Source organism: Cryptomeria japonica, chromosome 1 (assembly GCF_030272615.1).
Source record: "Cryptomeria japonica chromosome 1, Sugi_1.0, whole genome shotgun sequence".
Taxonomy (NCBI): domain Eukaryota; kingdom Viridiplantae; phylum Streptophyta; class Pinopsida; order Cupressales; family Cupressaceae; genus Cryptomeria; species Cryptomeria japonica.
This window is the reverse complement of record NC_081405.1, coordinates 465,794,081-465,938,259: the sequence shown is the minus strand read 5'-3', so window position 1 is coordinate 465,938,259 and position 144,179 is coordinate 465,794,081. Positions and strand designations below refer to the sequence as shown.

The window sequence follows — 144,179 nt, the reverse complement described above, 5'->3', positions numbered from 1 at the left end:
TTCCTAATTTATTGAAGGGAAGTTATAGCCACAAGATGTTTATTACAATATTCATCTATCAGTCTAGGAATAGCTTCAATAAAATTCTTCTATTTGGCTTCATCTAGAGAAACCTCAACTTTTAGCAGATTGGAGAAGAAACAAACTGCTTCCTCTCTAATAGCATCTTCCTTATCAAAAATTGTCCCATTCCTTTGAATCTTAGAGATTTTGTTAGCAGACCTATGTTTAAGTGTTGACATATGGAAGAATCTAGTATTCTTTTCTCTAGAGGCCAGCCAAATAGATCTAGATCTTTGTTTCCATATTTTCTTGTTAGATATAATATCATGGTATTGAGTAAGGATCTCATTTTCCTTGGCTAAATAATCCCGAATATAACCTTCCTTTTGAATTTTATCCTAAATATCTTTTAGATCTAATTGGGTGCAAGTTTTAGCTTGAAAAATATTTCCAAAACAATTTTTGTTCCATTTTCTAATATTAGATTTGATCATACCAAGCTTTTTAGCAACATGAAACATGGCAGTACCCTCAACTTTTAGGCTACACCATTCCAAGATTTTGGCTTTGATCTATGGGTGTTGGGTCCACATTCTCTCAAAGCGGAAGGGAGGATTCTTCTTCCCCGACATGGGTTCCGCTAGAAAGCTAAGTGAGTAATGATTAGAACTAACTCTGGAAAGAGCGTTCAGAGTGCACACATATTTGAAAAACCAACCATTAGAAATAAGATCATGATCAAGCCTAACCTGAATGAGATCATTACCAGCACGCCTGTTGGTCCAAGTAAAGGAAGCCCATGTGAGATCCAGATCATGGAGGTATTAATTATTAATAAAACCCAAAAGGTCATACTTGCTATCTTCTTGGATCTGAGATCCGTCAAACTTCTCCATATCCTAAAGAGGAGTATTGAAGTCACCAATGACTATCCAATTCTCATCCTAAAATTGCTCTCTAAAAATAGTTAAACTCTTCAAAAATTTCCTCCTATCAAAATTATTGTTGGGCACATAGATGTTGGACAAAATCCAAGAGAAATCATCTCTAATATGCTTTAATCTAACAACTATATGATTAGCATCTTCACCTATACAAGTCCCTGAGATAAAAAATTCATTCCAAAATTAGCACAATCTCCTAAAGCCCTGTCTAAACTATTACAATGTATTCCACAATTCTTAGAGAATTTCATCTTCATAGCTTATCTCTTGGCATTTTGGTTTCCTAAATAACCATAATATTCAACTTACGATCTCTAATGAAATTAAACAAAATATTCTGCTTATGCGGGCTATTGAGCCCCCTTATGTTCCAAGACATAATCTTCATTGTTTGAGGGGGGTGTTGTTTAGACATATCTCAGGGATAGTCTTTTAAATCTCATCTGTAATACTCTGAATGCTACCATACTCCCTATGCCCTTTTGAAGACTTGTGTCCTGAGTTTTTAGAATTCCCACAATCAGCCTTCATTCTATTTATTGTGGAAACTCTAGAGGTCGTTGCCTTTTTGTTTCCCTTTTTCCTTTCCACCTGTGAAAATGGTGGATCCTCCTCCACATCTGATTCCTCCTGGCTTTTATTTTATTTACCGCTATATTTCAGCCTTCTAGATCTTGATTTCTTAGAAGGGCTAGGTTTCTCCCCTATATTTGGGGACTCCTCAAAGCAATCCACTAAGATAGATGATTCACCATTTAGCATATTCATTCTTTGATCTCCAGAAGTAGACAAAACTACTCGAGAAAATAGATATATAGAATCATCAAAAGGTTTAGTCTCTTCATTCTTGGGTATAAGATGATCCCCATTTTCCTTCATCCATGGACCATTCACAAAAGTATCAGTACTTTCAACCTTGTTCAGGGGGACAGAGTCCCTATTATTTCCTATATAAAAAATCGTAATCAAGTTCCCTTCAACTCTAGGGATGTTATCCACACTCAGTCCTCCAGAAACTTGATCTCCCTCTTTACTCTCATGATGGGTAGCTCCCACAATAATATCATCTTTCTATGGATTGGTGGGATTCCCATCAATATTTTGTTCCTCGATATTATGCTCAACTGATGTGGTCCTTGAGGATGATCCTGACATATTAGAGATATTGCTTCCTTCCCTAGGTTTAGCTTTCCAAACTTTCTTATTACCTTCACTAGGCATCACATCTTTGTTCAGGATTTGAGAAGGACATTTATTTGCCTAGTGGCCAAACCTTTTGTAGTTAAAGCAAACAAAAAGTAAATTATCAAACTCCATAGTCTGCTCCCATGTGCCAAGCTTTAACACAATATCAATAGATGTGGGCATATCCTTAGGAGGATTCCAAGAAATATTCTAGCATAAACTAGTCTTTTCCTTGAAGTAGTCATAGGATCAAAGGAAACAAGTTCCCCAAAAGAACTAGATATACCCTTAAAAACATCTCCAGTACTCCATTGGTAAGCTAGGAAGATGGACCCAGACAAGGATGGCTTCAAATGCAGAGTCTAAAAGATCCGGCTTTGGGGGCCATTTTTTAAGGCCAAGCAAGCCTTGCTAATAACCCAACGTCCCCCACACAAAATAAAAACCACATCCTCCTCACAAGAGAATCCAAAGGAGAATAATCCTTTTGGTAAAGCAAAGACCTCCGCTTGACCTTTAAGACACCATTTTCTTTTTACAAAAGCTTTAACAATCTCAATATTGGGTCTTGGTCCCATAAATTTCCAGACTAAGGAGAATCCCATTAGAGAAATATTCTAATCAATAACTAAGTCAAGAATAGCAATGGAAAACTTACCCAAATTTGGATCTGATAAGTTGTAGACTAGAGAATGGGAAGATTTACAAGTGGGTTTCACCCCAAAAAGTGAAACCCAGGGTTTATAATTCAACTCAAGTTTCGGTTTACACTTCCCCTTTCTTGACTCAGCATTCACACATGGGTCCCCAATAATATGAGCCAAAATATTCACTTCCACTAGAAAGGATGCACCAGGTCCTCTGGGATCCACAATAATCCCCTCTGGCCCATCAGGCTTATCCCCTGAGACACCATTTGAATCATTTTGTCCTTCTCTTGCATCTAATTCATCCTCTTCTGCCTCCAGATTTGAACCTAGAATTACCTCCCTACACACATATTTGAAATCAACCTTCTTGCCTATTCCCTCGCTGCTCCTCATTCTATGTTCCAGGCTTGTAAGTGTTATTTGGTTTTTGAAATGTGCAAAATGTTAAAAGACTTACATTCACCAAAATGTAATGGTGACAAAATGAGTATTCACTAGTTTAGCTATTTAAACAAGGAATCAAATTGTAGACACTTAAAAATAATTATTTTAATTATTTTTAAATTCCTTACATAATTGATTTATTAATTATGCCAATTTTTAATTCTCCTCAATATTAATTAATTATGATTAATATTGTCACTATAGTCTGTGATTGATTTATTTAAAAAATCAATCCCCTTTTATTCTTCTAAAAATCCTCAATATTAAATCTTCTCAAATTCCTCCTCTTAACTAATTAATTTCAATTAATTAGTTAACCTAAATGATTCCTACAAATCACATTTTCCTAATCCATCATTAACCTAATAAATTCTTCTAGAAACTCCCTAAGCTCACTTAACATTATTCTTCTAATTTTTAATTCCCTCCACTCATTTTCTCTCCTAGTCAAATCCTCCTACAAATCTTATCGACCCTAATCCCACCTAATCTTTTCTCTAATCCCTCTCCTAATAGGTTTCTAGTGGCTAATCATCATGATTAGCCACAAAGTCAACTCCTTGTCCCTTCCATCCAACCACTCTCCTTAAATGCCCTTTTCCTAGGTGAATGTGAGATTTTCAAAATCTCACATTCCTCTAGGCATCTCATCTTCCAAGGAATTTTTAATTCCTCCTTATTCCTCCAATTCCCATGAGCATCCTTTTTGAAGAATTTTTAATTCTTCCTTTCCATTCCTCAAGAAATGTCCCATCCCTTACTCTTCTCAAGGCACATTGGGAAATCTTCCCAATGTACCTTGAGGAGTGTGGAGACAAGAAATGCCTTTAATACATATCTCTTGGTCTCTACACCTCCTCTTGGGCCTTGTGTGGGCTCACAAGGAATTCTAACCCTCCATCTTGGGTCCATCCTATCCCTTCATTTCTCCTCCTCTCTCTCTATAAATTGAGGACTCCATCCTCTCACATTTTATCTCCAATTTTAGCAACTTCATGTTGTTAGTTTGTGCCTAGAAAACCATCTTTGCACCCTCATCATGCCAAAGTGATCCTTCATCCATACTTAGCCATATTATCCATCTCATCCTTCAAATCCATCACATCCATTTGTGCACAATGTTGGAGAGCCAACCACATCAAGCAATCTAGGAGCAAATCGACATCACGTTGGAGGCATTTGGGTGCACTTCGACTTCATCCAAGCTCCATCTGAGGGAGAAGGTAAAGGTTTGTAAGGTAAAAGCATTTGCCTTCATGTTTTTTGTGTGGTCTAATTTATGCTCCATGTTTTATATGTTTCGGTGTTTTGATTTGTATACTAACTATCCAAATCCACCTTGCTTGCTTTTCCCATCTTCATCCTAGCACGCCTGGTGGGACCCACCTCCCTAAAAATAATGTTTTTTGAGTTTTTGTGAGTTTGCCAGTCACAGGTATCGGAACAACGCGAGCGATTCGGGTTCGAAGCAACAAACATACCTTTTCGGCGCGTGCGCAGGTGCATCAACGCAAGCGCAAGCACATCAGCGCGACCATTCTCAAAATTCAAAATTTATCCCGCTCCGTTTTGTTTAAAAAAAATTACTCTCTATTTTGTCTATTTGACGCATGCGCAGGCGCATCAGCACGGGCGGACGCGTTTCGGCACAAGGGAAAATTAACCAACTCAACCGTTTTCAAAAATTCCCGCCCTCAACAAAAATTTGGTTTTTGAAATTTGAATTTCAAAATTTAAACTACTAACTTTTTTTAATTGTTTTCAGGATTTTAACACGAGCGCAGGCATTTCAACGCGACCGATCTAGACCAGCGCGATAGACAAGTATAAAAATCATAATTTTGTCTACTTTAATTTCTTTTTTTTTTTGTTTCTGCCATCTGCAGCGCGTATGCAGGCATTTTTGCGCCTACGCAGGTGCTTCAGTGCGACTGACTGCATTTCAACGCGTGCGCTATATGTGCAGGCTAGTGACTACTGATTTCTTTTTTTTTAATGTTGCAGCTTTTCTCGATTGTCCAAGACCTAGAAAACATAAAAAACTACTAATCCGAACTGTTTTGTAGGTTGCCTAGGAGTTCCAACCAAATATTGTGTTTTTTTTAACTAGGCACCTAGATTTAATTAAAGGATAAATGAACCATTGTCTTGTGTGTTTTGTGAAAAGTGTAAAGGTAGGAGAGTATGCTCTCGTCTAGCTAGATGATCAAAAATCCAGACCCTCCAAGTTTTCCACGTTTGTTGCATGCTTACCTTTAGCGGGCATGCCCTCCCAACTTGCTCTTTGAGAAGGTAAGAGGGGAACAACCCAAGTGAGTACACCCAGACCTGGGGTTCCCAACTCACTATAATAAATAGGTCATTGATGATGAAAGAGTCAATGGTTGGGGCTATATGAGAGTTCACTCTCACATTGGGTGCTTAGTAGGATCCTAGAGATCTCAATCATGCTTGTGTGACTACTAAGTTCTTGGTGCTTCATTGGGCTAAAGGCCTCAATTGTGCTTGTGTGACTGCGAAGGGTAGCTCCTAACGGGAAGACATATTAAACACCTTGTGCATAGTGGCCAAAAACCCTCTAGTCATTGGTGTAGGAGGTCGGACCTCCGAAGCCGCCCATATTTTTACAGCCCTTAGTAGAGACACAAAGTTTTCCATGAAAAGTTTTCATGGGAATTGATGTTTGGCTGCCCCAGAGAAGTGAGTGTCATAGATGGGAGTCATTGGGGTCAAGCATCTAATTGTCCACTCTGGGTAAGCGTAGCTAGGAAACCGATTGGGATCCAATGACTATTGTTCTTGCTAGCCTTAAGAATGTTGTACATGAGCATGAGTGTCTTTGAGCTAAAATTCATTTGATCATTGTGCTTGCTTTGCTTGATACTTGCTTACCAAGAGTAGACTAAAAACACATCATTATCCTCAAAAACTTTGCAAAAACATTTGTCTAAAAGCAAACAATCATCCAAGTCACTATCCATACAAAGTCCAAATTGTGCCAAAACACTGTCTATTTCATGTTTCATAAACCTAAGTTGTATAAGCATCCTAAGAAGTCAATCCACTGACCTATCAAGAAAAGGAAGCTCACACAAGCACAACTCATTGGGCATCATAAATTTTGGTATACAAACCGCAAACTCTTGCTTAAACATAGGACATTCTTGAATCATTACCATGATTACGTCCATGGTCATAGCAATGAGTTTGATGCTAGTGATGAACTAAGAGTTTGTGCCCTCCATCAAGGTTCAGGTTTGTCTTTCAACACCAACTATCGTCAAAATTAGGGTGGTTGTGTCCCTTCATACAACTTGCCATCCGAACCAATCATCTATTGAGTCATGTTCATGTCAAGGATATCCTGGTCACCAAATTTCTTCTAATCATCACTATCATCCCTCTTCAATCAATCATCCTCAATCTTTTCCTAAGGACTTAACACATCAATCAATCATGAAATCAATCACCTTCAATTAGCAAATCAATTCCCAAAATCCAAATCAAATCATCCTTTAATCCAATTAACCTCACATTAAGGTTGCATGCCTTGTGAAGTTCCATTTAGACCTCATCATTAATCACTTGGATTTTGTGCTTGAAAAAGAATCCTCTCCAAGTACCTTTGCCTTATCCTTGATTCAATCAAGACTCTTAACTTACGCCTTTGCTTTGCTTAGGGTCATTAGTCAACCCTTAGTGGAAGAAAGGCTTTTTAATCATCATTCTAAGGTCTAAATTCTACCCAACTTGGTCATTACCTCGCTTGTGCTTTCATCTACCACCTAAGATCCTCATCCAAGGACTAAGAGGTCAATCCTAATCAAATCCAGGTTCTAATCCAAGGACCCTACCAATCAGCAAAATCCCCTTTTCACCAAAGAGAAATCCAAAAATCCAAAAGTCTCGCTAAGTCCTCTCATCAAATCCTTCCTCCTTCAATCTTTTCTAAGGTTATTCTTGTATGGTCACAACTCGATCTCAAAAGAAATAGATGGCTGAACAACAATATGGTATGTCGGACATTAGTGTCCTATATGAAGATCCTACACAAGATCCTACACAAAGTGTGCAACCTAGCACTCAAAATCAAACACAAAATCCTAATATGGTTAACCAAGATGAACTCTCTCCGGAAGTGTAAACTTTCCTAGCAGACTCTTATAACCAAGAGATGGTTGAGAAATTCATCCAACACAATCCTACTGCACTTCTAAAGGCCCTCCTTGAAAATGGAGCTCAACTCCCACCTGATTTTGATAAATCCACCCTTGGTCAACAACCACAAGGAGACCTTGCTCCCACGCAGAATGTTGCACCTGTTATTCAAACTCAATCAATTATGGCCCCGCCCATCATTCAAACTCAATCAATAATACCCGTGGCACCTCCCTCGTGGTCTCCATTCCACCTTCTTCCTCCTTACCATCTATACCACTATCAAATCCGATCTCATCTATTCTCCAACATGCCTCTATACCATCTTCTTCTACTCAACCATATATTTCTATTCCACAAACTTCACTTTGTGTCAACAATGTCGCTAACCTCATTTGAGTCACGCTTAATCCCATCACAACAATTTATGGGCCGCAACCAACCGTCACTCAAGCCCCTGCAACATCGGGCATCACATCTCACATTCTTGCTTCCTCATTATATCAATACATTAGTGGTGGTGCACCTTCCATGACTCATCCGATTCTAGGAGTAGACACAATCCATCATTTCCAAAATCCACAACAAGACCTCATTAAAGAAATTCAGGACATGAAAAACATCATCAAGGACATGAAAGAAGGGACTAATAAGAGGAAACCATACTCGTTTGAGGAATTTTTTCTTTGTCCTTATGATCCATCTATATTAATTGCACTCTACCCCCCAGGGTTTGACATCCCTAAATTCACCAAGTATGAAGGCAAAGGGGACCCCCGCGACCATGTCCAAGAATTTCACATCCTATGCTAAGAAGTCTCCTATAGTGACCTATACCTTAGAAGACTCTTCCCTAACAGTCTCACAGGAGATGCCCTAGCATGGTTCTCATCCTTACCACGAGGTTCAATTATCTCCTTTCCAGACTTGGCAAAAAAGTTTGTGGCCCACTATGCCTACAACATGGCTAATGATGTTTCCATGATGGACCTATGTAACACAAAGCAAAGTCCCGGAGAGACTTTCGCCAACTTCTTGCAAAGATGGCAACATCTCATCAAGAAATTCCAATGGGACATCCTAGAACAACACCAAATTGAATTATTTCAAAAGAACCTGGTGCCCGAACTTTCAAGACCTCTAACATCTCAATGTATTAAATATTTCCAAAAATTGACTGATAAGAGCCTAGCCCTCGAACATGTCTTGTTAAAGGAAGGAACCTTAAAAAACTACCAAAGATAAACTCAAAATTCTTCCTCTTATCATAATTCTAAACCAGAATTTTGGTCCAAGAACAAGAACTTAGTCAATGACGGTGTAACTGATGCAAAACGGGTCCAGACCGTGGTCGCTCCTCCAAAGCCCACCACCACTAATCATCAATTCAACAATCAAAACAATCAAAATCAATCCCAAAAGTCTCACAACAATGTCTCAATCTAGGGGCGACCACCCCGATCCAATAACAGGACTCCAAGAGACTTCACTCCTCTTGTTGAGCCTATTGAAGTGGTGTTTCAAAAGCTTGTTCAAGCAGGTGTAGTGGTTTTCCCGATCACTCGCCCATTTGACCCCAATCAACCCAAACCTAGGTGGTATAATGAGAATGAATATTGTGAGTATCATCGTATAAAGGGACATGATACACGAAAATGCATGAAGCTTAAAATCTACATACAAGACCTCATTGAAAGGGGTGAAATTGAAGTAGAAAATGCAAAAGTTGGTAATAACAATGACAAACTCAAAATGTACCAGGAACCTTTCCTGAAACATGATAAGGGAAAAGACTCATCATCTAATGCAGTGAATTATGACTACACTAATCACATAACCGGTTTTGACTCTTTAGTAGGTCGTATTGTGCCCGTAGACAATCATGTAAATGTCATAACTATCCAAGGAGTTAATCCTCCCCCTTTCCAAAGCAGACCTAATCTTGCTAGGATAGTCATTCAAGGTGCTACACCTTTCACCCCCTACTCCCAAAACGACTGCAATGTAACCACACGTCGAGGTAAAGTCACTATCCAAGGAGTTCCTCCCCCACCAAACCCTCCACCCATGTCTTCCACCCACCGATATGACCTCCTTGACCAACTTGGGAAGACCCCCGCATAGATCTCTATTCTATAACTTCTCAAGACTTCCCCTGTCCATAAAGAAATTTTGGAGCAAGCCCTCCTTGAGTCTCACGTTCCTGATAATATCAATGCTACCCAATTCCAAGCTCTCATTGGAAACCTTGCTGCCTAGCAACACCTTGTATTCACTTCCAATGATGCTCCTACATATAAAGACCATAATAAACCTTTGCACATTGAAGCCCTTATCCAGAAGCACAAGGTCAAAGGTATCCTGATAGACGGTGGATCCGGACTCAATCTGTTTACATACAAGTTAATAAAATAATTGGGACTTTCTGAGGACCTGGTAGACACATCAGAAAGGATCACAATAAAAGTATATGATGATGTGGAAAGAGTTTCAAAGGGCATGATCACCTTACCTCTTCAAGTGGGCCCTATAACAATTGAAACCCCTTGCCAAGTACTAGATCTTGATCTCCCCTACAACATCCTCCTCGGTCGGTCATGGATTCACTACTTGCAAGTCGTACCCTCCACTTATCACTAATGCATCAAATTCCCCTTCAATAGAAGAGAGATCACTATCAAATGTGATCCACAACCTTTTCAATATTGCAAGCTCTTAGAGGGGAAACATCCATATCATTGCCCACTAAATAGACCCTCGCCAACTCCTCCATCTGACACATCAAATGTTTCCTCCACCTCATCCCAACTAGACACAAATCAAGATCTTGGATAATGGTTGTGGAGAATACAAATTGGGGGATGTCTTATTAATAGGCAACCTCCCCCTATCTCCTAAGTCATTTGGCAAACCAAAAGAGCTCAAAAAATATCAGAAGTCAGTCATACAATGCAAAGATACCACCTTCTAGCAATGGGGCCCACTTGATGAGGAGAGCCTCGACATGGATGTCTCTTCATGGTTATACTGGGAAGAAGATGAAGATCCAGCAAAAATATCTTAAAAAATGTATCCAAAATCATTAGCTATAGTTGAAAAAATGGGTTACAAAGGACACGGCTTGGGATCGGAGGAGAAAGGAAGAAAAGCACCCATAAATCCTATCTCCTACAAGTACAACAGAGGCTTGGGGTACACCCTGGTGCCTAAGATTACTATCGCTGGTACCCCTTCAAGTCCTTCCTTGGATATCGAAAGCTCTGACAAAGAGGAGTTCCATGAAATGCCTTATGAATACGAAAACGATATCTTCTTTGACACTCACATCAATGCTATCACCCCCGTAACCTCTCCCATTTCACATGAGCTACATCTTGTCCATCCTGAACTCATAGACTAGGGCCAACGAGACAAACCCACTTTAGATATCTGTGTCGATGATAATGCTCTCATTACTCTCCTGACTATGCAAAATTTGGAAGACTGCAACCGAGTAGATGGTATTCAATTACATAAAAAGGGATACTTTGGTAGTCCGGTCAATGCCCTTAGCCACAAAAAAGATAATCAAAGCAAAAAACATGATTCCCTAGGTGAAAACCTCTCTGAGGCACCTTTGGATGAGCAAAAAATAAAAACAAAGGGCGTATCTGAGAGTGAAAACTTGGAAAAGGCACTTGACAATGAGGGACTTGACCTCCCTACCATTGGTTACCTTCCTCAAGATAGGTCAAATTCACTGATAGAAGAAACAGACAGTATCAACATGGGCACCGAAGACATTCCAAAAAATGTGCTCATTGACAAGTCCCTCACAGAAAAAGAGAAACAAGACTTCATCAATTTCCTTACAAAGATCAAAATCAATTTTGCATGGTCCTATGCTGATATGCTAGGTTTAGATCCTGACTTGGTGGTTCATAATCTCATTGTTGGCCCAAACGCAAAACCTGTGAAACAAAAGTTGTGCAAAATGCATCTGCATATTGCACTCCTGGTCAAGGTAAAACTCCAAAAAATGTTGGATGCAGAATTCATCAAACCAATAGACTACGTTGAATGGGTCTCCAACATTGAACCTATCAGCAAACCCGTCGGGGGCATCCGCATCTGTACTGATTTCCGAGATCTAAATAAGGCTTGTACTAAAGATGATTTCCCGCTCCCCAACATAGATATGATTGTGGACCTTACTGCAGGACATGACATGCTATCACTTATGGATGGATTCTCTGGATATAATCAAATTAGGATTGCAGATGAAGATCAACATAAAACTGCATTCACAACACCATGGGGGACTTTCTATTACCAGGTCATGCCTTTTGGCCTCAAAAATGTTGGAGCCACATATCAATCTGCCATGACGATGATTTTTCATGACCTCTTGAATAAAATTATAGAGGACTATGTGGATGATCTGCTAGGAAAATCAAAGACGAGATAGGAACACATCCCTATCTTAAAGCAAATCTTTGAAAGATTGGAAAAATACAAATTGCATCTAAATCCTATGAAGTGTGTTTTTGGGGTCACGTCAGGAAAACTACTAGGTTTCATTGTTTCTCGCAGAGGCATCGAGGTCGATCCTGTGAAGGTTAAATCCATCATGGAAATGCCTCCATCGAAAACTCTCAGATAGTTGTGCAGCCTCCAGGGAAAACTCCAATCTGTTAGACGTTTTATTTCACAACTGGCAGATAAGTGCCATCCATTTGCACACCTATTACGTAAAGACACAAAATTCAAGTGGGACTGCTTGTGTCAAAAGGCCTTTGAAAAACTAAAAGAATATCTGGCATCACCTCCAGTGCTTATGCCTCCTACTCCTAGAAAACCTCTTATTTTGTACATATGTGCTACCGCAGTGGCATTGGGGGCATTGTTGGCACAAACAGATGATCAAGGGAAGGAACATGCCATTTACTACATCAGTCGAACACTAGTAGGGTATGAACTCAATTATACCCCCATTGAAAGAGCATGTCTGGCATTGGTGTTTAGCACACAGAAACTCTGACACTATATGTTGAACAACAAAACAAAATTGATTGCTAAGATTGACCCGCTTAAATATCTCTTGTCAAAAGTTGCCCTCACCGGCAGAACCACTAAATGGGTCATGTTGTTAAGCGAGTTTGACATTGTATATGTAGACAAAAAAGCAATGAAGGGACAAGTCATCGCAGACCAGTTGGTCGACACTCCACTTCCAGGTGACCATCCTATTCTCACATAATTACCGGATGAATTCAATATGACTGTCACCACATCCTCGACATGGCAATTGTACTTTGATGGCTCTTGCACCCCAAATGGATCGGGGGCAGGAATACTACTGATCACACCTCAAGGAGATGGCATCCCAAAGTCATACAAGATAGCTTTTGCATGTACCAACAACATCGCAAAATATGAGGCACTCATTACAGGATTACGCTTGGCTATCCAGTGGAAGATAAGGGAATTACAAGTCTATGGTGATTCCAAACTTGTCATAAAACAAGTCAATGACGAATATCAAACAAAAGATGACAAACTCCTTCCCTATTATAGCATGGTTGAAGATCTTAAGCAGCACTTCACAACAATCAAGTTTGATCAAGTCCCGTGAACAAACATAAGGGTTGCAGACACAATGGCCACCATTGGCTCCCTCCTTCAGATGCCAGCACATAGTCAGAAGTGTGAGTTCTTGGTCGAGCAACTATTTATACTGGCATATGATCTACCGGAGTCTAAAATGATATGTGTACTCATTGGTCCTGAGTCCCCCTGGTACCAAGAAACCTTCGCTTTCCTAAAAGACAACACTATTCCCCCGCACCTTACCAAAACCCAACAACAAACCTTCATTCGCTGATGTGCTCGTTACACTATCCTTCTAGACACCCTATCAAAAAGAATTTTGATGGTTCCCTCCTAAGGTGTTTAGATAAACAAGAGGCAGAATGGGCATTACGTGAAGTACACGAAGGCATCTCTGGGGAACACTCAAGTGGGCTCACCTTGGCTAAGAAGCTTTTGAGAACAGGATATTATTGGCCTAAAATGGAAGTAGATGCATATAACAATGTGAAGGAATGCATCCCTTGCCAACAACATGGCGACAAGATCCATGCACCATCACAAGAATTGCAGCCGTTCATTACACCTTGGCCCTTGTCATAGTGGGGGCTCGATCTCATTGGGAAAATCCACCCCTCATCCTCCAACGGGCATAAATTCATTATCACCGCCACCGAGTACTTCACCAAGTGGGTAGAGGTTATCCCTCTTACTTTTACCACTGGAAAGCAGATATCCAAATTCATCCTTAACTACTTGATATGTCGATATGGCATTCCAAAAGTCATCATTATAGATAATGACAGACAATTTAAAAACTAGGATGTCAAAGAACTCTGCGACAAATTCAACATCCAACATCGCTTCTCCACCCCATATTACCCCCAAGGCAATGGTCAAGCTGAGGCTTCTAATAAAACCCTAATCAAAATCCTCAAAAATACAGTCAATGAAGCTGGACGTGATTGGCACCTCCAACTCCATCTTGCTTTGTGGGCCTACCACACCTCTATCTGCACACCCACAGGCGCCACCCCTTATTCCCTTGTCTTTGGCTCTGAAGTTGTACTCCCCCTTGAGATCGACATCCCCTCTCTAAGGGTATCACTGCAAAATATCCTACTAGATGAAGAGTATAGAATTGCCCACCTACAAGAGCTAGAATTGTTAGATAAAAGGCACATCAAGGCCTTGAACCATCTTTGGGTATATCAGAACCATCTACGCATGAGTTATCACAAGAAAGTCAGAACCCGGGAATTCAAAATTGGTGATCTTATCCTCATGGAGAATCAGAAAAACCTTCAAGAAAAAGAAAAGAAAGGCAAGTTCGAGCCTAATTGGCTTGGACCATATCTAATCACAGCAAAATGTGGATTAGGAGCTTATCAGTTGGCTACTCCTAAAGGCGATCCTTTGGATGATCCAATAAATATCATGCACCTCAAAATATTTTATGCCTAGTCCTCAAAAGGTCTTAAATTGCCAAAAAAAAAAAAAAAAAAAAAAAAAATCATGAAAAATACATAAAAATAAGAAAAATCCTGAGAAAATCGTCACTCTGGTGAAAACCTGGCAAACAGGCGCCTTATCATTTGCATATGCAACATATATACACATCAAAAGCATGATCACTCATCCTACATCCAAAATGTGTCAGCAAGCATATCATAGGCATACATATATAAACACCCATTATGCATCACAAATAGGTCAGCACAACATATCCATAATTACAACCATACATCACATCATAAAAAAATAAAGAGAATCCATCATAATAAAGAACACACACCATCCATCATCACAAAATCATATATATATGCTCAAAAGAGATGAATATGTATGTCATAATACAATGATCACCCCAAAGGGTCAAAATATGATACATAAGACAAAATGGAGCTACCTCTCCCCTCCTATCTCCCCACCCCCCTCCGTTGTACTGCCTCCACCTAAAACTCCTACCTCCCCTCCTCTTGGTGGCCTAAAACCAACCGATCCACCTATCTGTTGGCTCTGTGTGTGCCTTGACGCTGTGTTCTATGAGATCTCACACTCTTAGTGTACGAAGCTGCTCGTTGTGTCGCAGGCACTGCTCCATGATATAATCCCCTATAGTAATCTGCCTCCCGAGCTGCCCTCTCTGCCTTATCCCGTTGCTGCATAATATCAGCATATATTTGCCCAAGCCCTGCAGGAACCAACACCTAGCGGGCTGCATCCCTCTCCCCCGCAGGTGTATCACATTTGTCTCTACCCTCTGCACTCTGCCCTGTAGCCCCTCTAGATCATCATCTTGCTAACGGATAACATCCTGAAGGGTCTATAGTTGTCCCTGTTCGTGCCTCCTCTAACATCCGCTCATACTCCTCCCTCTCCTGCCTCAGGGCATCCACCTTTGTCCTCGTTGTATGGAGGCTCTCTATCAAGTCTGTTATCTCCCACGTCAACCACTCCACCTCTACCTCCAGACTCTCCCTACCATCTCTCTCTATCTTTAGCTCATCCTCAATAGAATGGAGCCTCCCCCAGGTAGTATCTTTCTCATGTTGCACTCTGTCAAAATCAGCCTATGATATCCCTCCCCTCTCCTCCACCTGTGCCTCAGGAAAATCCATAGGTACAGCATCTTCTCCCCTGCCACCCACAGCCTCTGCAGCCTCTCCTACTGGTGCTCCATCTCCCTTTCCCTCTCCCTCTCCCTCCTCTGGATCCCTCCTCCATACCACCCTCACTCTCCTCTGCTGACCTCCAGAACCACGCCCTACACCAACCACAACTCTCTCCCCTGGGCCATCATCCTCACCACCAACTACCTAGTCTACGACCGACTATAGCTCATCATCCTTCAAAACCCCAGGGATGGTAAGACATACTGGCAGGTGCCCCTCCCACTAGCTCCTATATCCTCCTATCGTCCCTGGATCCTCACCTACCCCCATCCGCTCATCCCAGACCAAATGAGACACTGTCTAAAAACTGGTCCTGCCCTCCAATGGACTCTTCGTCGAGCCCCAATATCTCACCTCCCGTGTAATCCGAGGATACATTGGGATATCCCCCACTATATCCTAAACCTATCCGAGTTGTCTTGCCACCCTGTACGATCTATAATACTCCATAATGTACACTAATCTCCCAAACATCCACATCTCCACCCCAGCACAGTGTAGCTGCCAGTCACCCCTCCATCTCTCACACCCCAAAAATGGTCGCCATGTAAACTGCATAAGCTCATCCAAAATCCACCGCCAAAACCATACAAACCCTTTCTGAGTATAATGCAGCAGCCCCCTATACCTATCCCCATATGGTTGTCGAACCCGTCGGTCCTGTACACCCATTGGCCGAGTAACCACAATATGCTCCCAAGCCCAGATATGGAGAAGTGTCACTCCTGCCGACAAACTAGCATACTCCTTATACACCACCAGATGCATATCATGATATAACTGAGCTAATATCGCAACTCCCCACACATATTGCATGCCATCATGAACCATGAAATAAAGGCACCTGCTCCATCCAACGGGAAATCCATGCCCGCCTAGATCAGGTATGATCCGCCCGCTCAAGAATCCACAAATGACCAATACCAAGCGAGGAATCCGCCGAATACCCATTGCCCTACCCAAGTGCATCCTACTCCTATCCAGCATCGGCGGGGTCTCATACTCACAAACCTCCCGGAGATAAAAATCCACTACATCCAAGTGGTACTCTGGGATGACACCACGAATGGGGATCTTCAAGATCCTCCATACATCCCAAAAGGTCACTGTCGCCTCACTAGTAGGAAGATAGAAGGTGTTATACTGATTATCCCACCTCTCAACTAAAGTTGTCATCATCGTAGTATGAGCTTGTACCCTCGGCCACCTGCCCACATAGTGCAATCCTAGAGCAGCTAACACCTCTAACTCATCACACCCCAACTCCCGAAATAAACTCATAGTAGCGGGCCAATGCTCCCTCAAAGCCAACGGCCCCATCTCTGCTTGCATCCACCAAACAAATTCATTATTTCCATATCCACAAGTCCTATTCTACCCTCTGGAACCAGCCACATCCTCACCCTATCCCAAAAATTCTAAACCTAAACCTAACCCTCCCCCTCCAAAGCACACGAGCTGATTTGTCCAGCGCTCACGCTAACAGATAAAGCTTACCCTCCCCAGCACTCCTTGCAACTTTAGTCAGTACGAGCACCCGCATAAACCCTTGACCGCCCGCGCGGATGTGCGAGCGCATGCATTGAAGCGCCCGCGCTAATCAATCCCCATCCCTCAAAAACCTATTCTACCCACTTCCTCCCAACGAGCGCCCTCGCTCGTGCTAACCCATTAGCGCGTGCGCTGAAATAGCGATCGGCGTGTGTGCCTCGCCAACTCTAAGCCCTAAATTTAGCCCTAATTCTACCCCTACCCTAAAAAATTTCAAAAAGGGGAATGGTCCTACATACTGGTGGTCCATAGCTAGTGGGTTTTTCGTAGCATCGGATCCTCTTGGCACGATGATCATGTGTAGGAATACGATCCATATTTCCTTCTCTCCTTCTAGGCTCTAAGTGGCTCCAAGGCTTGTGTGTAACAATGACTCTTCATTGGGCCCTTTGTGGCTAATATGGGCCCCCGCGAGGGCCCATTTCCTCTACGGTCTCACATCTTCTATTCTATCTTCTAGATTTTCTACATCTACTTCCTATTTCTTTTTCACTTATCTCCTCCACTCAAATTCTTTCTTCTTTATTTTTGACAATTTTTTTCGTCAATTTTTTGACAAAATTCTCGAGGGGGCATACACCTCCCACGCTTTACGTTGGGGCATCTATTTCTTCTTCTTCTATCTTCTACCCATCGCCAAATTTTCCGCTGCATAAAAGAGGGGCAAAATGTAGACACTTAAAAATAATTATTTTAATTATTTTTAAATTCCTGACATGATTGATTTATTAATTATGTCAATTTTTAATTCTCCTCAATATTAATTAATTATGATTAATATTGTCACTATAGTCTATGATTGATTAATCCGCTTTTATTCTTCTAAAAATCCTCAAAATTAAATCTTCTCAAATTCCTCCTCTTAACTAATTAATTTCAATTAATTAGTTAACCTAAATGATTCCTACAAATCACCTTTTCCTAATCCATCATTAACCTAATAAATTCTTCTAGAAACTCCCTAAGCTCACTTAACATTATTCTTCTAATTTTTAATTCCCTCCACTCATTCTCTCTCCTAGTCAAATCCTCCTACAAATCTTTTCTACCCTAATCCCACCTAATCTTTCCTCTAATCCCTCTCCTAATGAGTTTCTAGTGGCTAATCATCATGATTAGCCACAAAGTCAACTCCTTGTCCCTTCCATCCAACCACTCTCCTTAAATGCCCTTTTCCTAGGTGAATGTGAGATTTTTGAAATCTCACGTTCCTCTAGGCATCTCATCTTCCAAGGAATTTTTAATTCCTCCTTATTCCTCCAATTCCCATGAGCATCCTTTTTGAAGAATTTTTAATTCTTCCTTTCCATTCCTCAAGAAATGTCTCATCCCTTACTCTTCTCAAGGCACATTGGGAAGTCTTCCCAATGTACCTTGAGGAGTGTGGAGACAAGAAATGCCTTTAAGATATAACTCTTGGTCTCCACACCTCCTCTTGGGCCTTGTGTGGGCTCACAAGGAATCCTGACCCTCCATCTTGGGTCAATCCTAGCCCTTCATTTCTCCTCCTCTCTCTCTATAAATTGACGACTCCATCCTCTCACATTTCATCTCTAATTTTAGAAACTTCAATGTTGTTAGTTTGTGCCTAGAAAACCATCTTTGCACCCTCATCATGCCAAAGTGATCCTTCGTCCATACTTAGCCATATTATCCATCTCATCCTTCAAATCCATCACATCCATTTGTGCACAATGTTGGAGAGCCAACCACATCAAGCAATCTAGGAGCAAATCGACATCACGTTGGAGGCATTTGGGTGCACTTCGACTTCATCCAAGCTCCATCCGAGGGAGAAGGTAAAGGTTTGTAAGGTAAAAGCATTTGTCTTCATCTTTTTTATGTGATCTGATTTATGCTTCATGTTTTATATGTTTTAGTGTTTTGATTTGCATACTAACTATCCAAATCCACCTTTCCTTCTTTTTCCATCTTCACAAATCACTTACAATTACTATTACATTAAAGTGGAATGAAATCAATAGATTCAACCCCAATTATTTGAAATGAATTTTGTTCCTCTTTGATTGAATTGAAAATGAGCTATAGAAATGATGTGACTTGAATGTAACATATAGGACTAATGATGTAGAATTGACAATAATCAACACGTATAGATAGTCTCAAATCAAATATGCAAATACAATGAACAGATATAGAAATGGAAAGAAGGGATGAACCTTTGTATGAAATATGGACTCAAAGGTGCAAGACAATGGAGCTAAGGCGCCCTTGTCCAAGAGCTCGAATATAGAAAACATATTTAATCTCGAGATAATGATGTTGTTCAGAATATTTCCCTAAAGTTTCAGTAGAAAAGTGTCTGACAATGGTGCTTGGGCAACCTTGACCTCCACTTTCTGCATCTATAAAAACTAGTTCTATTCACCTTTGTGTGCTATTATTGAATCTATATATCTTGTCTCCAAATCCTGCCACCTACACATACAAAGGAGTAAAATTGTATTTTTTATAGGGGTTTTCTTGGGTTGAACCCCGAGTTTGAATTAACCCTTGAATGAAATTGAAAGGAAATCTATCAAGTAAAACTTTGAATGTTATACCTCAAGATTCTTGAAGATGATTATGGTTGATGATGCAATGCTCTTTGAATGTGATCACAAGTGTTCATGCAATAATATAACAAGACATAAATGAATTAATCATAAACACATTCTTGCATGAATATTGTTGTAACTTGCTACTCCATAATGTTTAGATATGAAGAATGCCTGAAGGATATTGTAGGATAAAATGTTGCCTCGATGCTCAAATACACAAATGAGATATATGGATTGTGGATTATGGGTGAATGAATGGAAATGAAAATGGATTGAAAGGATGCTCTTATATAGGATTCTCAAGGTATTTCATAAATTAGATTGATCTCCAATGGTCATATAGATGTATCGGGATCAGGAACCAACTAGAGGGAATTGGGAATTCATATATCCAAAATTGGCCCAAAATAGGGGGACAAGGATGCCCAAATGCCCTTTCCACCCAAAACATGGTAAAACAAGTGTGAAATAGGTGCATTTTGTCCCAAGACATGGTTTTAGATCACTATATAGTTAGATGACTTAAATTTTGCAATATAAAGGCTAGAAATAAACTTGTAAGAGAGCTACGAGAAAACACACTAAGGCAAGGGCACAAAAGGTAGTGTATATTTGTAAAGATTTACAATTTACGATGCTACACTCATGAGCCTCAATACTTTGTTGCACAAATTCTAAAACATTTCCATTGCATCGGTGTTTAGAATCAATTATAGATGTTGAGATGTCATAAGGAGAAGATTCATTCCTAGTTTCAAAGTCTAAAGAGACCAAATCATCATCAAGACATGTGTTGGAAGAAGACGTTGAAATGGATTTAGAAGAAGCTTGGACAAATGAAACGTGAGGCTTTATACTTGGATTGGAGGACCTTATATTCTCCATCGAAGGTGTAAAGTCTAATGAACCCCAATGTTTCTCTAACAAACCATCATTGATGGGAAATTGTATTACTGAAGGAATCATAATATCAAAGAAATATATGCATCCTACTCCATTTTGAATACCATTATAACGATTAGGATCAGCCTTCATTGTGTGGATTTCATTGTAATGTATGAAATTGATTGTGTAGTGTAGGGTAGAAGAGATTGTTTTCATAGCATGAATCCATGGCCTACCTAGAAGAAGATTATAATTGAGAGTATCAGGTATCACATGGATAAGCATGGGTAAAGTCATAGGTCCTAGTGTAATAGGTAATATCACTATACCAAGTGGCTTTCTAACAACTTTATCAAAGCCACAAACATACAAAGGATCAGGTTTAATGAGGTAAATATCCCAATTGATCTTATTTAACAAGTCAATGATACAAACATTAAGGCCTCACCCATTATCAATTAAGGTACATCTTATCTTATGTTCATGAATGCAAGATCTGATCGTGACGAGATCATTTTGATTTTCAAGCTCTAAAGAAGGAAATTCATCTTATGAGTACATAATATCTTTTGGTCTAGCAGGATGGGAAACTACCTTTTGTGAGGCTTCTTGGATCAACCCATGGTGTGAAGGTGAAGTTTGAATCAAATCCCAAAGGGAGAACTTAGATAAAGTAGCATGAAATTGTTCAAGAAGATTAGGTTTCCTATCGACATTTTGAGGAAGAACATTGTCTGGATAGTTACATGTGGGAGTTAATATATGAAAACTGTGTAGTTGTAACATTTGATATTTCATCCTATCTGGATTAGTGATTTGTTTTGCATAGTTCAAGATGTATCCAAGATGTCTAATGGGTTTCTTAGCAACAATAATAGGTTGGTTTTAAGGTTGAGGGGTATCTTGAATAATTTTAGGATTCACATGATTAGAAACATGAAAATAATTTACTTTATTTGTATCTTTGTTCTTCAAGGATTCATCTCTAGAAGGGAGAGAAATAAGGAAAGTGTTAATGATGTCATCTTGCTCCAAGGTATCTTCATAAGTAAGAAAAAATTTGGGAGAGGGATTACCAATAAAAATCAATGCTTCATCTCTGGAAGAGATGTCATGTAGGTGCATGGATGGAAAAGTAACATTAAGGAAGGTGTTTATGATACCATCCTCTTACACTAAAATATCCTCATAAGGGAGACATTTTAGGATAAAGACCAACATCATTCCTCAAAACTTCATCCCTAGGAGGGATATTTTTGGAAGGAGTGCTAATAATCTCTTCTTGCACCAAAATGTCCTCATGAATAGGAGGATCTTTAGAAGATGGATAGAGATATAGGAGAGGCTAGGCCACCATCATATCCATGAAATATATGCCTCATGAAACTAAGTAGTTGAAAACACAATGAAACAATTTACTTTTGCAAATGATAACATTTGCAAAATCCATGATATAAGACATAACAATATGCAATTTTTATGACTTTTTAAGCAATGAAAGTACATAAAAAATGAATGAAAGCATCTAAATTTGAGAATTTAATTCAAAAATCAGATCTAGAACTAAAGATTAAAGTTATACAAATGTAAGAAAAGTCGGGTTCACCAAAATGTAATGCAATGGAAATGGGATCTAAATCTAGAATGCAAACTAGGAATCAGACCCAATCCCATCAATTACATTAAAGAAGAACCAATAGGCCCAACTACAAACCCTTGGGAGAGCTAGGCACAATGGTTGATTGTTCTCTTTTTTTTTATATATGTTTAGATATGATTAGATATTGAAATTACAAAAACTACTATAAATAATGTGATATTGACAATAAACAACATAAACAAACAAATGCAAATCTGAAAATCTGAAAATCAACTAAGGTGTACAAAACTAGAAAGAGAATCCAAAGAGGAACTTGTGCCTAAATTTTGAGCTCAAAATTTAGGATGTCCTCCAAGTGTTGATGCAATAACATGATAAATCATCACAAAATCCATCATGAAAACATAATTGAAGATGTCTTGTTGTAGCTTGATGCTCCTTGTACTTATATTTACTCTTGAAATAATTAAGAGTGATTGAGAATGAAAAAAAAATAGATAATAAAATGAGTTAGGGATAATGTCTTATATAGGGTTCTCAAGGTATTTTCACTATTTAGCAAACTTGCAATGGTCATCCCAACTTCAAGGACAGATCTAGAAATGTTAAGGCTGACATATTACTCTCCTGAAATTTCAATCAAAGTGCTAAGCCACATTGTCTTGACAAAATAGGCCTAAACTTTAAGAAAGAGAAATAATAGGGCCCTAATATTGGATTTGTAATTTATATTAGAATTGGAGACATTTAAGTGGAGGGAAAAGTGCTTTGAAAATTAACATGAGATAGAACCCAAATAGACTTAAAATGGTATAGAAGAAAGGGTACACTTAAACTAAAGGCTCAAATAGGAACGTGTTGAAGTTTTAAAATAGGATAGGACTCATATTCTTGAATTGAGGATTAATTCAAGGCAAGAAATGGTTCGACAATGCGTAGAAGAATGGAAAAACTAAAATAAGTGTTGAGGAGAGTGTGAAATTAGACTCATAATTAAAATAGTACAATTTATGACACTCTACCTTATAATGGGGTCATATCTCATTATTAGATATTAATCACTTAGCATTTAAAATTGTGCATAGTGCATTTAATTTTGGTTGTAGGTTATTAGTTCATACCTCATCACACCTTTGTTATTTATATGAGGTATTTTGTACATTCTATAGCATCTCAATGTCATTTCTTATATTGATGAAATAGCATCTTTTAGGTTGCTTCTATCTTGTTGTGTGAAGGTTATTTGGTTTTTAGATTGGTGTTCTTGGGTAATACATCAACATAGTGTCAGAGCCAACTCTCTAGCATGGTCCTTTTAGTTGGAGAGTTTTCACTAACATTGAGTTCTAAGATCCCGAGGTGGTTTCAGTCTGCAGTTTGAGGCATTGGTTTTTCACATCTTATCATGCCACTATCATTTGGTGCTCAAACTTATTTGTAGGTCATATTCTATCTCTTGGTTGTTAATTTGTTGCTAGTATCAATAGCTTTGGAAGACAAATTCCTACCTTGGTAAGCTTGATTCTTGTTTGCAAACCAATTTTTATTATTCAGATAGGCCTTGCTTGCTTACATCTACACTTTTTCTTCTTTAGGGTGGATAAGTTTTGTTTAGTCATTTTTGTAGTCGATTTGTTAGCTAGGGAAACACTTTTCATTGGTGAAGGCTATAGCTTCACGTCTTTAGTTGGTGGCATTTCTAGTTTACCATCTATTTACTTGACCTTTTTTCATGGATCTTTGGTTTTTGTGCAATAGGGCTCATTGACCCATTTTTCCCTTAACACAGCTTCACCGCGGGCTTATCCACTTCATCATAGGCTCATCCTCAACTCAAGAATCCGGCTCCATTTTCTTTTGCATGGGGATCATTTTTGGCCAGTTCATGAGACATTTGCTTTGCTATAGGTCATGAAAAAAATTCATGAGCAGTTCATGGGTTGGTCTAATTTATATGTCATGTTCGTGACCCTACTTTAGTGTGTCACTGTAATGTCCCCAATTTTCAAGTTCTCTATTAAAGCTTTAGTAGTTGACATTATGGGTTTATGTCATCTTGTTCAGATAAGTAAGCTGATGTTTTTGATGAGCTCAGTTGGTTTAGTGGAATTATACGCCACTTTTCAAAATGATTTATGGCCTCTGGATTGGTCTCCAATAATATTGGAGAAGCTGACTATTTTTAGTAAGTCACCTGATTGGCCTCGTTTGTTATTATTCGTCATCAGGATCACTCTAGTGCAATCAGAACTCAATTTCGATGTGTTCTAACATTTTCCACAAATTTGGTGCATTAATGAGTTATTTTAATTATTTTACTAAGGTTGCTTAAATTTAATTAAAATATTTATTTCCAACCTTAATGTTATAACTCGTTGGAATCGGGGCGAAAAGTTTTAAATCTTGGGTGCATAAAACAATGACCTTAAGTGTCAAAATATTATTATATTATTGAAAGGGTCATTTTTAGAGGAAAGAGGGAGTTTAAATTAATAAAGTGACTATTAAGCTAAAGTACATTTACTTATAAAGTCACTTTATTTTTAAAAGGTGCATTTTATTCACTTAAGTGAGAAGTGATTTTTTAAAAGAAAGTTATTTTTCCCACATTCACAAGGCAGATGAGTAACTTCTAAGATGAAGCTATAAAATGAAGTTGAGAGCTCTCTTGGTTGATTGATGTAATGTTACTCTGTTGGTTTCTAGTGAAACTGGTTAATTATTTGGTTTGTGAGGATGGAATCCCTCATAAGCAACATTCTCTTCGTTGTTGGAAGATACACTTGGGAGGATTTGATGGTGTTCTCATTCAGGGAGCACACATGAGCCCATTTTGAAGGTATTCTTCAGTTGTCTTAAGCACTTCCAAATTTCATTATGTTACACTTTGTTAAGTAGGGTAGTGTTAAGAAGGTTAAAGGAATGTACCTCTTGTAACAAGATTTTTGTTAGTTGTTGGAAGGTTTTTGATGTTTGTCATGCACCCTAGTTGGGTCGTACCAGCAAGTTGGGAGCTTCATCAACCATTCTCTGATCCCATTTCTCAATATTTGGTGTCCATCATCTAAGTTGTTGGTCGAACCTAATCATACTCAGCTACATGTCAATTTGGACTTCTATACACTGTCTGGGTCTGTTTTAGGAAGTGTCATATTGTCTCTTAAACCAGTCAAGCAGTCGTACAATGCTGGAGATTGCTTATTGGAGTTCGTATTGAAGTGTCATTTGCATTTGGGCCAGAGATACCATTCTACATGGAGAGAACAACCTCCAAACTACTGTTGATTAGTTTTGGGCTGAGAATTATGTTGTATCTAGTCAATACCAGGTTGAACACGTCATAAACTATGATAATCATTCATCATTCATTGTTGTTGGGTGTAATACCTAGAGTGCTGGTAGCTTGCACTGCAGGTCGAAGACTTATTTCCCAGTTACCAAGTTGGGACTAGTTGTTGTTGTGTGGTCACTACTTAGATAGCTGGGTTATTGTGGATAGCCTCTAGGTTGTAGCAGCCATATCTCCAGACCGACCTCTCCAAGAAACATTCAGGTCTGAAGAATTTGTGTGGAAAGTTATGTTATCTTGTTAACGCAATATGCAGTTATGAATGGTTTCAACTAGTATGTGGTAATTTCAAGTTTGTATTGGTTTAACCTTGAAATTGGGTGTGTTATTTGTCCTTTCAATCTACTATATTCAAACTGATCAGAATAGTAATAGAGCGGTGTATCACTTAAATACTCTTTCCATCATTCAAAACATTTAAGATACGGAGGTTAGCATTGCAAGCAAAGTGTTTGATGGAATGCCATTACTATTTGCTAAAGATAAGTACTGGGAAAAGAGTTGTATGTTTGCCAACTGTTTGTTAAAATTACTATGAGCTTAAAGTCATTAAAAAAAAAAATCAAATTGAGGGGGTATGTTACAGTCTCCCCCTCATCTCCGATCTGGGTTTGTTCAATGCCTTAACTCCAATTCTAATGCCATGTGCACCTGCCAGCTTATATCCTAGAGGGACATCCTTCTCCCTAGGGATTATTAAGGTCCCTGATTGAGGAGAACCATAGTGCTAGTGCCTTGGTCCCACTTGGTCAGGCCCTATTTTGAAGTGTGAGTGGGGTCCTATCTCTCTGGCGGGAGATGAAATTGGTGGCTCGACATGAGCATTGGAGGTTAGCCTAATCGGTAAAATGACCTAGGATATCATATATAAAGACATTTCATTAGCCTAATTTCATCTATTTGTGCTAAGTCTCCATATTCATTCAAGCTATCAATCAAGTGTTTCTGCATTCATCATCAAGAATTTTCAAAGATCTTCAAGGATGCATATTTTGCATTCAACCATTGTGGAGAAAAATTGCATCATTCATATGCAACCATGTGTGTGTGATTAGGGTTTTGTCATTTTCATGTCATTTCATACAACATATGTGATTACATTCAAGAAGCAAAGCATCATTATCAACAATTGCAAATCTGATGTATAACTTTCCATTATTTATTTCAGTATTTGTAATATTTCTTTCAAGGTTATTTCCTAAACTGGGTTTTGTCTTAGGCAAATCCCTATTCCCAACCTATTTCCCTTCTCTAGTGTGTGCAGGAACATGTATAGAGTTGTGATCTTCAGAATTGGCTTTATTTACAAAGATGAACAAGTTACCCTTTGGAAGGCAAAAAGTGTGAAGGACCAGAGCGATGGGCATTTTGGTCCTAACATTTCAAGAGCTCCTTCTAGGAACAGATCCAAATACTTATGTTTCTCAGATCTAGGTTCATGGCTCAATCTAACAACTATAGCTCATTGTTTGCTCATTATTACTTCAATTTCAGCATTTCAACAATTCAACTTAAAAGAGGGAATCAATCTTGAAATCCAGTGAATCCAAGAGAACTTCTCAACTCTATCCTTACTGATTTGAGGCTAGATCTCTTTGGTTCACCCCTCTTTAATATAATTTGTACCTAAGTAAAAATTAGTGGTCTTCTCCCCTCTAGTGGTGGAAACCCTAATTTTTTATCATCACATTTTGGTGAGCCCAACTCCTTAAATCCTCAATTATGATACATGTTCTCATATCTGAGTGTTTATGTAGTTTAATATTCAAATTTACATTTACAAGTTTAATTTCCAATTGAATTTCAAAAGTTTAAAGGTTAAATCAACAAAAACCCTAATTTTTAATTCTAAAATTGAGCTTGTGGGTTGGTTTCATTTGGATTAGTTATTTTCCATCAGACTTGTGAACATTTCAAATTTTAATTTTGCATCTATAGATCATATTTTAATCAAATTACATAAAGTTGGAGGTTTAAATCCTAAAAAAACCCTAATTTATTTTGGATAATTTGATTTGTGGGTGGCATAATTTTCAAATTTATTTTCGAATTTGATTTTATACATTCATAATGGCCCTTAATAGATTTGATTTATTTTCCATTTCACATATGATTACATTTCTTTTCATTTACATATATCATAATCATGTGTTAGATAATGGTTTCTTTCATTCCACATTGTTTCTTTTCATTCGTAGAACTTTAGCATATTACAATTTTAGAATTTCCAAATTGCTTCCTTTCATTCAATTAGATCTTAAAGCTTTTATCCATAGTGCATGTTTATTTATGGTGATATTTTTAGACAAATGCATTACATGTGTAGATCATATCAAAGCCTTTGTAGATCCCAATCCTAGAGATGCTAATAGAAAACCTAATACTTGTACCTCTCCTAGGGTATCTAATGTGAAACAAGCTAATACTCCTATCAATGATCTCTATAATAGGGAGAAATCATTGAAGAGCATCATGACTCCATCTTCTTCTCATACACATACCCTAACACAAGGGCGACAAGATCAAAATATTGGTGTTTCAATTTCTCTAGATCCTCCTTATTCTCCTAGAGCCTATTTTAATCATCCAAACATTTGTAGAGAAGATGATGTTATGCATTTCCTTCATGATCTATCTCCCAACATAAAATTAACTAAATATTAGGCCTTAGATGATAAGGATCTTCCTTCATAGCCCAACAATGAGGATATGCATGATGATAGAAAGAAAGACCCCCCTTCCACAAGATATTCCTTCTTCATCTACTTTTCCCTTTGATCCTTCTAAATACACTTACACTACAAACTTCAAAGAGATTCATAATAAGGTTCCTCCTCCTTCCCAATTAATAAATTCCTATAGGAGTGGCTATAACATAATATCAAAAGAAGGTTTTAGAGGACAAAGACTTAGAAATTTTGAAAAAGGAATTAGAGTCCCTATAAACCCTCCTACATAAGCTAATAATGGAGTTTTGGGACATTATCATGATTCCCCTATGGATGATCTCCTTAGAAATCAAAACTTTAAAGATTATCTTGCAAGACATAAGACTTATCGTCCATCTAAGGGTGCTTCTTCTTCAAACACTCCTTTTTGTTCATATCATCAAACTCATGACCATCATACCGAGGATTGTACGGATTTTCAAATAAGTATATAAGAACTGGTTGATAATGGAACTGTTAAAATCATAGATGACAATCCTTCTTCTTCTAAGATGTCTTGTCCTACATCACAAGAGACAAGGCCTAATCCCATTGATGATCAGGATAAATTAGCTGCTAGAATCTTTTGGAGATTGAATTATGATAAGAATGTTGTTTTTCCTTTCATAAAATTCACTAATAAGCATAAAGAAGGTAATGAACATTGTCTTTTTCATTGTACTTGTGCTCATTCTCTTGGAAAGTATAAAGCATTTAAAACATTTGTTCAAGACCTATATGATAGGGCTCACACAACCAATCTTGCTCTCTTTCTTAGTGAGAAAGTAGTGCCTTAGAACTCTATTCACCCTTCATGTTGCTCCTCACCCTATGACACTAGCAATTAACTTAATTGGGAGCTCTTTCTCATAAGAGGTGATTCTTTTTCAATTTTAAACATTTTGTGGCAGCAACATCATTCATTCTTGCCTCTATCTTATTTCTTATCTTTCACTAATTCCCTTTACGGGTTGCATTTTTCATACTTTGATATCCTTTCTTGCATGGAGTGGTATGTCTCTTATGATTAATCTCTCCTTAGGGGAGTTTGTGATCTTTCATTTCAATTCTTTTTTTTCTCTCTTTGAAGATTACCTCTTCTTTAGAGTAGCATTTTACATATCTTGATGTCTTTTCTTGCATTGAATATTCCTTCATGTGAGTTTATTGTACATTTTATTATGTATAATATCTCCTTAGAGGTTGTGTAATTCTTCTCATTTCCCTTAATCTTGGGGGGCATTGATCTTTCTCTCTTATCCTTTCTAGAGATTCATTTTTCCTATGTTGAGTATTGTTTGCTTATGATTTGATGACATTCCTTGTGTGAAGTTGTTGTTTGCTCAAGGATTCTCTCTTATGCAAGAGGTGTATGTCCTTGGCTACAACCTCTTCTTCACTTAGCAATGTATATGTTGGAAGTGGGCCAATGTCCCTCACGGGGATTCACGACATGGTTTAACAACCTCTTGTGGATTCTATAAGTCTAGTGGTTGTACCGGACATTGACAGGTCGATCTTTTGGTGCAACGGAAACCCTAGCTTGAAACAAGTGGTATCAGAGCTTGGTCACAGGTTCAAATCACGTAGGCCATGGCGAGTGATGTTGGGAGGGGGATTGTTGGCAGTGGGTCAGCGTCCCTCGCGGGGATTCACAACATGGTTTAACAACCTCCTGTGGATTCTATAAGTCTAGTGGTTGTATCGGACATTGACAGGTCGATCTTTTGGTGCAACGGCAACCCTATCTTGCAACAATATATCTATTGTAAACTTACCCATCACATTGGGTCAATTTTATGTCATCCTTCATCAAGAATCTCTTTCACCTAGAAATAGGGGGAAGGTAAGCATTCTTGTTCTCCTTCCCTTCTTTCAGTAAAATATGTTATGTTTGTTCAAGAACTCCTCTTGGAGGTAGATGTCTTTTGAGAAAAGATCTCTTCTCTTCCAAGGATCCTCTTTACACTTGTTGCAAGATATCTCTTTTTCAACTATCTTATCCTTGCTTATAAGAGTATTCCCTCTTTTGCTTGGATTTATGAACATTCTTTCCTAAAGGATATCTCCTTGGTGTTGAAGGCGGGTATCCTTGTTTCTAGCTTCCTTAAGACATAAACATAGGGATATGTTGATATCTTAAAAGGGGGCATACATATCGCCCTCTTTGTACTATATTTTATTATATGTTTGCAATGTCTTAAACAGGGTGTTGATTCTCGAAACCAGAGAAAACAAACTCTTACACGAGATGCTTCATGCTTGAAACTAGACATAACATTCACATATGTCTTAGATGGGGTGCACATTCTCGAAACCAAAGAAAACAAATTCTTGCACGGGATGTCCTCAAAATTAGGCATATATTTGTCTTAAACGGGGTTACACATTCTCGAAACTAGAACAAACAAATTCTTATACGAGAAGTTCCCGGAACCAAACTTGCCCCTTGGCATTTGCATTTTCATTATATGTCTTAAACAGGTTGAAGCATGCTTGAAACCAAAGAAAACAAACTCTTATGTGGGATGTTATATACTTGAAACCAGACATCACTTGCACACATGCACGAGGATGAGTGAAACTAGCAAAACATAGCTAGACTATTCCTACTCTCGTCCCCAACATGGATCGTCTATAAAAATACATCTAGAATGTGTATCCATGTCCTCTCTCATTCCTCTCATGTATCACCTAGAAAAGCATATCTAGAATGTGTATCCATGCTTTTACCTTTCTTCTCATGAGCTCATAGTTTTTCTATTGGTGGTTCATGGATGATGCGTGCTCTTTCTCTTTTATGTGATCACTTGAGTTCTTGAAATGGCATTTTTCAAGAATGATATTAGTGGTTGAGACATTTTGATATTGAGGTCTCTTCAACTAGTTGACTTGAGGTCTTTTTTTTTGTCTTTAGCTTGTGTGTCTTTTGTCTAAATTGACTTTTGTCTTTGATTGTCTTTTTGTCTTTGTTTGCCTTTTTGTTTTGAATTTGTGTGCCCTTGCATGTGATTGAGTAGTTAAGATCCTAAGATTGGGGGCTCAGTTCCTCGAAATTAGTGATGTCTTATACTCCTTGTGATTGTGCTCCTCATTGTTCCTCGCTTTCATCTCTTGTGTCTACTTTACCACGAGTATTTGCATAGGCAATTACTCTCACTAAAGTGGGGGCTAAATGTAGCATCGTAAATTGTCACCAGACCAATTTACACCTCATATTTGTGCCCTTACTTTAGTGTGTCTCCCCCTCATCTCCTATCTAGGTCCATTAAGTGCCTTAACTCCATTTTTTATGCATGTGCACCTACCAGCTTATTTTCTGGAGGGACATCCTTCTCCTTGGGGATTATTGAGGTCCCTAATTAAGGAGAACCAGGGCACCTTGGTCAGGCCCTATTTTGAAGTGTGAGTTGGGTCCTATCTCTCTGGCAGGAGATGAAATTGGTGGCTCAACATGACCGTTGGAGGTCGGCCTAATTGGTAAAATTATCTAAGATCTCATATATAAAGACATTTGATCAACCTAATTTCATCTATCTGTGTTAAGTCTCCATATTCATTCAAGCTATCAATCAAGTGTTCATGCATTCATCATCAAACATTTTCAAAGATCTTCAAGGTTGCATATTCTTCATTCAACCATTGTGGAGCAAAATTACATCATTCATATGCAAGCATGTGTGTGTGATTAGGGTTTTATCATGTTCATGCCATTTCATACAACATGTTTGATTACATTCAAGAAGCAAACCATCATTATCAACAATTGCAAATCTGATGTATACCTTTCCATTATTTGTTTCGGTATTTGCAATATTGCATTCAACGTTAATTCCTAAACCAGGGTTTGACTTAGACAAACCCCTATTCCCAACCTATTTCCCTTCTTTGGTGTGTGCAGGAACAGGTACGAAGTTGTGATCTTCAGAATTGGCTTTATTTACATAGATGAACAAGTTCCCCTTTAGACTGTGAAAAGTGCAGAGGACCAGAGCGACGAGCATTCTGGTCTCGACATTTCAAGAGCTCCTTCTAGGAACAAATCCAAATACTTCATATTTCTCAGATTCAATTTTGTGGCTCAATCTGGTGACTATTGCTCACTTTTTGCGCATAATTACTTCAATTTCAGCACAATTGCCCTAATTTCAACATTTCAACATTTCAACTTAAAAAAGGAAATCAATCTCCAAATCTAGTGAATCCAAGAGAACGTCTCAACGCTATCCTTGTTGATTTGAGGCTAGATCTCTTGGGTTCACCCCTCTTTAATGTGATTGGTACCTAAGTAAAAATTAGTAGTCTTCTCCCCTCTAGTTATGGAAACCCTAATTTTTCACCATCACAGGCGTATCATACCAAGTCTACAATTGATGGTTCTATTGACAAGTACAAGGCTCGTCGTGTTGTTAAGGGGTTTTCTCAAGAGGCTATTGAATATTCTAAGACCTTTGCTCATGTTGCCAAGATGGATTCCATTTCTCTTATACTTTCTATTATTGCATCTCAGGGTTGGTCTATGTATCAGATGGATGTGAAGAGTACTTTCTTACATGGTGATCTTTGGGAGGAGATCTATATGGAGTAGCCACCAGGATTTGTGCAAGACCATTCACTAGTTTGTAGTCTTTGGCATTCACTATTGATGCAAGAAGAACCTATTGCTTCTAAAACAACTCAAAAAACCAAATTTCCAAAACAAATACAAGAATGCAATAAAACAAAATCAAACATGTTCAATTTTGTAAATATATTTAAATCTACAAACAGAGCCTTTAATGACTTCTTAACTTTGAGCACAAACCCACTCAAGTCCAAATTGTGCATAATAGTATTGCAAACCATGCCTCTTCTCTTTGTTGATACCCTCTTCTTGGTTGCAGCCACACACTCTATTGGCAATCTTGAGAAATTCCCACACTCCTTACCAAATGCAACCCGCTTTTCACTTAATGAGTTGATATACACTTGTTTACATAGCCTCACTACCTCTCCTCTCTTTTATTAACTTGGTTGTACTTTTATAAACTGTATTCAATATTCCCCAAATGACCAATGCCTTTCTAAATTCCCAACTAGTGCCATAGCATCTTCCACTCTTTGATGCCCTTATCATCACTTCATGCTTTCAAATGGAATTTGAAATGTTTTAAACACTTGGCAATTTCATTTGTTTGAAAGTATAAAATCTTTCTAGCAATTACATTTTTTATTATAAACTTCCCACTTCACTGGTAAAGAGGTTGCTGAATTTGGCCTTTCGCCTACCAAATTAAATATCTAAAGCCTATTTGACAAGTCTATTTCATGCAACTACTACAATTATACAATTCATTTTGACCAGACAACAAAATTTCAAAAGAAAAAAAAAATCCACCCTCGGTTATGCTTTGTTGAATGTCCAAACTCTTTTCAAAGCTCCCATTTTGGTACGGCCTGAGAGGATGTTAGGGCCTACCAATCTACATTTTCTCAAGTGTTTTAGGAAGCATCTTCACAAATCCATTTTCTGCATATTGTTGTCCAAGAGAATATTTTTGTGAGGCATTTAGTCAAACAATTCAATTTGCCCTGTTGATGCTTCCACATTTAGCATACACGTGCATCAAGGCAACTAGGACTACAACATATAATAAAATCTTGACAAATGTTGATGTCTAATTGCATAGCTTCACTTCATAGACCAACCACTAAAGAGCAAAAGCAATATTTTAACTTTCTTATCACAACCAACAAAACAGAGAGATGTCAAACCACCAAACTAGAAACAATGAAAACAAGCCAAAATGAAACAAAATTATTTTTTGGGGTGGTGTTGATCACCAACACGTGTGGGTGTTCCTGCACCTAACACGTTGGGTAAATGAAATGTTCCTTGAGTTGGGAACTCAGGAACATTGGTAGATGCATGGGATAGAAATTCCATGTTTATTTATGATCCACTTTTTCTCCTTGTCCACAGGAGCCTTCCCTCTTCCACATTTTTTATGTCCAACCTCAACACACAAGTTGCCTCCATTTGTGTTGTTCCATATATCTGAGAAAATTCCCACCACATTCTCTTTTCCTTAACTGTACTGCAACAACAAATGGGAATCTAATTTGCCTTTTTCCTTTAAAATTGGCCTTTTTGAGTATTTGCAAATCAATGTGTCCAACCCTCTCTTCTTCCTCTATCTGTGGTTTCCAACACTACAACAAACTCTGCAGCTTAATTCATTTGCTTGTTTCTCTTTCTCCCTTAGAGGATTCAATTTATATGTTTTACCATCTTTTTGGATGATGTATACATTCGTTCAACCATCATGAATGGCCTTTCTATCAAATTGCCATGGTCTACCCAAAAACACATGACAAGCACTCATAGACATCACATCGCATAACACCTCATCTTTATAAGAGCCAATCTAAAAATTCACCAAACACTACTAACTCACCATCATCTCATGCCCCTCTTGTAACCAAGAAACTTTGTACGAACTAGGGTGCTTACACCTTTTTAGACCTAGCTTGTTTACCATCTCCTCTAAAACTAGGTTATTTGTACTACCACTATATACTATAACTTTGCAACACTTACCTCCCACCTTGCACACAGGTCGAAAGAGACTCCTTCTTTGGGATGGTTCATCCTCGGTTGGCTTGGGATTTACCAACACTCTCCTCATCATGAGAGATTCACCTCCTTCGAGGTCTTCACCTTTGGTTGATGCATCACTTTCTTCATCCTCTTGTGCCAAAGTGGTTTCTCGTTGCACTCTTCTTGGTACCTTCTTGTATTTGAGGACACTCAAAAGCACAATGACCATCTTCTCCGCATTGGAAACATTTACCTTGGAACCCTCTACTACTACTACCACGTCCTCTTGATGAGAACTCATTTTCCTTTGTGCTTCGGCCCACTTCTTTGCTCCATTTGGGCTTGGATTGTTCTTCAATTTTCTTTCCTTTACTGTTTCTTGACTATCCCTTCTTAGCTACAAATCTTCCATGAATTTTGCAATTGTTTATTTGCCTTCTCATTAACTTTTCCTCAGCCGTCAATGCATATCGATATGCTTCCTCCACAATGTTAATCTAAAACATACTCATTTCATCGTGGATATTGAACTGCAAGCCATTCATATACCTATCTACCTTGTCCCTATCAATTTCATGCCTTCTCAATTGAATGACCAACTTATAGAACTCCTCTATGTATTCTTTTACACTCTTATCTTTATGCTTTAGATTTTGAAACTTCTTGAATAACTCCATTTCATAGCCTTCGGGAAAAAAAAATTCTCTTTAATCTGGTAACCATTTGATTCCATCTGCTTATCCTAGGGTCTCCATTCATTACCCGATCTTTCTACAACTCTTTCCACCACAATGCAACATGCCCTTTCAACTTTGTTTGAACCAACTTTACCCTTTGCGGATCTTTCATTTTCTCCACTTCAAAGTTTTCTTCCAACTCCCCTATCCAATCAATCAATTCATCTGGATTTAATGTTCTAGAACATCTTGCCACATCCATTTTGTTACTCTTTGTGATTCTCGAAAGAGCCCTCAAAAATCTTACTTCTCCAGGATCTATAGGTTGTTCTTCTTCTCTTTCATGTTCTTCTTCTTCCAATTCACTTCCTTCATCACTCACATGTTCTCTTTCATTTCTTGTAGCTAATCTCACCTCATTTCTAATATCATCTCTGATATCATTTTGTATCATCTCTCAAAATTGCTCCATCACCTCCTCAATTCTAGGCATTCCTCTTCGAGATGGCATCTTGATCACGCTTCCAATCAATGGATTCAAGCTCTTCTTGTTCATAACTCCTCTCTCGCCTACAACAATTATTTTGAGCTCTTCTCTATTATGCTTCCTTTATCCACCCACCAGTCTTGGCATGGGTTACCTCACATTCGGCACTCTGCTTATGCACTCAAAACCTCTAGCTCTGGTAGCATTTGATGCAAGAAGAACCTCTTCCTTCTGAAACAACTCAGAAGACCAAATTTCCAAAACAAATATAAGAATGCAATAAAACAAAATCAAACCTGTTCAATTTTGTAAATATATGTGTTAACACAAAAGTTTGCACCCTTGGTGATCAGGCTTGACCACCAACCTTGTGAAACATTGAATCAACCTCTCAAGTGTGGGACCTTGCATTGTTGTGAGGTTGAATCTATGGAGAAGGTCAGCTTCCTCTTCAATCTGAATGTAGAGTCTTGGACCAACCCAACACTGGTAAAACTAATCTATGGTCTGACAAGGAAAAGGGAGAAGCAGGAAAGGGAAATTGAAAGAGAGGGAAAGGGGTTTGCACCCAGACTGAAATAATGATTCATCCCCACCTATAGCTCCACAAAACATTAATGAAAACTACCTAAGGATGCACAGAATTCTATTCTACTTAGCCATCTAAGTGTGAGTGAAGGCTGGAAATGAACACAATTACTTACACTACAGAAAACCAAAGGAGAAAGCATTCAAACAAAGAGGTAAACACTTACACAGATTGCAAGAATCAAATAAAGGCAAGAAAGATAATTTTATTGATGAAAGGGCAAGGTAAATTTACAGATGCAAAGAGACATAAGAATTTTGCATGAGAAAAGAAGGGAGAGGATTCTGACAAAAATGTACAAAATTGTCTTTATAGTTCAGGCATAACTCCGAGGGTTACATTGAGAAAACCCTAACCCTAACCGAGTTAGGTTACAAAAAATCAAAGAAGAGGGAGAGATCAAATCCGAGATCTGATGGCGTGCTACAACTAGCTCTAGGAGCCTCCTCTGCCTCTGGAGGAGCAAATATCTCCTCAAATCAGGGAAAACCCTGCATCCGGATGCATCTCTGTGTACTAGATGGCGTCTGTAGGCACAAAAAAGTCTTCAAACCGCGTTGAAGAGGCATGGGTTGCATTTGGAATTGTCAGCAGGCATCATGTCTGGCGTTATGGCATCGAAATCTAGTGGTTGCGGTAAGATCGGGTCCAAAATCAGGCACCGACTAAGCAAAAAAAATGACCTTGACCATCAGGTCGACAAACACCGCCTACAAAAGAGTTTAAATGCCAACGGCAACTACAAGTTTGAAAATCGATCGTTGATCTGAGATATTGCGCGTAGATGGACGCGCGAGATCTCGCCATGTAAGCGAGCTCAAAAGCCCAATTGAAGATTAAAACATCGACATTGGGTCGAGCTTTATGAATATCCAACGGTCGTGGGTGGCTAACGTACCACCCCGGGTCTATGCCTCCTTGGTTGTGTTGATTGTTGACTGCACTGTATTCTTACCCCACAGCATCTCTACAGATCCCTTTTAACCTCGCGAGATAAGAATTTTGCTTTGATTATGCTTTCCTTTTGTTATCTCGCGGGACCACTTGTGTCTTTGTTTCCTCCCACGGGATAAGACCTTAAGGTCTTTACTTGCTTTGTTCTTATCCCATAGGACATTTGTGTCCTCGAATTTACCCCGCGGAATAAGCAAAATGCTTTGTAGTTTTTGTTTGCTCCATATCCTATGCCATCGCTTTGTGCCCATCTTTGCCCTGCACGATAAGCTTTTCTCTTTGTTTCACCTCACGGGATAAGCCAAAAGTCTACTCGTCGTTGACTTCTCTTATCACGTGGCCTCTTTGATGCATTTGTTCCACTTCGCGGGATAAGAGAGGAGATACTCCTTGCCTTTGAAAATTCTTATCCTACGGCCTCTGCTTGTTGCGTTCGAAAATCCTACGACTAGTAAGAGGAAAGGGGATATCGGCTCGCTGACGACCGGGAGCCCCTCCAATCGGTTGAACCTAAGTGAGTTGGCCGACTAACCCGGTCAACTTGAAAAAGAACTGGGGCCCACTTACGATCAAGAGCCCCTCCACTCAGTGGTCAATAACACAACCCGATATTGACACATCATATAACCCTCGTGTTATATGACTTTGCAAAACTATGAAGAAACAGCTAACTCTGTTGAGACCAATAACACGACATGTTACCAGTATTGACTAACACGAAATGTTACTTACACGGAATTCCCGGAATTGATCCCTGCAAGCTTTGGCACAAAAAATGTCAACATTTTTTACGACTCGAAGGGGGTGACAAGCCTGCTTGGCACATTGATTAGCAGTCTTAGATGTCCATTGGGCGCAGAGTCAAAACCTGAAACAAAAATATAATCTTTGCCCCTGCAAGATGTCAAAACTTCGTCATTTTGGAGAATAGCCTATGTGCGTGCACTTATTGGAAAGCTGAAAAAACTAAAAGAACCTAAGCTAATATGTACACTGCCTCACAACGAAGGGGCTAAACAAAGCCATTCACTGGTTTGTCAAAGGTAGCTACATTTCCTGACTAATGCCTGATACTCTTCATGCTTGTGGAAAACCAGCCAAGAAAAGAAAATTGAAAGGCATCCAACAAACTGTTGGAATGCCTCCCAAAACCTGAGAGCAAGGAAACTCACCCATGACTGAATTTTATCCTTGTAGGGTGGATGGGTGAAAAGAACTTGCTCCTCTTCATGATGCTCAACTTCATGCTCAGAAATAAGCATGGCAAGGGGTTAATTGCAGGTCTGAGCCAAATGTCTAATAGGGCATCCCCTTGAAGGAGATAGCCTTAGGCTATCACCGCTGACCTACCCTTTGCTTTGTTGATTTGACAACAAAACAAGCACCTCTGAGATATGCCCCTACTCTTCAAAATGTATTGCCTCTGTTGGCAATGTAAGATCTTCATCTTGCTCCTCTTGATTCAACTAACTAGAAGTTGTCAACTTGGTGTCAAAACTTGAGCAAAAGCCCTCTAGATCATCCCAAAAAGAATCATCCTCTAACTTCCCAACCCTTGGCTCGGTCTCATGTTGCTTCTCAGATGTAGGCACATCCTTCTCCTCAAGGAAGGAGGGGAGCTCTTCCTTAAATGAGGAAACAGACTCCCCCTCACTGGTATCCTCTGCCTCCTACAAGTTTGTAAAAACAAAATCTTTTTGCACCACTAAAGCTAGAGAGGCATCCCCATTTCTACAAGCGACCAGATTAACATGATTGGACTGCACATGAACAAATGCTCCTGAGGTGCTTGCACTTGCAGGATTTAGGCTATCCAAAGGCCTAGGGCCCATCCATTGGTTTTGTCCTCCAAAACTGGATCTTTGAATCTCTATGAATGATGGAGGAGGTGCAGGTGTAAGCATTCGACCTATAGATGTCACTGGTATAGGGGTCAAAGCAGGCTAATGTGCAGGAACCTCTGGGGACAAGGGCATTGGGGGCCTAGGAACTAACTTTCCAGCTTGTATTAAGCACCTTTCTGCTTTGATGGCAATGTCATAAGCTCTTGGAAGGTTATCCCCTCCCAATGAATGTATCATCACAGCTATGTCACTATTTAGAGCCCTAAGGAAGTATAAGAAGGCACAATTGGCAGATGGCCTAACCAAAGCAGGCATCCTATCCCAAGTCTTCTGGAACCTGTAGTTGAAGTCTGCCATGAATTCATATGGGGCTCTCTTGATAGTTATTAGCTTATCAGTGACAAAGAGTCACTCCTATCCTCAAAACTCTTGCACAATCCCTCCCCTAATTCATCCCAGCTATGGATTGAACCAGAGGGCAAACCCCTAAACCACTGTAGGACTTTTCCCTTGAATGAAGAGGCAAGAAGCCTCACTGCTATGTTGTCTTTTGTGATGTCAAAAACAGAGCAGATGCCTGCTACATCTTGAATGTGCTCAGTTGGGGTGACAGAGGTTTCCCTAGTGAAAAAAGGTGCAGCCTTAAATGCTACAACTGGGATGTGATTCTTTTGGGCTAGAGCTAAGGGGTTGCCACCATTAAAGGTGACCAAAGTATGCATTCTAGGGATAGCCATATTTTTATGCTACTCCCTTTACTTCTAGAATCTAAAAGTTCATATTATCGGAGAAAAATACCTCTAGAAGGAGCCCATGTTCGATTGTTTGATGTGAAATGGTTGATGGTCGTGAACAAGAGCTTGGATCTAATCCTCAAAGTCGCAAGGTGTTGGATGTTGCCCCCAAAGGCTGAATTTGCTGATGGACACACCAACCATCAACAAAATGATAAGAAGCTTGAACCAGAGCTGGTTCGATATGTCCCACCAGGCATGCCAAAAACTGTGGTATGGCCAGTGGCTTGGAATGGAATTAGATTTCTTTTTGAATGCTTTAAAGATCCATCCCATCGAGCGTGCCAAAAATTGTTAACACAAAAGTTTGCACCCCTGGTGATGAGGCTTGACCACCAACCTTGTGAAACATTGAATCAACCTCTCAAGTGTGGGACCTTGCGTTATTGTGAGGTTGAATCTCCGGAGAAGGTCGGCTTCCTCTTCAAACTGAATGCAGAGTGTTGGACCAACCCAACACTGATAAAACTAATATATGGCCTGACAAGGAAAAGGGAGAAGGAAGAAAGGGAAACTAAAAGAGAGGGAAAGGGGTTTGCACCCAGACTGAAATAATGATCCATCCCTGCCTAAAGCCGCACAAAACATTAATGAAAACTAACCAAGGATGCACAAAATTCTATTCTACTAAGCCATCTATGTGTGAGTGAAGGCTGGGAATCAACACGATCACTTACACTACAGAAAACCAAAGGAGAAAACATTCAAACAAAGAGGTAAACACTTACACAGATTGCAAGAATCGAATAAAGGCAAGAAAGATAATTTTATTGATGAAAGGGCAAGGCAAATTTACAGATGCAAAGATACAAAAGAATTTTGCATGAGAAAAGAAGGGAGAGAGAAAAATGTACAAAATTGTCTTTATAGTTCAGGCATAACTCATATGGTTACATTGAGAAAAGCCTAACCCTACTCGGGTTAGGTTGCAAAAAATCAGTGAAGAGGGATCTGATGGCATGCTACAGCTAGCTCTGGGAGCGTCCTCTACCTTTGGAAGAGCAAATATCTCTGCAAATCAGGAATACCCTGCATCTGGATGTGTCTCTGTGTACTAGATGGCATTTGTAGGCACAAAAAGCCTTCAAACTGCATTTAAGAGGCATTGGTTGCATTTGGAATCGTCAGCGGGCATCATGTCTAGCGTTATGGCATTGACATCTAGTAGTTGCAGTGAGATCGGGTCCAAAATTGGGCACCGACTAAGCAAAAAAAAATGACCTCGATCATTGACTTGACAACCACCGCCTGCAAAAGAGTTTAAATGCCAAAGGCAGCTACAAGTTTGAAAATCGGTCATTGATCTGAGATCTCGCGAACAGATGGACGCGCGAGATCTCGCCATGTAAGCACGCTTAAAAGCCCAATTGAAGATTATAACATCATCGTTGGAGCGGGCTTTATGAAGATCCAATAGCCGTGGTTGGCTGACGTGGCACCCCAGGTCCATGCCTCCTTGGTTGTGTTGACCGTTGACTGGACTGTATTCTTACCCCGCAGCATCTCTGCGGGTCCCTTTTAGCCTCGCTAGATAAGAATTTTGCTTTAATTTTGCTTTGATTTTGTTATCCCATAGGACCACTTGTGTCTTTGTTTCCTCTGGTGGGATAAGACCTTAAGGTCTTTACTTGCTTTGTTCTTATCCCACGGGACATTTGTGTCCTCGAATTTACCCCACAGAATAAGCAAAATGCTTTGTAGTTTTTGTTTGCTCCTTATCTCATGTCATCGCTTTGTGCCCATCTTTGCCCCGCGGGATAAGGTTTTCTCTTTGTTTCACCTCGCGAGATAAGACAAAAGTCTACCCGTCGTTGACTTCTCTTATCCTGCGGCCTCTTTTATGCATTTGTTCCACTTCGCGGGATAAGAGAGGAGATACTCCTTGCCTTTGAAAATTCTTATCCCGCGACCTCTTCTTGTTACGTTCGAAAATCTTGCGACCGGTAAGAGGAAAGGGGAAATCGGCCCGCTAACAACTGGGAGCCCCTCTAGCTGGTTGAACTTAAGTGAGTTGCCCGATTGACCCGATCAACTCGAAAAAGAACTGGGGCCCGCTTACAACCAGGAGCCCCTCCAGCCGGTGGTCAATAACATGACCCGGTATTGACACATCATATAACCCTCGTGTTATATGACTTTACAAAACTATGAAGAAGCAGCTAACTCTGTTGAGACCGATAACATGACATGTTACTGGTATTGACTAACACGAAATGTTAGTTACACTAAATTCTCAGAATTGATCCCTGCAAGGTTTGGCACAAAAAATGCCGACAATATTAAAATCTACAAACAAAGCCTTTAATGGCTTCTTAGCTTTGAGCACAAACCCACTCGTGTCCAAACTCTGCATAACAATACTAAAAAACCACGCCTCTTCTCTTTGTCGATAGCCCCTTCTTGGTTGCAGCCACACACTCTATTGGCAATCTTGAGCGATTCCCACACTCCTTACCAAATGGAGCCCACTTTGCTCTTAATGAGCTAATATACCCTTTTTCTACATAGCCTCACTACCTCTCCTCTCTTTATTAACTTGGTTATACTTTTATAAACTGTGTTCAGTATTCCCCAAATGACCAATGCCTTTCTAAATTCCCAGCTAATATCATTACATCTTCCACTCTTCGATGAAATGGAATTTGAAATGTTTTAAACACCTGGCAATTTCATTTATTTGAAAGTTTAAAGTCTTTCTAGCAATTATGTTTTTAATAAAAACTTCCCACTTCGCTAGCAGAGGTTTATAATGTCCCCCCTTTGAAATAGAATTTAATAATAAATAATAATAATAAAATTTAAATATTAGAGATTAAATTAAACTATAAAAGAATATAATTAAATATAAATAATTAAAATTTTGTTAAATTAATGAATGGTCAAAAGACATGGAAGGAAAAGTTGTGACTCCCTCAACAATGAGATATAAAAGGGAGAAGAGAACCTCATTTGAGAGGGGGATAATTGGGAAATGAGAAGTGCACATCTAATTTAAATAAGAAGTAAAGACCTGATTATGAAAGGTTATGTCCCTTTCAAAGGGCAGAAATAATGAAGAGTTGCACTCTTTCAAAAAGATGCTAAGAAACGGTGTGTCCCTTGCCAAAGGGCATGCATGATGAAGAGGTGTGACCTCTCCCTCACATTGAGAGATATAAAGGAAAGGAATCAAAGCATCCAAGAACATCACCATGGATTGGATCAGATCAAAACTGTTACTAAGTTACAGGCAATAGCATCTTGGTTCTTGGTGTCATACTTAATTTCATATATATTCATAATACATAGAGGGAATTATAAAGTCTGCCGGCAAGGAACATATATAGAAACTGCCAAGAAGGAAAAGAGAGGAGGGAATAAACACGGAGTATTGATCTGTCTGCCAATAAGGTAAGAAAGGGGCACACGGGAAGAATCTTCAGGTCTGCCAAAATAGGAAAATAGGAGCAGGCAGCAACAGGTATGTAGAAGACCAATTTTTGGTAGAATATTAAAGTATAGCAGTCAACAAATTATAATTATATTAAATCTTATTGATATATCATTAATGGTAACTGTTGTGTATAGTGTTAATCAAATAGAGGGCATTAATATGATATTAATTTGAGAGACAAATTAGATAAATAATATTAAAATAATAATAGTGTCAGATTAGGCTTATAAATATATATATCTGAACATTAATTCTGGAATACATAATACAATTAAATTCAGGCTACACAAAATATTGTAAGGTTGTAACTCCATATGATGTGAATAATATAAGGAATAATAAATTCAGTATAACGGAATAATGACAATAAATGGTTATAACTGATACAAAGATACTAACACAAAATATTGATGATAACAAATGTAATATAATGGAATGTGACAATTATATCAAATATATTGGATTATCATAATGTGATGAATTGAATAAATATAATAAATGATTCATTGTAAATGAGGGACTCTCTTAAGTATGCCACTCCATAGTGGATGCCTAACACTTGCCACATGGAGCCAAGAGGGGTGAAGCATCTGCTCTTGGGCTTAAGAGAGAAGGTGGTTGTGATGAGGGGGAACGGCGATAGAACACCTTGCTGGGTACACCACTCCATGATGGATGTCTAACACCTACCATATGGAGCCAAGGGGTATATTGTATTCTTCCCTTGGGCCTAGGATGGATGGTTTCTTGGACACCCTATCCAACTAATGGACTAAAGGAATTGATTAGTAACTGACTTTATATAATATTTTGATCTCGTTCGAGAAATTTAATAATCTGATCATATTCAACAAATATATTCTAACTCTGTTTCGGTTGATTCCTCTCAGGAGGACAATGTTGTTGATGTCCGTGAAGTCCCAACTCTTGTGGCTCCAACTTTGGATTCAACTCTTCTCGCCTTCGACTTGCAACCCTACTCCACATCTTCTGCTTCTACTCCTGAAGCCACTCCTCTACAGTAGTCCTCAATCCTCTGCTGTTGTTGTTCTGCAACAGTCGGTTGTTGCCTCGTTGTTGTACTCCCTTGAACCTTATAATGGTATCCAAGCAAGGATCTTACCACTTGATCTCTCTCTTGATGGTCCCAAGGACTGTATTGCCTAGATTGTTGTTTGTCACAGGCGAAGAGGGAAATTTTCTCCACGCCCCCCCACCCCTCCTGATGCGAGTGTCCCTACCACTCCTTGAGTTGGGTCTAGGTTGTTGTTGAATTGTAAGGTTTTGTTATTGCAATTGTATTATTGATAGTCTCTAACTATGTAAAGGGTCGGCGCCCTAGGTATCGCTACTTTTTTAATCAAAAACAAATATATTCTAACAATCATTAATATAGCAGATTTGATATCATTTAATATAATTCATATTTCAATTTAAGTATTATTCCATATATGTTCTCTAATTTTGTTGCAGGAAAATAATATACAAAGGTACGCCTATAAAACCCAATTACTTATTTATAGATTTGGCCAAATTTGGGTTAAATTAAAGCGTAACTAATTAGGGAACATTACAAGGTTGTTGAATTTGGCCTTTTGCCTACCAACTTGAACATCTAAAGCCTTTTTGACAAGTCTATTTCATGCAACTACTGCAATTACTACGATTCATTTTGACCAAACAATGTAATATCCGAAAGAAAAAGAACCACCCTCGGTAATGCTTTGTTGAATATCTAAACTCTATTCAAAGCTCCCATTTTGGTGCGGCCTGGGAGGAAGTTAGTGCCTGCCAATCTGCATTTTCTCAAAAGTTTTCGAAAGCCTCTTCACAAATCCATTTTGTGCATATCGTTGTCCAAGAGAATATTTTCATGAGCCATTTAGTCAAACAGTTCATTGCGCCCTGTCTATGCTTCCACATTTAGCATACACGTGCATCAAGGCAGCAGCAACTACAACATCTAATAAAATCTTGACAAATGTCCATGTTCGATTCCAAAGCTCCACTTCACAGACCGACCACCAAATAGCAGAAGCAAGATTTTAACTTGCTTATCACAGCCAACGAAACAGAGAGATGTCAAACCACCAAACTATAAATAATGAAAACAAACAAAATGAAACAATTATTTTTTTTGGGTGGTCTTGATCAATAGTTTGCTTGGGTGCTCTCGCACCAATTGTATGGTCTCAAAAGAACCCCTAGGGCTTGGTATGAGAAGATGGATAGTTCTTTGTTTGCTTCCAGATTCACCAAATGCCACTTAGATCTAATAGTTTATATTCAGAGACATGGTGGGGATCTCCTCATTCTTGTGCTCTATGTGGATGTTTTGATTCTCCCAAGGAATTCTTCCATGATTCAAGATACTCAGACAGCTTTGATGGAGTATTTTTCTATGACCGACCTTGGTCCTTTGCATTATTTCCTTGGTCTTTAAGTTCATCAGTCTTTTGCATGTGTTTCTATCTTTCAACAAAAGTATGCTCTTGATATGCTTCAAAGATTTTGGATGGCTGATTGCAAGCTTGCCACTACTTTTTAGTCAAGTGTTGTGTTGTCTACTAGTTGCACCACTCCATCAATCGATGCTACTTTGTATCGGCATTTAGTTGGCAGCATTTTGTACTTGATACAGTCATCCCAATATTTGCTTTGCAGTTGGTCTTGTTTCTATTTCTCTCAAGATCCCAATGAAAGTCATTGGAATGCAACCAAAGGTATCTTAAGGTACATTCAAAGCACTATATAGTTTGGCATTCACCAGACATTAGGACCTACTGAGATTGTGGGCTTCACTAACTCCGACCGGGCTAATTATGTTAATGATCAATACTCTACTTCTGGTTTTGTCTTTTGTCTTGGTTCTAATCTAATTCCATGGTCTTGCAAGAAGAAAATTGCTATCACATTATCATCAACTAAGAGTGAGTGTCAAGGTGCAATCTTGGCTAGCTAGAAGGTTCTATGGCTTCGACGATTGATGACTGAGTTTGGCTTTCCTTCTAATCATCCCAATACTCTAGTGTAACAATCAAAGTGCTATTCACATTTCTCGCAACCCAATGTAACATCAACGTACCAAGCATATTGAGATCCACATGCACTTCATTTGACAGCTCATCCAATATGGTGTTCTAGTTTGGAGTATTTGCCTACAGAGCAATAGGTTGCAGATGTCTTCACCAAACCTTTGGCATCTCCTCACTATCTTTTGTTGTGTTCAATGTTAGGGGTGAAGAAAGTTGTCAATGGGGGTTCATGATGAGTCCTTCATTCTTGCTTCCAAGCATTTTCAGTTTTTCTCTCTTGGGAGAGGAGTTTTCTCCCACAAGGTTTTTCTCCTTTTCTCAATTTGTGAGGGATTGCATTGCATAGCATTTGCTCATGAGTGCCTAATATGGCTTTATTGTTGGAACCCATCTTGCATCTTGCATTTTTGCATGCATTTGCATAATATTTCATCACCCTAAGTTGCACTTAAGGGGGGTTGTTGGTGTTAATGTGATTTTGTCCCATTCACATGGCTTAAGTTTACTTAGGCCTGGGTGGCATTCTAGATTATCCTTATAATGGGGCCATACCTCATTATTAAATATTAGTCACTTAGCACTTAATATTGTGCTTAGTGCATTTAATTTTGGTTGCAGGTTGTTAGTTCATACCTCATCACACCTTTGCTATTTATACCAGGTTTTTGTACATTTTGTATCATCTCAATTTCATTTCCCGTATTGGTGAAATAGCATCTTTCAGGTTGCTTCTCTATTATTGTGTGAAAGTTATTTGGTTTGTAGATTGTTGTCCTTGTGTGATACATCAACACATACAGCAAACAGTTAGTCCACTCAAGAAACTATCTTAAGCCTAAAAGAAGGGCAGGCAGACGACATTGCAAAGACATTACCAGTTTGATATCTCAAATGTTACTTAGCCTTTATTGTATTTCAATCAGTTGTATTCAGTTCAGATTATTTAAACGCATACCCAATTTATTATTTCATTTTCCATGGAGATTTAAGCTCCATAAAGATTATCACTTGAAATTTTGAAGTAATTGAACATATCTGAAGAACAATTTAGACATTTCAACATAAGCTAAGACATACAGTGACCACAAAACAAATGCATCCAACCCATCCTTTCAGTAATTAGCTTTTAGAAGATGAGACATTCCAATTTCTATATTTCAACAATTAGTCATTAGTAGGCACAGTCTGCAGTTACAAAAAAAAGATTGTGATTATTTGGGTAACAACTGAGAATACCCTCATTTTACAGCAAAACGCTTTCCTTATCTTGCAATACAATCAATAAACATTACTAGAATAGTACTAGTAAAGTACCAAGTCGTCTTATAGACCATAATCATGGCAATTCCAAGCAAAAATTTCTCTACGCCATCATGTCCATAGAGGAGCATTAATTCATTTGAGGCCTTGGTGCCTTCCCATGTATCACTAACAACTTCATAATAAAATGCTTTTCAGAAAGCTAAAAACTAGCAAGGGAAACATTGCTTTCTTAGAGAGAGCACATCTTTGTCACAGGAACGGACGCCATCAGGATCATACTTCGCTTTCATCGAGCATGAGAAACAAAACAACCATGACATCTTTCAAAATTCTGCTACACGATACTAAGAAAGAAAATATATGGAATTATGCATTGCGCAGATGATAGCATTGTTACACATTGTAAACGTGCATCTGCCCAGAAAGGTTGACTTGTTAATAGAATTTTCTTAAATTTAATATATTAAGATGGATATAATAAATCCCAGGATTTGCATGAAAAATCTTGCATTAATTCAGTCATTTTTGTGAATGCCCTGGATCTGTGAAAACAAAAAAGAAAAAAAGAAATTATAATCCAATTCCAAGCAAAGCACAAATATTACAGGCATCAAGATTGTAAGCAATCACCATAAGCAAATAGATTGCAATGATCACAGATGCAAAGTTGAAAACCTATGCAATAAGCCTGTTGTCAAATATAAGGACAGGAATAAATAATCGAAAACGCCTCTATTCTTATTTAGGATAACATGCATTTTAGTTTTTACATTAGAGTATATGATATAACTGACAAAACTTAAACCATATTAATGCCCTTAACCAACGTGAGGCAACAAAATTAAGACTCAAACTTAAACAATAATATACAATATTTAACAAAAACTAGAGATAAAGCTTTGAATAATTTATCCCGCATGCATGGTTACTTCAAATCATTGACCATTAGGAAGTCCAGTTTTGACATGCGGATAAGTTCTAATCTTTGTAAATACAATAATAAACAAAGATTTCCTACCAAGGGAACTGACATAGAAGTTATTCAAAAGAGGTATCGTTAAATGGGTTCTGCCTGTCAAGAACAAACTCAAGTCATTTCTGGTCAATCAGCTAAAGGTAATTCTGGGGAGGACGAGATTTATAAATGGATTATGATGAGTCAGCTTAATTGACAAGTTCGAAAAATTATAGAATACCCACCAATAATCTAGTAGAGGGCATAACTATGCTGAAAGGCCTAAAAGTTTCCCTTAGGATGGAGATGTAAAGAGCTTGAACAGGAAAAACATTACGAGCTGATCACTGATGCAGGAACCATTCCTAATTTCCTGTATGAAGTGTAAGGAGACTCTAAGTTGATCATTGAAGCAGTAGAGAAGAAAGATTGCCCCAATTGATGACTTAAGAGTTGAGTAATGGCATTGCAAGGATCATTCATGAGGTGATTTTGAAATAAACCGGCTGACCTCCTTGTTAATGAAGGTGTTGATGCTATGTGGAGAGCAGCTAAGATAAGTTAACTAATCCAGTCCTGAGTTAAATTAACCCCATATGAGCCTGCTGAATGAGGATCAAAAAGCTATAAAAGTAGTCATGTATTTTAATTAACCAAATGGTTAGGATTTAGAAAACTTAAAGTGGGGCAGGAGACAGGACTGCAGAAGGCTGGAGGGAGAATTTATCAGCCACCCTCTATTTTTTTATCAGATAGAATTATGATTTATGAGGGGCGTATGAAAATATGCCGCCTCATTCATGTCAGAGGTATGTGAAGACTTTGAAGCTTAACTCATGCATTTCAGCCCCATTCAATTGACAAACGAAGCAACCAAGCTGCAATGGAGAACTAAACAAGAAGCATAGCGGTAATTATTGGAGCCCAAAATATGAAATATTATATTAGGAAATAATGGCATGTTCATTACAAAGAGGTTCATCTCCTTATAATTTATAAAGACTATGAGAGATGGAACTCACAATAACTTAATAGCTAAATTTTATAACATGCAACTAACACACTAATAAGTCACTAAGGTGACTATTACGAAAGGTAAGCCTTATATTCTAACACCTCCTCTTTAGGCTTACAATACTAAAAGCAAAAACATACCAACAGAGAATAAAAGCAAAACAGCATATTCTTCAAAGGCTTTCCTTTAAAAAATAGTTCTTGGACAAGGTAGAACTCACTCAAGTGCATCATAACCCTCACATAAAGGTGTAACTCTTGAGCTGTTATTCCAAGTTCCTAGATTCCACCTCCCCAAACTCCCAAATTAAGAGTCTCCCAAAACATTAGACAACCATCCATGTTGAGCTACATCAACAGTACTCTATTATGTTATCTTATGACCCTCGTAAGGGTATAATTATAAAGATCCACAAACTCTTGAACTATCTAGGCAGCCATCCATACTAAGCTTCCTCTATACTAGATCCCTGCCTATGTTCAAAGTGTGAACTTCCATAATTATACATGCAAAACTACCAAGCCCCCCTTGCTCCAAGAAGAGACACAAATGAAGAACTGGTGCTTCTCATGCAAAGTACCATCTCTGAGTGAGAAGCTAGCTCGAGATGGAGAAATTCCTCCAACCTAAGGTGCCTCCAACCTCCTCTTTGATCTGCTTACACTTAAACTGCTAGATGTTCATATGAATCTTCAAAATCCCTATCAAATGTAGCATTGATGGTCCCAACAATCAAACCAGGATGTTTGGCAATACATATATTAAGTGTCCATGTGCACAAAGTTTCAACTGATAATGCACCTATTTGCAGAGAGCTATTAAAAACTTTCACCAAAAGAAGATTTCATCATTATATCATTTCTTTAAAAAACCTTAAATACCACAGCCCTTAATCTATCTCCTCAGAGCATAAATTAAGTACCACAGCCCACAAACTTATCTCCTCGATGCATAAATTAAATACCGCAGCCTTCGAATTTATCTCCTCTAAACCAATATGATCGTGTAAATGCCACTCTTTCAAAACAAGTTCGCTTTTAAGAAAATAATGACCAAAATAAACCAAATCTTGTTAAAGTGCTAATATAGGCATGGCTTTTCCAGAGTGCCTAATGTGCAAAGAGAGACTGTGAAATGCATATGATTTGGCATTCATCCAGATCGCTTAAGGACAAACAGAGCGGCACATGTTTTGACAGAGTGTTGACAGACATCGATTCTCCATCAAATAGTACTCACAGGCCACTGTCCATGATCTTCTTGCACACTAAATTAGAAGATCATGACTCAATAATTGTTGGCATCAATAGCATCAATATCAACAGTCCTTCTCTACTCATAGGAATAAATCCACGAGGCATGTGTGAGCTTGTCCTCAGAAATTGCCCATCACTTATGCACGAATGAAAATGACACATGACCATTGAAACCCTATATTAGTTCCTCTTGTTTTTAGTACTTTCAGATTAAATAAAACTCAGAAAATCAGAATTTGTTTCTAACTAGGTTAATTAGATTTATTGTTTTCCAGATTTAGGCATAGTAAAGAAAATGAATGCATAAAGACAAGACATAGTTACCCAGGGAAAACCTCCTAGGAGGAAAAACCCAGCCAGAAAAGATCCTCAGATCTGATTATGGTTTTGGATTCAAATTATAATTACACACTTATCTGGAGTATAGATGTTGCAGTCACAAGGAAAGATAACATAGAAGTCTACACGATTAGCTTACTGACAGAGATCATGATTTGCAGTCCTTCTAATCTGACTTGTTGTGCATAACAAGGGTTAGCTGCACCTTTCAACTAGTTCGCAGTCCTTCTATAGGGTTTGCTTGAGCCTTCAATGGAGTTCACTATCTTTTAATGATGATCTGCTACCTTTAATGAAGTTCGTTGTCTCCTACTGATGATCTGCTGCCTTTAATGAAGTTCGCTATGATCTGCTGCCTTGTATGTGTATTTCGCTTCCTCAATGTATAGATATATTTCGCATCTGCTTGAAAACTGAATGGTTGAATTATTATGTGAAGTATATACTTATTTATAGGAGGAGCAATACTTCTAACCATGTCGGCTTGCCTTGCAAATTAAACCTTTTAATTCATTTAATTTCTTTTATGCGAAATGGATAGGGTTGGCCCTATCATGGTGGCGTGTTAGATTTGAGTGTAGCGTGGAGACTTTTTAGGAAAAGCCAAGAGGTATAGGGCCTGGCCCTATATGTTGGAGAAGGGGCTAGCCCCCTTAGGCGGATTCCAATGTTGCCCAAGGCAATTGGAATCCGTCAGCCCTAATTACAAACAACACTCCCTCTTAATTAGGGAAGAGAATCATAACCATAATCTTCCATCTTGCACACAAGCAAAGTATGGAACTACATAATCTTAATCTTCTAGCTCGCCCACAAGCATAGACTGGATCCACCTTACATTGCCCGCAGAGGGTGGAGAGGATCTTTTCTACCATCTTACATTGCCCACAGAGGATGGTCAACAATTACACTAATACCATCTTACATTGCCCGCAAAGGATGGTTTAACAATTACACTTCTCCGTGAGAAGATTTACAATACCATCTTACATTGCACGCAGAGGATGGTTAACGCTTACACTTCTCCCTGAGAAGATTTACAATACCATCTTACATTGCCCGCAGAGGATGGTTAATAATTACACTTCTCCCTGAGAAGTTTACAATGCCACCTTACATTGCCCACAGAGGGTGGTTTGTTACAACACAATGTATTACTGAGATTGAGACTCCCTCTCAATTAAGGTTTCATTTTCCACAACACCGAGCCTGTCCCTAAAGTACACAAACTTCACTTTGGACAAAGGCTTGGTAAGAATATCTGCAATCTGCACATCAGTGTTGACATACTTCAGCTGAATAGCGCCTCTTTGCACCATATCTCGAATGAAGTGATAATGAGTTTCCACATGTTTTGACCTGTCATGAAACACTAGATTGATAGACATTTTGATGCAACTCTGATTATCACAATGGATAACTGTAGGTTCCCAAGGCTGACCAAACAGCCCAGCAAGAAGCTTGCGAAGCCACACTGCTTCTCTAGACGCTACACTTGCTGCAATATACTCAGCTTCAATAGTACTTAATGCCACTGAAGATTGTTTTCTGCAAGCCCAAGAGATCACTGTGGATCCCAAGCTAAAACAAATACCGGAGGTGCTTTTCCTGTCTTTGACGCTTCAAGCCCAGTCTACATCTGAATAACCTTCCAAGGTTATTGGAGTGTTATGTGGATACTTCAGCCCAAAACCAACTGTACCTCGCAGATATCTTAGGATGTGCTTGGCTGCAACAAGATGAACATGTTTGGGCATGCTCATAAACTAGCTGAGAGCATTCACAGCAAAACATATGTCTGGTCTAGTGTTCACTAGATACATCAGTGATCCAATCAACTCCCTGTACTCCGATGGATTTGCAAAATCAGAATTAGCTACAGAAACACTTAACTTCTTTAAGTTAGATTCCATAGGAGTAGACATAGGTTTACAATCCATCATTCTAAATCTTTTCAAGATATCAATAGTATACTTTCCTTGACTTAGAAAAATTTCGTTAGATCTTTGCCATACTTCTAGACCTAGGAAATAATGCATTAGACCTAAGTCTTTCATTTCAAATTCTAAGGCTAGTTCTTTCTTGCATCTAATGATAAGTTCATCTTTACCAATAAGAAATAAATCATCCACATATAGAACTAGAATTAGCATTTCATCATTAGATAACTTAAAGTATATGTTAGAGTCAGCATCATTTTTACAAAAACCTAGACTTAACAAGTATTTATCAATTCTTTCATACCAAGCACGAAGAGCCTATTAAAGACCATACAGAGCTTTCTTCAACCTGCACACACGAGTTAGTCTATCCCGAATCTCATAACCCTCAGGTTGTTCAATATAGACCTCTTCCTCAATGACACCATTAAGGAAGGCAGTCTTAACATCCATCTGATGTAGTTTCCAACCTCTAGCAGCAGCAATAGCTATTATCGTTCTAATAGAAATATATCTAGCAACAGGAGCAAATGTTTCTTCATAGTCTATGCCTTCCTTTTGAGAAAAACCACGAGCTACAAATCTAGCCTTATATTTTTCAATACTACCATCAGCATTATGTTTAATTTTAAATAACCATTTAGAGGAGACAACAAATTTACCTTTGGGTCTGGGCAAAATATCCCAAACATCATCCTTGATGATTGACTGATACTCTTCATCCATAGCAAGCTTCCAAGCATGATGATTCGAGGCTTCTTCAGCATTGCAAGGTTCAGTTTCAATGAGATTGCACATCAATGCAACGTAGTTGGAGAATACTTGAGGTCTCTTAGCTTCACGGAAGGTGCCACTGGGAGCTGCAAATCTTTCGGCTTCTTGAATGGTGTTTCTTACCCAAAAAGGCCTCTTTTTGGTAACGACAATGTCACTCGAAATACCAGCGGGATTCATGGGCTCTGGTGGATCATTATGTTCATCTTGAGGTGGAGGTTCAACCGGCTCCCTCTGAATCTCAGGGTTAGTATCAACATTCATATCTTGATTGTCATTAGCTTCATCAATAACACAAGAACCTTTTGATTTCTTAAAAGCAATATCTTCTTCAAATGTAACATCCCTACTTACCTCAACATACCTTTGACCCGGGATGTATATCCTGAATGCCTTGGAGGATTCACCGTAACCGACTAGCATGCCTTTCTTTCCGGAGGGTTCCAGCTTGGTTTGCTTTTCCTTGGGCACATGAACATAAACGGGACTTCCAAAAATTCTGAGGTGACTGATGTCTGGTTTGGATCCTGTGAAGGCTTCTTCAGGGGTCATGTTCTTTAGAACACAATGAGGACATCTATTCTAGATATAAACTGTTGTTCTAGAAGCCTCAGCCCATAGGAACGTCTACAAATCTTGATCGTGAATCATAGCCTTTGCAGCCTCAACAATAGTCCTATTCTTTCTTTCAGCAACTCCATTTTGTTGAGGATTGTATGGAACACAAAACTCCCTCTTAATTCTTGACTCAACACAAAAATCATAAAAGCTACCGGAAGTGTATTCACCTCCATTGTCAGATCTTAGACATTTAATTCTTTTACCAGAGGAGTTTTCAGTTAATGCCTTAACTCTTTAAATTTACTTAAAACTTCATCAGATTCCTTAGACTTCAAGAAGTAGATCCAAGTTTTCCTAGAGAAATCATCTATGAAGATTACGTAATAAAGGAATCCACTAGAAGCTATAGACATAGGACCACATAAATCAGAGTGAACGAGTTCTAGTTTGTCTTTAGCTCTATTTTCACTTTTATGGAAAGGACTTTTAACATTTTTACCTATAGCACAACCTTTGCAAGTATTATCATGAATTTGACTGAGTTTAAGCATACCTTTGACTAACTTTTCAAGAGATGGAAGAGCTTGATAATGCAGGTGTCCAAGTCTTCTATGCCATAGCTCACAAGATTCGGGAGCCTCATTAATGAGGGCTTGAATAGGGTTAGAGGAGAGCTTATAAAGACTATCATATCTATGACCGATTACACGAGCAGATTTAAAACTAGATTTCTTAGGCCAAGCAAGAACTTTTCCCTCATAAAATGCAATTTGATAACCTTTATCTTCTAGAGCAGAAATGGAAATTAGGTTTCTTTTAATTTTAGGAACAAACAAAATATCACTAAGATGCAACGAAATACCAGAGTCTAAGTTTAAAGAAGTAGAGCCAGAACCTCTTACCGAATAACGAGCGTCATCACCAATCACCACGTGAAGACTAGTATCCTTTTCTACTAAGTCTGAAAGATGATCACAGTACCCTGTGATGTGTCTGGAAGCACCACTGTCAATCAGCCATGTATTACTATCTGTAGGAATACTACTAGACAGAGCAGAGATGAATAAGAAGTCATCATTTAAATCTAAGACTTCATTCAGGTTGGCTTCTCTTTGGGTAGGGTTATTCTGACATTCTTTAGCATAGTGACCAAACTTGTCACATCTAAAGCATCGAACACGCGAGGTATCTCTTGGTTTCTTCCAAGGGTGTTGGGAACTAAATGGTCTGAATTCCCTATTTCTTTTTGGATAAGGTTTCTTCCAATTTTCACCTTTCTTGCATTGGGCAGCAAGCATATGTTGATCATCAACATGAGGAATTTTGGTTTGCCCTCTTGTGATGAGGCGAGACTCTTCTTGGATGCAATCATTCTTAAGGCAATCAAGGGTAGGTAACTCAATTCTACCACTTATGGTTTGGATAAATGACTCCCATGAGTGAGGAAAACCATTTAGGGCAATCATGACAAGGTTTTTGTCTTCCATGTTGTGACCAATCAAACCTAGCTGATTCTTTAGTTTTGAAATTCTCATAAAGTAGGAAATAACAAAATCTTCTTTTGCCATTTTGATATTTTGATATTAAGTAGTTGTTGTCTTAAAGTAATTGCCCTACTGAGATTGTTAATTTCATATGTACCTTGTAGATAGCTGAACATTTCCCTTGCAGTAGTAAATGAGGCAATAGAGGTGACTAGGTGGTCTTTGACTGAATCAATGAGACTCTTTCTGGCCTTGACAGCATCCCTTTTGAATTGTTTTAGCTCAGTTGCATCCGTAGGTTCAGTTAGCTCTTTCACTTCTATGAATTGGAGAAGATCTTCTTCCTCTAGAGCCAACCTGATTCGAACCTTCCATGCAGTAAAATTGAGATTCCCATCAAGCCTATCTTCAACTTTTAGCCCCACTGACTTGACCTGCAAATGTGACAACAATCTGGAAATAAAGGAGTACTAAATTGATCTAGCCTATAGCTCTGATACCATGTTGTTTTTAGTACTTTCAGATTAAATAAAACTCAGAAAATCAGAATTTGTTTCTAACTAGGTTAATTAGATTTATTGTTTTCCAGATTTAAGCATAGTAAAGAAAATGAATGCATAAAGACAAGACACAGTTACCCTGGGAAAATCTCCTAGGAGGAAAAACCCAGCCAAAAAAGATCCTCAGATCTGATTATGGTTTTGGATTCAAATGATAATTACACACTTATCTGGAGTATAGATGTTGCAGTCACAAGGAAGATGACATAGAAGTCTACACGATTAGCTTACTGACAGATATCATGATTTGCAGTCCTTCTAATCTGACTTGCTGTGCATAACATGGGCTAGCTGCACCTTTCAACTAGTTTGCAGTCCTTCTATAGGGTTTGCTTGAGCCTTCAATGGAGTTCACTATCTTTTAATGATGATCTGCTGCCTTTAATGAAGTTCGTTGTCTCCTACTGATGATCTACTGCCTTTAATGAAGTTCGCTATGATCTGCTGCCTTGCATGTGTATTTCACTTCCTCAATGTATAGATATATTTCGCATCTGCTTGAAAACTGAATGGTTGAACTATTATGTGAAGTATATACTTATTTATAGGAGGAGCAATACTTCTCACCATGTCAGCTTGCCTTGCAAATTAAACCTTTTAATTCATTTAATTTCTTTTATGCGAAATGGATAGGGTTGGCCCTATCATGGTGGCGTGTTGGATTTGAGTGTAGCGTGGAGACTTTTTAGGAAAATCCGAGAGGTATAGGGCCTGGCCCTATATGTTGGAGAAGGGGCTGGCCCCCTTAGGCGGATTCCAATGTTGCCCTAGGCAATTGGAATCCGCCAACCCTAATTACAAACAACAGTTCCCTCACTGCTTCCATTAGTTAGCAATCCATTTCCACACTGAGCGTTTGAATTACAGTAACTTTAGTAATGACATTTGCTCTTCCAACGCACTCTCCAGCAACTTTCTTCAAAGGTGCAGGAGAAATAATTACCCTAATAACATATTGGAAACCGAAATATGAATATAATATATTAATAAATATTGATGTGTTGTTCATCACAAACAGGTTCATCTCTTTATAAAGAATATGAGAGATGAGAGATGTAACAGACAATAACTTAAAAGATAACCTCCATAACACATTACTATGTCACTGGCATGAATTTATTAGAAAAGGTGAGCCTTACATTCTAACAGCATTTCTCTGTCAGTCTCTGTGAGATAGGACCCTCAATTTCGGAGCAAATTGGTCTTTGCTATTTTTAAACATCAGGGAATTGGGATGGAAAGCTATAAAATAACAGAATTGAGCTAGGAATTTAACAAATGCAATTTGTTATGATTTTTGTTTCTTTTGTTGTTCTCCTAATGCTTTGTATTGTGCATTTTATTACTTATTAGTTGAGTGAAAGAAGAATCATTAAAAGAAATTTCTATGCATTCTGATAGTAGTCGGGTTTGTGTGACCATGGCCAGCCCCATTGACCAAGACAATTCTTCTTAGCTTGAGAGGAATCTTCAAGATCTCGAAGGAGCAGAAGGATTGCTAAAAATCAGGTTGTTGAGAACATTAAGTTATGTTCAACATTGTTTCCAGGATGAAGATGACAGGATGTGTCAGGGGAGGCAATGTAAAGTTGTATATGTGTGCGTGTGTGTTTCAAACTTTCAAGCGAGGCAGTGTCTATATGCATGTGTGTGTGCAGAGATCTAAAAAAATATGTTTATACACATGCATATATTATGTATACATACACATGTTTTGTAACAAGGGTCATGTTTGTTTTCAAGGTCAGCAGGGAAAAAGAATCAAAACAACTTCAACCAATAAAATTCAAAACAAAAAAAGAGATTGAATTCATTCAAGTAATATTATGGTTGCAGTTTTATTTTTTTAAATATTAAATTTATAATTTTAATAAGTTTAAAATAATTAAATTTACTAAAATTTTAAAATGTTAAAATTTTAATAAATGTTGGGCTTGTGGTATCTGTTCTATAAAATTTGAGTTGCAATGTCCATCTTTGCACACCACATATGCCCTTGTGATCAAAAAATACAACTCAATGCTTTGTTGTTAGCATACAAAGTCTGTCAGAAGAAAAACATCCTTCATTTTAGTAAGCATAATGTAATCAACTGTATCAGTAAATAGGACTTCTACCTTCACTAAATTTGTCTCACCTAGAATAAGCCTTTGCAACAACCTTAGCCTACACCTATATTTAGGGAACTGCCAAATATCAGATCTTTTTGGTGTCTTTCTGAAAGCTCCACGCTCTGGAAACTCATTCCCAGAGTGCCAACAACAGCTGGCATACTCAGACTCAAAATGAATTCATCAAACCCAATATTTTTGATTCAGCAAAACTCTGTAACTTTAAAGAATACTTAAATTCCTTAACAAAAAAAAATGTCAAGTTTTGATCAAGGGAAGTTTGCAAGAGTGTAAAATGTATCTACAGTTGCAAGCTAGGTCACAAGGTTCGAACTCGAATTCGAATTCGACAGCCATAAAATTCGGATGAAATTCGACAAGGGAAAAATTTAAAAAAAAAAAAATCGGATTAAATTTGCCTTATATAATTTTGTTTATTTTTAAACATATGTAATACTTCTAATAAATTATCAAAATAGTTTAACATTGCTAAATAGATTTGAAATAATTATAAAAATATGGCACATTAATAAAATATAAACCATAAGAAACATGTGAAATCGCGATTGCAAAGATGATTTCTTTTCAAAAAGGTACAATTAAAAATCAAGACTTTAGAACTTCAAAAAAGCTCTAAGTCATCAAGAGCACTTGGCTCAGATGGTGTAGCATCATCATCTGTATCACTATCTAATTGCTCATCAAGAAAGTAACGCTCATCTGCAACTGGCACTTTTATGTCTTTTGGAATACGTTGTTGTGAAGAAGATGTGGAGTCGATTGTTAATTTGTTCATGAACAATTTCAAATTGCTACGAATGTAGACAAGATCTCCCAACTTTCCAAACAACAATTTGTTCCTCTTCTTGGAATGGATGTGGTCAAAACAACTCCAACTTCTCTCAAAAGCTGATGAACTTGCTCCCTAACTCAGTATTCTAATGGCAAAGCACTGAAGTTCAGGAGTTTGTGCTCCATAGCTCATCCACCGTCTATAACCAGGTACCGCATCTCGTGTCATATCATATTTGGCTGCTGCTATTTAAAACAACCCTTTTGCTCTCTTGTATACCCAACCTTGGTCTCTGATAAGAGCTGCAACTGTTGGATCTAGTTCAAATTTGCTAAGGCTTCATGAAACCCTGTCATAATTTCAAAATCAGCTTGCCTATCAATATGAAATAGCTTAGGCTCCAAATAGCAAGCTGTTGCATGTAAAGGTGTGTGCATCATTTTCCATCTGGAATCAATTGTCTCATATCTCCATGTAGTCTGCATCTACATTATTTAGTGCTCTCTGAATAGCTTCCTTACAACGATCCATGCTTTCATAAAACACGCTAAGGCAAGGAGTCACCATCAATCATACAAAGCACATCAAAATTGGCTCACATATACTCTAAACATTTGTTCCACTTTCCCGAAAGCTGCTATTTAAATCAATTTGCTCTATGTTCTTGCCCTTAACACTTTTAGAAAGCGCTGAATTTTCCCACTCATTGGAACAAACAACACATCTCAAAGTTGCTTTCTCTTCAACAACTCTTTTCAAAGTGATAAAAAATGAAGCAAACCTTGTGTCACAAGGCCTCAACAACTCCTTCGATGCAAACTGCATGTAAAAACTCAATATGAGACAATGATTTCTTATGAGTTTGCAATTGCTCTCCCTCTATGAATTGCTTCATGTATCCATGGAAACTTAGCCAAATCGTGAAGCAACAAATCTAAACAAGGTGTTGCATATGGACTCCAATATATTTGTGGGCATTTCTCAACAATCAGTTTTCTAGCTCCCACACAATTTGTTGCACTATCAATTACCACTTGAACCACATTTTCCACCCCTATTTTGAGAATGGCTTCCTCTAATATTTGAAATATGTATTCAGAAGTTTTATTTTGCTTCGTGGTGTCAATCACTTTCAAAAACACAATACCTTTAGGACAAGCCACCAAAACATTGATCAATGGCCTTTGACATATATCTAACCATCCATCACTCAATATGGTGCAACCTGTTGCATTCCAAGAGGCTTTGACCTCAACTAGTTTCTCAGTCACTCTATCTTTTGACCTCTGCAAAAGAGTTGTCTTGAAAGCCTCGAAAGTGGGAGTGTGTACCCTTTGCCAAACTCTGCAACTTTTTGAATTGCATTGCGAAAATGCGGATTTCTAGCTACATTGAATGGAATAGCACTTGTGTAAAACAAATCTACTTGTGCATCATCCACCTATTGTTTCTCTACTAGTTTCCAAAAATTGTTCAAAGTTCCATCTCTTCAAATGCCCTTGTGGACTTGGGTAGACTTGAAGAGGAAGACATAACATATGTGAATCTAGACACATCCTCTTCAATTCTCTGTTTCTTTTGTGTCACCTTCATCTTTCCTGCAACCGAAGAGGCTTGCTCTTTTTCTAAAATAGCTCTAATTTCTCGGATCATTTTTGGATATGCATTAACACCTCCACCTTTACCCCCTATAATACCAAGCAAGTGGTCGATTACCCTTGTTAAAGTTCCGGTAAAAAATTCCGAGCACAAATTACAATGAAGATAAGCACCATTGCGGGTCACATGTTTCCATGCCTCTGAAGTTGATTTGTTGGGAGCCATTATAATCTGTACAATTTAGAAGAAAAATGATATTTAATATTTAAAACAAGGATTAAATTTTATTTAAAAACATTAAAACAAAAAATATATAATATGTTAATTTTTAACTCTAAAAAGCAAAATAATTCAATAAGTTTAAAACTTTATTTAAATATATTATTTGTAATATTTAAATTGTTAATTTTTATTTTTTTGAAATCTGCTGAGTTTTAGCTTAAAATGAAAAAATAAAATAAAATACTATCAAAACTAATTATAATAAATGCTTCATTTTCTAATAACTAATGAAAGAAAAAACTACAAATAGTAATTTTATAAACATCTATTATTAAAATAAAAAATGCATCAAATAACAAATAAACAATCATTAAATAACAAATATAAAATTATATTTTTAAACACAGCATATATGATATATGTTCAGAAGATTTAATTTAAAAAATAAAAATAGAATTTAAAATTTTGCGGAATTTTCGCACTACACATGTTAAACAAAAAATAAAACTATATGAAATGTAAAAAATAAAGATTTTGGAAAAACAAAAAAAGATAAAACTATATGGAACTATTTTTTTACCGTAAAAATTGAAAAATAAAACTATATGAAATCTTTTTTTATACCATAATAAATAAAACTATATCAATATGAATATCTAATGCAGCTTAAAATAAACAGCAACCAAAAAAATTAAAATGGGAATAAGCTGCCTGCCTGAACACGGTAGTGATTGCAGACGGGAGGAAGTTTGCGATAAAATGGAAGTATCGCCACCCCAACAGACACAGAGATATCAAGTAGTCCACCCGCAACCCAGCAAACACAAAGATATCAAATGCGAAGAATGCCCAGCTCGTGTTGTGGTTGGCAAATCCGAACATCCGCTATCCACCCATATCAACCTCCTATTTAGCCAATTCCTTCATTGGTTCATAGGGGGTTCATGTATTTACAAAGGCGAACAAAGAAAATCCCTTTGTTTGCCTCTGTAAACACAAAACCCCTGTGAACTTGTGAAGGCGTTGGCTAAATAGGAGGTTGATATGGGTGGATAGCGGATGTTCAGATTTGCCAACCACAACATGAGCTGAGCATTCTAAACATTTGATATCTTTGTGTTTGCTGGGTTGCGGGTGGACTACTTGATATCTCTGTGTCTGTTGGGGCGGCGATACTTCCATTTCATCACAAACTTCCTCTCGTCTACCATCATTGTCGTGTTCAGGTAGGCAGCTTATTCCCATTTTAATTTTTTTGGTTGTCGTTTATTTTAAGCTACATTCGATATTCATATTGATATAGTTTTATTTATTACGGTATAAAAAAAGATTTCATATAGTTTAATTTTTCAATTATTAGGGTAAAAGAGTAGTTCCATACAGTTTTATTTTTTACTGTTTTTCCAGAATCTTTATTTTTTACATTTCATATAAATTTATTTTTTGTTTAACGTGTTGTGTGAAAATTCCACAAAATTTTAAATTCCGTTTTTATTTTTTAAATTAAATCTTCTGAACATATATCATATATGTTGTGTTTAAAAATATAATTTTATATTTGTTATTTGATGGTTTTTTATTTGTTATTTGATGCATTTTTTATTTTAATAATAGATATTTATAAAATTACTATTTGCAATTTTTTATTTTATTTAGTTATTAGAAAATGAGGCATTTATTATAATTAGTTTTAATAATATTTTATTTTATTTTTTCATTTTAAGTCAAAAAATAAAAATTAACAATTTAAATATAACAAATATTATATTTAAATTAAGTTTAAAGCATAATGAATTGTTTTGCTTTTTAGAGTTAAAAATTAACATTATATATTTTTTGTTTTAATGTTTTTAAATAAAATTTAATCCATGATTTAAATATTAATTATTATTTTTCTTCTAAATTGTACAGATTGTAATGGCTCCCAACAAATCAACTTTAGAGGCATGGAAACATGTGACCCGCAATGGTGCTTATCTTCACTGTAACTTGTGCCCGAAAGTTTTTACCGGAACTTTAACAAGGGTAGTGGACCACTTGCTTGGTATTACAGGGGGTAAAGGTGGAGGTGTTACTGCATGTCCAAAAATAACCCGAGAAATTAGAGCTATTTTAGAGAAAGAGCAAGCCTCTTCGGTTGCACGAAAGATGAAGGTGACACAAAAGAAACAAAGAATTGAAGAGGATGTGTCTAGATTCACATCCGTTATGTCTTCCTCTTCAAGTCTACCCAAGGCCACATAGGCATCCAAAGAGAGTGGAACTTTGAACAGTTTTTGGAAACCAGTAGAGAAACAATAGGTGGATGATGCACTAGCAGATTTGTTTTACACAAGTGCTATAGCTAGAAATCCGCATTTTCGCAATGCAATTCAAAAAAATTGCAAAGTTTGGCAAAAGGTACACACCTCCCACTTCTGAGGCTTTCAAGACAACTCTTTTGCAAAGGTCAAAAGATAGAGTGACGAAGAAACTAGCTGAGGTCAAAGCCTCTTGGAAGGCAACAAGTTGCACCATATTGAGTGATGGATGGTCGAATATATGTCAAAGGCAATTCATCAATGTTTTGGTGGCTTGTCTTGAAGGTGTTGTGTTCTTAAAAGTGATTGACACCATGAACCAAAAGAAAACTTCTGAATACATATTTCAAATATTAGGAAGCCATTCTCGAAGTAGGGGTGGAAAATGTGGGTCAAGTGGTAACTGATAGTGCAGCAAATTGTGTGGGAGCTGGAAAACTGATTGTTGAGAAATACCCACAAATATATTGGAGTCCATGTGCTGCATATTGTTTGGATTTGTTGCTTCATGATTTGGCTAAGTTTCCATGGATACATGAAGCAATTCATAGAGGGAGAGCAATTGCAAACTTCATAAGAAATCATCGTCTTACATTGAGTCTTTACAGGCAGTATGCATCTAGGGAGTTGTTGAGGCCTTGTGACACAAGGTTTGCTTCATTTTATATCACTTTGAAAAGAGTTGTTGAAGAGAAAGCAGCTTTGAGATATGTTGTTTGTTCCAATGAGGGGGAAAATTTTGCGCTTTCTAAAAGTGCTAAGGGAAAGAACATAAAGCAAATTGTTTTAAATAGCAACTTTTGGGAAAGTAGAACAAAGGTTCTAAGTATATGTGAGCCAATTTTGATGTGCTTTGTATGGTTGATGGTGACACTCCTGCCTTGGCATGCTTTATGAAAGCATGGATCGTTGTAAGGAAGCTATTCAAAGAGCACTAAATAATGTAGATGCAGAGTACATGGAGATATGGGAGACAGTTGATTCCAAGTGGAAAATGATGCACACACCTTTACATGCAGTAGCTTGCTATTTGGAGTCTAAGCTATTTCATATTGATAGACAAGCTGATTTTGAAATTATGGCAGGGTTTCATGAAGCCTTAGCAAATTTAAACCAGATCCAACATTTGCAGCTTTAATCAGAGACCAAGGTTGGGTATACAAGAGAGCAAAAGGGTTGTTTTGAATAGCAGCAGCCAAATATGATATGACACAAGATGTGGTACCTGGTTATAGATGGTGGATGAGCCATGGAGCACAAACTCCTAAAATTCAGCGCCTTGCCATTAGAATATTGAGTCGGGGAGCAAGTTCATTAGCTTGTGAGAGGAATTGAAGTTGCTTTGACCATATCCATTCCAAGTAGAGGAACAAATTGTTGTCTAGAAAGTTGGGAGATCTTGTCTACATTCGTAGCAATTTGAAATTGTTCATGAACAAATCAACAAGCAACTCCACATCTTCTTCACAAAAACGCATTCCAAAAGACATAAAAGTGCCAATTGCAGATGAGCCTAACTTTCTTGATGAGGAATTGGATAGTGATGTAGATGATGATGCTACACCATCTAAGCCAAGTGCTCTTGATGACTTAGAGCTTTTTTGAAGTTCTAAAGTCTTGACTTTTTATTGTACCTTTTTGAACAGAAAACATCTTTGCAATTGTGATTTCACATGTTTCTTGTGGTTTATATTTTATAAATGTGCCATCCTTTATAATGATTTCAAATCTATTTAGCAATGTTAAACTATTTTGATAATTTATTAGAAGTATTACACATATTTAAAAATAAACAAAATTATATAAGGCGAATTTCATCCAAAAAAAAAATCGAATTTGAATTCGAATTCAAACCTTGTGACTTAGGCTCTAGATGTCAATTTTGGCCTATAAAAAATGTCAAAACAGTCCTTAAACCAAAGAAAGCTACATACAACTACATGGACCTCTTCAAGATCTTCAATTTTAAAAGAAGGGCTCAATCAACTTCCTAGATAGCCTCCCACATCTCAAATCTAAGAGCATCTATGATGCATAATAAAAGAGTTGTAAGAGGGAGTTATATGACAAATGTTATGGCATGTCATCAAGAATCTTTGGTTGGAAATAATGGAGACAAAATAGAGTGCCCAAGTTGAAAAGCGGATTATGACAGGTACTAGGCTAAATCCCAGTTAGCAAACTTTTCTTGAGAAAAAAGCAATACACCTTGAGAATGAACGATGATGGTTTTGTGGTTGAGCATTTGAACGCGTTTGGTATGATTATAACCCAAGTGCACTCTATTGGAATGAAAATACAAGATCGTTTGATGACACTCTATTCTTTGCCGAACTTGTGGGATCACTTGGTGACGGAAATTAAGAGCAATGCCTCGAAAATAAAAATGGATGAGGTAGTGGTTGCTTTACTCTCAAAGGAGATTGAACAAAATGCTTTTGAATCTACTAAGAAGGCCCTAGATATCCATGAAAGATCTAAAGAGAAAGGCAAGAAGGACAAGAAGGAAAAAGGTCTAGATCTAAATCTCCTCAAAGGTCAAAAACTAAGTGTTAGAATTGTCAAGACCGAGCTCTTCCAAAGAGACTACAAAGAAGAGAAAAACTTAAACAAAAATTATTCAGATGATGAGTCCAAAATGTCATCTCAAAATGATGTATTTGATATTCCATTTGTGGTTAGGATGTTGAGTCATTTGGTATTCCATGGAACAATTTTGACTACATCTATGCCAAGACAAGGAGGGAATTGGTTGGTGATTGGATGCTTAGATGAACATGTGAGGAAAGTCATTCACTTGTAGAGATTATACTATGTATGTCTACAAATTGAGGATGATGACATACAAGATAATTGTTTTGTATTTGCGAATTAATACAATTGTTAGCTCTCTTTTTCTGCTGGAATTTTTCCCAAAGGGTTTCATAGGTTAAATCATTGTGTCTCATGTGCTATGTGGATGTTGTCTTGAATCTTTGTTTTCCCTATTTTATTGCTAAGCGATTGACACAGCAAGTAAATCTCTATTTTGATCCAATAATTTAAAATTCTGTTGCAATCGGTTACCAGTATTCATTTTCTCTCGGTGAATTATATTTGACTGATAGCAAGTAAATTCATTTTCCTGTGTGAAGATTTTGATAAATGTTCTCTCCTAAGAAGAGGGTTTATGTCTACTTTGTGCAATCGTCAAATGTTGTTGGAATCTTGGGATAGATATGCTTAAAGGCAAATTGATTAAGTTTTAAGGCAGTTAAGGTTTGGGACTATTCTGGCATCTCATTGTTGCATCCTACAAAGACTTAGCTTACCATCATCATACCTACAAGACCACATAGATGCACACACAAGTAGCTGCTAAATTAATCAAACAGGTCACTCTCTAGTTAGATCACAAATGGGAATCAACATCAATTACTTGTGGCAAAAAATACGGCCATACATTCTTATGGGCAAGCAATTCTCACATAAATAGGTCCACTTCCTCCCTCCCTCTCTCTCTCCTCAAGAGCACACCACATAGAGGCCAAAAGAGAAAACATAGACATTGTTCGATGCAGAAACAAGAGCAAAATAATAGATGAAAATTACATGATCACATCTATCTATTATATAAGTATTTCTAGAGAAAAACTCAGCAAGCATGCATGTGGTAAATAAGTTCTCGTTGAATTGTATTTAGTATTTACCATTGACACATGCCTCTGGTGCTCGGTCCCCTTTACAAAAGGACCCACAAGCAGGCCTCTATTTTGTCTTTTGTATCATTCTTTTTTCATTTACGGAATGGTGTTCTCCTTGTCTACATGATTTTATGTCACTCAGCTTGGCCTGTGTCTTGTGTTCATGATTATCCATTATCCCAATGATTTAACTATTGATCCTCGTGGTTGAAGAAACTTTCCCTTTCTTGTACCAGTGGCTTATCTAGTTAATCGTGTGAACCTGCTGGTAGTTTTATTCATATTTCTTTGTGTTTAGCTTAATTTATTTCCTTAATGATCGTTAGACACTTCAACCCATTAAGTTCGAAGCAGCTACTTCTCTCTAAGGCTGTAATAATATAGCTTTAGGCCATCTATGAATTAAAGCATTTTGCATTCCATGCACATGTTGGCTAATCTAGTAATTTAAGTTTTCACTTTAATATTCCTCGATTTCCCTATTTGTTTGAGGGTTTTCCGTTAACAGAAAAAAAATTCCTTTATTGCTTTGAAGTGCAAATCAGTATATCACAAATGCTTTGAGGTTTTCTTGAGTGCTTAAAGGCCTTCTATGTTTTTGCTTATAAAAATGTTTCTACATTGTTCAATAAATATTTTGCTATCTATTCTACATGCAATCTTGTTATTACTCAGCTCATGTAGAGTTTTGCTAAACTCCTCCAAACTTTGAAAACTTTGTTTCACTACTTCAAGTGAGGCACCTTCTTGTCTCTTCTATTTACTGGGCAGGTAGTGAGTAACAACCTGTTTTTGTATCTGTAGAAATTGATCATGCTTATCCTTGCTCGAAAGTGGGATTTTAGTTTTTCTCAAGACATGAGGATACTTCAGTTTGTACTTTTGCATGGATTACATTATACGTAATAATTTTTCCTCCAGGTTTATTTGTCTCAATAGCCAATATTTTGAGATTCTTCACTTTTACAGATGCCAACATCATTGTTTCTCATGGCGTCCAACAAGGACCTTTTTCTATGCTACAAATCACTGATATAGATGAATCTCCCTGACCCAAAGCCTCAGAGCAAAATAAAATCAACTGAAGAAAATTTCATTCAATATATCTTTTAAGTCACTACAAGGATAAATAATGGATGAGTTTTCATCCTGTATCCTCCAAATGAGAACAGAATTGTGACCACCAAACTTGTTGTGTCAATCCTCCATAGGTGTCATTCAACATTCATTGTTGACATCATATTCACTAGCTCATGGCGTGACTGATACATGTCATCTAGGTCAGCCAAGAAGACCTCATAAAATGCACTGAAATTGATACAGTACCTTTATCATGTCAATCAGCCTTCCTCATTTCCAAAAACAATAGCTTTATGATCCCTCTTCTGGTCCGCACACCTCAAAGTGCAGTTTCTTTGGGGGTTACATCTGCAGTCCTCAAGGTCAAGGTGGGATTCTTCTTCTCTTTCTAATTTAATTTAGCATTATTTCTTGTTGCTGAAATTAAACTATATTCCAAGAATTGAATACATATGTCACTACTTCCCTGGTTACGAAATACTCAAGCCATGCCATTTACTACTGAGCTTGATCATGAAGTTGAAACTCAGACAAACAAACTTTGAAGTTTTGTTGAACAATAAATAAGGTAAGTGAAAAGAAATCGCCTTGTGAGCTTGGTCAAAACTTTTTTTCGAATTCCTCAATTCACAGATATGCTCGTTATTGCAGCTCATGAAAATACTTGAAAATTATTAACCTTAGAGCAATAAGTTTGTGACATTGCATTTGCATTAAAATAAGGAAAGCGGGCAATATGCATTATCTTAGAAATATCAACTACACTATATCACTAATGGCATGAATCAGAATCTTCATGGAAAAATAATAAGTGGAGGCGTTCCCAAAAAATCAGTAAGGATTGAATTGTTGAATTTCAAAAAAAGTTGTATATGACAAGTCAAAACATAATTTATTGAACAATTAAGTCTTTTTCATGATTCAATAAACAAAAGCATGTCAATGTTCAAGAAATGAGAAGAATCTACTGTTTGCAACAAAAGTTATCATAAACAAGCATGTGAGTACAAAAATCTCTCACACAACTACTTACCATTGTGTTTTAAAGTTCACTGTCACCAATTACAATTTTCTTGATTAACACAATAAAGAACTTAAAAGTTGCATTCCTGCATATTTACCAAATTTTGATGACAAGTAGGAGATATGGTGCCTTGTTTAAATGCAAGTGCTTTACTCCATGCGTCATCCAATGGTTCTATTCCTGAATCATCCTTCTGGAATGCAAAACAAGAATCATTCAGTGATGCATTAGGAATCAGTAGGTGCATAACCAAACATCTAAAAACTACATGATTTCATGCATTGACATTATTTGAATATATAAATGATATTAATGTGTACTCACCATTTTTCTTTTGCGGCCTGATCGACCTAATCTTCCTGTCCGATGCACTCCACTTTGCTGACTCCTGTTGGCTTTATTTTTATTACTGATTTTCTGGAGAAAGCAACATGAAAAATTATAAATTAAGTATATTTACAACAAAAAACTTATTTACTAGTGAAGCTAATAAAAAAGAATAAATAAAGCATAACAAACAATTCATCAGATCTACAGAAACCTACTGCAAACTCTTCATCTTTTGTTTTTGCAACAAATGCATCCCAATCTTCTTGTTTCACATATGACGGTTTCTCAGGTTCTACACCCCTCTCAATCTCTTTCTTAATTTGCAACATTAGCTTGTATTTGTGTTGTCGGTAACAGGATGAAATTTTTTTCCTAGTATACTTCTTGTTAAGGTCAAAATTAAACCTCTCCTGCAAACAAAACATGTAGAAATTCGTAAGTTTTGAAGTTGACCGTTATCCACAATATGATGGAACCGATCTCATATAACCTTACAATATGGATGAGTAAAATGTCTTTTATCACAATATACTCCCAAAAACTCGTACTTACTGTCAAAACATTTAATACTGCTTTGTAGTCTTCAACTGGAACATCTCCAATCTGTTTGAAATTAATAGGCATAAAATGGCAAACATAACTATTAATGGACCTCTTAAACCCTCCAGCATTGGGACCAACTGGATTTCCCTTTTCATCAAAATCCACTGTCAACTTTCTTGCTAAGTGCCGACAAGTAATTCGGCTTGTTCTTCTTGTTGCTTTCTTCCTTTTGCCTGTATCAAAATCTTCAGAAAAGACAATAAGTATACAAAGTTTACTATAGATGACCAGACCTCTGGAAAGACAAGATCCATAATATAATAAGTAAATTCATGTCTTATGAATCAAGCAATGCACAAATCATTGAAGAGTTATATTTACATTGTGCTTCCAAGAATGGTGTTTCACAGCTTTCCCTGGCACAATCATGATCCAGAATGATATCTTTGTTGAGTTCAGACGACATTCTGCTCATGGCAACATCCTCCATAGCATTCTCCTTGTGTTGAAATCCAGCATACCCACCATTATGTTGTGGGGTCAAAAAGACATCTTCTGGTATATCCAACCGGCGCACCTTCAACTTCCGCAATGGATGTTCCTCTTCTACCCCTTCCTCTAATTCATCATCTTCTTCCTCTTGCATGTTTTCATTGTCTCTTTTATTAGTGTTGTCCATGAACTCGCGGTTGTCGTCATCTCCACTTGATATTCCAGAACTTATAGATACATTTGTCATCCCCTCAATTACTAACTTGCCTGCTACATATTAATTTAAAATAAATGTCTAAGACAATGTAACATGCAGTTTATCAAAGATCAGCTGAAATTGCTACAAATTAATTTCCTCTATGCTAAAAATTCTACCTGAATTTCGTGAGCGAGATCTTGCTTCAGCACTGGACGCTTGTCTTTGCTCAACTCCATCTACAAGGCTGAGATCTTGAGAAATCATGTCCTTGTGACATCCTGCCAATATTACAACTGTTGAAAGACCTAAATATTAAATTTGAAAAGCCTATGTGTAGAGTTAACCAGTTAGAGAGCAATACACTTTAAAACAATGATGCAGTTCTTGACCACTATTTACATTCTTATTCCCAGAATATATTGCAAACTTTTGAAGGAAATCCCTGATATCTACGGAGAGTGTTAAATATATACTTGCAAGAAGACAAGATTCCTAGCATTCTGCAAGGTTTCACAAAGGAGTTTAAGTTATTCTAAGCAAATGTCCAAGAAAGATCATATTAAATTTCTGCTATACATGGAGTTAACAGATACTTCCACATTAAAATTTTGCCCGAAAATCAAATAATGGTGAAAAAAATACTCCAAAACATGCAAATTCCCAACACTAAATGGAGAAGAAACAAAAAATAGATTGTAGTAATGACTAAAAATGACCAGAGTAGGTTGACAGGAATTAAAAGTCAACAAAATACAATAGCTAGTCAGGACTACTAAAAGGGACTCCAAAAACAGAAAATAATGTAACTGAAACTAAAATTAGAAACATGTAAATGCAAAAGTAGGTAAAACCTGGACAATTAGATATCGGATTAAAGAGAAAGGGAATCGTAAAACACTTAGGTTACGACTGCTAAAAAGCTGCCACTCAGCCTAGGTGTACTAAAGGTTAAAAAAGTAAAAATGAATCGCTGCCTTTTCTGACAAGTCATAGTTCCAAAAAGGTAATTGGAAGAGTTTTGGTGCAGTTAGGAGTCCTAATTCCTACAGCCAGACTTATAAAATAATAAACATATCCAAATACAAATCGCAACTGTCGAAGGATTAGAGGAAATCGTGGGAGTTGTGCATATTAAAAGAAATTTGGATCAGCTGCTACTCTTTTAGAGAAGTCAATATTGTTTGGAAGGTATAAGGAGATTTTGAGGTGGTGGGAAGTGGACATTCAATTCTGAAGGAGTATAGAAGATGTAGTGTCCCTTCTCTGAAATGGGATTTGATAATAAATTAAAATATAAAATATAAATAATTAATTTATTAAGTTTAATGAATGCTCAAAAGGAATGAAATAAAGAGTTAACTGTTGAAGGATTAAGGTATCAAGGAGAGATCATTCTATTAGAAGAGGACATGAAAGAAGGAAGCAATCAATCAATTTGGAAATAAATGATTATTCTCAAAAGGCCACGATGAATGGTGGTAACTTATTTCTTGTTAAGAGTGGTGAATCATTACTTGTCAAAGATTGTGACTCCCTCAAGAATAAGATATAAAGGGGAGATCATTTCTTGGGAAAGAGATCATTCATCTAGGAACCAATTCAGAAATTTATTTTTCAAGTATCTAATGAAAAATTCATTCAGCATTAAAAAAAAACTAGAAATTCAGTCAAGTGATAATTCATAAAAAGCTTCAAATCAGCAATAGTCTAGCAAAAACATCAAATTATTGTAGAAGTTGATGATCAACCACAGAAGCCAAGAATCGTCTGCAATCAAAACACCTGTCACACAAAAGAGATCAAGCAAAGATTGTACGCTCTCTAACAACCAAAGAATTTTGTATTATTACACAAAACAATATTGGAGGTACCATTACAATGAATGAATGAATCCTTATAAAGGATGAATGAAACCCTAGGTGCAAAACCCAATGCTAAAATTAGGAGAACTAAAGCAATGCAAAGTAGGCGCTAAATTAAGCTTGACTACATCTAAAAAAGAAAACTCTAGATAACAAAAAAGCACCTAAGTTTAGCTTAAGTGAAAAAACAATTAAATGGGACCTAATTAATAAATAATTAGATAGTTGTCCCACAATTACTCCAACACCCCCCCCTTTAGATTAACTTAGGGATAAGCTAAAGAGCTAATATGAATGCATGCATGAATGAGTCCCGACAACTAGACCTAATCAAGTACTCAAGTACAAACCAATGCAAAGCAATGCAACTCTCACAACCAAAGAAAAGTAGAAAACCCAATGGGACAAAACTCCTCTCCAAAAGAGAGAAAATAAAATAGCAAGATGATACATGGAGGACTCAATGATACCCACCAAGAGCTACATACATCATGTATATACAATCAAGTATCCCTCCAGAGAAAGGAAATAAAGAGACTCCATAGCCCCCCCATAATGTATAATGTCCTACACGAATAGTGAGTGCTCGAAACAAAACATAGTCCAATGTCTACAAACAACATTTCTCCCCTTAGAAAGAAGATAAACCAAGTACAAATGCAATAATGCTTCCCATTCTGGATAAGAATTGGTAGGAAGCAAAATCCAAATGTAGGATGATGATGTCTCTAAAATCCAAGTGCCGCCAAGACCTTGGAAGATGATGCCACAGACCAATTAGGTGTATACCCAATCACAATAGAAGGTGAGAAAAAAGGAAACACTGGAAACTGATCTTGAACAAGCTCCAAAGACAAACAAGATGTAATAATAGGTGCATCACAACTATCATTAAATAGGAGAGATAAACCCCCAAATGTGTCTCCCAAATCTGAAATGCGAGACTCCACAAACAATGAAGCAATGCCTGTCAAATAGAAATCCCAATTAGGAAGACAAATAGATGAATTGTCCTACTTAACAAGAATAAGAGTCTCAAAACATAGGAGATTGCAGCACGATGGAGAGACGGGGGCCTCTACAACTGTCAAATTTTGCAGGAAGGGATCGCAGGTGACACCAAGGTAGATGGCTTCCATGGAATCCATCGCACAAGATTTGGGAGGATCAGAAAGCAAGTGCGGATTGGATCAAAAGCCGGAGTCTAAAGAAAGCTAGGTCCAAGCAAAACAGATCTCCTCTGGTCAAATGGGGTTATGTAGAGATGTTTACTGGCTGCAAAGGAGGTTTCAACAAAAAGGAGAAAAAAATCTGGCAGCCAAGGCAAGAGCAAGTGAAAAACAAGGATGGCCAAGACAATAGCCGAATAGAGAAAACAAGAAGAGTGTCCTTAAGAATAGAAGATGAGGGCTGGAATGAGGGGGTAAAAAATCTAAAAGATCGAGGTTTTTTTATCAAATGGGCAAGGGACTGGCCGACATTTTCGAAAAATAGGAAATGGTGCGAAGAGAACTGGGGAAGAGAGATAGTTCTCAAATCGTTCCCAAATGGCTTTTTTCTAGTCATTTGTGTGGACGTGTAGAGCAAAGAGTGCATCCTTCAGGGAGGACCGTTCCTGATAGACGGAATGGGGGTATATATCAAAGATTGGGTCCCAAATTTCGACCCACTGCAAGCTCAGATCGAAGAGATACTAATATGGGTGAGACTCTATAATCTCCCAAGGGAATACTGGGAGTCAGAAGCCCTTGAGTGCATTGAAAATAAGTTAGGGAGATTTGTCAAGGAAGATGAAGTGGTTGAAGCTACTAATGGCAATGTTTACACAAGGATTTGTATAATGTGGCAGCCAATCCCTCCCTTGCCAAAAGAAATTGAGCTTATCACGGAGCAAGGCATTTGGGTACAAAAGATTGAAGTAGAGAACGTAGTGGAAACTTGCAAGAAATGCAGGAGCAACGGTCATAAAGCGGAGGAATGTTTAAAGAACTCTAAGGGCAAGGCGAAAAAGGGAATAGAACATATTGAGGAGGACAGGGCTTCACATGGGATCGGTGTAACGGAAGACATAATGGCTCGAGAAGGACCTGGAGGTACAGAGAGCAAGGGAAGTGGAGATCTCGGAGGATGGGGGTCAGAAAAGGTTAGAGGTTGAGGGGCGAAATGAAGCAGATTCATCTGCGGCGCAAAAGGACACCAGAGCAAGCATTACATGTCCTAAAGTTGCGGAAGTAGAGGTCGTGACCCAGGATTAGAACTTGGGTCCAATGGAGACGAATATTCCAGATATGCAACCATTGGAGGAAACCAACAATATGGATTTGATCATCGATAGCTCGACTTTCGTTCGATCACTGTTGAGGGAGGTGGGTAATGAGTTGGGGCAGTCAGGAAGGATTGAGAATGGACAAAAGGATATTACATATCAAAGAAGAACCCCCTCGCAACAGAGGAAAAGATGCAAATTGTTGGCGGAGTCAGGAATGGCAGATGGTACAGATGGATCCTTAAAGGTGGGTCCTTCAAGCTCAGATAAAGCTAACCCATCACCCCTGAGGCAACCCTGAGGAAACTATGTTTTGATGGAGTGTTAAACCCTGAAATGGAAGAAGAAGACCCTTTCGACATGGAGAAGGAAGATATTAGTGAGATAAGAACCATCGAGCAGTCATTAGCATCTTCAAGCAAAGTCAATGTCGGGGAAAAGAAAAGCAGAGATAAGAAATCCAAGAGAACACTTCTGGAAATGGCTGGCAGTGCAAAAAGGTAAGCGAAAGTTGAGATCCAGGAAGGGCATTACCCTTCTTGGGGGCCAATGAAGTTCCTTTCGTGGAATGTCAAGGGCTATAATGCCCCTAACAAACTTTGCTTGATCAAACAAGGTGTTGATCAAGCAAAACCAAATATTGTGTTGATGCAAGAAACAATAATAAAGCTAGAAGAAAGAAGTAAATTTCAGTTAAAGTGGAGGTCTTGGCAATGTTCTTTAAAGGATGTGGAGGGAGCGTCGGGGGGCCTATGTATTCTGTGGAGGCAACATTCTGTCCAGAGGAATGAAATGGTTGTGAACAGGAATTGGATGGCGGTCCAATTTAGAAGCCTTCTAGATAACAGTGAGTTTATCTTGATCAATGTTTATGGTCCTACAAACAAAGGGGGGAAAGTTCAGGTATGGGAACGACTTTCCAATTTTCTACATTTTGTTGAAAATTCCAATGTCGTTTTGGGTGGGGATTTTAATGCAATCTGATGTCCCTCGAAGAAATTAGGAGATATAGGAGGGTACAATAATCAACAACTATTATTTAATAATTTCATTGTTGGAAATTCTCTCATTGATCGAAGTTTTAAGAACGGAAGCTTCACGTGGTCAAATAGACAAGGGGGGATGACCTTATTGCACAAAAACTTGATCGCTTTCTTTTATCAGAGAATTGGAATTTCTCAGCAACCGTTTGGGAGGCCTCGATGTTACCATTCTTTGGTTCTGACCATCTTCCCATTTCCCTCCTACTTCAAAATGCTAATGTTCCAATCAAGTGCCCGTTTAAATTTGAAAAGATGTGGTTGCGGGATGCAAATCTTAAAGATATGGTTGCAGCATGGTGGCAGAATGCCCCCAGGATGACAGGAACTAAGGCTCTCATAGTGGTGAGGAAATTGCAGCATGTCACGGATAAGCTGAAGGAATGGAATCGCTCTCAATTTGGCAACATCTTCGCTGAGAAATTTAGGATTGAAAGGGAGTTGGCAATAGTCAATGAAAAAATTATTCAAGGAGGAATGACAGCAATGGAATTCCAAGAAGAAAAAGCTCTCCACTCAAGACTAGCGAAGATTCTGGCGCGGGAAGAGACTTTTAGGAGACAAAAATCTAGGGAATGTTAGCTTCAAGAAGGATATAGGAACACTAAGTTCTTTCACATTTTTGTCAAAGCCAGAAGGATTTCCAATCGGATTTCAAGAATCAAAGATGGAGAAGGCAGGACTCTCAGTCATCCTGAGGAAATCAATAAGGAGGCAGTAAATTTTTTTCAGCGGCTGTTGTCGACGAATGAGGTAGCAGCTGAGGATAATCTGGAAGAAAACCTTAATCTTGTTCCATCAGTAATCTCAAAGCAAACAAACAAAATGTTACGTCAAAAGGTGTCTTTGGAAGAAATAAGAAGAGTTGTGTTCTCAATGGGGGGAGACAAGGCCCCAGGCCCGGATGGTTTCCCCCCATCCTTTTTTCAATTTTTTTGGGAGATCGTGTAGATGGATGTTTGGGAAATGGTAGAAGAGGTTAGGGAAAAAAGCTTCATATCAAAAGCAATAAACAACACTTTCATTGCTTTGATCCCAAAGAGGGAGAAAGTACAATCCTTTGATGATTTTCAGTAGATTTCTTTGTGTAACACCACTTACAAGATCATTGCTAAGGTGATGGCCAATCGGTTGAAGTTGGTTCTCCCAGACATCATTTCCTAAAAACGGAGCGGTTTCACTCCAAATAGATCCATTGCTGAGGGTATCGTTGTGGCTCATGAAACATTAGAAAGGCAAAAACCAGCAGGATGCTAATCAAGTTGGATATCTGGAAGGCTTACGATCATGTGTGTTGAGCCTTCCTTATTCAAGTCATGAAAAGATATGGTTTTTGTGAGAAATGGCTGGCATGGATCGAGAGTTGCATTTCATCACCAAGCATTTCAGTGTTGGTAAATGGCAGCCCACAAGGTTTGTTTTCGACATCCAGGGGTATCCATTAAGGCGACCCGCTATCGCCATTCTTGTTTATTATCTTGGTTGAGGCCTTGGGCAGAATGATCACAAAACTCAGGCAGGATGGTAGGTGGAAAGGTGTCAAAATTGCTAGGAATATGGAGGCAATTACACACACCCAATTTGCTGATGACACTTTACTGATGGGGGAGGCTACTAATCGTGAAGCTAGAATCATTCGATTAACCCTGGACAAGTACTGTAGGGCTTCCAGACAAGTGGTTAATTGGCATAAAACTGTTTTCACACAAATACAAATATTCAGAGAGAAATAGGAAAAAATTTGAATGTCAAAATGGGACAATTTCCAAGGAAATTTTTGGGCATACCCTTGTTTGGAGGAGCTTGTGGATCGAATCTGTGGAACAAGTTGGTGGATAACTGCTTGCATAGTATGGAAGGGTGGAAAAGCAAATGGCAGTGGGTCAGATACTGATGTTAAAATCTATGGTGTCATCTATTCCCCTATATTCTATGTCATGCCTCAAAATTCCGGCTAAAGTTATTAGGATCATAGAGAGAGGTATGAGGAAGTTCTTCTGGAATGGTAATCAAGAAAAAGAGAAGATTCCCCTTTTGACCTGGGACAAAGTGTGCCAACCAAAGGAGAAAGGGGGTGCAGGTATCATGAAATGGAATTTAGTCAATGAAGCAATGGGGGCGAAATTAATTTGGAGTATGTACAAAAATCTAGATCAAAAGTGGGTTTGGATACTGATTAATAAGTACTTAGATGGGTAGAATAGAGAAAGAATCCTGACCATTGGGAATCCTCCCAGAGGATCAGCAGTGTGGAATTTCTTGTTAGAGTGCAAGGAGCTAATTACGAATCATCTTACTTGGAGATAAGGGAATGGGAGGAAAGCTAAATTCTGGGAGGATTCATGGGAAGGGTTCCAAAATTTGAATCGGGATAATTCATGGGCTCAAGTGAAGAATGCCATAGAGATGAAATGAAGTAAATATGTAGCGGATTTTATAACCCGGGAGAATAAGTTTGGGAGTTGGTCTTCGGTGTGGAAGAACCCTGCGGAATTGGGGTTGTCAAGTGAGGAGGAAAATAGACTTGAAGAACTCCTATAGGCGAGAATGATGAAATTCACAAAGGAAGAGGATGAAATAATGTGGTGTGGAGCAAAGAGTGGAAATTATGCAGTCAAAATTGGGTACAAACTTTTGGAGCAAGAGCAAATGGAGATACAATGGCCATAGCAACTCCTATGGAGTAAAGATTGCTTGTCGAAAGCAAGGGCTTTCTCCTGGCTCGCAATAAGGGATAGAATTCTAACAGGGGATAGACTTATTAAGTTGAGGTTTGCGGGACCCTTCAGGTGTGTTATGTGTAAAAGGGAGGCTAAATCGGCAACAAACCTACTCCTACATTGCCCGGTAGCACAAAATTGTTGGAAACACCTTTTGCAAAAACTAGAATGGGCGACTCCACTCTCTAAAGACTTGCTTGGTTGGTTTCAGGCTAGGGGAGGCAGTGGAGATAAGTCGGTTTATTCCAGCAATTGGAAGATAGCACCGTCAGCGCTAATTGGAAGAGAGCCAAGAAACCATGCTAACTTGCAAAAGTAGACAAGATAGACAAGATTCACTAACAATTGAACAATGAATTGTGTCTTGGCACTTAAGAAGTATTATTACAACAATTTCTCAGAAGTTTCTCCCTTTACAAATGAGAGGAGGGTTTATATAGGCAGCCGATTACAAAGCAATGGCCTAGATTGATTTAAGATCAATGGCCAAGATTAACAGATGAAACCCTAATTAGGGTTATTTGCAAAAAAAAAAACTCATTTTGGCCAATGAGAAAATAGTTTCCACTTGTTGAATCTGGTTCATTGCACCTGGACATGTTTCACTCGGATCCCTCGGATTGGTTGATTGATGACTGAGATGCCACCTCAGCTTGCCTTGCGGATTTGATTCCTCATCATGAAAAAGTGTTGATGCCTTAGGCAATATCTTTTGATATTCAACTTTGTTCCAATTGCATCATGTGATGAAACATACTCAGAAATTATTAACTCTTCTAAAATTCCCTCTCTTGGACTTGGAAGGTCGATGTAGAGCCTTTCATCCTTGGATGACTTAATCTTCTTGAATGTCTTGATGAACTGTGAGTCCTTCTTCTTCGTCCCATTCATCCTTGGATTCCAGCTTGAAGCGTGAATGTTGTTCTTCCATCATCTTTCAAATTGGTTCCTTGTTTCATTGACACCTTCCTGGAAGTCTCTTCCTTGAGTTGACATCAAGTCCCTGAAATTATGAAAAATTTCTAAGTTAAACGAAATAAACTTGATGTTATCTTGACAAATTTTGAAAGAATAACTCTGATTTTCTGATTGAACTTTGAAAATCAGACCGAGTATGGTCTGAGAAACAAAAAATCAAAATTAGAATAACTAGGAATTCATGAAATTTATGCTTGATAATGAACTTAGAATTGAAAATCAGACCTAGAAGTATTCTCGAAACTTGAAATCAGACTCGGAAAATCATGAAAAATTATGAAATTGAGTCTGATTTCAAACTTTAGGAATGAAAATCAGACCTTGAAAAGATTCTGGACATCAAAATCCAACTTGGAAAACTGTTGAAATCATGAAATTAAGTCTGATCAAACTTGGAATTGAAAAGATTCTGGAAATCAAAATCCGACTTGGAAAACTGTTGAAATCATGAAATTAAGTCTGATCAAAATTGGAAAAAGATTCTTGGAGCTAAAATCAGACTTAGAAAATTCTAGAAATTATGGAACAAAGTCTGATTTTTGAGAATTTTTCCCTATAAGATTAAGAAAACATAAAAAAGCAACTCTGTTCTGCAGATGAAATTCAAAAATTTGATGCCGAAAAACCTAAGCACAGGTCTGATTATCAGAATTTTAGAATAAGGAAAGGAATTTTGAGGCCCAAAACCTGAGAATTGTCATGAAAGTGCTTCAGACTTGCAATAATTGAAGAAAAATCTTAGAAAAAGCTTATGATTAGTCTTTGACTGCCTTGAATTCTCCCTTAGAACTCGCTGTAAACCTGCAATTACTCTTCTAATTTGCCTAGAACTTTGGAAAGATGCCAAAAAAGTTCGAACTTCTTGAGGATACAAGGAAATTTGTGAATAGTGAATTGCCAAGACTGATGTTTTGTACGAAACTCAAACCCTGCCTTGCATTGTTTTTTTGTTTTAATGAATTTTAATGGCAATGTATGTAGTCAAGTTTTGGCTTCCAAATCGAAGCTTCCTTGTATTTTATTGTTTTTGTGTTTTAAAACTTATTGCAGTTTTCCCTCTTTGCTTCCTTCTAGAAACCTTTTTTGCTTTATTTCCTTCTTTTTTTGCCAAGTTCAAACTCTTTCCTTTCATGAGTTGGGCGAATTTCTCCTTGTACTCAATTTTTTTTTTTTTAAATTTGAATTTTTTTTTTATTTTTTTTTTTTGCCTAGGCGGACTTTGATGCCAACCAAGGAACTTTTGACCATGGCATGGGCAGACTTTGCACGTGTGCAAGGAAAACTCACGATGAGGTAGGGCGGACTTGAGGTTGGAGTAGGAATTTTTTATACTTAACCAAAATTTTCAACCTTTCCTCTTCCAAGCGCCTATACTTAATCACCTTTATTACCCCTTCTTGGGCGGACTTCATAATAGGATTGAAAAGTTTTCCACTTGCCTTGGGTGGACTTTGCTTGTACTCAAGGAATTATTCCATGGAAACTTGGAATTCTTCTGTGAAAACAAGGAATTTTTCTCGAACCAAGTTCTAGACTTAGACAATTTCTTGTGATCTTCAATCAGCTTTTTAGAAATTATCCTCTGGATACAAAAGTTATTTCATACATGGTTTGTTCTGGATGAATTCCCCTGACTTGACACATCTTCTGAACCTGAAACCATCCAAAACCTTGAAAAAAGCAAAAAGCAACTTTCTATTTTTAGAAAAACGTAGGCCGAAAAAGCAAGTTCCTGGATTGGCCCCAAAATACCAAAAACAAAACTTTCTAAATTTAGAAAAAAAGCAAAAAGCAAACTTCCTAAAAAAAGCAAGTTGTCAAAATTGACCCCAAGAAATTACGATTTTACTCCTTCCACCTATCTGAGACCATCCGTAGCATTAAAACATTCTTTCGACCATTCCTTCACTTTTCTGACTCTGATAACTCCTCCAAATTTCACAAAACTTGACTCATTTGCAAAGGCTAGAGACCCAAGACAATTCCTAAGACGCCAAAACACCAATCTAAAAAGTGAAAACAAAAAAAAGAGGGGGTCCCCATTTGCAATGGGGCGATGTGTGATTACGTCACAACTGGTAAGACTTCCATACTTTCCGTTGCAATTTTGATTCGAGTCATGCTTTGAGGTTGTTGGAGATTCTTTGGTTAAATTTTTCGGAGTGGATGAGAGCTCCTTAGGTTTTCAGCACACGACTTTTGCCCGTATTCTGGTTGAAATGGACCTTAAAAAGGGCTTCCCAGATGAGGTGTGCTTGAAGCTTGGAGAGGGAAGGTAGCTTCAACCAGTAGATTATGAGGGCATCCCTTTTCGATGTCGTAGATGCTTTCAGACAAGTCATATTGCTGTAAGCTATGACAAAAAATCTTCATCTAAGCAGAGAACGTGGTGGAAAAATGCCTTTGATTCCCACTACGTGATGGAAAAAGACAACCAAAATTTCCCTTCTTGTAACTCACAGGTGAAGAATGCCACCCAAATGTCGAAGGATACTCAAGTTTCTCCATCTAGGCATGTTGGTGTTTCTGTGGTTGTTTCCAGTGTTGATACTGGCACTAATGGTCCAAAAGCAGATTTATGTGGTGGTCAGACAAAAGACGAAGACAAAGCTAGGACCGGGAGCCCGAAGATAAGGCATGCTCTTGAGGATGAAACCATGTTGAAGCTACTAAAATCTATAGATAAAGTTGGGACTAGGAGCCCAATGGTAAGGCATACTTCTGCGGATGAAACCAAGATGGAACTACAGAAATCTAAGAAAGGTTGGATTGAGGTGAAGAGGAAACATGAGAAGAGATCCAAAGAGGATGTTCCCTTCAATATGCTTCTTCGCTCTCATGATAAGGGCAGAACCAAAACCATTGTGTGATGTTTGACCTGTTAATGGGTTTAGTCTTTCAGAGCCCCTTTTTTTGGTTTGGGGATGGGGTTCCCCTCTATAACCTCACTTGGTTCGGGCCAAGTTTAAACCTAATATCTAATTGTAATGGTGGGAAAATAGTGAATGATAAATCAAGAAGGAAACTACCCTTTCCCTCAAAAAGAGATGAAAGTTTCGCTATCGATTACCATTCAAGCACTTTTCACCATGTTACATTAGAAAGAGGAGAGGATAATTCACTAGATTCAATCTCTCCACACAAAGATGGTAGATTGAATTCTGAATGAATTGGGAATGCTAAGTTGATCCCCTCTTCCTTGTTTGAAATGGAAAGGAATTGATTATAACTTGAGATCGGAATATGGAATGAAGTTGTGCACCTAGATCTGGCAGTAAAATGTCGAGACAAAGTCACCCTGCGAATTTGGGGAAAAGTTGCCCGGATCGTGATGGGAATGTACACGATCCTACGAAAAATCCGCAAAACGAAAAGGGTTTTTCTGCCTCTGCAAATGAAGCTCGAATCCGAAAATACAGTTGCGCACCTACAACCTACACACAGAAAAGAGAGGAAAATGGGTTGGGATTGGGGGTTTGCCTTTAGGTCAAACCCCAGTTTTGGAATTAACCAAGTAATGAAAGAAAGTGTTTGCAAGTAGATGTAAATAAAAGACTAAATTGTAAATTACCTCAAGGGAGTTCGTGATAGCAATGTTGATAGAAGTGCTTGTGTGGAATTGAATGTTGAAATCAATCTCCTCTTCAATGGTTGAATCCTTGACTTGAATGCAACACCTAACCTTGAAGGGAGACTTGAGAATGCTCGATGCTGGAAAAGAATGCTTGATCGCTTGTGCACACTTGAATCTCTCCAACTTCAACTTATCGGATTTCCACTTATGCAAATGAGAGGACGAATGCCCCTTAAATATATGTTAGTGGATTTGAATTTCGTCACGGGCCGACATTGGAGGAGTTTCCCGCCAGAGGCGCAACCAACAATGCAACCCTAGGAAGGGTCCTGCCCCAAAATAGGGCAGGGACAGGGCCGCCACGCCCCTATCCAAGGGGGGACAGTGGCGCCACGCCCCTATCCTACCCCTTTATCCAGGGCAGAGTGCAGACGGGGTGATGCAGAGGCCAAGGAAGAAGCTGTTTCCGCAAGTTGAGCAATTTCCGATCTCCGATCAGGCTATAGGATTCGAATTCGCATGCGTGAGGACCCTAATGCAATCAAAAATTGCTCGGGTCGCAATTTTATGACACTACACTAATATAAATAGAAACAATTACCGATCAAAAAAAAAGAATGTCTCAATCAATGAAAGTACAACAACTGTCTCTGTAGGTGTAGAAGGAGCAACTTGAGATTTTAATGCACACTCAAGCAAGAGTTGAAAAGCATTGTGTTGGAAATTAGGACACATTCACATCCAAGCTGATTGCTCCCACAATATGTACACCTACAACCCTTATACAGATTCACTCCTCAAAATAATCTCCAAAAAAGATACAAAAACAGAAACCCTCAATACAAATAGAGACCCGATTTGCATAGCCCAAAAGGACAAGATTGAGATCAATGAGTATCTGATAAAAATTCTGCAAAACAAGACTTGATATCTGAATAGGGGATTGTTGATGTGTTTTCTAGCACTATGCAACACGGAATAAAATACTAGGTATTTTATCCTCTCTTGAACAAAAACCTCCCCCAAGTGCTAAATTGTGTGATCAAATGGGATGACTCCAAGGTTTTGAATGTGAAGTCTTGACGTGCTCTTGGATAGACTCAATGTTATGATGTGATTTCTCTGGAATCACAAGTTGGACTTACGTTGAATCTTGAATGCTTGAATGTTGTTCAAACGTATAAGTCTACTTGATTTGAAAAAAAGGAAAAAAGGATAAAGGGTTTAGAAAGCTGATCTAATCCTAGGAATACAAGAGCAATGGACAATCTTTGGTGAAACTCAACCAGACTTTGCTTTGCCATGCAAAGCAACAACTTCCACAAAGTATAGTGCGATCTCCTAAGGTAAGCATATGATGTTCAAATCACTACCACGAACATAGACACCATCAAAGCAATGCATATCAATAAAAAAGTAGTAATTAAAGTTAAGCTTGGATAAATGAGTTCAGTTAACTATGCAAGTTCACAATCAATGAAATACTAGTACTATGAACATAGGAACTTCACTATCAATCATACACAAAGATCTTCCATCCATCTAATTATCACCATCTAACATGAGGATACAATAAGAAACCATGCAATTATGTAGAAGAAACAACACATTCCACCATATCTTCAATGAAAAGGATGTTTAATTACAAGTTTGGCAACAATTTTTAGCTTCTCCTATTCTACTCTAGCTATCGGCTCTTGAACTATTAACATGCTATTAACTATTTAAATTTACAATGAGGAAGTAGAGCCTTATATAATGCCAGATTTTGAGTAGATTCAGCGTGCGTGGCTCGCGTTATCATTTGGAGTTTGTGCTTCTTCATTATTTTTCCAGTTGCGATTTGAGGTAGGGTTTTAATCGCCATTGTTTATTGTTTTGTGATTCTTGATCAATTATGTCTGCATAATGTCAAATTTGTTTATGTCCTCTGGGGCCTCATAGCAGGGTGTGACATTAGGTGCATTGAATCTGGACATCTCAACTTGAAATGAAATGATAGGATTGAAGATGACTGGGCACCACCTCAACTTGTTCCTCGTAACTCATCACAAATATAGGTGATTGATGCATATCTCTTGATACTCAACATTTCCAAGCTCCTACAGTGATGATGAACGGAATGAGATGAAGGTAGGAGATATTCCCAAATTGCTTCATCTTCGAACTTTGATTAACTCTTCTAGAACCATCTCTCGTCTGGACCACCTTTGCATCCTCTTCCTCTTCTACAAAGAATTCCTTCCTTATGATGTCTTGAACTTGTCCTTGATCTCCTCTATGTGGTAAAATCTCTCCTTCATGTCATCCTTGAGGGTATTCGCCTTAGTAGAGTTCTTTTGCACTTGATTCCTTATCTTGCATATGCTGAATTCCTTGACGTTTCTCTGAATGTTCGTTTTTCTCATCCTCCTTTCCTTGCATCAAAACCTAAAAGGCAAACAAACCTTGATCAAGATATAGAAGACAACAATTTCAATCTTTAAATTTGGAAATGATTTCCCTTTGTTTAATCTCTAATTTTCACATTCCAAGGTCTGATTCACCGATGCTCTAAAGTCTGATTTGTCATACATTCAGTCTGAGACTTCACTTTTTATGTCTAATTTTGAGTTAATTTTTTTTATTTGAACTACTTCAGCTCTTAGGCGTAGATTTAGGCATCAACTGGAAGTCACCTAAAGACTGATTAGGGATTTGGGATTTTTTTATCACAAAAGCTCGCACCCTTGTTGAGCTATCAACTCAACAACCTTGTGAAACATGGAAACAACCCCAAAGTGTGGGACCTTGCACAAAGGGGGTTGAATCTCTGGAGAAGGCCGGCTTCCTTCTCAATCCAGGTGCAGGTGTTGAACCAACTCAACACTTTAAAACTAATTCCTAAGCCTACCCTAACAACTTGCAGACGTAAAGGGAAGAGAGAATGCTTGAAATAGAAGGAGGTGATGCACCAAGAAGAGATTGTTTCTCTCCCCACCGAGATGACACAAAGAATTAACTGAAACACCTAGGAGATGCACAAACTTGAGTTGCATGAGTGACTCCAATGCATGTATGGAGGTTAGAATTCGCTAAGTGTCAAAAGGGGAGAAGGATTCCCACAAGTCACGCTCAGAAAACAAGTTAACACAGCATATATGGAGAGAAAAACCACAAGACATACACCTATGATGAAGGTAAGAAAACATACACAGCATGCATAGGTTGAAAGAATGGCAAGAAATGGCGATTTTCAATTAATTATAAGGCCAATGGCCAAACTTACAGTTGCGTGAATGCAAGATAAATACAAGAGAAGTCGAAGACCATGGGATAGATCAAGCCAGCAAGGAGAGAACCCTTTACAATGAGGCTTAACAGCCTTTATATAGAAAAAATGGTTACAAGGGTGATCATGACCCCTGCATGTCAGTCTGGAAGTGCAGGGAAGTGCATGCACTTGACTTGTACATGCAAGCAACCTAGCCATACCCACAAATGGCAATCCTGAGAAGGTGGATTGACTAACCTTCCAAAGTCAGACATGACATAAGTCACCAAGCATGGCCCCGTACCTCCCTTGATGGAAATCCTACCAAAAACATTTAATCCACCCTTGTGGCTCCACAAAAGAAAGTGCACAAGTCACCAAAACTGTCGGAGCATTTAAAGCCTTGAGTATCGATCACGCCATCCGGAAATGTCGCCAGTCGGAAGGAAGTGCAGATACTTCGGAAGCTTGGACTCCCGAAGTGAGGAAGGCAAGGGAAGGAGCAAGGAACTCCGGAACCTTGGGGTTTCGGAGTTCTCGAGAACTTCAAAAGGCTAAGGAAAGAACTTCGGTGAACCTCAGGGTTCCGGAGTTCCGAGATAGAGAGAGGAAGAGAAGAAAAGGAACTTCGAAACCTCGGGGTTCCGGAGTTCTGCGAGGAACTAGAGAGAGAAGGCAAAGGGGGAAGGAACTTCGAAACCTCGGGTTCTGGAGTTCTGGAGAGGAGGGGAAGCGAGGAAGAGAACTTTGGAACCTCGGGGTTCCGGAGTTCCAAAGAAAAGAAGGAAGAAGGGCTAGGAGGGAACTTCGGAACCTTGGAGTTCCAGAGTTCCAGAGAGAAGAAGGGGAGGGGGGTTCCAAAGTTCCAGGGAACTGCGCAAAGAAACTACGGAACCTCGAGGTTCCGGAGTTCCGAGGAAGGGAAAAAGAAAGGAACTTCGGAACCTCGGGGTTCCAGAGAAGGAGAACAGGAGAAGGCAAAGGGAAAAGAACTTCGGAACCTCAGGGTTCCGAAGTTCTGGGGAAGAAGAAAAGGCCAAGGGAGGAACTTCCTCCGGACAAGGCAACACTTCACACTTCATGATTCTTCTCTCCTTGATCAACTGGGGCAGCGCTGGTCCATGGAACATATCTCTGATCAGTTCTCAATGATGGACCAAGGGTGTCATAAAGTGACAACATTTTTGGAGATTTTTTTGGGATGCTTGCCTGCTAAGAATGAAGTCCAGAAGCCTTAAGCATCCATTGGGCACTGAGTCATTGAAAAGATCCAAAACATATGTGTGCCATCCCTTGGAGGAAAACTAGAAACTAGAGCACACACCCTCTTAAGGAGAACGTGGCATGTGCATAAGCACTTATGAAAGCAAAACAACTTTTAGTCTAATATTTTTATCAACACCCTCTTCAGAAGCAGGGTTTGAGATGAACCCCATTCACTAGGATTGGAAGAACTTCGCCATCAAGCTTGGAGAGATGAAATGCATTGGCCTCCTTGCAACTAGTGATGACATATGGACCACTCCAAATAGCATCAAATTTGGAGTGTCGCCCAGTTTTGGCTCTGTCTACATCCCACTTGAGAACTAGATCTCCCTCTTTGAAGACCCTATTAGTCGCCTTTTGTCAAAAACTTTCTTGACCTGCTCTTGATGAGTCTTAAGTGTATGCATAGCCTGACTTCTAACCTCCTCTAGCTTCTACTATGTAGGAAAGAGCATCATCATAACCAATTAACTGAAAGCAACCTGTCATGCAGTTATTTTAACAGATAACTGACACATAATAAAACTGCATTTGTCACAACATTTAATGACATGAGCTCAAATGTAACAGGGATGATATAAGGATGTTAACTCAGGATAACACAACCACAAACTTGCTTGCAAACCTACAAGGATAAACACCTGTCACAGGGAACCTCAAAACATGATTGGCCCAACACGGGTTAATTCAAAGAGAATATCATTTTCCTTTCACACAACCCAACAAAGGTTTTACTAAACTAAGTAAACACAAACCCATAATAAGCAAATGAAACCCTTATTATTACAACTTGACAAAGAAACCCATGTAAACAAATTGACAAGGTTATTCAACAGGAATACTTAACCTTCAATTATCATAAAGTCTCTCATCACAAAGTTGATAAAGAATAAAGAAAAATACACCTATTGATGTTTAGATAACACTAACACTGTGTTGATGTGTTTTTTATGCACATAACAATACAGAATAAATTACCAAAGTAATTTACCCTCTCTTGAACAAAATCACCTCAAATGCTAAGAATGAGATCAACTAAAATGATTCCAAGGTTTCTACATGTCAGGTCTTGACGAGTGGGTAAGTTCAGTGGTTGATGTGAATTGCTGTGTTTCACTTTGGGGACTTATGCAAATGTTTGGATTATCATGAATGATGCGGAATAGGTGTGCTTACAACTTAAGATTTATCAATAAGGCTCTGGATTTACTTCTTAAAAAAGGGGGAAAAAGAATAGGGTTTAGGAAATCTATTCTAAGACTAGGAATGTAGGAAATGATGAATGGATTTAGTGGAATCAAACCAGGCAAGGTCTCACAATCAAGTATTGACACAAGCTTAGTGCAATCATCTAAGGTATACTTAATGATTTTCAGACTATCACCATCAAACGCAAACACCATTCAAGTTGATGCTTGTCAACGGACGCATAATAGTTGAAGTTATGCTTACTCAAACTCCAGTTGACCACACAAGGCGCACTTACCAGCGGAAAGAGGCTAGTGGTATGGATTAAGGATTCCACACAAATGAATTCAACAAATCTTCCACTCAATCTAACATACATGAAAATAAATTCTAATCTAAATTCTAATCTAACTTGGAGGAATTGAGAACCATGAATGCAAATACAACATTTGAAGAGCAAAATCACCAACAATTGAACAATGATTAGGATTTAAATAGCTGTAGCATATACCAACAATTCTACAAAAACTCTCTCTTACAAATGAGAGACAAAGGGACATATATAGAGTCTCTTACAAAATGGATGGCCCAGATTGATCTAAGATCAACGACCGAGATCATGCCAACAAAACCCTAGAATTGCCCTAATTAGGGTTACATCAAAAATGGCACCACCAACATATGGCCCAATGAAAAGATACCTAGTCATCATATAGGAAATCTTCTAGAAGATTCCTCCCTACATCTCTCTCTCTTAGCATACTCCAAGAATCTAGCCAATACTGAATCTAACTCCTCCATGGAAATGCTAGGCAAGGTATCCTGCTGTAAATCAATCACATCCAATGAATCCGAGCAAGCATTCAAAGTGTTCTCCCATTCAGGCATGAGCTTCTGCGAATTATGAACATGAATCAACAAAGAGACCAAGTCATCTATCTGACTCTTCTTCAAAGAGTCTAACTGACAAAAATACATAAATTTCATCTTGTCTCTTAATTCGGCTAAGTGTAAACCACTAGCATCACTAACATCAACACTCAATAATTCCTCAATCGAGGCAAGGATCTTCATCTGAATGTCTTGAATTAATCCTTCCATCTCCATACAACTCGATTGGGCATTAATTTCTTCAAGGCTAGTGCACAATACTAGCCATGGAAATTGTATATGTCTCAACTGTGCACAAAGTTCTTGCTGACCAAGGTGGAATTAGGAACCTTCTTCAATGCCAGGAGGCGTGGAATAGTCTTCTCTTGGATAGGCCGGAATTCTTCCCAAACTCCCTCCAAATACTGGATTCTGAATACAAGCATTGTTGTCTTATCATATGCTTGGACAAACTGAGTAAGGAAATCATCTGCCTGCTTCCTTGTGCTCTCAATCCATTTTTCCACCTCTGAGTGTGTACTTCTCGCTACCTCACAGTGTGAATGTATTCCATGGTCAACTGCAATAGGGGAATAAGGGTGGGATCTCCACACCTTGTCCCTGCAATATACTCTCTAAGTCTAATATTTTCTTCTTTATACCTTTCATTCTCCGCAATCGCTATGTCTAACTTTGCATTGATTGCTTGGAGGTTGTCACCAATCTCCTGAAATTCCTGGCCTGCGGATGGACGACCAAGGGCGATTGAAGTGATCTGGAAATCCATGGGAGTAGCAGTGTCCGCTGTCACGCTGGCTCTAGGAACAGCAATCTGCGTAATCCGCATTCCTGTCTCATCTCTAGCTATATGTGACAAAATCTCCGCTCTCTTGGGCTTCTTCTTCTTAGCACTCCTAGCTAGGTAGTCATCAATATCACCAATAAGCTGTACCTCTATCATCTGTTTACTTTTTTCCATGCTTCTCCTCAGCCATTTAGGAATAGCAGCCATTTCCATACCATCATCGAGACATACTTCTCGATCCAATCCTTTCAATGCCGAGTTAACATCCTCATTATCATCAGGATTATCTTTAGTCCAATCATATACTTCATTTCCCAAGCTAACTTCCAAAATGATAGTAAGGGATTCTGGATGATCATTATTCTCATCAGGAGGTGCGGATGTTGTTGTGGCATAGAACACCTGAATATTCTCTGGTAGTATCACTGTGTTGGAACACTGTTGAGTCTCCTTATTCTGTTATGTTACTTCAATCACTTTGATTGATGAGACACTGGGAGGGGGTGAAGGAATGATAAGTGGAGGAATGATAGTCTTCTGTTTTTTCTTCACATCCTCAATCTTCTTCCCTCTAGCCTTGACTTCTCCAGGCATGTTCTTCCTTCTCTTGGGAGCTTGACTCTCTTCGTCTGCATGAATCCTGACATCACTAACAGTCCTATGATCATCCTCGGAAGTAAACTCTTCCGGCTTCATCTTTTCATAAGTGAAGGGAACACCCATGTCAACTAATTTATTCATCTGTATATCTACCCATGTGCGGGAGAAATTCAAAACCTCTCTCATCAATACATTCAGGTCAATCTCTTCTGACTCTAACCAATTTGGCAATAGGATTGCCGCCTTCATTTCATTCTCATAATGTGGGTGTGTATGATCTCTATCATCTAATACTTGATCAGGAATGAGGAAAAGTCCACACTTCCTCATGAAATCCACTGACATTCTGGACCACATTCCTCTCTTCACTGCTTGCTCGTCCATTAAGTTAGCCCAATAATCCTCTATGTCAACCTTATGAGTGAACTTCTCTCCTCTGATCCTTCCGACCTTCTTGTCCGGATTGAATCTTTCTCTTTTCTTGTATGTTGCAAATCTATAGAATGCAATCTCCTCACCTGCAGTGCTGGCAGCTATGGCGGATTGGCAGACCTCTGACGTCTTCCCAACTGAAATAGGGAACGTCATTCCTGTCATGTGCTTCTCTCTCTGGATAACATCAAACTCTAGAAGCTGTCTTACCACTTCCAACAATATCATTCTATCAGTTGGATACCTAGGAAGTCTGTAGGGTTCAAATTGAAACCCATCAATCCTGAGGTATGTGAAAGTGGGAAACTGTATATACCACGATCCATATTTCTCTATTAATTATGTTGCCTCCTTGGACAATCTTCTGTGGATTCCGCCCTGCAGCATCCGTGTGATGTACATAGTGAATGCATCATTCACTCTCTTATAGTCTTCAATTCTGTGCATACTCAGTTGTGGGTAGCATTCATAACTCTAAAATTGTCCTTGCCCATTCCCGACTTCACCCTTGCATATTAATCCTCCATATGAAACAAATCGTGCAAGCAGGTACACCAGGTAAGAAGTCATGGCGAATGACTTGGACCGCTCTACATTCCTCAGCTGGAAATCCAAATTGTCGCTTATGATCTTGGACCAATTCACTAGTGTTCCTCTGAGACAATCCTGGATGAAGTAGAACATCCATCCATGAAATATTGCTCCCTGCGGCATCCCCATCACTCTATTGAGTAGGAATATCAAATCACTATATTCCTCCTTAAAATCTACGCACCTAAATGTCTTGGGAGCCTTGGAATGATGATTCCTAGGTTCAATCATCCACTCTTTATTAATTAAATTCTTGCATACACCCATCTTCTTCGTGTATTTGTCTGCATAATTCTCCTTGGTCACATCCTTCATGTCTGTTTCGCGTGGAATCCCGAACACCTCAGCAATGGCATCCTCAGCAAGGTAGGCGATGACAACGCCTTTAGGACTCTTGATCATTCTTGTGAGTGGATCGTAACATCGTGCACATTCCAGGATCAACTCACTGCACTGTATGGATTGTGGAAACCCAGCAGCATGGAAAATGCCACTCTTCATAATATTCGCATATGCTGGAGAAGGAACCCGATCTCTGGATCCGAACATCCGACGCTGCATCTGGTCGAAGTCTAAGAAATGCATGTTGGTATCAGTGATCTCCTTCCATCTGGATGAAATCTTAAACTCTGGATAAAATCCAGTCTTCAACAGCTCTTTCCTTTCCTTGTATCCTGATTTTGACATCGCACCTGTACGAAGCTGGAAGTTAGTCCTAGGATAAAAATAAATACTTGTAATAAAATTCCTGACTTTCTAAGATTTAGCTAATTTAGAGCATGGAGTCAGGAAAATAATCCATACACTTGGTAAATTTGAACAATTACGTTCAAAGTGTGACAACACTAAGGCATGGAAGCCTTCCATAAAATTCATTTATACCTCCTTATGCTTAGAAAATATGCAAGCAAAGAATGCAAAGGAGTATACTGGATAAGTGGTGACTAAGGAAAAGTGTGAAAGGTTGTGTTTTCACACAATGAATGTCTGAAGACACCTTCCGCAGTCAACAATGGAGGTCAAAATTCTGAAGACAACCTGAAAATTCAGACTTTCAAAACATGTTTTAATCTTCAAAATGTGCATAAAATCAATAAAAATCAATTTTATTGATGAAAACAATCATTTTCTGGAGTGTAAGTATGGCTGGTAAAAATTTAGTTTTCTGAGGACAAGTCTGAAAATCGAACACTTCAGACTTACCAGCACCTTGCAAAGTGGTTTAAATCCCTGAAAATTATGAAAAATTGCTAAGGAAACAGCCCCAAGCAAATTCGCCAAAATTGGTTAGGTGGCTGGAAATGAAAATTTCTGAGGACAACCACCTAACAATGGAGTTTCAGACCTGCAACAGCGATAAAATGATCTAAAAGATGCACAGAAAACTCCATAAAACACCTCCAAATGCTAAATGTTCAAGTCGGAATTGGCTGGGCAATAAAAACTTAAATCTGAAAATTAATGGCAGCCATTAATGGAGGTCAAAATTTGAAACAAACCTCAGATCTGAAGCGAATCAATAGGCTGGAAGTGATGGCAGCCACCAAACATGCGTGAAAATCATCAAAACATGGCACCAAAACACCTCCCAAGCAAAATCGATATTTTCCCAAGTCTAGCGCCAAAATGTAATTCTGAAAAATTGACGTCAATGGCAGCCTTGATCTGCAACAATGAAGGATGGCAGCAATTTGGAAAAATCGCCCAAGTTGGGGTTGGATACCCAAACACAAAAATTTGCCTTAGCAAAAAATCAAAATTTTCAAAATTCTGAAAATTGTTGTTAATGGCAGCAATCTGCAGCAATGAAAATCTGAACAGCAGCAAAAATGGTGGAGGAAAAATCGCCCAAGTCTCTAATGATGAATTTGCCAACTTTTACCAAAAATTGCTAAATTTGGAAAAAATCGCCAAACTTAGCAAAATCGAAAATCTGAAACTGGTCTTTAATGGCAGCCAAGGAGGATAGATCAGCAAGCTGGAAAAAATGGAGGAAAATAAATCCTCAATCCCACACTTCACAAAAACGCCTTGCTGAAATATTCGCCCAACTTGGAGAAAAATCGCTTTCATGGAGACACTTGGCAGAAATAATAATAAAATAATGTTGAAGTTCCTCTCATATACTTGCTTTCATCCTTCACTTTCACCACACAAGCAATGTGGGATAAAAAACACTTGTATAAATACTTGCTTGGTGAAACCCTAACTTGCTTCTAGAAGGTTCAAACATTTAATAATTATTGCAAATTATTAAATTTGCTTTTAAATTTTAAATAATCATTTAATAATTATTTAAAAGCAATCAAAATGGGGCTTTTTATTAAAATATTGCAATTTAAATCCAAAAATAAGCCTCCAAGGGAAAATCGATATAGGTTGGGATTAAAAAATCCCTTCAAAAATCACTTAAGTGTCAAAATTTGCCCCATAGGGGAAATTCGATCCATGCTTGGACAAAAATCCATTCTCAAAATCATCAAAATGCACATAAAAACCATCCCAGGGGAAAATCGATATGAGTTTGGACAAAAATCCAAACAAAAATGTACTCATTTTGCAAAAATCACCCCCCAGGGGAAATTCGATGGGTGTCTGGACAGAAATCCACACTCAAAACTCACTTAACTTGAAAAAATACCTCCCTGGTGGAAAATCGACCTCAGTCTGGACAAAATCCGGACTCAAAACTCTTCATAATGTTCCCAGTGAAAAATCGATCCCTGTCTGGATAAAAATCCGGACAAAAATCCTTACAAAAATGCTTAGGGGAAAATCGATCCCTGTCTGGATAAAAATACGGACAAAAATCCTCACTTAGTTGTCACAAAAATCCTGGTGGAAAATCGACCCAGGCATGGAATTATCCTTGCACTCCAGTCCACACTTCAGTCCGCACTCCAGTCCGCAATCCCAGGGGAAATTCGATGGCAATCTGGATAAATCCTGACACTTAGCCAAACTTTAACACTTCCAGGGCAAATTCGACCCAGATGTGGATAAACAGTGGGGAAAATTAGTAGCCAGTATGGATTCCAAGGGAAACCCATGTGTAGTATGGATTTTGAGTGGGGGAATGGGTTGGGTAGTCTGAAATGTGAGGGGAAAAACACCTCTAGCATGGATTTTGACCCTTTAACCCTTGGAATATGAATTTCCCTTAGGATTTTATCATTTTAACCACTCAAAATCACTCAACGACTTTAAATTTAACTGGACTTAGACTAATTTTCCAAAAATATGAGCGAAATGCTAGAAAAATATTGGAATAAAGTGCGAAACCAACTTAAATATTACCTTAGGAGAGAGAAAACAACTCCAAAAGGTCTGTGAATACCTTGGCACTTTAAAACCACTTATGCGCATGTTTAAAAAACACGTTAACACTCAAATGGTCTAACACTTAGCAAAACTTAGGATCATTAAAAATATCAACTTTTGCAACTTGATCCTAACACTTCAAAAACCCTAGACAGCACTAGGCATGATCAAAACTCCGAGACTCGGGCACGGGAAACGCAAAATTGCCCACTAAGCAGCCAAAACCCTAACCTAACAACGCAGGAAGCTAGCAAAGAGGGGGTCCCCATTAGCAATGGAGCGATGTGTGAAAAGGTCACAACACATTGGAACCGAAAGCTTCCCCAAAAGAAACTAGCTTTGCAGTCTATCTTCAAAAGCCATAATTTGCAATCTCCTCTTGATGTGCCTTAGCACAGTCAGCTAGGGTTTGAAGATTGGTGGGAATACAACTGATTTTGTTAGCAATACAAAATAGCAATTGCATGTCTAGTAGCAAATAAATCTACCATACCATCAAAGATTCAATCATTATTAAAATTGGATCGAATCACATCAAGGGTTAAGAATCATGAAATATATACCAATCTAGGGTTTAGACCAATTCTGAAAATCAACAACTCTGAAGGTCTGAATAAGGTAATAACTCCACAGTATACATTTTGCATTCCAAAGATCTGAAAATCTGAAAGGAGAAATATCAGTTACTTCCTTCTTTGGTTCTTCACTCGAATCTCCACAATGAATTAAAGAATGACTCCTTGATGAGGACCCGATGATGCCCTCTAACTTCACCCCTGTCATTATCTTAATAAAAGACGAACAGCAACCTGAAGGTAAGAGCTTACTGAAATCTAAGGGTTAGTATAACCTTAGCTATATGATACCATGATAATTTTATGCCCTAGATCAGTAATCAGATTTATGTCTTTTAATTATGCCCTAGTTTGTTAATCAGATTTGTAATATTTTATTAAACCATAATTCAGTAAACTCAGAAATGAAATAAGTAAACAAGAGACAAACGCAAATACCCTGGGAAAACCTCCAAGGAAGAAAAAACCCAGCATTAAAGACCCACAGGTCAAATTATATATTCTCTTCTTAATTGCACAAATACAATACTTAGCTTGCTTCTCCAGATCTGATCCCTTTTGTATGTCAGATCTGCACTTCTAAGCACTTCAAGTCTGCACCAAAATCCTCTTGGACAAGTTCGCACAATCCTTGACAAGTTCGCACAATCCTTGGAAAAATTCGCACTTTTATTAGCAGAGCTAATTCGCTGATAGCATTGATGATTGATTGTGTTTGCACTTTAACTTTATTTATATGGATCTTTTGACCAAGGTCGGCCTCAATCCTTTTTGGCGCCAATTTATATTTTGTGGCGTGAGTCCTTTTTGGTGTAGCGTGGAGGATGGGGCTGGACTTGTCTTGGGGCCACGCTACCCCTTAAGGATAGGACCCAGTCCTAAATGGGTTTGGATGTTGCCTTAAGGCAATCCGAACCCATCTTTCCCTCGTTATAAACAACATTAATATATTATAGAGAAAGAGAGAGATATGCCAATCAACAATGTCAATATGTAAATAAATCATGAGAGCAGTAGTATAACAGCTGAAAACTTGTTTCAAATTTGAAGCAAAACAAAAATCAGTCCAATATCTCCTCTAATTGGTCCAATCTCTTCTCTTGATCATGCCAATCTCTTCTCCAACCAGCAAACTATCACAGCAAGGAGCAAAAACTGAGAAAGTGAAAGAGGAAGCTTGTCGGGTTAGTGTTTTGTTTTAGTTTTGACTCTTTATGTCATTTTAGGGTTCCTTTGTGGTTTAGGAGTGCTTGTGGGCCCCCCATGGCACAATAGAAAAAAAAACTTTATTTATTTGGTTTTTATGGCCAGAGATGTCCCAGACGTAGGGGACAGCTAGTCGTCCCCAAACAGCACGGGGATGTTTTCGACATTTCCTGGATATTTTCATGCAACAGGAATGGCAGGGGGACGTCCCCTTGATGTCCTGCCGTCCCCGAAACGGTGAGGGGACAGGTACACCAGGTTTTGAGGTATGGGACACATCCCCATGTATCCTTGTTTTTATTGTATATTTTGTTGACCATTTTCGCTAATTGGATTTGCTGGTTCAGCATTATGAAGAGTACCATGACCCACACAATATCCTACATTAGAGGAATTTCTTTATCCCTGCAGTATCCATCTAAATGATTTCTCATTTTTCATTGTTGTAATGTCTACCCTTGGCATTCATCATATTTTCCTGACCAGATTTGTCGTCCAAAGAATTCATTTCTTTCTCAAACTCGTTCCTTTCCTCAAACCAATTGAAAATACTATGCAAGAAAGTGACTAGCGGCAGTCCAATACCTATGATTGTTCAATGGGTTGTTCTAGTTCACTGCTGAAGATGATGATTCCATTTGTGCACCATTACCCGAAGGCATTGTTGCACGGTTTAGTCTGATCATCTACATACTCTGAGCAAGGAGATGGATGAGTCATTGCTGCCCATCCTTCAAGGTTCTCATCAAGTTGAAGAATTCCAGCTCCCTATCCTTGTGTGCCATCTTCCTGGGTTGATGCAGTACTGATATCTAACTTCTTTTTTAAAATCCTTTTTACATGCTAGAAAGATCACAGATCTGATACCATTGTCATGACCCTTATTAAATGCACAAATAATAGACACAAAAGACTCCAGCAATTGTAAGATACACTCTAGTTTTGTTTGTTTTTTGAAATATTTTGCCTAAGAAAATGATTTTATAACAACTGGAAACAGAAAGTTTGCTGGTTGCAAACTCAGATATAATTCTTTCAATAATTTAAACACATAATTCTCAATGCCAATGAGGTCTTGGTATTTCCAAACAACCATAATATTATGAAATACATATACATTCAAACCAGCAGTCCATAGAACTGAAATACCTTGAATATGGAACGATCTTATTGTCTTAACAGGCCTGTAGCAGCAGATTAGTGAAGGGAATGGCAAGGTCTAAGGTGGCATTCTGATCATGTATGCTTCCCAACACTACAACCATCACTCCAAAAGAGCCCAGATCAGTTTTAATCATTCCCAAAAACAGTTCAATGCCTTCCACGACTGAAATTGTTCAAAATAACCCTGCAACAGCAAACAGAGTGCCAAAAGTACAGGGGCAGTTGGACTTAGAGGACTCTAAACTCTCTTATTTGTCACCAAGACCTGCAGACTAAGTTGCCGATTCGAGTACAGGTGCAGTTACAGGGTAGAGATTCGAGTACACGGGTACAGCAAAAAAAAATTCTTGGATACAGGTACAGGTATACACACATGTATGTATGTATGTGTGGGTAAACAAATTATGTTGTAGAATTGTTACTTCGGGTAAAAATCAGGTATACCCCAATTAGGAGACATTACAAATTCAGTAGAGCCAGCTCCTCTATTGAGGAGGTCCACCCAGGAGCATCAATCTCCGGCAAAATTAGATGACTATCAATTATTGATCTCTGATCAAGCAGAGCCAACTACCTTCAAAGAAACCTGCAAAGACATCAACCGTGAGAAGTGGATAGATGCCACGAAGGAGGAAATGGATTCGCTAATGGCCAATCACACCTAGGATTTGATGAAGCTTCCACCCAATCAACGAGCTTTGAAGAATCCATGAGCGTATAGATTGCAAGAGGAAGAGGGAGGTAAGAACACCTATCGAGCTAGATTGGTAGTGAATGGGTATGATCGGCAAAAGAGGATAGATTTTAATGACATTTTCTCACCAAATGTGAAGATGACCACCATTCAAGTGGTTTTGGGTAATCCATTGATATTTGGTCCCACTTTTTATTGGGAATAGGAAGTGGATGTAGCAGCCCTACTAGAAAAGAAACTTCAGCTTTGTTCCTTTGACACTCTATGCATTCTCTTACATGCTTGAGAACATCAACTTTTATACTTGTTGATGTGTTTTTTGTGCACTTCTAACACAGAATAAAATACTAAGTATTCTATCCTCTCTTGAACAAGGAAACCTCATATGCTTAAAAAATGTGATCGAATAAGGCAACCCTAAGGTTTCTTTAGTCAAATCTTGACAATGCATATGGTTAGACTCGGTGAATATGATGTGTTCGTGCTGGTAATCACAAAGGGACTTACGTTTATGAATCACAGATGGAACTTGAAAACTAACTTTTCTCAAACAAAGAAATATCAAAAGGGGAAGGGTTTAGGGAATCTATGATAATCCTAAGGACAATGATAACAGTGGATAATGCTTTGATAGACAAACTCCTTCAAGCCAACCTTTGCTTTGTCATGATAACAACTACTACACAAAACTGATGCGATCTCGTAAGGTAGTGAATGATTTTCATTATTGCAAATATTCATACAAATACTCAACGCTGGCGCAACTTGAACAAATATCCACAATCGAACTTAGCAACAATAATTAGGCTCAAACTAACTTTACACTGTATCTTACAATCAGCAAACCACAAAAAGTATGAACCAAGGAATTTATCATATATCATTGCATTGCTCCATTAAGATCAAAGAACTTTATCTACAACTTGAATTGAAACTTGAGAAGTAGAAACCATGCAACATGTTGAAATAACACACAAAACCCACCATATCTTCAATGAAAGTAGTAAGTTTATTCCATCAAGTCCTGGCAACAATCTCTATCTTCCCTCCTACGCTACTCCTACTTAGCCAACTATTTTTCTAATCCTGAACTTTAACCTTTACAAATGAGAAGGCAAGGCCTTTTATGATAATTTTCAGAGCAGCACACAAAAATAATAGTTTGAATTCATACCTGAAATCTTTCGAGACATTACATTTTTATAGGAAGAAGTCTTCCTGAAATTTCTCTCGTATGGTTTTAACTAATCCTAGAATTAGGGAGTTGTTAAAATAACTCGAAACAAACAAATAACAAGATGAGCACTAACATTGATTTCCAACATTCCCCCCCTTAGTGCGAACATGGTAAGAACTCAAAGCCTTTATCTGCAGCAAGCCCAACTCTCCAGGCTCATGATCTTGATTCAAACGAAAGGCACCTTTCATGCTTTTCACACAAGCTTACCACAAACCTGGACATGAACAGGAACCCACTAATTGTCCACCTCGTGTGGTTTTCTGGACCCTCCCACAAACCCTTTCAAGATCCATGAACTGCATTACATTAGTGCTTTTGTTCATTACACTATTTTACACTAGGGAAGTTATATAGGAATCAACATTCATATCGCAAATGGGAATGGAACATTGGTTATATTCCCCCCCACAATGTGAAATTCCACTTATTCGCACAACCAAGAACACTAAAAACAAATCATATGTTCCATATGAGAAAATAAAAAACCACCAAAGCAGATAAGCGGCCCCGTCGTTGGTGACTGACGAGAGGACGTTGATTGTCCTCCAACCTCTTGTGCCTTCGACCTCCAATCTTGAATTTATCTAAAGCACGTATTCTTCATCACTAGGACATGATAGCTCTTCATCATTGGCATGGTTTTCCCAATCAATTTCTTCAGCTAAGGAAGCATGATGATCCAGTTTATCATCTAGTAGATCTTGTGCCCTCTTCTTACAATTCAAAATTACATGCCCTATTTCATTACAATAGAAGCATTTGATTTTTCCTTTTGAAGGAATATGCTTGGATTTGTAATTGTCTTTTCTTGCTTTGTTATGTACAAATAAGACCTTCAAATTCTGAGTCTTCATCATGATCAAATAGAGTAGATATTACTCCTTTAAGACTAATGGTTACCTTGCTTAATGTAAACACCATTCCAAACATACTTTTAGGCAAACTATTCAGAAGAATTGCTTTGGCATCATCATCTTTTACTTTCTCATTGATCCCAACTAGCTGATTTAGGAGAGAGTGAAACTTAGTGATGTGATCTGCCATTTTTGTACCTTTTTCCATCTTCAGTCCATACAATCTCTGCTTCAATGTTGTCTTGGCACTTTCTGCTTCAGATCAAAAGAACTTGTTTAATGACTCCCAAATCTCTTTTGCCAATATCGCAAAATCCAGTTGGTGTAAATATGCTTTTGATAAGCCAGGACCAATAGTTCCCAAAGCTTTCTGATTTTTTATATTCCACTTAGCAAGTTCACCTACATCAGTCGATGTTACTAAGTTCGGTTTGACAGCATCCCAAAGATCCTTTTCTATCAAGTGTAGCTGCATTTGTATCTACCATGTATAAAAGTCTCTACCATCGAATTTCTCGATGAAACTTAATTTATCCATAACTACCTTATTTATCAACAGAAAATAAAAAAGGTGTCGGACTCTTCCAATAATGCACCTTTTGATGACACAAATTTACCAACTTGTAGAATGGACCCTATCCTATTTGACTTTGAATTTTAAATCACTTACCTATATAAGACCAAATTTTTAAGTAAAATGACTAAGTGAATTTAATTATCACAACTGCAATGCTTTTGACAAAGCAAACAACCAACAAAAGCATTGGCAATTATTATTCAGACTATACACGAACCCAAACTAAAATAGTATTATATAATACTAACTACTCTATGAGTCGAACTCGGCAACAAAAGCAAGCACATCGTTCATCGATTTTGAGAGATAGTGCACTCTTCTCTGCATGGAGGCACCAAGCATAGGTAGTGCCATTGTTGTTGGAATTGGGCTCCCCAACTATGCATGTGTTGGTAGATGCTCACTGGAAGTCGTTGCAATGGTGTTGATCATGGAGAGGCCGCCAACGATGAAGGTAACATTGCAGACTCCCACTAAGTTGTAGACATCTCTAGAATAAAACCATGCCCTCCATTCAGGAAGTATCGAGCCAATAAAAGAACTTGCAAGGATACTACAGATCTGCAATAAAAAAAAAAAGAGCCTGTCACAATGGTTTCACGTTTGTCGTGAACAAAAGTTGTTGGACTGGTTTTTGGACCTCAAGCAAATGAGGAGGTTGATGCGCTATCAATTAGAAGGGCATACTTCTCTCCTTAAAAAATAGATCACCATAATATTTCGCTTCACAATCACCAAAATAGAAAACATGACCGCTTATCTAAGACAATGACTAGATTTCCATCTTATCACTAAAGAGCAAACACAAGAAATGTTAGTGCTCCGATACCATGATAATTTTCAGAGCAGCACACAAAAATAATAGTTTGAATTCATACCTGAAATCATTCGAGATATTACATTTTTATAGGAAGAAGTCTTCCTGAAATTTCTCTCGTATGGTTTTAACTAATCCTAGAATTAGGGAGTTGTTAAAACAACTCGTTACAAACAAATAACAAGCTGAGCACTAACATTGATTTCCAACATTTTATAGATACCCCAATTAGAATTCAAAGGCCAGGATTGATTTGGAATCAATGGCCAAGATAGTTCAAGACAAACCCTAATTAGGGTTGTTTAAAACTAACTCCTCATTAACCAATGAGAAAATTACATTGCTTTGAATACACGTCCTTTTAGGTGAAGGGCCAAAAGAAACAAGGTTAGGTACATTGAATTTGGTGCCTTCCACATGTACAATTGTTGATAAGTCAAGTACATTGAGCTTGGATGTGTTGATGTGGCATCTCCTGATTAGTTGATGATGAATAGGTGCCACCTTAGCATAGATATCTCTTGATTACTCAATATCATCACCTTGCTTGATTGATTGTCATGGTTCATATTCCCAAATTGCATCATCTTGATAATCAAGTTTCTAACTTTGCTTAACTCTTCTGAAACTATCACAACGTCACCCTCGACCATTCTTGCATTTCATTCTCATGTTTGGTAATTCACCTTGTTGTACTAACCTTGATCTTGGATTTCCGAAGGAAACTCAAGATTGTTGTAAAATTCGTCTTTTATAATCGTAATATCTTTCATCTTCATTCGCTATCCACCTTCTTTCCTTACATGACTTGAACCTTGATCTTGATCTAATTTCCTTGCAGCATTGATCTTTCCTCGTGTTGATGAGTCCTCTTTCATCATAGAGCAAACTTGCATTGTTGAATCATCCATGTTGTTGATGAGTCCACTTTCATCATAGAGCAAACTTCTCATTAAGTTTGTGGTAGTTTGTTGCAATGTGCAGGGTGATAGCTTGGAAATTTGCCTTTGATCTCCTTCAATTCGCAGTTGAAATGCCTTCCTAATGTCTAAGCTGTGTTTGTTGCCCCTTGATCTGCGATTACTCTGCCTTAATTTGTCTCTCTGCCCTGATTATTGTTTGAATTGCATTTGTGAATGATGAAAATGAGAGGTTTTGATCTCTTATTATACCTTTTGGTCTACCCTCCTCACCAAGGTCGGCTCATTATCATTTAAATTGTTTCTCTTTACCCTTATTAAGGCCGACTTATTATGTCTTTGATCAAATGCACTTAAGAGGGCGACTTGTAACATGTTACCAAACAAACCCTTGGGCGGAATTTAAGAAGGGGAAGGAAATCAATTTAGAGCGGAATTGCACTTAGAAGAGGAAATTGTGCCTTCCCTATTGCTCTTCCTTGGGGGCAATTGCAAGGTGTGAATGCAATTTGCAAGGTGGATAGGAAATTGCAAGGTGTGAATGTAGTTTCCAAAGTATGAATGCAATTTGCAAGGTGGATAGGAAATTTTTTGCAAGGTGTGAATGCAATTTGCAAAGTGTAAATGCAAATTAGCAAGGTGGATAGGAAATTGCAAGGTGTGAATGCAATTTGCAAAGTGTAAATGCAAATTAGCAAGGTGGATAGGAAATTGCAAGGTGTGAATGCAATTTGCAAGGTGGATAGGAAATTGCAAGGTGTGAACGCAATTCCTCGTCTTGAGCACATTTTCATGATGTGGAAGGGATTTCCTCCTTGAAAGGCACAAATTAGACATGATCTTGCATTGCACAATGAAAATGCAAGTAGATTTTAGAATTTTGGGCGCAATTCCAACATCATTTTGCAATTTGTTTTACATTGCACTTTTGCCTTTGCAAATTTGGGAATGATCATCAATATTTCCTTACAACATTTTGTGGCAGAGTTGCAAAGGTGAACAACCATTTTGTAGCATCAATGCAAGGATGTCTTGCATTTTAATTGAAAAGTGCAAAGTTGATTCAACATTTCATCATGAAAGTGCAACCATTTGCCACATTGTAGAGAAAGATTTTGCCTTAGCGAGTTCAATATTGACTTGCAATTCCAAACAAATTTTGAACAATCTAGGTCGAGGTTGCATGTAACACTTGCAATTCCTAATGGAATCACATGTAATTAAAAATTGTTTACACTATTGAATGGACTTTGAAGCTCGATGCAAACTTAAAACATTCATTCTCCTTACCTTACATCACTTTCACACTTCCATACAAGTCAAGATTTCACACTTTCATCTCTCAATCACCCTCTTGAGATGATAACTGAACCTTCATTCTAAAGCCAAGGACTACAAAATGCTGCCAAACTAAACTAACAAAGCAAAACACCTATGCTAACCAGCAAAAAGTGGGGGTCCCCATTTGCAATGGGGCAATGTGTGCAAACATCACAATAATACCTTTCCATGAAAATCTTTCACGGATGTACCTGTCTGTCTTAAAATAACCCAGATGACCAGCAAACTGATTGTTATGGATAGCACTAAGAATCTTATGTTTCAGATTAGTTTCTTGTACAAAATAGATTCCATCCTTCTAATAGATGATGTCATTCGACACTTATACCTTTCATCACTAATTTTACCATCTAAAATCTCACAAGCATGCTGGTTTTTTGAACATTCTACTAGTAGATCCTTCCAAGAGGTTGAAATTTTTGAAAGTGAGCAAAATGAAGGGTTTTTGGATAATGCATCAGCAACAACAATATTTTTTCCTTTCACAAATTCCATTTCAAAGTCATATCCTTGAAGCTTATTTACCCAATGTTGTTGTCTCTCAATTAATCCCTTTTGCTCCATGAGATACTTGAGGCTATTATGATCAATCCTCACTATAAACTTGCTGCCCACAAGATATTGACGGAATTTTTCAACTGCATGAAAGATTGCCAACATGTCCTTGTCATAAGTAGAGAACCGTTTTTCAACCGCATTCAATATTAACTCCCATAAGCAATTGGGTGCTTATCTTGCATCAAAACAGCCCCAATACCAATACCAGATGCATCACAATCAAGCACAAAAGGTTTAAAGAAATCCATTGTAGCCAAAACAAGACAAGTACTCATTACCTTCTTAAGATGGCCCATGATCTTTTGAGTCTCATCCATCCAAACAAAGGCGTCCTTCTAGGTCAAATCTGTCAAAGGAGTGGCTAATGAAGAAAAGCCCTCCACAAACCGTCTATAATATGTTCATAGACCAATGAAGCCCCTCAAGTGGGAAATGTTCTTTGTGGTGGCCAATCAAGTATAGCTTGAATCTACTCCCTATGTGCCTTCACACCACCTTCACCAATGACATATCCAAAATTAATAACTCGGTCATGCCAAACTCACACTTAAAGGTTTCCCACAAAAAGGGAGTTAGCCACTAAGATACTTACCATCTCATCTAGGTGTCTAATATGCTCCTCCCATCACCTGTTGTATACCAAGATGTCATCAAAGAAAACTAGCAAAAACTTTTGCAACTACTTGTTGAACACATGGTTCAATGCAAGACTGAAAAGTAGCTGGAGCATTTGATAACCCAAAGGGAATCACCAAATACTCAAAATGTTTGTAGTGGCACCTGAAAGTTGTCTTATACACATCTTGCTCTCGAACATGAATTTGATGGTATCCAGAATAAAGGTCTATTTTGGAGAAATAGATTGCTCCATGTAACTCATCTGTCAATTCATCAATGCACGAAATAGGATACTTGTTCTTGATGGTCTTCTTATTAGTGCACGATAATCAAGGCACATCCTCAAGGTCTCATCCTTCTTGTTCACCAAGACAACAAAAGAAGCAAAGGGGCTAGAGCTAGGCCCTATATGTCCCACATCAAGCAACTCCCAAAGAGTTTCCTCAATCTCATCCTTGACTCGTTTAGGATGATAGTAGGGATCCATAACAACTAGCTTGCTATCTACAAGCTCAATAACATGCTCAAAACCATGATCCGAAGGTAGACCATGCAGTAAATCTGATAACACCACACTGTGCTTGTCCGACAAGCCCTCTACGTCAACATGATATCCATGTTGTCCTATATCAATAAACTTATCTGAAATTAAACAATACATTGTCCACTCAACCTTTGAATGCCGAAAAAATCTCTCCATCCTCTTGGATGCAATGTCTCTAGGAGCATTTGAAGAAAAGCCTTGTAATGCCACCTTCCAACCATCTATTGTGAAATTCAATTGCATTGTCTTAAAGTTTGTGACATATGGATTGATAGAAAGCAACCACTGAACACCCAGCACAACATTGGTATCATCAATGTCAACCACATAAAAGTCATCAGTAAGGGTGTAATTACCCAAAGTCACACTCAATTGTGGAACACAATTAACACAACATAGCATCATCATGCCACTTGTTTCCCACACTAAGAAGCCATCATGCTCCTCAACTTGCAAACCGCGCTTCTTCACATAGGAAAAATCAATGAAGAAGTTGTGGGCAGCCCCACTATCAATCAAAAACGATTCGTTGTCCTTGCATAACGCCCCTTACTCTGAAGGTGTTATAATGTGGAATGCTAGTGATGGTAGCAATCGCACCATCCATCTGTGCCAAATCATCCTGATGCTCATCTCTACTTGTCTCTATACCCATTTGTTCATGCTGCTCATTGAGAACCTGTGTCTAATCTAACTCATCTTAGTAGGATCCTTGAAGACCTCAATCCAATGGGCCTTGCCCCCACCTCTACAGTTATGTCTAGGTGCCCAAAGTTAACGACAATCAAAGCAAAGCCTCTTCTATCTCAACTCATCCCTTGAATCATGAGGTGCACCATCAATTGGCCTAGAAAACTCACTCGCTAGTTTAGTAAACTCGGGTTTCTTGTCCTTCCACTACGACAAACTCTACAATAAGGATCTCTGTGAAAACTTGCTAGGAAATCTGGCCTGCAATGTGGATAGCTCCATGTTCCTTGAATGCTTAATAGTGTCCTACAAGGATGGTGGATCAAAATCTCTAACCCAACCTCTGAGAGGTTCTAACAAACCCTCTATGAACCAAGAAGTCAACCTCCTCTTGGTCACATCTTAAACCATCACTAATGTGTTAGTTAACAGATTTGTCACTTCAGTTTTATACTCTCTTGCCCATATCAATGACAATTTGACCAACAGTTGAGTCACTTGCAACGGTATTTGCAAGTGCTCTCTGCTTATTTTACAAGGTACAGCTACCTTCGAAAGATATGCAATGAATGAAAACAAGGTATGCTTTTCACCAAAAAGCAGAAAAGGTAAACTGACACCTACCCATAACCATGAAAGTAGATGTGAAAAATTAAACTCAAAATGAAGTGAATGTAGATAAATAACACAAAGTTTATTTATTCCACACCCACGGATGTTATCCAGGAAAAGAAGGAATAGTAGACTCTTTTCAATAGATGATTTAATCTGAATTCAAAGCTCCAAAATTAAATACATATACAGTTCATTATAGTAGAGTAACATTGAAGAGTAACCACAAAGAAACACAGTTCATTGCAATTTAAAGAAAACATTAAGAAATTCAAAGATTTAAAAATATCTTCTTTATTTCTTCACTGTCAAAACATGAGTTCACAGACTCATCTCTCTGTACAACAAGAATGCATGAAAAGATCACTTCCCCCTCTTCCCCTTTTTTCTTTTTGGTAAGCATTACTATAAATAGATTTCCTAGAAAATCTTTTAGTTCTTAGTAACAGTTTCTTGAAAAAAGTTCTTGGCTCCCAAATTATCTCCCCTTTTATCCTTTCATCTTCCCGTGAATATAGCAATAATGCTTAGTTCTTTAATGAATCAAAGATATTATGGAGAGTTTTAAAATGAAAATAGTCTTTTGATGCAAAAATGATTGGCAGATGTCTTTTCTGGAACCACTGGAGATCCTTTGAAATTATTACAAATCGGTATTGTGCTGACGTCACCGCACAAGTTGTTGATCATGGGGTTGCTGCCATCGGAGCATCGGGCTATCGCACTCTTTAAGAACAATGGAAAAATCGAACATGTGTGCGGAAAGATCCCTAGAGTGCACTCGGCCGATATGAGACTCATGAGGGGCCCATTGACACAACACTATCGGGGATCAGAGATCAGGTGGAACGAAGCTTGATGACAATGAAGACCAAATGAGTTACACTTCCATCAAATAGTGATAGACCAATAAAGCAAAGGGTTGGGCACCTTTTGACGTAAGTGAGACTTGACGCCTTAAATAAGGTTGATCGGCCGATCGAGCAGTTTTGGAACTAAGGAATGTGAAGTACGAAGATAGGGAGAGGCTTAATGACCCAAAAGAATTATTCTAACTCAATGAAAATGATGAGTAACAACTGACAACAGCTGAAACTCTAAAATGTTTGCATCAAATGTCCCAAACTATCTCAACTAAGCCAACTCTCTGGAGAGTGCTTTTGAATCCTTGAAGTCAAATTGCTCTATCAATGTAGTGCAAAACCAATCATAAAAACTATTGCGCCATGACCCTATGTCACTAAACCTTGATACCACCACTCATGTGCCACTCCTTCAAGGTGAAGGGTAGCAAAATTGATGGCCTCAATCTCCTTCATCTGACTTGGGGCAGGGTGAGTATCCAAGCTCTAGCTGTACCTTTGGATGATCCATCAAAGCTCTGCATGGATATACGACCTAGCCTTTTTTGTAGCCCATAATTTTGCTACCCTTGATTCCACTGATTTGGCTTTGGTTTTGTGCTTTTGGTGACCTCCAAATAATCTCCAAAAGAGATAGCTGACTGAAAATTTGTCCCGAAAGCTTGATACTTAGCGAAAATATCAGCATCCTCATTGTTTTCCAAGGGTACTCCTATATAGGCTCATCCTCTTTTAGAAAGGTAGGCATGAAAGGTCTACATTGTGATGAACCCAAAGGTTTGCTAGTAGAATGTTCATTGTTTTCAGCAGATTTGCTACTTTCCTCTCTCCACATGCACCATATCTCTTCCATTTGCTATGTTATCAACCGACTCAAATAAAGATTGGTGTTTTGTAACTGTTTTAACATTTCCACAAACATTTGTTTTGTCTCCTCTTCACCCATGTAGGTGGTTGATCACAGCTATCCATCATTACCTTCTTTTTTTCAATGTTATGACCACCCCTTCCACGCATATTACCAATCCAGACAAGATGCCAAGACTTGCAGCTCTAATACCACTGTAATATCTCCAAATAGGTATAGTCGAAAAATAAAAAAATTCTCCAAAAATACAAAATAAAAAACACTGAACTTTTATTTGCAAATAGATAAACCTTTAACAAACTAAGATCTACACTCAGAATATTTTTCTGATTTTCTGTGAATTTATAGAAAATTCTGAATATTTCTAAGTACCAAAGAGTTACAGGAAACACACATAAAACTGCCCAGAATTTTCAGAAATAGTTGATATTAATTTTTTGAGATGAATGTTACAACTTACAAGCAATATACAGGATAACGTTCAAATACCTCAGAAAATGTCATCAAAATGCTAGCCTAACATGCCAAAACCCTCAGAAAATCAGCATTGGGTCTCACCAAAATGACAGACTTGTCCTTGTTGATATAAGCTTCAATGATGCTCAAAAACATGCAGGACTACTGCTGTAGGTTGTCTAAATCTGATTCTGATTCCTCTTAATCACTACTTCAAAATGGTCCCCAAAACCTGATAAGAATAGACAACTCTGAAAATGATGTGCTAGGACATCCCAAATGAAATCCCTTTAATCGAAACACACCCTACTGACTAAGGGGATCCCATATGTCTCTCTGAAACCAGGGATACTCGAGGGTTTCAAGCCTCAAGCCAAATGATTGCAGCAGCAATAGACAAAAGTCTGATCACAAATAATGAGCTCCAAGAGAACCCTAATATGTTATTAATGACTCCCAAAAGAATGACTTGATCTCAGCCATAGATACATTGCAAACCCAATCTAGTACTCCAAATAAAACCCTCAAAAATGAGCGAATAGGCTCCTTATTTCCAACACCCCCTTGACCTTTAGGCACGTGCTTAATAAAAATCACTTAAAATACTTGTCTCTTTAACACATTAAACTCAAAAGGGGAAATATAAAGTCTTTAGGCTAAGAGTCACTTAAGTTGCATAAAAAGATGTGCCCACAACTTAAGAATAGAATAAAGAACAAGCCAAAGACTTTAACACTTACTGAATGATGCTCTAAGTCCTCTTCATCTTGGGTAATCCAAGGAAAGGACAGCCAATGCATGGTTAAGCCTCATGGCTTGAGTTAAGGGCGTTACGGGCAGCCAGGATGTCCCTTGACCATCCCAACGATGTCCAAACATCCTTATGGCAAGGCAACTTTTAAAAAAGTTTTAAGAAATTCCTTCATGACATTAAAAAAGAAAACTGTTTTAAAATTCCTTGATGAATGTGAAGAACTTATATAACCGATATAACCATTAACTGTTATCAAAATTGAATCGTGATACATCTATTGCTGTTATAATACTGTCGCTACTATCATGATTAATTTTACTGCTGTTATACTACTGTCATAATATATTTTATTACTGCTATGCTGCTGTCACTGTCTTAATTTTGATGTCATATTACTCAATATTAGTTAAACTTCCCCAAAAAAATGGCCTCTGGACTGCTGTCTCCAAAATGCGTCCCCTCCCACCCCTGTCCCCGAAATGGCATGGAACATAAAATAAATTATAATATGTAAACGCTTTGTTATAAGTAGCTGTAATTTTGCTAAGGGTTTCCTGTATACTGATAGGATAATAGTATGATAGGATTTTTGTGGTAAATTCTAGTACATACTGTGTATTTTTTTACCATACAGACCATTACTAAACTCCTGGTAGATAGTGACAGACTCAGACATGTACTATAGTTAATAATAATAATAATTTACTTGTCCATGAGGTTGTTGTGTAACTGCAACCACTAACATTCGTAATAGTGTGATCTAGGTTCAAATCCCTCTCACTACAACAAGGCAGCCCATTCAGAGAGCATGTCCTAAATTTCATGGCATAAAATCTTCAAATTCAAAGTCCACTAACCTCATTAAAAAATGGCCCGTAAACTGGGACAAGATTTACCGAGCAAAAGAATTAAAAATTGAACTTGTGAACTAAAACCAATATTGCCATGAACGAACCCCGCAATGGAGATCGTATTTCTGGAAAAAACGAACTTGAATACTCTGACACACAACATAATTGCCTTTCTATCTGTTTCAATTGTTGTAACGGAAAAATAAATTTTGAAAGAAAGTTAAAAGTTGCCACCAACTGTTCTCGAAATTAACACCACCGCTCCATAGAAACTCATAACATCGAAAAGAAATTCGATAAAAGGTGAATAAAATTTAAAATTACCTGCTTGACGGAGCTCCTTCCTCTGGCCATAAAGCTGAACCAGATCTTTATCAAGGGCGCGCAAGACCTCTGCTCTGGAAGACGTTTTGACAATGAGTGTCGATTCATAGGTAATGAGATTGCGTAACCTCTGCTCCACCAAACTTTTCTGTCTCCCAATTTCGATGCTCTCTTCGATATTTCTTCCCTCTTTCAACCTGAGCTCGAAAACCTTCAGCTGGTTCTCGTATTCCTTGATATCTTTGCTCAGTGCATCAATCTTGGCCTCCTCTACCTTGATCTCCCCGTTAATTTTCTCGTTCTCATCATGCACACTTCGAATTTCCGCTTCCACTCTGTCAATCTCGAGGTAAATGTGATGTTGTGGGTGCCTCTCCAGAAATGGGTCCTCAGCCATCTCTGGAACTACCTAGAAACACTTCTTTTCTCCCACTCAGAAATCCAACAAACTAAAAACAATCATAGTACAGATGCCTACGATCTATTGGTTTGGTTTATGGTCTTCCCTCTGCGCATCTGAGGAAACCCAACCCACTGAAGCAAGTCCATTTTTTAGTTGAACAGAAATGAAGTAGAAATTTTTATTTGTTTGCTATTTGCTAGTAATGCAGCGTCTATACCTACATGGATTTAACGTTTGGCACTAAAATGAGCTGTTTTTCACAATGCAGAAAAGCGTTGGATCTGATTTATCGTGGATTTCCCATACAAAATGGCTCTAGCATCTATCAATTCGCTCTTTATATGTGCTGTCTTTTTCTACCCCTCGTTTGCGAGTCTAATGGTGAAAATCGGCTGTTTTGTTTTTTTATATAGTGGAGAGGAGCCGTGCGCTGGTCTGGAAGGTGATATAGAACATGCTCATCGTGGGTCTACATAGTCTTATTCGGCAACACTTGGGCAACCACACATCAAAAATATGGGAAAAAATTGCATAAATATTCCCATTAAACATAACATTTTTTGGGGCCATACATGTATCCATTACCAAAAAAACATAAAACATTGTATAACATTTGGAAATTTTAAAACATGCATTTACGTAATAAACTGTAGCGTCCTAAAATTGCGACACTTGCAATTTCGACCGCATTTGGGTCTTCACGATGGCGACGCAACACTAAACCTGAATGGAGACCCCGAAACTTGCTCATGACACCAAAAACTGCATTTTCTTGCACCCTGGCCTGAACCTCCTTTGCACCTTGCTGTCCCGGGAGGTGGGACCAGCACTCTGGTCCCTGGGTCCTATTTTGGGCCCGGTCTCTTTTGGACTTCGGGTCTTTATGTTTGCAAATTGGAAAATTATCTTTCCTGGTCGGCCTAAGGTCAGGAAAATCAGTCTATCAGCCCTAATTGACAAGTATATAAACTACATTTTCCTCTTTCATTCGACATGATGGAAAAAGCGTGGAAACTATACTCAAGCATTCAAGCATTCAAGCATTCAAGCATTCCTTCAAGCAATTGATCATTCTAAGTCTCCATTCAAGGCTAAGTGTTGCATTCAAGACAAGGATTCAACCATTGAAGAGGAGATCACATACTACATGCTACATACAACATACAACAATACAACAAACAACAACATCTATACCTTCGCACATAAGGATACAAACATCCTTACAACAAGGTATTAGTACTTGTTTTACATTACATTTACAGCATTTCTCATTTCTTGGTTAATTCCAAAACCGGGGTTTGACCTAAAGGCAAACCCCTAATCCCTAACCCCCCAATCGTCTTCGCTTTTCTGTGTGTAGGTTGCAGGTACGCGGCTGAAATTGAAGATCTCGAATCCTTGTGCAGAGACGAACAAATCCCCCTTCGTTTCGCGGATTTTTCGGAGGACCGTGTGCACGTCGGGCGCCATCGTCCCGACAACTTTTGCTCAAATTTGCAGGACAGCGCCGTATCGACATTTTACTGCTAATTCCAGGTCCGCAGCTTCATCCTATATCCCTATCTCAGTTTATAAGCGAATCTTTGTCACTTTCTATGCATTCCTAGCTTAATTCTTCTATCAACATTCTTTACAAAAGAGGGTGGCCTTGCTTTCTTAACCCTTGAAACACATTTAGCATCCAATCTTGCATTGTGTGGGATTGGATCTTGTGGGTTTCAACCCCTCTTTTGAATGTAAAGTCTCTCCCCTAAGTGAAAACCATCAACCCTAGAGACTCTCCCTTCTCTCTCCTCGGAGTTGGAAGAGGGGAGAGCAACTAGGGTTCGATCGCGATTTTCCGCTTTACATAAACATATGTCAACGTGGGCACTTTCACGTGCCACCATGCTAAAGAGTGGACCCCTCTAACAAAATTAAAATGTCATTGTAAAACTTTTAAACATGACCAAGTTTTTGTTATGCGGCCTCAGTCGCCAATAAAACAAGCATAACATAAACATTAATATTGCCAACATGGCATGTGTGGACCCAACCATGACCCTTCACACAGCACATTTTGGTTGGTTTGGGTCCACGTCGGCGTCACGACACCTCCTTCCCCTTGCATAGTACCCAACAATTTGTCGCCTGTGTACAGCCCATCCCGTCTCCTTCACGTCTCTTCACGCCAACTCCCACCTGCAACGACGACAAAAACTGTCAAAGGCCACCAAACTCCAGCCAAAAACAATCAAATCAGGCTTAAATGAATTACATCTGCAAATTCAATGGACAAACAATGCAAATTCAAATTTCAAATTCAAAACAACACATTAAAAAGGGGGAAACCACGCAATCCATGTATAAAACAGAAATTCTCATCTCATTGCAAGAGTCGGATTTGAAAGAAATACAATACAAGAGAAAAACAGAAAGCAAAAACACGGAGTGGCAAACACGCACACCAGTCGACTAGATTCAACAAAAGCACACGGGTATTGTTCTTGTTACCATAAATATTTTTCTACATCACAGTGTTATTTCACATTTTCTCCTTTACAAACTATATAAAGTATAACGTTTAATCCCAAGCATTCCTAGAAACCATTCCCACTGAAATCTACGTATTATGCTACTTTTAAATTAAAAACATTGAGAAATATAATGCTTACCAAAAATTTGTCACACATACACACATATATTCATTCAATCTCGCATTCGCTTCTTTTGCTTGGGCGAGGGGATGTAGTCTTCGTCGTCGTTGGACTCCTCAGGAACCTCTGGTACTTCGTACCAATAACCAATGTCATTTGCAACTCTCGCCTCAACTACACCTCCCAACATTCCCTCTCCTGTCGCCTCACCTGCACCTCCTGACGTTCCCTCACTTGCACCACTCGACGTTCTTTCATCTGCCTTCTTCCTCTCAATGAGCCACATCTCTAGCATCCTCCATCCGAGTGTGGTTTCAGCAGACCTTGCTATGCGGTCCACCCCCACGACCCGGTTCTCGCTTAGACACTTCAAACCCTAGCCCTGGAATAGCCTTTAGGACAAGTTCATCAAGATTGAGCAGTCATTCATCGCCCACAATTTCTTTCAACAACCATTTAACTTTCTCTGAAGTTTTCCCAATCTGCCAAGCCCAAGCCGCTACGATGTTCGCATTCGTCCGGTATCAGTGATCTATGTTCATCAAACACTCACCCAGAAACAATTTCAAGTACTGAAGAAACCTGTCATCCCTTAACTTGAATACAACCTTCAACCTTTTATCGATGATCTTACCCCTAAAGGCCAGTTGTTGTTTTGTTGTGTAAAGGGTAAAGGTGGCTTCCATGTCTTCTGCAAACACTACACACGTCGAGTGCACAGATGAAGAAACCTTCTGGATTTATGCAGGGAATGTTTTTTTAACTAACTGAAACTTATCCCACCAACAGATTAAATAGCAACTTCGCTGCTCTTTCAATGATTGCCTCCAGATGTATTCTCTCCCTCCGTCTTGTTTCATTTATTGAGCAATTAATAATTGTGTCCCTTTGCAATTGCCATGCGTACAATTAATGCATGCACAATCGTATAGGAGGTGGTTGCCACCTTTCACCCTTTCGCAATTGCCATGCGTATACAATTAATACATGCACAATTGTATAGGAGGTGGCTGCCAACTTTCACCCTTCGCAATTGCCATGCGTATACAATTAATACATGCACAATTGTATATGAGGTGGTTCCCATCTTTCACCCTTCGCCATGTATACAATTGAGTTGGCTCCCTCCTATGAACTGATGGGGTCCACATATACACATATATTTATATATACACAAATGAGTATGTATACACACACACACATATGTGATTATATATAAAGTCATATATATATATATACATACATTGAAACATATTTACGTATATATGTATCTGTGAGTACATGTGTGTGTGTGTGAGTGTTTACGTATGTGTGTGTGTGTGTGTGCGTGTGACTGCATGCATTACTATTCATACATATATATATGGTTGTCAATCTATAGAATGGAATACGACTTACTGTGCAATTGCAAACCAATTCAATATTTGCATTCACAGACATGTACAAGTGTTTAGCAATTCCATACCAATCTAATCTTTGAATTCAAATAACATGTTGAAATGCATGCCAATTATTCTACATGTATGTATATACATATGATAATGTGCATGTATGTATATACAAATTAAAGTAATGTTTTGAGGTCACATGCAAAGTTTGTAATATATAGCATGATGCAGATTGACAATGATACATTCCAGACAATGCACATGAATACCGCAGAGCGTGGAAATTTCAAACACAAATTAACGCTATCAGATTGTAAAAAATTATCAATATGAGAGGTAAAACTATCTCAAGGTCCATGAGATTCTAACAAGTGAAGGTCTTGTCGAAACCCTATCTCCAGACGATGTTGGTTATGAAATCCTGAACTATCTCCGTGAAACTTTCCCCACCTCACACTCTGTTATTCCACCCACAGAATAGCCCGTTAACATCCCATATCCCCAAATCCGAGCATAGCAAGAGTGGTTAGCCAGGCATGGTCAACATGTTGACCAATTCTTTCTCTGTCCATACCCCTGTGATGATCTTGTCTTTCCCACAAGATCTTGTTTCTTTTCAAAATTATTCAAACTCAACCTCCAATCGTGGCAAACCAACTATATCAATAGATTTTTCTTAGTAAACTATGGTCCTCAGGTCCAATAATGCTCTCAAAATCTGTCCTTGCAATGTCTGCATCATACAGTAGTGAATGAACATATCCCATCGTGGATTTTTACCAAAACATACATCCAACCTAATTGTAAGCCAAGCACCCCTTCCGGTCTATACAGTGAAGTAATTCTTTGGAAAGAACATAGTCTAGCTACAACCCCACATCTAGAAGACCCAGAAGGTTTCAACCATGAATCCATACCGGAATAGATGTCTAATACAAAAACAATAAAACAAGTGTCCAATACACAAAACAATCAAACAATTGTTGAAATTTTGAGTTTCGTAAAAGGGAACCATAGTCCTACTATTTAAGCTTCGTTGACTTGTTGCACCTTGTTGTCATTCAATTTGTAATTGCACATTCATTCCATATCAAGCATCACTGTTGGCACTGATCAGCACTCGTCGATTTACAAAATGACATGGTCAGTTGGTTCGATCTCAGAGTATTAAGATTCAAAAGAGTATAGCTGATATTAATCATTGTTTCCATGGCTAGCATTCATGTTCATGTTGTTTTGTGTGGACAAGATGCCTCCTCGTGCTTCAAAGAGATTAGCATGCACAAGGGTGCGTTCACAAAAAAGGGGTATCACTTTCAATGTTGAAGCAGAAGCCCCGCCTCCTATTCAAACCCAGGCAGACCCTATACCCATAGCAACAGACGATCCAAATGAACATCCTATCCCGGCCACAATGGACGAACCTAGTCCACCTTCAACTACAAGAAAAGTAACAATGCAACAAAAGTTGTAGTTGGCAACAGACATAGAAGGTGCACTCCAAGATGTTGAGGACAGCAACATGTCCATACGGGGTGCATCAAGGAAGTGGGGCATCCCAACTACAACACTGTCAAAATGGTTGGGTGGTCTGACCACCACGTCCAAGAAAGGTCCACCAACCATCCTCACATATCAAGAATAAGAGGAGATTGTGTAGTGGTGCCAAGAGATGGTTGGTTGTGGTCATGGTCTTGAAATCATAAACTTAAAGAAAGTTGTCTCTCAAATTTGTGAGGGTAGACCAACCCCTTTCAAGGATGGCCTGGCAACTCGTGGTGGTCTGGATTCAAGGCCATACATCGTGAACTCAGCTTGCAAATGGCCAAAGGCCTCGACAAAGACTGAGCACTATGTCTTAGACCAATAGTTGTTTCTGCTTTTTACAAGACATTGTTAAAAGCATATGTTGCTAATCCATATAGTCCCGCCCACATTTGGAACTGTGATGAAACAGGATTTATGGCCGATAGAAATGGGGCAATGAGGGTGCTTGTGAGGAAAGGAAGTCAGAACGTGTCTTATATGCTTCCAAAGAGCTGTGAGTGGATAATAATTCTTTGTTGTGTTAATGCTTCCGCACAAAGCATTCTAGGGTTCTACCTGTTCAAAGGCAAGAGGCAATTGCATAATTACATAGCTAAATGAGAATTTGGTGCTTGCATGGCATTGCAATAACATGCGTGGATGACCGAGGAACTATTCATGAGTTGGTTGCACCATTTCAAGCGCTCTGTCTCTAGGGGTGTATCACCAACAAACACGTGCCTGTTGATATTCAACGAACATGGCAGCCATGTTGCATTGCCAACCATCCAGGAGGCAAGGATGTTAGGCATAGACTTGCTGACATTACCAGCTCATGGATCTCACAAATTGCAGGCACTCGATGTGAGTGTATTCTCTCCATTCAAAACATACTTCAAATCGAAAAGAGTCGCATGGATAGCAAGGTTCCCCAATATAGAAATCAGGAGGGCTGAACTGGCAGAATTGAGCAGCAAGTCTTTGGCCAAGGCATTGATTGTTTCAAACATTGTTGCGAGATTCAAAGGGACGGGGATATGGCCCCTCAATCCTGATGCCCTCACCCAAGACATGCAGCCTAGCACCACAACCCACATTAATGATGGGAAAGATGCATCTGAAGTGCAAAACATGCCCAGCCTTTCAGGAGTCCATGTCTCCCCATAAGTGGTTGCGGAAAACATTGCAGCTATTCGTCAAACGGATTCAACTGCACAAGTTGACATGGAAAAGGCAGCTACCAACATTGATGAAGCTACGGTTGACACTTTGGACGAGAGTCTTGGCCTTCCATCCGAGCGAATTGCACCATCCTAGGTGGTGGAAGGGGTGGTGAATCTCAGTGTTGAGTTGGAAGGCAAAGACGAACATGAGACATCTAGCTTGCCTTCACCACCAAAAGGTGTCATTCCGAAAATGGTACATTACTATGTAGATTGTGGTGACTCTGACAACGAAAATGATGCAGGTTTGACGCAAGAAGCAACACAAGATTGTAACGTGGAAGAGGAGAGTCTGATGTCACAAGTAAGTGAGACGCCTCAATCACAACAGCATAATACACTTTCACGATTCTTAAAGTTGCACGTTCACATTGTGAACCAGAGAAGTGGTAGGGGGGCTTCAACCAGCATCCTTTTGGCGCAGGAAGGGCAGTTGATAACTTCAGATGAGTTCGTCAAGAGTTTCGAGTTTGCAGAGATGAGGAGTAGAGAAACAGAGGAGGGGAAACAAAGAAAGAGAGAGCAGATAAAAGCAAATAAGGCAACAAGTTTGTTGGCCAAAGAAACTAATGCACTGTTGAGAAAGGAGAAGGCAATCTTGCGGCAAGAAAAGGAAAGGCTGAAGGAATTAGAGAAGAAGGAAAAGGTTGAAAGAATGCAGTGAGACAATGCAAGGAAGGAACACGAGGCTGAGGAAAGGGCAATCTCATAGAAGGTCTATGAGTTGGCAAGAAAGAAGTTGTTGAACAATGAGTCTAGTCTATCCATGCCTTTGCCCGACCGACACCCTGTTATGCAGAATCTAATTAACACAATGTTGCCCAACTTTCCAATAGGCGTGAATTATTCACCTACTTCCCCATCGCCTACTTTTCTTGGTACTTCGAAATATTTTGCAGGGGTGCCACCATATGCTGCCAGCCCCGAATATTGCAGCCCAATGCCACTTAAATTGAGTACTAGTGAGTCGATTGATGTTGATGAGAACACGACACCCATTGCAACACCAAGGCCATCAGGCTTAGGCCCAAGAAATTTTTTGCCTCGTTTTTTCAATTGAAGTTTAAGAAGACATTTTGGATAATGGTTCTTGTTCAATTTTGATTGATACTTACACACAATGTGTGTAAATTGATGTAACATAGACATTGGTAGACATATTGATTGGTGACATACAAGTAATGGGATGATTGACTGTTTCTGCCAATTTGAATACTTTATTATCTGTCAATGGTTTCAATTGGTTGAGGGTTACAGGTTTTCAATGGTTTCAATGTTTGAATGACTCAAATGCTTTCAATCATTACATGTACATTCAATGCTTGATTGGTTTGCATAGTTCAAGAGCTCCAATGTTTGAATGCCTCAAATGCTTTCATATGTTACGTTTATATTCAATGCTTGAATGGTTTGCAGAGTCCAATGGTTTTGGGTTGGAAAGGGAAGCTTGATGTGTTGGTACAATTCACATGTAATGGGATGATTGAGCAAAGGTGTGAACAACTACATGCTACAGTTTTCGTCTATTGAGTGATGTTTATGGCAATACTTTTGATGTATCAATTTAGCACAATTGATTTGGGTGCCCAACTCGAAACCTTGCCAATTGAACACCCCAAAAACCTTTCCATTGGTGTGATGTGTCAAAATTGTGCCATTTTGTACCATTGGTCGAGGTCGTCGTGTAGAATTTTTCTACACGGCCACCCAATCCACCAAGCTCTCCCTCCATACTTCCTCCGACCACTTTGATAATTGAAGAGCACGAAGGTTATCAAACAATGGCATCTCCTCATTGTTTGGGAGTAAGAGAAGTGCAGAACAAGATAAAGGTGTTTTTTGTGAATGCAACACATAGAGGATCAAAGTTGTTTGAACTTAATTGTTCAATCCGCCTAAGAACTATTTCAAATTGAGTTAGGTCCCTGGGTTCTTGTACAATTTCTCCAAGGTTGGAGGCTTCTTGTTCCAATTGTTGACATATTGGCCCAATCATCACATTACATGTTAATGGAGATCAAAGCACACAATGACCTTGTAGTAGCCAGGTCAACGAAGTACTTGGGCAGAGGTCAAAGTTGGTTTCTTAGTCCACGTGGCATGGCACGTTGTCCCCAAAGTTAGGGTGCCCACATATTGGATCCTCACACCAATGTATATACATGTTCAAGTACATATGTATATACATGTACATGCACATTCGTGTATACATGTACATGCACATATGTATATACATGTACACACATACATAAATGTACATGTCCATATAGTGAACGTCTTCAAATTTTAGTTGTAAGTCATGTAGATTCATACATGTACATAGACATGTGCATACACATGTGTAAATACATAGACATGTGAATACACGTATGTATATACATACACATGTGCATACACATTTGCACATACATGCCACCATTCATGTCTAAGGGTTTCTAATTTACTGTTTATGCATTATTTGAAAGAAACAATACTAGTTACAATGAAGCATGACAAGTATTAAGTATTTCATTTGTGAACATTCAAAATTTAATTTAAAGCATTGGAGACATCAAAACATTGAAACTATTGAAACATGACAAGTATTGAAACTATTAAAACATGACTACCATTAATGAGTTCATTGAAAGAAGAACAATAAAAGTATCTTGACAACTAACTCGCAATCAACCAAATAAACTTCATTTAATTGAGTGCAAACCCTTGGACATGTAACCATTCAAGCATTGAATGTACATTTAAGCATTGAAGCAATGAATTGAAATTTGTTAAAAATTGAGACAACGAAACCATTCAAACAGTGAAACCCTTCGAACCATTGAAAGCATTCAAGTCCTCAAACCCACAAATCCACAAACCTTGAAACTCACAAAGACTCAAACATTCAAATATTCAAATATTCACTTGAACCATTGAAACGGAGAAGCCCTAAAAAATTCCAACATTCGACAAATTCAAACATTTGCACCATTGAAACATTTGCACCTTTGAAACATTTGACAAATTCAATTATTTTCACCATTGAATAATTTAAAGTATTGGGGACATCAAAACATTGAAACTATTCAAACATAACAACTATTGAATCTATTGAAACTTGAGTACACTGAAACTATTGAAACGTGACAACCATTAATGAGTTCATTGAAAGAAGAACAGTAAAAGTATCTTGACAACTAACTCGCAATCAACCAAATAAACTTCTTACTAATTGAGTGTAAACCCTCAAACATGTGACCATTCAAACATTGAATGTACATTTAAGCATCGAAGCAATGAATTGAAATTTGTTAAAAATTGAGACAATGAAACCATTGAAACAGTGAAAACCTTTGAACCATTGAAAGCATTCAAACCCTAAAACCCACAAACCCTGCAACTCACAAACACTCAAACATTCAAATATTCAAATATACACTTGAACCATTGAAATTGGGAAACCTAGAAACCCTCAAAAATTCCAACATTCGACAAATTGAAACATTTGCACCATTGAAACATTCAACAAATTCAATTATTTGCACCATTGAAACCCTAATCAATCTCTTGAAAAGTGAAATAGTGAAACCCTTGGAAACCGAAGGCATTGAACTCTCCAAAGCATTGAAACCATGTAACAAAGGAAACCCCGAAAACCCTATACCCTCAACCATTCGAGCATTGAAACCATTAAAACAGTGAGTGAATTCAAAAGCCTTCAATAAATTGGAACATTGAAACATTTGAAACACTGAAAACCTTGGACATTCAATCTATGAAACCCTTCCAACCGAAAACCATTGAACTCTACAAAGCATTGTAATAATTCTAACATATATCAATAGAAAATCCTCAAACCCTTAAACAAAATTCAGTTCGACATTGATTAGAAGCCATCAATACAAACAACGATGCAAGAAATGTAAACCCGTCTTGTCACAGCAGAGAGAAAAAAAAAGAACAATGGACCTTAAACAAAGGATTATGATTCCCTTTTGCCATGTAATTCTATTCAAGAGCACATCGTGTTGTTCTCAAAAACACAAAGACTTGCAGAAAGACAAAGAATGAGAAAAAAATATTCAAATAGCAAAGGGAAGTAGCCTTCAAACAAAAACCAGAATCGACATGCCCTAGTGAGGATATTTCCTCACTTGGGCTGAAGGGGGAGTCGTCGTTGGTCTTTTGTAGCCACCGCAATGCGTCCTCGTCATAGTTGAACCCTGCAAAAACCAAAGGAAATGTCAAGCAGTGGAAGGAGGGCAAAAAAATCGAGCAAAGTCCAGAATTCCAAGGAGAAAAACAAATCCTTTAAGGTGTGCACGTTCTGGGTCCTTGCCGATTTGGTTGCATGCCATGGCGAACAGGAGGTGAGGTGATGGAAACCCTTCAATGGAGAAAGCACGTGAAATGGATGACCTTTTGCTGGAGTGAAATGCGAGGAGACGAACGCCATGAATGCCTCTCTGCTCAAAAAACGTGATGGGGCAGTTGGACATAGGGCGAGTGGATGCAGAGTTAATGCGGCGGGTCGAAAAGTCTAAAATGGCAACGTCGTTTTTGGAGGAAGAGCTTAGTTAAATGGGTTGTCATCTACAAATTTGCCATGCGTAAACCGCATTCGAGATTGGCGCAAGATGTCGATAGCTAACGAGGTGGGTCCGCTAATGTTCCGGTCGGGGGTACAAAACAACACTATTTCACCAGCTTAGACCAATGCGCACCAGACACGTGGCAAATCAAATGATTGGCCTTACCACCTCATGATTTCGGGTTGCCAACTCACCAGTTGAGCTGGGCGAGGATCAAAGTTGGTCTCTGGTTCCATGTGGCACGTGGACCCTCGAAGTTAGGGTGTGCACGTATTGGCGCCTCTCCCCTAACAAAGCAAATGAAAAAATAGAAAGTTACTAAAGGTAGCTGGGAAACATAATTGAACATAAATTTGAGGACTTTTTGAGTTAGCATATTATAATTTAGTTTTATCATATTTATACATTGTTTTTGTTTTGTTTAAGTTGAATTTTTTTAGCTAAAAATTAAAGGATATAAAATCCATTAAGATTGTTTACAGTGTAAAAATATCGGTCTCATATTTATGAAATTGAGGTCTTGTACTTAATAATAATTTGGTACTATTGTCATTCATTTTTTAAAATAGATTTTGATTCTTATATTCACTATGGAATTTGTAAAAATACAAATTTAAACCAAATTATTTTTGCAGTAATAAATCTAAACTCTAAGCTTTTAAAATCTAAGTTTAAATTAAATTGTGTTCTTCCTCTCATTAATTATTACGAGTCAACCAAATGCATATTTATGTTAATTTATATCTTGTATTACTACACTTAAAGACATTCGTATAGAAAATAGAGTGAATCAAGTTTAGTGGTTGGAGTGAGCTTCGAGAGGTATAGCTAGGAAATGAACAATCTTTTCCATTGTTGACTTGCTATGTCCTTGATCTAGGCTTTTGATTGCTCTCCATGTCTTTTGTATGCCTTGAGGACCAATTCTTGTTATTTTGTGTAGTCTTTTGGGCTAGGTTACATTTGTATTTTTGCTCTCTATTTTGAATTTGCTTTCTCGTCTTTGCTTCATCCCTTTTATGTATTGTGTGTATTTACTTTTGAGTTAGTAGAATCTCTCTCAACTGCTTAAGGTGCCTAAAACGTTGAATTTAATACCTTGAGGTAGTGAGGCCTTGAGGGAGTCGCCCGAGGAGCCAAAGGTAATTGGTGTTTCAATTGCTATTAATGCCTTTAGAAAATCCTTTAAGGAAGCAGTTGCAAATGACATCGAGAAGGTTCCAACTACAACAAGATTCAAAGTCAAAATAGTTGAGCATGAAGGGGTCAAAAGAGTTGATAAGCTAGAGTAAAATGGTGGAGCATGAAGGGTTCAATGGATTTGAGAAGCTAGAGGAGAGGAAGCTAAGCATTCCTCTTCTAGCCTTAGCACCCTACTTGTCGAACCTAATGATGATATGGTTTGTGCTCTAAATAAGGAAGAAAATAGGCGTAAAAGTCTGGCTATGTTTTTTGTGGCACTTGATAACATAAGATTCTAGCAAGGAAATTCTTGGATGACTAAATTCGTAACGTATGGGGGGGAAAGTTTGGATTACATGTTTTGTCTTCTAGAATTGTGCAAGAAGGTTTATTCATTGTTTTCTTTAAGGACCACTCCATGCATGAGAGAGTCATGGCTAAGCAGTTTTGGAATGTAGGTAGTTCTATGTTTAGGACTATCCCATAGTCCTTGGATGTCCTTAATAAAGAGGTCATGGTATTTTCTATCCCTAGGTGGGTTACAATGAAAATGTGTCATCGCAATCGTGGTCTCTTACCTCAATTATTTTCTCGTGTGGGGAAGGTCCTCTAAGTGGAGGAGACTAGAACTACCCTTCCTCACATGGATGCTAGAGTCTTAATTTATCTCTCTCGAAGTTGATTTTTCTAACCAAATTGGGTTTGAACTCTGAGGTGATCTATTTATTTGCAAATTGGAAATGTTGGGGGTTTAAATTATTGTTTCCTATGCAAAAAAGAGGGGCATCAACAAATATTTTTTCCTAATCTCAAACTAAGAGTGATTAGAGACCCTAAGTTTCACATGAAAGCTAATATGTCTAAGCCTAGTGGTACTACCGGTGTGGATTTGCCAAAGGATAATTCATCTATCGAGGTTGACATGATAGATAAAGATAAGGTTGATACTATTAGCATGGTTAACAATAGCCTTCTTGCTCATGGCAATGCTCCTAAAATCGATATCACTGACACCAACTCTAAGAAACTATCTAAGATGTCTAATACCAACCCTAGGTATAAAAAGAATACTAAATAATTGGGATTGGACAAACTAGGAACAAAAAAAATGAATCTAAAAAGAAAACTATGCAACACATGATAAAAATAAGTAGAACCATAGTGGATGACAAAGTCTTTGGTTAGTAAGGTCATCTTGGAGGACATAGTTGACAAGAGACAATTGATAATACTATGGATAAATCTTCAATTTTTGGTGGTAAAGGCCCTCTAAATGAAATTGCAAAGAAAGATGAAAAGAAGAAAAGGAAACATTTAAGTAGAGGGGACACTAAATCTAAATCAAAAAAGAAAGGTAAAGAAGATAGGATGCCTAAATGTTTTGGAAACTCTAGGAATTCTAAAGAAGATACTCAAACCCTAAATGATGATGACATGTTGAGTTGTATTAGCTAGAATGTCAAGGGACTTGAGTCCCCTTACAAAAAACATATTATTAAAATATTTTTCATCCAACATAAGAGTATTGATATGGTTGTTCTAGACATGAGGTGAAGGCACTTGGTTTCTCTCTTGAAACGAACTAGAATGTTTTTTGGAAATATTCAGACCACTTGTGCACTAACCATAGAAAGGGAAGAGGTGGCTCTATTATTATATTAAGCAACATGCTATAAAACTGTGACTAACAATGGGATCTCTCCATGTAACAAGGTTGTATGGTTTTATCCTTGAGATTGATAAGAAAACATTAGGCATTTGCCCAATTTATGCCCCTAATCATTATAGTGAGAGGGTTGACTTGTAGAAATGGTTCTATAAAACCTACCCAATATTCCTTAGATTGTTGGTGGGGACTTCGAGATGATAAAGAACAATGAGGATAGAATTGGTGGTCTTGATATAGGGTGGAAGGATAATGAAGAATACCCTTGGATCGAAATGAAGAATAGATTAAATCTTTTTTATCCTCTCAAAGGTCTAAAAAGGGAAAATAAGAATATATGGTTCATTCAATGTGATTCACACAAAGGCTCAAAGAGGATATTTTGCAAGCTTGACAAATTCTATGTTAACCAAGATTTGTTTAGTTTTTATCAATCTAAGGAGGGTTGTAGAGTGAGAGTCCACACTTTTTCTCTCTAACCATCAACCTATTGAAGTCATGATTAAACTTCAAATTGATAGGCCTAGAGACATTAAGAAGATGAATAATTTTATGCTTAATACTCCATTACTAGATAGTGAGGATTGTAATTTGATGTCATTTTTACTCTGAAAAAGAGCAATGAAATCAAGATGAGGAACTATTCTATAATTTATAGATTGAAAACAAACTTTATCGACTAGATTATTCTTTTCCAAACTATTGGCAAGAAGAGGGCCATGGACTATAGAAAATTTAAGAGTGAGATTCAAAACAGGTTGTATTCATTGGAAATTAATTTTCAAATTGATGCATGTAATGAAACAATGAATGATGAGATGGTTGTTGTTAAACACAAACTTAGGTCTTTATAATCAAGAAAGATACAAGGTTTAAAAGTTAGATCTAAGTTGAACTGGCTTACTTATGGTGATAAAGGATCTAGTTTTTTCTTTAAATACATTAAGCAAGAGAACATTATAGAAAATTTTGATTGCATCTTAATTGATGGTGTTATGGTGAATGACCTAAAGGAGATCAAGAATAAGTTTCTCATGTTTAATGAGGTTTTTTCTCCTCTAAGGAGGATAGACCTAAGTGTGAAGTTGCAAGGAACTATTGTAAAACACTTATTCCAAATAAAATTCAAATACAAGACTTTGAATCATTAATTAAGGATATCTCTAATGATGAAATTATAATGTACATCCAAAGCCTCAAGAATGATAAATATTTGGGTGTTGATGGTCTTATTACAAAGTTTTGCAAGAAAAATAATTAGTGGAACATTGAGGATTTTGTACAACTCTACTCTAAAGAGATCAACAAGGGATCCTAGGGGAGCAATATCAATAGAGGCATAACTAGACTCCTTCCAAAAGATGGGGACAAGTCCTTAGTCAATAATTGGAGACCTATAATCCTCCTTGATATTTCATATAAGATACTATCAAAGATCTTGGCCTTGAGGTTAAATGATGTCCTCCCAACTTTCATCAATAATACCCAAACATGTTTTATTAAAGGGATAAATTTTTAAAAAATTGATAACAAGTTGGGAAGCGATGGAATGGGCAAGGGTATCAAAATAGGAACTTGGAATGTTCCTTTTTTATTTCCAAAAATATTATGATAGAATAGAATGGTTTTTAATTCTTATTTATTTTGAGTCATTTGGTTTTCCTCTAAGATTCTACCAAATGGTCAAAACCCTTCTTTAGATGTTGTTGCTCAGGTTTATTTAAATGGGTCCTTGTCTAAGTCTTTTATTCTTTAAACATCAATGAGTCAAGGATGTCCCCTCGCCCTTAATATATTTGTCATAGCATTTGATGCTATTTTTTATTTGCTAATAGACTCTAGCTTGGCTCTTAGAGTCAAATGGGTGACTTTGCCTAACCAAGATGACCACCTCGACATTTAGTTTGTTGATGATACTACTTTATTTGTACTACTAAAAGAAGAAAATTTTGACACTCTAATACACAAGTTGGATACCTTATATGAAGCAACAGGTGCAAATTTATCCTCTATTAAATCTCTGGTCCTAGGTTGGAAGGAGTCCCATCCTAACTAGCTTAGTAAATTTAACTTTCAATTGGGAGGCCCTGATAAATTGGTCGGATATCTGGGCATACATTTTGCTATTAACCCCTCTCTTAAAGACATGTGTAATTGGATTAAGGACAAGAATGAAGCTAATATTTCAAAATAGAATAGGTAGCATCTATCCTTGGTTTCAAACCTTCGAGTATGATGAAAAAATTATCTCTTTCTATAGCTTATATTGTTATTTTGTATGTATTTTCAATAATTTTAGGTTAATGTTATTAAAAAAAAATAGCCTTAATTTTGTTTGATGGTAAGGTAAAAGGAAAAAACATGTTGTTATGTTGGATTGGTGTTATCAAGGTAAGAATGAAGGTGGTTTGGGTCTAAAATATCTAAAGATTCAAGGTGCCTCCCTAACTATTAAATGGATTCAAAAGCATTAGTAGGTAATGAGCCTGGGAAAGTTGGCCTCTCTTAAGAATGTTGAGTTCTAGAAAGATGTTCACCTCTATAACTCCTTATTTGGAAAATTCTTAGTCGCTCTCTTTGGTTCTAATGTTTTTCATATTATTTGGATACCTTGGGAGCTTGTAATAGGATTTGTCATTGGTCATGACTTCTTTAATAACTAGAAAACAAAATTTTTTGTTTTAGATTTGTTTGGTGGGACTTGGGCCATAAGGATAAAGATTTGGCAAAAAAGGCATTAAATATTTTAGCAATATTATTGAAAATGACCAGTTAAGATATTGTTCTTGTTTAAGTGCAGAGTTTAATCTCCCTCGTACTCATTGGGGAAACTACTACTCTATGCTTGGAGAAGTTTGTAGGATCTTGCATTTTCATTTATATGGTGAATCTTACTTAGACATGGTTAGTAATGCTAAATGGTGTGATGGTATTATGTTGCATAGAGTTGATAGTAAGTTGATTTATAACTCTTGTGAACACCCAACAAGTGTTTAGGAATCTCAATGCATGTTGGAATATAAATGTTAGCCCTGATTTCTGGTCTAAAGTATTTAACCACCTTTGGTCTAAGGGCCTCGAGCCTAAGAAATATTGCTTCAAATGATTGTCACTTTTGAATAAGTTTCCCCTATCTTTGTCTTCCTCAATTCCTAATCTTAATATTTTTCATATATGCAAGTTACCTAAAAGTATTTATTATGTTTTCTTTCATTGTTTTTTTGCTAGATAATTTTGGTCTCTCTTCTTGTTTGGGTTGGGTACTAGGGGTTAATTTATGTTTAAGATTAAAATCTTGTTTGGTTTTGTTGATGGTCTAAGCAAATCTTGTAATTTTTTAACCTTGTTTTCTTTGTTATTTTTTTTGTTTTATCTAGAAATCTAGGAATGAGGATTGGTTCCAAGGCAAGAAGAGGATGCTTATTGAGTCTTCTTGAAGACTCATATTTCATGCTATTTCTATGCAAGTTACCATTACCATGAAGATCTCTAAAGAGAATTTCAAGGAGCTAATTGAAACAAGTTAGACTACCTACGCAAATGAGAAATTATTTATATGCCAAACATTGGCCATTTTCCAAGGAAGGTAATGAAGAGATCCTGAGAAACTATATAGAATTTTTGAAGATATTTAACAATAAGTATTCCAATGAGAATTTGATGGAAGACCTGGGGTTCAAATATAAGAAGTTTACCCATGATGATGATGCTATTATAGAAGTTCTTAGATCCAATAATGTAAAATCTGAAATTGATCCTCATGTTAAATAGAATAACATGAACATCTATGATGAAAGTTGTAATATGTAATTTGTTATAGTTCTTTGTTTTTATGGGCACTACATGGCCTGCAAGTTTTTCCTTTACATTTTGAGGAGCTAATAATTTTCTTTGGCCATATAACTATTTTTTATCTTTTTAGTAATATATATTACCAATTAAAAAAAAAGACACTTGTACATACATCTAGGAGCTATTTAGTAAGGTTGGCATCTAAGACAACAACTAGGTCAAAGATATTAAAGAGAAATCAATTTTGTTTTGTTTACTTATGACATCATCTTAAGTTGATTGTATGCTTGCTTATTTCATTCAATCCTTGTCCAAGATTGATGCAACTAGGGGTCAAGTTAAGGAGCACATGATACTCACAACTTAATAGATTCTCCAAAGGTGTTTGCAAATATCATTAGTCCTTACTCAAAGGTAGACATCAAAAATTTGGGCCAACTGGATATCAAGTATCATAATCCTACCAAATTATTTCTGTAGCCAATGCAAATTGTCCATCGCCTTCTTGCGACATTTTCATTAGTTATTCCTTTAAATCGATTAAATAATTTTACTATTTTTTTTTTATCGGTACTAATTTTATTTTTATTGATATAATTTTAAATATTCAGTACATAGATACATATATCAAAATGGTCTAACAAGCCAAACCCCAACATCCAACACCACTGCATAACCATCCTCCCCACAACTACGCATCTACCCATATTGATATTTATCATAAAATTGTCAAATTACATCTTTAGTATAGAAAGAGAGAAAACAGAGAATCATACTACTCCTAATACACCATTACCCTACACCTCGGACCATTGACCTCCATAATTACACCAAGTCTTCAAAACAAAGAGGCCCGAGAAACAAAATTGGGCCCAAGAAACCAAGAGTTTCATGACAAAAAACCAAACAACCATTACATTATATAAACACCGAGGCCAAAAAAGTTGACCCTTTCAATATTCAACTAGGGCCCATTTGGCATATTACCACTCAGCCCTGCTTCAGCATCACCACCAACACATCCACCCAGTTTAAACCCTATGAACTCACCCAGCTCTGTTTGAGCTCGCTTCCAACGTTTCCCCCAAACTTTTTGTTTGCCTTTGCCCCGAATTTACACCTTCACAGTGCCACTCTTCCCCGAGCCATGAGTCGAGTACCCATGAGACACTACCATATTTTCCTTTAGGAACAGTTTGAGGAAGTCCCACACAATAGTTTCTTCAACCCACCTCTCATCATGATCCAAATCAAATGGTCATCGCATGTACGAGACCAACTCACGCAATTCATGTATCTCGTCAATGTCCAAATCTTCACCAACATCAAACCCCGCTCCTAACATTTCCATTTGTAGCAACTCCATCAAACCTCCCAACAAATCATCCCCACACAGTCTCAAAACCTCCTCCTCATCATGCTTGAAAATGCATTTCAAGCGTTTCTCAAGAAAAATCTCAAAAAAATGCCAATTGTTGATGAGAGGTGTACAGAGTAAAAGTGGCCTCCATACCTATCACTCTCACACTTCACCACCATACAATGCAGCCAAAAATGAGCCCAAATCCCTATAAATAAAAAATGTGAACCCAACCCTACATTCTCCCATCACCCCAAATGATTAAATTTTATCATGCCTTTGTAATTCGTCTTCCACCTCATCCATCTCCAGATTTCAAAAATCTTCAAAATGTGTTTTGAGCACTTCATCAAATGATGTGGCCCACTTGGATAGCACATCCACCACCTCATTTGTTGTCCTTCTCACATGTGTGATTTTAAAGTTGTTAAAAACATTTAAATCATTTCTAATTTTGGAGATGTATTTGTTTAAATGACATGAATTGGCATCCCTTTTAATGATGGCATTGGCAATTATTTGTGAATCACCCTCCAAATGCAAATTTCCAACCCCAAATTTCTAACCCCACTTCACTTCCAATAAATCTACTTGAGCTTTGGCCTCATTGTTAGTTCCATTGCCAAGCCTTTGAGCTCCCAACATCAAAATGTTACCATGTCAATCTCAAATCACCACACCTGCACCTGATAAGCTCGGGTTGCCTTTAGAGGAACCATCAAAATTCACCTTGATCCACCCTTCTTGAGGTGCTTCCCAAGTCACCTTACTCCCCACAAAGTCCATCGGATCAACCTGAGATGGCCCATGAACAAGCTGATTTTTCAATTTAATTAAAATAACACTATTCTTCTAATTTAACTTTCCATCCATCAACACTTTAATCTAATAATTTTTCTTTATGATAGGAGGCATATTACACTCACATATGAGAGCAAAAACATTCATTAGTAAAAACTAATTACATTAAATTTGATGGCTTGTGACGATTAAATGCATAAAATAAGAATGCATTTGGTTTTTCCTTTAAATTTGATTTAAATCTTAATTTAATATTTTCTATTGGACTTTATATCATTTTGTAAATATAATCCTCAATTTCAAATTGATTGTTTGAGAGCGGATTGGAGTAGACCTCTCATTTAAGTAGTTGTTGGTTTTTCCATCTAATCCCTCTTGATCATCATCTGTCAGTTGGGATGGTGGTGAGCCTCGGACCTGAGGATATTTGAGAGGTTCAAGCAACACTGCACACCATCATCATCATTATTATTTTCACTCATCAATGTAGATTTAAACCAAGAAATGATGACCATAATTTCACATAGCCATTTCCAATCTCAATAACACTTTTTAGCAAATCATGAGTTATAGGCACAACTTGGACACTACAATTGAATAAAGTATGTACATGATACAGTTTGCTACCATGTTTTCCTAATGTGTATTGTGTAAATTTTATATTTGATTTATATATGGTGATTTCGGTTTTGTGGTAGCATGTAGTTGCAAAAATTGTGTTCCCATGGTTTTTTGGAGAAGAATATCCCAAATACTTGTAATTGAAATATAATTTGTATTTGTAAGCGAGAATATTTTTTCTGAATATTCCTCTAAATGTTTAATCTGTTAATCATAGTAAAAGAGCTATTTAAGAAAATAACCTAGATTTTTGTGCATAGTTTTGTCAACCTATAGCTTTATGTGGTGGTTGGGAAATAGAATTCACAAATTCATGCATGCAAATAAGGATTCTATTTCAATTCCTACCAAATATTGAAAGGAAGATGATCCACTAGGAAGGCTCAAGCACTAGGTGGATGCAATGAGCCTTCGTTGTGGGGTACTTGAAGATGAATATGTAATTATAAATGAGAATCAAAAGAACTAAGATCAAGCAAGCTCAAATTGACAGCTTTCAGCATGCACAAAAAGACAAAAAACTAGCAGACCAATTTCAAAACAAGAGATAATAGAACAGATTGTAATTGACATGTAGTCCAAATTTGAGGCAGAAATGTAGGGACTAGGGTGCCCGAGGTGACTTGCTCCCAGGACTAGGGTGTTGTGAGCACCCACTTCCGACACTTTCTACTTCGACAAATTGTAGATTGTATATCTCCACCTAATTAGTTTGTACCTATTTTTGTAGGTGCATCACCTATTCCTACACAACAAAAAGGAGAGAAAATATTGTTTAGAAAAGGGTTTGCCTAAGTCAAACCTCAATTTTGGAATCAACCATGAAATTGAGTTGAATTAAAATTAAATTGAAAGCGTGTAGTTAGGTGGCAAAGGCTAGAATTGAAAACAAAATGTTTATACCTTCGTAAACCCTCTTTGATGTCAAAATGCTCATGAAGATATTATGTTGTCTTGAATATATTTGAACTTAGGAAGATAAGATCATGGAGGTCATCACAAATGCATAGATCTGCTAATTACTCATAGTAGTCTTCAATGACATGATGCTTGATCTCTTGCTCTTAAGAATTTAGTATAAAATTGATGCCTTCTTTTCATTCTCTCTTTCTACCCAAAATGAGGGAGGATGCCTTGCTTATATTCCAAATCCCAAGCATTACAGAGTACAAAACTTGGAGTAGGCTAACATGGGAAAATATTTCCTACTCAACCTTGCTAAGTGTGCTAAGGTTTAAATTTGGGGTCAAACATCGTGGAGCGAGGCACCCTAGCCACCTTGCTCCTCCCAATATGGCCTCAAACTGGGACCTAAGGTCCAAAATGAGAAGGAGATGCTAGAAATAGATGCTAAATTGGGGTTGGAACAAGTGTATCGGGCATGATAGGCCAAGAATGCTAAAATGGGGCCTAGTTGAGAAATAAATTACATATGGATGCAATGCACAACCTATATTTAGCCACTTTAGCAAGAGTATGAAGTTGCATTCATACTTGTGATAAAGTAGATCAAAGCATAAGGCACTTTCATCAAGGTAAAAGAGACAAGGATCGCCAATCCCCCAAGAGACTTAGTACCTCATCAATATAAAACCAATACAAAAGGAGAAACACGTGAAGAGAGAGAGAACGCATGGTCATACTAGCCTAGTAAGGTTAAACTTACTACGAGTCATATAGAGAAAGAAAATAGTGCAAAAGATAATAGAAATAGTCTGCCAAGTTGTGTTATACTAGTTAATTAACCTCAAGGATAACCAACAAAAGCATTGTATCCAAGGAAATTTGTGAAAGAAATGGTGCAAAGGATAACCAAACAAATCATTCTATCCAAGGAAATCCACCAAAGAAATATTACAAAGAAAAAGGCATACTTTTCTAAGTAACCTAAAAAAAAATGAGTGCAAAAATTGATCTGTGGTGTGGGCATAAAGTGCAAGGAAGAGAAAAGTGTATGACCCCACAATAAATCGATTGTACATGCCTTATCAGGAGTAATAACTTTAAGGTAGCATGCATGCATCGAAAAGACAAGCATGTCTCCATTATGATATGCTCCTAAATAAGGACAAAATCAAGGGAGATGGAGCACATGGCAATAAAGAGCACATAAGGGATCTACTAACTTTGTGGTCAATATGTGCATATGATAATTAAAGTATATCAAGTATAATTTTATTGACTTGACCTCATCCCCCCAAGGTAGTAGAACTACAAGCACAATGGAAGAAAATCACATAAGATAACAAACAAATGTCATTTTTGGGTCAACACAAAAGAGACCAAAAAGAGATCTTAATGCCTTGCATCATCCCTAATTAGACAACACAAAGACACATTTACGAACAATAACACATGTATGACATGACATTGATATGACATATAAAAGAATTGAGATACAAACATAGGAATGTCACGACTGATTCGACCTCTTTGCTACCTTGCACCAATTGAGTAACAAGGGTCATCAAAACAGAACTTGATATAACACAAAGTCATATCAAGCAACACATCATGAGGGAAGCACATTATGAAGAAGAAAACACACAAGGGAGAATCTACAATGTGAATCAAGCTAGTCAAGCAAATCATTTGCCCCCTAATATTGCTTAACATCATTTAGGGAACGTGTAAAGATGCAAGAGAAGTAATATTGAGCATGATATATGGAGATAAGTTGCCAATTCCAAAGAAAGACCATGCTCTAATGATTTGTCACTTTGTTTGTCACCAGGAGCTATGGTTTATGCTTTGGAAAATATTGAAGATAACTCATGATTGATTTCAATAACCTCATACATATCATCAGCATCAATATTATCATTTGCATCAACATTGTTAGAGTATGAGCATTATCATCCATATCATCATCTAGATTAATAAAGATGGGACCTTTAATGCGAAAAGAATAATTATCATGCTTAGACAATTTAATTTTCTCAAGATTTTCTTCCTCCTTTGGGTTGGTCATAGTTTGGGCAAATAGGATCAAAGCATTGGTAGGTGTATCAGGAGATGAAATAGTTTTGAAAGCAAGTTCACGAGCCTTGGCACAACGCCTTTGACATTGATCTTGAGCACTATAGTTGTGCTTGGTTTGACTTGCAATTTGAGAAAGGTTGGGATCAACCAAAGTCGTCTCCTTTTCTTCCTTTATAGAAAGAGGAACAAAGGGAACCTCACTAGGTTGAGAGATAGAGGATGTTAGACATTTGTATAATGTAGGAGGTGAGACCGAAACATAAATAGAAGTAATAGAAGGTTTGGGAAGGAGTCTGGGTCCAAGATGAGGAGGAGGGTAATCCTTAGGTTTGCTAAACTTTGAAATCATTTCTTGTTCGTATTTTTGTTACAATAGGAAGAAAATGTCTTGATGAGGTTGTAATGGTTGAGGTGTTTGAGGCCAAAATAAGTCAAGGGTAAAGTTTCCACGACTCGCTAAAGGCTTATAGAGACTATGATTGATCGTGATAATTTCTCCATTATGAGAGAACTTCAAACACTTATGGATGAGAGAAGCAATATATTTCATGGAATTAATCCAAGGAAGTCCAAGTCTTACTTGGAATTGGTCAAAGGCTGGGATAACGACAAAGGTGAGACCTAAGCACTTTTTACCAGTTTCAATGAGAAGGATAATAGAACTATGAGTAAGACAATTAAAACCATCATGAGTCTTAATCGTCACATCAAAATTATCATAATTTTATTGATGGAATTGTCTTGTAAAGAGATTTTTCTCACAGGATCAACAAGCATACCTTGAGAGAACTTACCATTAATCTTTGTTGAAATGTATAAGGATCCATCAAGTGCCTTCATAGTCTCCTTAGGATCAAAGGTGATGCAAGATTAAGGAAGCTTAATAGCATTGTTGGCCTCAACACAAGTATTACCAATAATCATGATAAAGGGCTTGCTAGACACAACAACATTGGTGGAAGAGGAAAGGAATAAGTTAGTAGGCTTGATAGAGTTGGTATAATGAAAAGGAAAATGATTAGTATAGATGTGTAATTTTGGTCAGGAGGTGCAACTGATTTGTTTCCTTTATCATTAACACCCACAATAGTTATGGTATTGAAACCAGTGAGGTCTTGGACAATATCTTTCAATCTAGTCATCTTAGCCACATTTGTTAAACTAAATAATTATATATTATTTAATTAATTAATGTATCCCTCTGATTTTTTAATTAATTAGTTTCCCCCTTCTTCTATTAAATAAAACAAATAAATTTATTTGTCTTATTTAATTCACACTGTCCTTTTCTTCTCGGTCCTTAAATTTAAATTAAATAATTTTAATTAATTCTAACTTGAGCACAAGGATCCTAACCTTAACCATCCTCTAACTATTCCTCTATTTCCAACCTGCTAACTAATCCTTGATTATTAACAAATTTTACCCCCCTAACCAACCTTATCCTAACATGTGCACATTCATGTTTTTAATAAATAGTAAAAGAATCTAAATTTGGGTGTCTTTCTCCCAAATTGACACTTGGCTTCCCTTCCACTTGTCATCTTTTACATTGCCACTTGGCCTCAAAGAGGACAAGTGTTGCATTTTCAAGCACCCTTACTTCCTCCTCCATTTCTATTTAATGCATCAATTTTCCTTCACAAATCATCACTCTCATTTCATAACAAAGTTATCATGCCATTTTTAGTCCACAATTTGCATAAATGTAAACTTAAATTGTGCATTTCATCATCCACCATCTTGCATTTTGCATCACAATGGAGTTGCATTGAGCACTCTTGGAATTATCAAAGTGAGCACACAACGAACCAAATCGAAGCTTGAATCTTCATCAAAGGAGGCTTGAAATTTGAATTTCCTTGCCTATTTCACATTTTCTTAGCTTCCTTTTTAACGTCCTTATCTTGAATGTTTGTTTGATATTTGTGTTGTTTAGGTTGTTGACATTTTCATTTTAATAATTTTTATTTACTCATATTTATCTACACACATTTAAGAAGATGTCTTATTTACGTTATGTTTTGTTTTGAAATGATATAGTAGAAAAATTAAACTGTCACCTTTAGTGTACACCATTATTTTTGCATAATTACATAATTATTTTTTATTGCAAAAAAATAAATAAATGAAAGTCTCACTATTTAAAATACATTTATAATATATTCTTTTCATTTAAGAATATTTTATTATAAACACAATACTTTTCATTTTAAATAAACTAAATTTAATATATAGTTTTTTTTACATGTTTAAAATAAACTTTTATAAAAAAATTTAAAAAATTATAATTATTTAATAGTTTGTTTTTATTAGCAAATCTTTCATATGGGAATCATTGTTTTTATTTTAAGTTTAGAATAAGTCAATATGAATTGACATTGAAAAGTTTTGGTTGTTATTTTAAAAAAATATAAGTTTAAGCGTTCATATAGTAATCATGGATATAAAAGATTCAACCAAATTTAAAAGTGAATGAATGTTCATAGAAAGTAAGTACTCTTTTTAGGCTTTTTGGTTGGTGCATGAACAACATTTTAAGTATGATGAAATAATTATTTGTGTGAGCAGCAATTAAAATGAGAAGAAAACTATTTTTAGTGAGCAACAGTTAAAGTGTGAAGAGAAGTATTTTAAGTTTGACAGAACAACATTTTAAGTGTGATAAGCACTTTATGAGAAATCAACTCCTATGCATGCATCCAACCAATATTTCTTTTGGCAGTTTATTATTAGTGTTTGATATGTTTTTAAAACGAAAGAAAGACAGAGGATATTGGGCATGATAATACACATAATATCAAATTTATTTTACATAACATAACCATTATTTTAGAAAAAGTTTTTTATTAGGTTTATAAGGATAAATTGGGGATTTTACATCAGTATTATGCCAACACTCTCTTGAGTTTATTTACATAAAATATTTAAGCATTCTTGAACGATTTTTATTGGGAGTATTAGTTTTCAGCTTTGAGGATTTATTTACCAGTTGTTTAGGGTTTTTTTGGAGGAGCTCAAACATCACTTCCAAGCACTCTTCCTACAAATATCAAATTAATAAGAAGTTAATTTCTCCCTTGTTTCTTATTATTTTCTTGGATTTATTTCATTTTGGAGTGCAAATATGATTTGAAATAAGAAAAGTAAAATTATGGGTAGATATTCATTAGTTTTTATTTTTCCAAATTTAAGTATATACATTTGTATATACAAGACTATATACAATGTGCATAAAAGAAATTGAGCACCCTTGATGCTTCAAGCATTATGAGGGATAATGAAATACACAATTCTTTGTAAATCTACAATTACATACAATGAATGGAAAAATAATCTCATAAACTTATATTTTTCATATTTATGTGACTATATTTTATAAACCAAACTTGCTAGGAAAAATGGATTATTTATTGTAGATAAGAGAATAAAGACACGTGGAACACTTTCTTTTATTTTATTTTAGGTAAAATATATACTCATAACCATATATATGCATAAGAACACTTATGTTGTTTGGCATGTACTAGTTTTTGTTGCTCTATAGTTGAAAAACTTTTCAATAGGCATAAAAATTAACATGCATGTATTAATGGGATTTGATTGACATATGTATGTAAGGATGGATAAATTATACTATCCTTTATAAATGATTAAATGTATACAACCATGTAGGTCCCTTGAAAGCATAAAAGATAGATAGTTGAGTTTATCCTCTTGTCCATGAAAATAGGTATTCATTTTAAGAAATTTTGCATGATTCACAATAGGAAAAAGGATACATGTAGATTTATAATCCCATCAAAAGGAGAGATAGTCCTCTATCATATACATGTTTGTTAATTGTATCATTATTGAACAAATGAATGCAAATACACGTTTGCATGAGTGTTTTCTTTTAGGAGAGAAGTTTTATTTTTCTTTGTGAATTATGGGTTTACGCTTTTGGGAATGGGTGCCAAATATGGAATAACAAAGAAGGTCGGTCCTCTTTTCAGGATCTTGCTCAAAATATTAAAGTACTTTAGCCAAAGTCATGTATTCATTAAAATAGATGAATTAGCCTGGCAAAATTTATTAATATATATTTCTCCACCATATATTGATAGTAGGACATTGCATTTCATACAAACAAATGCATATGGGTATATCAAGTTGCATCGGGTTTCCCTCCTGCCTATTGTTTCCAAGTAGCTAGGCAATTCATGCATGGAAGGGTATCTTTCATGTTATGAAATATTCCAAGGAAGCGTAAGATTCATGGATGGATGAAAAAGTACCTGAGCCATGCTCTCGACTACGAAGTTACAGATGACAAATGTGGTTGATGGCACTCGGAGGCACATGATTACTTTTCATATCTTTATTATTCTTTGTATATGCTAGTACAATGTTTAATATTCTTGTATCGAGTTATCTCTTGGGCACAAGGGCTTGTGATGTAATTATTAATTATCTTTTGTACATGTGCTAACACTTGGATTAGGCACTACTTTATTGAGATGTAATGAAATCAATTGTGGACATTGAGATACTATCTATCTTTTTTTTCTTGTAATTATGAATAATTATTTAATTGTGAGATTTATTTTAAGGATTGTGCTCCTTACATGAGCGCAATTTAGGGAAAATAAAGGTGACTCCAATTCTCAAATTTTTTGGTAATCAAGGTAGTAGGAGAGCCCTGATTAAAAAATCCATAATCATTCCTTCAAAATCGCTTCAATCAATAGTATCACATTTGAAAGATTGTGCTTTTTCATTGAAATGGTTTGGGAATTGGCACTCAAGAAGAAAGACTATCAATTGGTGGACAAAAAGACGGGGTGAAGAAGTGAGGGTGAGATAGACTCAAAATGACTTATGCACGATGGAGTGGAAATTGAAAGAGATAAATATTTCTATCATGGAGAAGCAATTGTTGATGACGAAGGGTTTAAGTTTGTACTTAAGGATTAGGAACCTAACTTTGATCCTCTTAAGTATGTAATGGAAAGGATATTGGTATGGGTTAAACTTTCTAGCCTCCCTTTCGAATACTAGAATAAATATACTGACAAGATTATTGGGGATGGAACATTTGTATGCATGGATGAAGCTATGGAGAATAGAGAGTAGGGAACCCATGCAATAATCTATGTAGAAATGGAATTAAATGGATCTCATTACAATGAACTTGAGTTTATAACCTCCTTCAAATGATGAAGACAAAGGATTGTAATAGATTCATGTCATTTTTTGTGGGGTGGAAGTAGCGGAGAAGAGTATATCAAAAAAGATAATGATATCCCATTTTCCAATGAGAACTTTGAAATTCTGTAATTGAGTGAAAAAGGCGAAAAAGATATGGCACATGAGGAAGGTAATAGTTGTTTCTCTATTGAGGCTATAAGAAAGAACTATGGATCTCTAGTAGTGGAGGATCCTAAATATTTGCCCACATAGGTAGATATTGTGCTTGTAAGTGAAGCTATTAAGAGGAGATCCAATGACATGGTGGAGGAAGAAGATCCACGCTTGATTCTTACTTTAGGTGAAGGAGTTTTGAACCAAGAAAATGATAACATGAGTCTTATCCTAGAAGTGGGTTGTGAAATTTTTGGTCTATTTAACAAGACAATATATAATGTCATATATTCAAGTCTAGACCTTATTCCATATGTCCTTTTAGTTGATCCACACATTAATCCAATAAAGTAATTAGGAGAGGGAGATTTTTTTGAGGATATTGGGTACTTAATTCCCAAAGGCTCAAAGGAGGTTGTTGTCCCAAAGATGACTCCTTTGGCCATAAAAAAGCTTGAAATTAGCTATAAGGATACATCAAAAAAATCTCCAAATTGTTGAGAAAGTAAGAAAAAAGGTAGGAAAACTAACCAGAAAAAAAGATCCATTGATGGGGATGTAGAGGGGCAGGTGAAGTCACAAAAACGTTAAGGTTGAGAAGCGGATTTCCCCTTTTTAGAGATCCATGAGCTCTTATCTTGTACTACTATGGGGTTAAATGCCTCTAACAAGCAATACCTAGTTAGACATTACATGGAGGTGTCCATGTTAGACATCTTCATGATTCAAGAATCCAAGTTGACCAACACTGATGTTACTTAGTTTAGAAGGAGATTAAAAATTTAATATATTGCGATTGTGAAGGTGGAAAGGGGCATTAGGAAGTTTTATCACTTGTAGGAAACCATATTTAGTTTATATTGAGAACATTGTAGAGAGAAACTAGTGGATGAGTTGTAAGGTAAGGAAATTATCTTCAAATTTGTAATTTATTTTGATTAGTATTTATGGTCTAAATTCTTGCCTTAAGAGAAAAGAAACATGGGTAGAGTTGTAAAATTATTCTTGCTTCATTTCCAAACGAGTTCTTCATCCTTGGGGGATTTTAATGCGATCTTGCATAGTCATGAGAAGAGTGGGGGAATTCAAAGAAAGTATAAGTCTAAAGTAGATTTTGAAGAGTACATTGGGGGTAATCATCTAATGGAGTTTCAAATGTCAAATGGTAGTCACACATGAGAAAAATGGAGGTTGGGATTCAATAACATAGCAAATAAACATGATCACTTTCTTATTAAAGAGGATTTGGGTTCCTTTCCTTTCTCTCTAGAAGACTACATAATTCCTCAGTCTAGATCTGATCATTATCCAATTCAGTGGGTGACAAAAGGCTGATAATATGTCCATTTAAATTTGAATATATGTGGTTGAGAGACCCTAGCTTTTTAATCTCATAGAGCAATGGTGGAATGTTGCCCAACCAAGGAGGACAAAGATGTTTTTTTCTAGTTACTAAATTAAAATTGGTAAAACAACATTTAAAATAATGTAATAAACAACATTTTAAAAAATTGGAGACCAAAACAATGATAGAAGAGGATCAAAAAAAGCTCGATGAGGTGATTTTCCTTGCAAGTATGGATCAAGAGAAAATTTTGTAAGAGAAAAAACTATGAAAAGAATATGAAAAAGTGTTGGTGGAGGAAAACTTTTGGAAGAATATGTCTTTGGAAACATGGATTGGAGAGGGGGGTGAAAACTCTACATACTTCCATAATGTAGCCAAATTTTGAAGGGATATTGACAAAATCTAAAGAATAAAGTGCGAATATGAATTTTATATTAAAAATTCCAAAGAGGTGATAGATGAGATTGTTAATTACTGTAATGATGAAAAATTAGGGTCAGGGTTAGATCAAGATAATAAAACCACTTAATTACCTAATTAACCGTTGTATTAGGGAGGAGAGGGAACCCAATAGATCTAGTCTTGAAAGATTGAGCTTCTAATCAGATTCCTGGTTCCTTTTGATAGGGATTTCTCCTCCCTAAATTGAATTGAATTGGATTTTTGAAGATTGGGATAAAATAGGTGATAAATAAAGTGATTAGGTAGAAATAATGAGCTACAAATGTCATATGGAGCCACCAACTTGGATCTAGGCAAAATAATATGTTTCAGATATGTTCCCAGAAGATCGACCCAATTTTTCAGAACAATATAGTATGAATTTGCCATGGTCCTCCAAATT

At 37.7% G+C, this 144,179-nt stretch overlaps 2 protein-coding genes across 7 annotated transcripts; one reads left to right on the top strand and one right to left on the bottom strand.

Annotated features, from left to right (window-relative positions):
• Nucleotides 1-47,793: 47,793 nt before the first annotated feature.
• Nucleotides 47,794-113,276, bottom strand: LOC131071575 (uncharacterized). 6 transcript variants are annotated; one of them, XM_058007477.2, is made up of 8 exons: nt 112,490-113,276; nt 71,374-71,490; nt 70,888-71,268; nt 70,516-70,751; nt 70,179-70,373; nt 69,958-70,050; nt 69,731-69,826; nt 47,794-48,479 (listed from the first exon to the last, which is right to left on the bottom strand). In XM_058007477.2, exons 1-8 carry the CDS (start codon nt 112,884-112,886, stop codon nt 48,453-48,455), a joined length of 1,542 nt encoding a protein of 513 aa, XP_057863460.2. In that variant the 5' UTR covers nt 112,887-113,276; the 3' UTR covers nt 47,794-48,452. The 6 variants fall into 6 exon arrangements, with proteins under 6 accessions (XP_057863460.2, XP_057863475.2, XP_057863468.2 ...); XM_058007492.2 differs by having other exon boundaries at nt 70,516-70,739; XM_058007485.2 differs by having other exon boundaries at nt 70,888-71,265.
• Nucleotides 113,277-119,103: 5,827 nt separating this feature from the next.
• LOC131857765 (MFS-type transporter clz9-like) lies at nt 119,104-119,610 on the top strand. The gene has a single exon (XM_059210482.1). It carries the CDS (start codon nt 119,104-119,106, stop codon nt 119,608-119,610), a length of 507 nt encoding a protein of 168 aa, XP_059066465.1.
• The last annotated feature ends 24,569 nt before the right edge of the window (nt 119,611-144,179 follow it).

Excerpts from the sequence above, each read along its gene's own strand:
- LOC131857765 (XM_059210482.1), top strand. The coding sequence starts at position 119,104 with ATGACCGAGGAACTATTCATGAGTTGGTTGCACCATTTCAAGCGCTCT.
- LOC131071575 (XM_058007477.2), bottom strand. The coding sequence starts at position 112,886 with ATGGCTGAGGACCCATTTCTGGAGAGGCACCCACAACATCACATTTAC. Across the intron at positions 71,491-112,489 it reads GAAGGAGCTCCGTCAAGCAG|TTGTAATATTGGCAGGATGT; the intron begins GTAATTTTAAAT and ends GTCTTTCAACAG. Across the intron at positions 69,827-69,957 it reads CAGGCCGCAAAAGAAAAATG|AAGGATGATTCAGGAATAGA; the intron begins GTGAGTACACAT and ends TTTGCATTCCAG.